The sequence below is a fragment of the Phallusia mammillata genome, chromosome 3 (genome assembly GCF_965637545.1).
Source record: "Phallusia mammillata chromosome 3, kaPhaMamm4.hap1.1, whole genome shotgun sequence".
Classification (NCBI taxonomy): Eukaryota; Metazoa; Chordata; class Ascidiacea; order Phlebobranchia; family Ascidiidae; genus Phallusia; species Phallusia mammillata.
In genome coordinates, this window is record NC_137254.1 from 24,111,020 (window position 1) to 24,252,413 (window position 141,394).

A 141,394-nucleotide genomic window follows, 5' to 3' on the forward strand; every position below is an offset into this window, starting at 1 on the left:
TTAGAGAGCAAAAACGGCCTGCACTTCCCTATGTGTCAGGGTTATGCTTCCGCGTTCATTGATATCGGGATTTCCGTCAATAGATTATCATAGAAAACTGGCAAGTGTATCAATAAACAAAAATATGCCCTTTTTACTTCCACCTGTTTGCAGTATTAATCGGTCCAAAAATTCAAATATAGCAAAATGTTGTATACTTTGGTGTTATTTGGTACTTTCCGTGTAAATGTGATTTTTGAAAAACAAAGTTAAACTGTTCTTTTAATTGGAACAGTAAAATGCCTCAAATTTCACATGTTAGTGAACGCGACAAATGTTTGCCTCTTAATATGGACATTGAAACCCAAAAGCAACACATCTGCTAAAGTGTAGATGATTTCGTAACAACTAGCAAGTTTTTTAAATTCTAGTTTTACCGACCTCACCCGAAAAACTTATATAGGACGAAAATAAACTTTTGTGCCGCACCTATTGGAGAATAACAGACCAACCCCACTTATTTTTCTTTACGAAACGAGCTTCAGGTGCTTAACAACGAGAAGCATCAAAAAGGACTAACATAGACCGTATTTGTCTTTGGCAATTGATATAGCCTAATACAGAAAAGTGACTATTAAAGTAGGTACTAAGCAACCAAGGACCTTTTACAGAGTTGCGCTATTGGTTGAGGTCATCGAAACGTCTAGACACTGAAGGTCGCGCATAACATCACGGCTAAGAATTGAAACGTGACGTCATGCGTTTTTAGTCCAATGCCCCGAAGTCAACCGGGTGATGACCCGTTACACGGAACCAAACTGAACATGCCCTCGCATTTTCTGTTTCGTTTTCAGGTCTGTGCTAGTAACGTTTAACGTAGTAAATTCGGTTTAAAAGTTATTTTTCCTATTAGAAGACAACAGAGCCCAAAAAATCCAGGCTTTACTGCCACAAAATCATCTCTAATCGCTAAAACGACGAAATCTTTCATTAACTTACATTTCAGGCTGTTTACATAGAAAATAACAGTAACGGTTTTCAAAGTAAGGTTTAACTCTGCATACAAAAACTCCATCTTATTGAAAATGTGCTAAAGACTTTTGCCCTCTGTTAGTGAAATACAATTGCAAAAATAATGTTCATTATGTATCACTGATAAACACGAAAGTTAAGAACAATGTACAATACGCGAAACAACACATCATAAAAAACGTGCCCTCCGCAAAAGAAAAACATGTAAGTTATAAAATAAACCATAGATATGGATTTTTGCATGTTCAAAACATCCTTTGTTTTCTTAACCATATAGCTAGCCAACTCTAAATTACAGCTAAAAAGGGGTGGTTTGTATGCCTTTTCAGTCGGTGCTACTTAGAAAGAGCCTATCTTTTTAGCTTTAACGTGCAGCTGGGTACTGATTGTGAAAATAAAACCTCAAGTGGGATTCGAACCAACCATTGCTGGCTGTTCTTGGCATATTTTAGTTAAAACCTTTAGTATTTCAAATAAACTTTTAACTTTCTTATTCCCAATTAATTTTTCTTTTCTTAGGACAAAATGAGTCAAAACGAAAAGGAAAAAACACACCGACATTTTTTTTATTGTGAAACCTACCAAAATATTTAGTTAAACAATACTCCTGAAAACAAGGTAATGTGTATTTGTATTTAGAAAGGATGTACTATTTGCATACAAAATTCTTTTGAAATTTCTTCTTGGACGGATTGCATCTGGTATTGGCGAATGCAATTCAAGAAGGAAAGCACGCATTGAATACAACGAATGATTGATTGGTAGGTGTAGAATCGAAACTTCTTGCAACATTTTCTGTTGGTAAGACTTGCTATTGCCATAATTGCGAAACTACGTATTGCTGAAATACTTAATAAGGCGGAAACAGCTGTGCCTAGCATAAACGTTGTGGAGCACAAAGTGGAGACTTAATTAAATCGCGGAAGTAGAAAAACAATAACGTAGATCAAATATCACTAAACGCGATACGTCCATAAACAGGCAGACATACTATTTAATCAGTATGCGAAACTTTAACAGAAACAAAAAACAAAAGGCGTCATTGTTTTAGCCAGTACTCCAGCGCGAGCAGCCATTCCTCGAAAATTAAGGCCGACGAATCGGATTGGGCGCTGGAAAACAGCAGCGTCACTGCTCAACAATGGCGGCGCAAACTTTACAAAATCACGTGCCCGCAGCGCCAGCCTCGTCGTTCCAGGCCCCAATCGATGCAATTCGTCGTTTCGCTGCGACACACTTCGCCGAGCACAGAATAAAGGATATCGCGTTTCCTCGACCAAACTGAACGCGCCAAAGCGAGCTGTTTTCATCCGGCGTTCGACGCCGCCTCTTCGCTTGTTTCTTTTATTCACACGCGCGCTTGCTCCCTCTCACTCCCTCACGGCTCGGGAGAAGTTATTTTAAAGGTGGGTGGGTGGCGCGGCATTTTCATGAACGTCGCGCCCTTTTGCTAGCCTACCGTTGCTGTTAAAACGCGGCAGTTACTTTTCGAAGGTCAAAATCTATCCTTTTCCTATACAGCGAATGTACGTTTTATTGCAGTCAAACGTACTTCTACATGTTGTAAAACATGTTGAGCATGGTTCGGAATGCGTTATGCATTGCTTCTAACCACACTTTGAGAATCGACTAGTCCGTTATGTTTGTTGGTGATCATTGTTTTGTATTATTGAATAAGTCATTTCTGAGTAAAAGTGAAAAACACGCGGTAATTTATGTGGAAAATTTCGCTCAATGGATTATTGAGGGTATTTCGATTCACGAAAAAGGAAATTTCCCAGCGGAAGTTTCACAAAGGCGTTCAGAAACCATATCTAATACCAATAATATTACACTGAAGTTTTGCTGAATTTAGCCCATGCGAACGTCACATGTGAGATCATGTTTTACACTGACACAAACAGAACAAGTGTTGCTTTGCGCGCAAAGAGGTAACAACTGAAAAGGATTACATTGAAACTGTCAACGGATATCCCTTGACTCAGTGTCAAACTGAAAATAAATCTGAAATAAATCATTAATTTCACATATTGTGTACACTGGATATATGGGTAAAAACTGCGCGCCGAAAAACACGATCAAAGCCGGCCCTGTGTTGTTTAGTTCTATTAGCTCTGGTTTCGTCGGGTAACTGCCAATAAATGTACCTGGTTTGAATACACAAGAAGTGAACGTATGTCTTTGTATGGAAGCATGGAAAGTGCACATCATTCTAATCACAGCAAATTTGCATGTTCAAAAACAATGTTGGATTTATTGTAAAGGCAACTATACGGGACTGTGATTTAACCCTGCACGGTATAAGGTTGACGAGTTTGTGGTTACATTTTGCCAACTGTGCATTTGTTTGGTTTTAAACCTAATTTTGTAGAAGTTGTTTCTCCGATTGAACTTCTACACTTGTTTCAAATAAGTAGTAATAAAATTATACTTTTTGTACGAGTACGTATTTGATTTTTTGTAGATCATAATTTAATAAGACACTTGTTCATTAAAAGCACAAGATTGTATAACTAGCTTATCCACAACCTATGCTTTGAAGAACACGTTAAGCAAGTTTGCATGCCCCCGCAAAAAAGACTTTTTATCTAAGCCCTCTTTTGGATTACTGTACAGCCCCAAGGACCAAAAGCAAATATTTACAAGCAACCGTTTTGTTTGTAGGGCAGGGCCAGACCGCTTTATGAATTTATTCAGAAATATTGAAGCTCACTATAAGTTTTTGGCAGAACTTTTTGGTTTATATCCCAGTCGGTCTTTATGCACACTTAATTATGGCACAATATATGTAGACTTTTTATTCGCACGTAGATAGGCCTAAGCAGTGTTTTTATAAGGTGTTTATTTCTCCAGCGGTTTCCCAAAATTTGGACTTGCAAATATATGGCTATTTTTTGGTATTTAAATGAAACACTTGCGGTCTCTTAAAACTACTTAGCGGTCACCCAAACCAAACCTTAAAAAAAAACCTGGGCCTAAGTATGATTATAAAAATACCACTGAGCATTTAGGAACAAAACAGTTTCATAATAAATACACACCTACAGATAAACTATTCAATTATTTTTACATTTTTATGAGTTTACGCTATGCAAATCTGAAATGAAAATGAACAATTTCTTTGTGTCATATACAAGTATCGTGCATTAACATGGCGAGACCTGCACCAGACCTATAACTTCATAACGGTAACTGGAAATAAAATCAAACACAGTGCAACATTGTGCACTCCGCGTAGCCTATGCACATCAAGTCAAAATAAATTTGAATAGTTTTTATAAATTGAGCAATATGATACAGTGCATTTTTTGGTAGTTCATCGTAAAATGTGCTGTACGACAACCACGGTATTGGCGAGGTTCAAAATTAGCGTTTTAGAGTTGTAGGCGGGCCCGAAATAAATAGACGCGAAAACCCATAAAACATTTACGAAACCTGTTTTTTTATTCAACCCGATCTTGGTGGAATGCCAACCCGAATCAAACCCATTTTAATTTAAGACCAATCCCAAACCAGGCCCGAAAAGCCCGTCCCACCTTAAAACTCTGGCCTCTTCTGTCCCACTTAATTGCATAACTCCTGAACAACAGCAAATGAAACTTATTTTAAAGTGTCACAAAGGTCTATATGGAATTGTAGCCTACATTTGCCGCTGCTATTTTGGCTAATTTTAAATTGATTTCTTCGGCTTTTGCTTGCAAGTAATTATTTGTAATTACGACCTTAAAATAAGGACCACACACAATGCAAAAATTTAAACACTTTTATTTCTAATGACGAAAGTGCCAGCAACGCGTTGCAGTTAAAAGCTAGCAACATTTTGCAACTATTATAGATTCGTTCTATCTGAATTTTCACGCTGGCAACTACCATTGGTATTTGCTCAAAGGGATTGAAGTATTGGTTAAGTGTTACGCAGTTACACAGTGTTTCAATTTGCTCCGGGCAAGTCAAGGGTCTTATTGCAGCAACGTTGTTTCAGGGATTTTTCAATGTTAGACAATCGATTTCTGTAGGTTACAGCCAGCTTAGTCTCTTTCAAGACACTTAGTCTCTTTTCAAGACGCCCCTTAACGCTAAAGAAAACATATTTATTTTAATTCAAAAACAACTAATATCACTAATGATGGCACAAGCATTTGCCGCAACGTCGAAATAAAAAGTATGTCGCGTTTTACGTCTATTTGGGCCGTTGTTTTCGCCGTTATAGCATAATGGACAGATCCGTATGTGGTGTTTTAAACTAACTAAAGTACTACAGATTCCAATGCCTAATTCACAAGCACCCTAACACATTTTGACAAGGACAATGAAAAAAAACACCTTAATTTTACAACCTATATTTTGAAGGACACGTTAAACAATTTTACATGCCTCTGCAAAAAAACACTTTTCACCTCAGCCTTCATTTGATCTATACAGTGTTGTACGTGTATACTTTTGCCAGGGTTTGCGGTGTCATGTGTACCTTGGTATGTTATCTGCTACAAGGTTGATCGAACGCAGGTCAGGCACACACACTGTACGCGCTGACTTGCTCTTTGTGACATGCTGTTATTTAGACAATGACGCAATAGCACCAATGCTCTTACGCACGTACACGTCATCAGATCTGATTACCGGAAGAACCTCACATGTTAAACCTAATACCATGCCCTGATGCTATTTGTTCATTGTATTATTTATTTTCCATAGATACCCTTTGGGCATTGAAAGATATACCTATGTAACAATAATAAAGATTGCTTCATCCTAAACTTTAGGACCTTTAGGACCTAAAGGTTTATTTCGGATGTTGTAAAAATAATAACGCGGGTTTTATAGCGGAAAGTATCGGTTTACGAGATCCAAATCACTCCCAATAAACAAATAGCTTTGTAACGGGGAATCTATATACTACTATAGCTCAGCAGTTTTCTGATATGAAAGGTCTAGCTTTACTTCTCAATCAATGGAATAAACGGAAATCTAAATAATTTTGTGTGAAAATCACAGAAAAATGGAAATAGATTAACTAATTTAAAATATTGAAAAGCATTCTAACGGCGAACTGTATATTTCAAACATTTTAATTGTAACTGGCTTGCATTAATTATAGTTAAAGCACAGTTAATCAACATTACAAAATTCAAGAACTATTTGTTCGCCAAAAATCTTGGGATCGCCTTTCACTATGTACTCACCCCCACATTTCTATCTACTTTTATTACCTTTTTTGTGTTTATAACGTTAACAAAAACATGGTAGTGTATTGTCACTATGTTCCCCTGCTGCAAAAAAATGTAACTTAACCGTTGTGAAAATAGATCAAGGTGCATTTAATTCCCGGCGCTGGCTTTCTTTAAAAACGTCCAATCATTAGTGAAAAAACGCGGAAGCTTTGGGGAGAACACGAAATCGACGTCGATCCGAGATTGAAACCTGTTTTGGTGAGTTGTTTGCTGTTTGTAGTTTATAGTCTTCCACCGAAGTAACTATGTACTGTTATCACACCATCAGTCTTGCTTTGCTTTATGCAATGTTGCTGCCGGACAAAAATATAAAAGGTCTTTTGGCTAATTGTTTTTTTACTACCGTCGTTTCGACATATTTAGGTGGCATTAAATACATGTCTAATTGATTACCCTATGACGTGATAGTAACATACACCCCTATATGCCTATTATGTCCCATGTATTGCATTACATTTACTGCGATGTTAGTTAAGTTGAACAATAGATTTAGTGCTCTCAGGTAAATTCTCTCTTTTTACTGTTGTATGGGCTTCTACGATTTTTAACCTAATGAAAACAATCCCATATCACTATTCTCTGCTATTGATTTGTAAAGAGAGTGTACACATTCAATAAATGCAGCGCATTCCTACGTACACGACTAATTTAATGCCATGCTGCTTTGCAGTCCTCCTTGCAAAAACAGGCATGTTTCCCTCAAATTGAATCGCTTGCACTTATTAATCTATCTGTGAACTCTTGTTATTGGCTATACTCTTGACCTGACGGTATGTGTTGTTCCGCAAGCACACAAACGTTAAAGCATCAGAAGGGATCACTTTATTTACAGACACACGTAAATAAAAAGAGTGTAGGAAGACGGCAGGTGGCGCAACAGGGTTCCAAAAACTAAAAATCGTCACGGCAGCGACGCTCCTCGTTTCGTGTTTTCAACTAGTGTTGTAACGAAATATTGAAAAACGGATCTTGTGTAGAAAAATTGTCAAAAAGTACAATCAATCAAATATGGCGGTAACATAAAAGAAAAGGCAAAAAAACTTAACATAGCTGAGTTACACATATGCTATTATTGTTGGGAGTAGACTGATGTTGGGTTTGTGGCTTTAACGACAGCAAATGAGTGTATTTCAACCAGCCTTTAAGATGTAAATATTCAGTTTTAGCACCTTTAAATTTTTAGATTTGAAACCTATTTAAATAGACGTGAGTATATATTGTTGTTGTGCACAAATTGGTTTATGAATTGTTGACGAAGTTCCCTACTCGATGAACCATTCCAGAGAATCGCAATAAGCGCTAAATAACTAGCCCAACAATCAACACTGGCAATAGCAAAGGTGCATTTGACATTAAATAGTCAAACATTTTTCTGGTAAAAACATTATAGGAACGGTGCAGGTGTCGTCTAAATCGGATGCAAAAATTTACAGTGCTGTAAAAAGTCATAAAACAATCTTTTAAAGGTTTACCGTAATTGGGGTGTTAATAGCGGCGGTTAACTGGAAGGTGCTAAAATGTGTTCGGGTTGAAAGGGCGGTCTCCAATCTAGAGGCATTATCAGTTTTTTATTTGCATGTTTGCCAAAGAGAAGCTATAAAAACACACAATGGGGAAATTCCTAGTTGCTTTTCAACTCAACAACAAAATCAACAAAAAAGACGTTCTGTGGTTTTTCTTTAGGCCGTTGTGTCGAAGTCCGTGTTAAGGGATTTCTAACTACTCCTTTATCAATTTTTTCCTTTATTAAATCATATTACAAACTAACGAAACTTTAAGGTTATAGAAATTAATTTTTGGTTCCAAGTTTATGCCCAACGAAAGGTTTGGATACTGGTTTAATTGCTAGCCGTTGAAACCAGCGGTAAGGTCACGTTTTTAGATCTACTTGGAGGCTGTTTTTCCCGTTAGCGTGGTTCGTAAATTTGTCACCGACAAACAAATAAATCGTTGTAGCACTTTGAAGAAGACAGAGTTCATAGCAGCACTGTTGGATTCGACCATTGCACCACTAAAGAAATTTCACACAGTATATTCCTTCCCGCGATGTAACCAATAATAACTTTACAACCTTCTTGATTACTTCAGTGGATCAAAAGAGTCCAGAGTAATTTCGGGTTGCAATATTTGCATTGTCTGTTTCATGCTGTCCTCCTGAAAAAAAAACTTTACGTTCAATTTTTTTCAGAGCTAAACTTTAGTATACGACTGTCGTTTTTTTGTCGTATTATGTGCTGGTTGTTTTTGATAGTGGGTAAATGGTTTTAATGGTTATCGTTGGTATGGTCGACTACAGTTGATCGTGTTTGACTGTTGTAGGTTTTTTTTTGTCCCAATGTTGTTTCTTACAACAACAAAAGTTATCAGTTATGTATAGTTTAAAAATGTATGCTATTGGCCTTCGTTTCACTAAGTAAAGTAGAAGAGAGTAAGAGCAGAAGTTTTAAAAGGAAAGAAAAATCGTAATAGTACTTTTGCTATTCTTTGTCTGGTCAGACGTTTTCGATCGTCTACTAGTTCTTTGGTAGTAGAATTGGAATCATATTGTCTTGGTTGCGAGACGGGTTTCATCTGAGATAGTTTGTTTTCTTCTTGCATTATCCATGCCAGCTTTGACGACCTCATTATCTTCCGAAGAATCTCACTTTGGTTCTCGTAGTTCTCTTCAGGCTGATGTGATGTTATAAGTATGGTGACAAGAAAAAAGAGAGATTGAGTTTAAAGTTTACTTTCCGAAGAAAAAAACATAGAGTATTAGATTAGGTCCATAAAATGTCTTAATAATCAGGAGGTATAAGAATTGGAAAAAGGGAAAGGAGACAAAGAAGAAAGTTGACATTGTGATAACGCTCAGATTAGTATTTTATGTTTTCACCTAATTTATCAAGCCTTTCGGTTTGGCCTTTCACGCATTTAGTTTTCCACTCCTTATTGTCTTTACCCGAATCTTTTGATTATTTTTACCTTTATTGTCACGTCAGGTTGAGAAAGTTGGATGTTTAAACGTGTAAGCTCACCGAGTGGATCGTCGAACAGCTGCTTTCCTAGATCTAAACACAAAAAAGTTTGTTGGAAAACAAGTAAAACAGCCAGTGCAAATTATGCTAATTGCTTCATGATTTGGGTGCCGAACCAACTTGTGTTATAATTTTTGAACACGAAAGGCTCGATGAAACAGAACACTTGTATGATATAATTCATAAACCTCTTTAGCTTCAAAGTCTAGTTTAAATGCTTGTAATGCTACTTGGCACTGACAAAGTTCACATGCACATAAAATGGTACCACGCGTTTCACATATACCGTTTTGCTGCTTGCTAGCCCTTCGCTTTGGTGTCCTGACAGGATGAACTTCGTCAGGGGACGGAAGGCGAATTATCGGGGATCCATTTTTGGTCGTTTTTGTTTCACCTCCGAACGGTTGCATATCGAAAGCATCACGTGACTGCTTTGTCTAAAAATTGGCCAAAAGTTTATTGGGTTTGTTCTATGGAATTGCTATGACACAAGGTCAGTCTTTTACATTTCTGCAGTACAATGCTAAATTACCTTTAAATGGTATTTTCAGTGTTATGTTAAGAAATGAGAACACAGAAGAAGTGTTAAAAGAGACCAGTTGTATAAAGTGCTTAAAAGAAAAAAAAACGTTGAAGTTTATGGACAGGTTAGGCAAGAAAGTACCGATTTTGAAGAACGTGCAAGTTTCTTATCGTGGTGAGGCTTAGAATAGGAAGAAGAAGCAGGCAAAGGTTTTTCTGATGTAGAAACAGAAGGTTGGCTTAACTTCTCTGCTTCTGTAAGTATATCAATCAAGTCTTGCCCATCCAAATCATCAGCAGTGACTTGATGTTTCGAAGCTTTCCACTTGCTTTCGTAACTCTTCAGCCAAGTATCCTGCTTTGCATCTTTACGTACGGACTTCATTAAACTATGTACAGTATCATAGGTTGAATCTACGTTTTCCGATTCGTCTTCAAATGATGTTTCAGCCACTTTTCTTGCTTCTTTTAACAAGAGATAGCCGTCTTCGCCTGAAAATCGGTCCAAAGTTGAATCCAGTACCGACACTGGAGCACCAGTTGGCCGCGAGTTTTTGCTTTGTACAGCATCAAGTGATTGTTGTCTAGGTAGATTCTTGCCAGGATCGGGATTCATATAAAGTGAACCTTCCGGTGATTCAAAACAGTACGAATGCACGCCTTGTCTATCCGTAGACGAACTAACGTCGCTACTCGTTGCCGAGTAGATTGACAACGAACCCATAGAAGAAGACTTTGCACCTAAAGAGTCGTGGAGAAATTGTGGAGGCTTCGGAGGAATTGCTGGGTGGTCACGTGGTGGAAGAGCAGGAGGAGAGTCCGATTTATTTTCATCTGGCATCATATGCTTGTATTTAGCCTGAATCTTTGCATATGATACATTCATGTAGCTTCGATCGGAGGCCGCATCATCAATCACAGTTTCATGCATGTCAGATAAGAACGTTTGGTCAGCGGTGGACGGTTGTTCAGGTTCTGCACAAACCCGGTTGTTTTCAACCCTACCACCTGATGAAGTCCCTGGTGTGTCACTGATCATCGATTGCAAAGTTCCAATCACTTCATTGAATCCTGTGTACAGGCTTGAAGCACTATTGCGTCGCCCAACAGGCTTCTCACTTGTTTGTGACTCACGTTTGATCATGGCTGGAGGCAATGAGTTATGCTGATTGGCTCTTAATTCCTGTTGTTGTTTTTCAGTTTCATCCTTATTTTGTCCTTTACTTTTCGGCTTAGGTTGGGAAAGATATTTTGCTGCGCACTCTTGAATTTCTGATATTTTAGCATAATTGTCATCATCTTCTTCATCATTGCCATTTAGAGTTGGGCCAGGCACCTGGTTTTCTGGCTTTTTAATTGATGGAGATCCTGCATCTGACTTATGCTTCTTACGCAACTTCCTCTGATTGACAAAATCTTTAAGATTTTTGAGAGAAGCTTTCGCTCTTTCAACGGAGGCAATTGTCTGGTCAATGTACGCTTGCTTTTGTATTCGTTTTGCTGGGGGCAAGTTTGGAGAGTTAAACCTCGATTCCAAATACTTCTTGCTGATTGGTGAGTTTGAGAGGGCGGGGTCGTTGAAGATGTTTAAAAGGTCATTCGAGGTTGCGTATTCGCTTTCACTGCTCGATTGCTCACTGAGTGAGACTTGGCGAACAGGATACTTAGATGCTGATTTTCCTGGGATGTTTGAAGTTGAGGTTGTGGCCTCTAATATATCTACGTCTTCCTGTTTTGGCGAAGGACCGTGGAAAAGAAACAAAACAGATTGTAAAAGAAGGTGTAGTTAAAAGAAAGAGGTATAGTTAAAGGGAAAGTTTGTGGTATTGACAAAAGTAATTAAAAAGAGAAAAAAAGCAAAGAAAAAGGGAAGTTTATGAACAAACTAAAAATGTATAAATGGCGATTGTTATTTTCATGTGTATTTAGATGGAAGAATTTTGGTGTCAACCTCTATTTAGGGTTATATTGAATGGAACTTTGTATACTGTGTTTCTAATTTCTTACACTTACGGTTTTGGTCGGAGTATAAACAGTTCTGGCAGGGGAAGTCCCGAGCGATGACGGTGGGGATTTCCCGGTTTCAAGTTGTGCAATTCTTCTCTTTAGTTTTGCATTTTCCGTCTCCAGTTCAACGATTCTTTTGTTCAGATCGACGACCTGACAAAAACAGAAATGTTTTAGATGTTTACACAATCTATGTATTACATACTGTACTACGTGAAACTATTGTGACGCGCGTTCTTGCACTGGTTATCGTACAAGATTATAGTTTTCTTCCTTTTATGTGCATCATATTGGGCCTAAATTAGAGATGTCTTACTGTTTGGAGTATCATATTGGAATATTAGATTATTGTTTTTTTTTCCTGTACGGAACATCGCATTGGTGTAGGCTTTTTTCCTATTTAGAGTTTAATATTCAAACTTTAAACGGATGTAACTACTTATTTTTCCCCATCTGCTTACCAGTAAAGTTGACTGTGCCTCTCAGGTGAATTTTATCGGGCTTGTTTTGTCAGTAAGTTCGTGTGTGTTGCCGTACTAGTTTGATTGTGTTTCTTCATACTGTTTTAAGTCATATATTTTCATAAACATTTCTATTCTTTTTATTTATGTGATTGGGAATGTTACGGTGGCCAAACGGCATGAGCAAAATTGCAAACTCCTCCCAACATTCGGAAATACCATTATCGGTGCGTCACATTCGCAGTGTTGTTTTGCGTATTTATTCGATTATAAGTCGCAGCTCATGAATTTTTTTAACCTACTGTTTGTGCGATCCAGCGCGGCTTCATATTTAAGTTATACCGATAATATTTCTACACCCATGCGATTTCGCATTTAATTAAATCCTTTTGCATGGCTTCACACGTCAACATATGCTCAGCTGGGTACAATTATTTGCGAAGCTAAGAATTTTTTTTTGCTGCCAGGCATAATATCAAGTATATAGAGCTCTTCTGGCACAGATAATTTTATTCCTTCATGTCAACGTACTTTCTGATGGTAGAAAGCACGTCGGGTCCATACAAACCTTTCAATGAATAAAATTACATTTGCCAGAAGTGCTCTATAAACTTAAGGCTAAGAATTTGTTGATAAAAGTATTATTAAACAAAAGTACCAGACATAAAAAATGCAACTTACAATCAAGTAAATACGGTAACAACAATGACGAAATAGTTGTTGGATACAGTCATTAACGATTCAAACTATTTGGGAAGTAAGCAAATCATAATAAAATGTGCAGCTTATGGCATTTTTGTCTGATAAAAAAATGATTCAGCCACAGGGAAATCCTTTGGCCAAACGACCACGACCTTCATAAGCAATTCAATACATTAATGGCAATTGGCGCAGCTGCAAGGCGACGCATTGAACAAAGTCAAAGTCGCTCAGTCACTCGCACAAGAACTAGGTGGTACGTCCTTTGGCCAATTGCAGCCTTTCTAGCTCCTATTGCCAGTTCCGTGTATTTTGCCTGGCTTTACCTAGAACCGGCTTGTATTGAAAAGGAGTGTGGGCGTTTGAATGGCAACGGATTTGTAGCTCTGACGTAACATGTCATCACGGTTGTTGTCTGCATTGAGGATGTTTTTATGTGTCACCTCCTGTTGGAATTTTTTTTCAAATTCTTTAATGTTTGCTGCGGTCAGAAAGGCACCGCTGTTACAGGCTTTTAATTGTCAAGTGATATATAGGTAAAAGTGAACATAAAACATTTAAAAAATATTTTATTGTCTGCCTTATTCCTTTTCTTCTAACAGTTGACTATGATAAGCAAAATACGTTTTAGTAACGTTATTTTCTCCTCTGCTACAAGCTTACATCTGTTTGAACCAGACACAAGGTCTTGCGTAATGAAATGTCCCTTAGGAAATGCGAGAGTCAAAATAATTTGCCATATGATGACGTCATGCAAGATCAATGCAACCACAGGGTTAATGTGTATGAAACCCTATTGACAATTGGCATTGCTGCACAATGTTATACGGTAGTGAAAACACATTACCTTAGCTAGCTGTTATAAAACAAAGAATATATGTAAACAGTGAACGTGTTATGCTGCGTACAGCTGCGTGTTTAATGCTGATCTTTTTCGCATTACGTAAGAATGCCGTAGCGAATTGTATAGCCTGATATATATGGCTGTAATGGCGATGAATGCATTTAGGAATATTTCACAGCTCATGATATATCATACAGAGACATGTTAAGATACGAAAATGTAAACGTCACCTCATACGAACAGTACAGTTGTGTTAGTGAGACCTTTCACGGTTTTGCACTTGATGTATTTTGTTGCTATGGTGACGAGGTCGGTTCATTTACTTGGTTACACCCAAAAACATGCGCTAAATGTCAACGCAGGAGCTATGGTGTTATAATATCGAATAAGCAAGCCAAGCATAGCAAATCTTTGTCATTTTTGTCTTTCAAACAGAATGATAAAACCAATGCGAAGTCTTAAAGCCAATTTAAACAAGCGTAAGAAATGGGTTGCAGAACTTGGTGGCAACTTAGATAAACCGACTATTTGAAGCACATTTGTTAACTAATAGCGTACTTTCCTTAGTCATTCTCGAAAGGCGCTCGAAAAAATTATGTGGTTTTTCGCGTGAACGATAGTAATTAGAGTCAACGATTCGAATACATTATGCTATGTCATAGCTTGAATTGCTATTTTTGTTACTGTTTTGTCAAGCAACACACCTTGTAAAATCTATAAATTAAAAAAAAACTTTTAGACTCACGGTATGTTTTTTTAAAATGTAGTTTCATAAACATATAAAATGTGGCTCAATAAAGCAAACGTATATTAGGAGCCAACCGATAAAAATGTCTACAACCAGTCTTTACAGAACAAGAAGCCAAATGCCTAGCAACCCAAGTATAGAAAACAACATTACTTTTATACATTGTTGAATCATCTCACCTGTTTTGATGTAGCCATGCCCTTGTCTGTCTTCAAATATCGATCGTAGGCAAGTTCAAACGCCTGTCCAATCGTTAACGTGATGTCGTTGGCCTACACAGTAAGCTATCATCAAAGTGTGATAATCCTCAAGGATCTAACGCTTCAATGCAAGACAAGGCGCTAAAGTGACCGATCAGCCCCTGTGAGAAGTCCTTTTGACTGAAGACCTAATTATAATGACGTTATGACTGATTGTAGGCAGACGCCTGGCACGCTATAGTCACGACTTTACTGGCATAATACCACCTACACTTGAAAACTACTAAAAGCCTGTTTTTGTACGTTCTAAATATGGTATCCTAACAAGGTCATAAAAGCTATTTTAAACAGAGCTGCATAGAAGTGCATGAGCAGCTGTAAAAAGGCAGCAAATTGAAAAGAATGCACTTTAACCTGCTTTTGACCTAACATTCAGTCTAGGTAGCACCATAAGACTGAAACTTTTGGACCCTTTTTCGCTCTTTCAGTTATGGAATGCGTCGACATAAAGCACTCGTGTTATTGTGTTGCCAAATATAATATCTAAACCTGCATATCGATACACTGCGTAGCGTAATTTGACACTTGCGGTTGTTTTCAGCTAAAAGTCTCCTTATCTTCTTGAGGTTTCAAACCACATAAGTCTACAACTGTCATCAAACATCGAACAGCTTACGTTTTATGGTCAATACACCTGTACACAAAATTTGAAAAACAGCGCTCATGGCTATACCGAAATTATTTCGCTTAATTTACATTCGATAACAACCAGCGACTCTTCTACTGCAGGCTATAAATGGCTCGCGTCTGACTAAAACAGAAACTGGGCATGAGATGCCAATGCAGTCACGAACTAGCCTCTTCATAACGTTTCACAACAATTAGCGATGTCCAGTTACATCATCTAGCTATTTGAAATAACACCGACCTTTTAGAAGCGCCGGTTTCAGGGTCTGATCGGTTTCTAAGGCCTGACAAGACTAGCGAAGCGTTGCTATACAGATTTACGTACCTCGTGAAGCGAATCGAGCCCGTAGCAAAGGTGTTTTCCGTCTTTCCCCTTGGCAATAAAGGAGAACATTCGCTTGTCTTCTTTATCGTCGGCGCAGAAAGACACGTGATGCAGCTTGATGTCATGCATCACCTCCTATGCAGCAAAGTGCATGAGAATTAACGTGATGGAAAATCTTGCTTCTCAAAATTGTAAAATAATAATATGCATGCGCCAATGGACATCTAAGACAGGTTTAAGAATGTTGATTTAAGATATCAAGGGGCCCATTGTGTAGGGCAGGGGTCACCAAACTTTTTTCACTGCGGGCCGGATAAGTTAAAAAATGATTCGCGCGGGCCGCATAGTTTACCTGCCCTAACGTCGCCTTTCCAAACTTAGCATGCGAGGCGATTTTTTAGGTGCGCCAAGAAATGGTCTTTCTACAACCCCTTTTAAAAGCTGGTGATGCGACTGTTGAATTGTATAGGTCGTCTCTTACGAGCAATGCTGGTATCTTACGTCACAAGTAACAAAAAAGGCATTTGTTTGGGCACAATTGACACTTGTAGTTTTGTCTGTGACGTAACAAACTGGCTTTGGATCAATCCTGGGTGTTGTAATCTTATAAAACTAGGTAATATTATTTTACATATCGCGACAGGAAAACTTTCGTGAGGAGAAGGGTTATTTTGAATGTTACAAAGTTATCAATACGATTTGGCAAACCAAAAAATGTGGTCGGGGGCCGGATGAAATGACCTCGCGGGCCGGATCCGGACCCGATATCGTGAAATATTAGTTGAAGAAAACACGTTTATAGAAATTAGTCACAATGTGTAATTGAAAAAGATTTTTACAAGAAACCGACGGGTTTAAGTTTTACACAGTGCAATCGTAAAACTGGATTTATTAAAGCTTGTTTAAATTCGGCGATGCTACATTTTCTTGGTGTACCTATATGGGAGATCTTGGTGCAGACTATTTTTCCGTATAGGGTTCGGGTTCAAGCTGTTTTCCAATTGTGTTTGTACAAATCACAATGTACGCAACCGTGTTATTTGGCAAACACGTATGGCACGTTTCGAATCGATCGTCTTTGTGAACACTTATACGCAAATCTATGTTAATCTACAAATTAAATGGTCTATATTAAGACGAGGTGTAAGCTCTTTAACACGTATGGTGAAAACTATTTTTTAAGTGCCCGCTTAGATTTCCTTGCGAAGGAAAAAAGCCCAATTAGCAGTAATTGTCTAAAAGCTGAACACGTCAAGACAAAACCCTTTGATTCAGTTCAAGCTGGCATTGCTTGTAAATCGTACCTAAAGTGGTTTCAGTACCCACAAAATTTGCATACTATAAAAGAAATGATTTTAGCACATGTTACCACAGTTTTGACGGTCACGTACAAATCAATTTGATCATAAGTTGTATCGTAAACACATGATGTAGTCAAATTACAACTACAACCGGGTGTAAACGTTTACATGCACAATTGGTTTCGTTGTGTTTATGGTAAACTTGAACACGATTTGGTGAATAGTGACATCTTGTCTGTTGTTACATTTATGTGTCGCCTTGAATCTAAAGCGCAGTATAAACGTCTACAGATGATACCCACGCACATTGGGTTGTTTGTAGTTTGCATGATGCTAATTGGTAATACACAAGCTGCTCACCGTCGGCATTTGTTTTATTGGTTAATTAAGTCACAAAGCAACGACATCAAATATAGTTTTAAATAGCCACTATTGCTAATGCAAACTGGCTTCAACAATCTTTGATTTGAATATGGTTGTCTTCATTTGAGTTTATCGGCCCGGTTTACTTGTGTTGGGAGAATTCTCAGGACATAAATTATGTTTTCCTTAGAATTCAAGCACACAATTTTGTGTTGGGCTCTTGTCGACCCTTAATCTAGCATTTCGAAATTTACAAGCATCTCTATGTTTGGACCGGGAGGCCATTATATAGCTCGCAAGCGGAAATTCAAGCACTAGTTTGTCTTTGCTCTGCTTTGCGCCAACGAGCTCAATTAAACAAGGCATTGCGACTGGAGAAAGCCTTCGCCCTGTACTAGTTCTAGAAACAACAGCGAAAAACAAAACACGTAACCCAAGAGAACTTTGGTTTCCTGCAGAACGACAGGGTTTTGGATGAAATTGCTTTGATTTGTCGTAATCTAGGGTATTCCGCAAGGCAAACAACTTGTGTCCAGGTAATTGTATTGCTCACTCGTAAATTCGGCGAATTAGGGAAGCTATTATGGCCACGTGACATACCAAAAACGTCACATATTTTGTATGTATCATTAACAAACGTTTAAGGATATAACAAACCTCACCAACACTGCATCAATGTACACAAATAACTAATGACTTAGCAACTATAGTTTACACCATGACTTCGCTTTTTCTTAAATGTCAAACGCACTTTTCGCGCTATACATAGAACAGCCACGCAAAGGGTTTGAATAGTAATTTTATGCGCACTGTTTCACTCGATCTATTTTTACGTGATTTTCCTATTACACGCTTGTTGGTAAATAAGCCATAGGTTGAAACGGGTTGACGGCTGTAACAGCATTGCAAACGAATCATCTAAATTTGGTTGAAATTGACAGTTTGACAGTAAGGTCCTCTACGCAATGTCAAATGTGTGACAGCTTTGGTTTGACGTTTTAGTTACACCATTTTTACTCAGATTTGAGCTATATCCACTGTAATTGCAAGTATTGTAGTATAGTAAGCCTTATGCATAGTCCGACTAAATTTACCAAAAACGTATCAATTTGACATACAACCAGTTTGTGACAAAAATGTTTAGGATATACCAATGAATGACGTTTTGTACACCTACATTCGAATTAAAATCCTGCAAACTACCCACATTAATACATATTTCCCGCATCATGCAAATGCATGTTACCCACGCTTTTATTCATGTGGTGATGCTGTTCTGTTATGTAACGGTAACACCCGCTTGACCTGCTGGTGTTGAATCAGACTGTATGCGAAGTTGACCTTACCAAACCAGTTGCTATTCACATTTCAATAGCATTTCTCTAGAGGCCTTTCCTATGCAAATTGACGAAGTCTTGCCGACACGCATACAATTAAACGTCGAATATACCAAAGGAGCGCGTCCATATATTCAACTAAGCATATTGTTAAATTGTTTCTTAACATAAGTTACATAAGTTCGTTGTTAATAGAAGAATGAACCAAAAGTCGTTTTTAAAGACAATAATTAAAGTGATTTATCACTGCGTATATGCCTAACAGCATGGTATTCTGCATGCAAAATAGTAATATTCCTATTGAGACTACACTACATGGGAAGTATGTAAAGGTTATGAATAAGCAACACTGCGTATTTATCTGATTATTTTGTTTCCTTCCTGGTTTGGCACGCTATGGAAAAGGTAGGCGCACAGCTCGCATAAACACGGGCAATTACCAGCACCCTCTATATGTCAGATTTAATGGTCCATTTTGGAGTCATTTGTTTATTTAAAGTATTTGCATTCACATTGTCACAAAAGATAAACATCTGTTTAACAGGCTAAAATCAAGGACCGTATTTTAAGTTTAGAATCTTCTCTGTTACACCTGGGTATGCTAGAGCGTGTGAAAGTTTGCTATAGCGTTTAGATGAGTCATTATACTGCATTTGGGACTAACATTGCATTAAATCACCGTTTTCAATTGCGTATGATTCAGCATTAAAAGCAAAATTATGATTTCTGAATGTGAGAAGCGATAAAACAGCGATTTGAAACACAATCTCATACCTGATGATAATATACAATGCTATCCGATATTTTCTCTATTCCATTGTTAATAAATGTTGTCTTTTTGCTATACACTGGTCATATCAAAAGGATTCATGTCAAATCCTAATGTGCGTTGCACCACTTGTTTTAAGCGATTGATTTTGGTTAATCTGACACATTGTTTTAATACTTTTAAAGTGAGACCATTTATGCCATGCAGCTAATTAATTTAACTTAAAAATAAAAGTAGTTTGATTTTTGTCTTGGAGTATTGCATTAATTATTCAGGCGATTGGCAAAACCGATAATTAGACAACACCTGCAAAAAATCGATACCTAGTTTGCCACAGGTCTCCGCAAGTTCGCTGCGAACCTTATTTCAAAAATACAATATGTAGAAAGGGCGTAGCAGGCTATTATTACATTGCAGCAAATGTATGTATATTGCGGTAGTACCGAGTTGCTTTTTGAAAGGTGAACTAAAACCGAAGCGTTTACTTAAAATAGACTGCTGCGAGTCATCATGATGAAACGATTTAATTCTCACCTTTGTTCGTATGTCGCTTAATTTTAGGCCATGAATATTGATGTGGAGTTCAACTTTCGGTGGCTTTGTTCCTTCTGACCTTTTAATATGCCGGGAAAACTTCAACTTCTGCAAGGCATCCTTTACAATTTCCATACCCCGGGCATCGCCAACTTCCACAACGCCGACCAACTGGAAATCACAACATATAGTTTTAGGTGTTGTATTAGACCTGTACGTCTTCACTCTATGTTGCTGTGGTTTACCTTCACAATGTATGTAGCTTTGGAGTTGATCAGAGTCTCGTGAGAGTGAAGCCATTTTCCTTTATTCCAACTCTGTAGGCAATATAATATGGTAGGGTTAATGTACCACAGTTACTTTCAAAACGATACACGGTTGTTGAATATAACTTTTGTCGGCCTAAATGGCGGATGTAGATCTTGAAGTTCAAGGTGAAAGCTTCAAAGCCGGGCTACTAAACCAAGCTGGTTCGTGTGATTTATTACCTCACTGCAAGAGTAAACCTGTCTACTTCAAACTTTCATGGCTGCCCACCAAGTATATGATTTTATTGTAGGTTTTTATGTATACCCGTGGTTTCCAACTCTTTTCACCTTATATCCGAACTATAAACATCCGAAACGTGTATGCTCTCCTTATGGTGGTATATACCTTTTATTATTCATAAGGTTAACATTTTACCGTTTTAAAAGTTTAAAACGGCAATGTCTGGGTTTAAACAAGGCCAAAGAACTTGGCGTTTATAAAAGTGAAATACACAAAGACAGTTGAAGCCCTGACCAAAACTCGCCGCCCACGCTCAATTCGACCCTATCAACCATTTAAGGCAGGGGTGGGGAACCTGCGGCCCGCGGGCCACATGTGGCCCGCTTGCTTTTTTAATGTGGCCCGCGTCACAATTTTGTTAGAGTAAAGCATAAAAAAAAAGTTGATGGACAAATATTTACTTGAAATGACTTCGAAATTTCTACATTTGACGCCAAACTTATAAAAATTACCACACATTCAACTACTTGCTGTATTTGTAACGTAACAGTCACTCGATTGCCTTGCAGTGACAAATTATTTGCCATGTGGTGTTAGTTTCAAATTGATTTTAAAGCTATCGCGTGGATCCTTATATTGTTACATAGAATATATTTAGTTTAATGGAGCTATAGGGTGTTCCAGAAAAAATGGACAAATTTTAGTCGAATTAAGTGATAAACCTGTATGCTTTGTTTATTGCAAACAAGTAACAGCAAAGAAAAAATCAAATCTGGACCGATGAAATATAAAATCACTTGTGTGCTTCGGGTATTTTTTACACGGAATTTGAAAATACAAAAATATTTGGCCCGCCCGAAAATGTTGTGCATTTCATGCGGCCCGCAGTACTAAGTGGGTTCCCCACCCCTGATTTAAGGAGTATAGCTCACGTTGGTAACCAGTACTGTGTTTGACTCAACTAAACTTTATCACAAATGTACTTACCAGAACCATGATCAAAAATTCTTGATATTTTCCACACAACAACCAAACCAACTTAGCACAACAGTAATTTGACAAAATCCACGAAGCAGCTGCTACTGAAACACTCAGCTATGATGCAATACAGTGCTGTCACCCTGCATTTAAATCACTAGCATTATCATATATTGCATATTAGAATGCGATTTTCTCACTGTTGCATGCAATCTCGGCATCCGCTGCGTCATCAACTCGTAGTGCTATTGACAGGACGCGTTTTACAATAGTGCACTGCTATGCAGCACGCAGGGCAATAAACGTCGATTTTGCTTGACTGGCGCTTGTTTTCCTCTGACGTCATTGAACAGCTGATCGCTGTGACGTGATAGATGCTTGGTACAGGCGCGTGGCTATAGGGTACTAGCTGTTTTTAACGCTAGACGACGCTGTAACTCTGCTTGTTGTGACTATTCCAGCCGATAAATTAGCCGAATGGCCTGGCGCGCCTGACCTTCGTCCCCGGGAATGTCTTGGGTTCAAACCCAGCGAAAAAAGATAAATTTGCATTAAGAAATGTTGAAGTTATTTAATATTGTAGTAGCATAGGGTTCAAATGGCATTTTATTAAGGTCGCAGGAACTAAAAATTCTTCGGAAAATTTTTAACGAATGAAATAGTGGCACATAGAAGACTTTTCCAATTGGCAGTATCCATGCTCTTTCAAACTAATTTATTGCAATGCATCAACACAAAGTATATAACCAAACCAACACAATGTTTATTCGCCAAAAATGATAGGAATTTCTGCGTTTCAAAGCGACAGCAAAACAACCCTAAATGACCGCATTTATCTTTTACAACCTTCTTTTACAAAGCGATACAGGCCGGTCTAATCTTTTGGGAGTTGGGAGACTTAAACGTTGGCGAAAACATATCAGTTTTCAACCCCCCTGGGAGAATAACGTTCCCACAAACAAGCGCTACCGATCTGTCCATCATTATCACTTTGTACCTCACGTAAAACTACAGGTGAAAAGTAGGCCACCAAAATTGCTCTCTGTTTTGCCACCAACCGCCAAGACCTGCCCGGGCACGCCAGGACGTATATGATCTGTTTCTGTGATAACAATTTAACGTTTGTTGTGGTTTCAAGGTCCAAATCCACCGTGATATGCTTATATGTAATGCTTAGATTCAAAGGGTGTTATATCGTATATTGTAGAGATGAGGTTCAGATGTACGGTGTTGATTACGAGATAATCGTTTATTTTTTATGAATCCATGAATTTGCCGCTGCGTTTCTAAATCTTCTGGAAACATTTTTAATAACTAGCAGTGAAACTGTGCCGCCCGTGTGCTGCGTTTGGTTTAGTGTATAGGTTGCAAAGATTCATTTTAAAGCGTTGGCATTTACGACACTAAAATGTCGCACACCTGCATATGATTCAATGTGACACTTCCAATTTTAAGCGATATTTAGTCACTGTTCGGTTACAATACCCAGTGTGCTATTTTATCCTCTGTTTAAATATATAGCAGTAATGTCTTAAGAAACAACTTTTTTGGTCACTAAAACGCCCGGAACGCCTTATTGCATATATCTTCGAATTTAACTTCGCCTTTGTATATACTTGCATTCCGGCCTAAATTTCACACAAAGCCGTTAAACCAACAAACTGTGAACTATTGTTCGTCTCCGTGGTTGTATGTCAATTGATCAATGCTCAACCACCTTCCTTGATATAAAAACGAGACAGGGGTCCAACGTTCAAGAGGCCGCAATTCTTGTGGAGGGCATTTAAACTATTGTTATCCAGCCGTGCGTTAAACGCAACCGACCGTGTTTCTGGATGTTTTTGTATTGTCAGCCTGTGGTGCAACTCACATACACATGGTTTAATCTTTTTTGTCACTTTTTCGAAGGTGGAACTAGGCTGTAGTCACACGACGTATAAATCAGGGGGAACCAGATTTTGGCTAAATCAGAACGTGGGAAATTTGTTGAAGTTTTAACGAAAGTGGATCAAATAACTTCTCCTGGCTTGGTAAGTGACGTGTCCTTCTGAACATTAAATTCCTACAGAAAAGAAAGTGAAACTATACATTAGCTTATGGCTTATATAATATTGGCAGTGAAGTGTAGAAAATACGTGGTGTAAATTGAAATAATTGAAATTATTTAATGGTCAAGTTAAGGGTAGATCTACCAGTTTTTGATAACAACTCTTTTTTATCTTTTAAACTTATTACATAATAAGTACTGTTTAAGGTTCATATATAGAATCACTAAAACCATTGAAAATTATTATTCAATTAAAAACATTTTTGGGTTACTATTTCAAAAATTTAAACTAAGAGGGTGCTAGCTGTTAATTTTTAGCAATCTTGCAATTTTCTGTTTGCGGTAATACAGTTTTGAACCTGACGAAATGAACCCAGCATTTTTAAACGTACCTTCAAACTTTCCAGCACTAACACGTGTTTCTGAGGCCAAGCGAGGTTAAACTTTCGCCGTAACGGAATGTCGAAGAGCGAAAGGGCTCGCTTGTTTGCATTTGTCAAGAATTCGACCTTAGTTCGCCCTACCAAGGCCGAGTGCAAAAGTAAAATGGCCCATTTTGCACCGGGCCCGGGTTCCCTAGCTTAGATTGCTACGTCAAACTACCACCAACCTTGAAAAGCAAAATAAACATTGATATAATCTTCATGCTTGATATTCAGCTTCGTTGCAAGTTTCTTGAATAAACTTTGGAAATACTCCCGCCGTTTATTATGACTTGTGACCACATAATTTGAATTTAATTTATGGCGAGTCGAACTTTGGGAAATATTTTGGTAACTTTTTTACACACGATTAATCTTGGCAAGTCCACTTTAACAGAAATAATTTAGGTACCGGGTGTTTTTGCTACAAATGTCTCGCGATGTTTAAAACGTTTGCCAAATCTGGGCACCCACAGAAAAGCCGTTTGTTCTGTTGGTTTAACATAAGCTATTGATTGTTGCTGGTGAACCGTGTAATACCCCATTGTACAGCAAAATTCAATATCAGTGTATTCCTTCTGCGCTATATAAATAATATCATACAAAGAATGCTGTCTTCGTGATTTACATGCTATGGACAAAAAAGTGAATTTGCACGATTTGACAAACGAGCAATATATACATGTCGGTTCACTTCGATGGAATTTTTTTTCTAAACAATTGGTCAAATTTGTGAAACAAAAGCGATTTATCTAAAGGAACTTAAACTGTATTGCTTTAAACCCGAATTGGGAGTGCGGGGCCAAAATTTTGACGTTTTAAAAATGTGCCCAAGTAGCAAATTAAACACTATCTCAAAATCTCAGACGTGTCTAAGGACCTGGGCCCGTTTTGCACTGGTGAACACCAATAGGTAGAGAATATTTAAGTGTTAGGTTTGTTGTCAAGTTACCTAGCAATAAATGTAAGATCGATTTTCAAATTTACCGCAGGTTTTGAGAGGTTCTCACAGTTCGAGTTTAGCCTTACTCTGCTCCGACTGGAATGTATTATTACGGTCAAAGTTAATGAAAGGTTTGGAAAGCTGTAGTCATAACGTAACGAATTTGCAAAACTTTCTCTTGCAAATCCGAAATGTCCATTGGCTCAAATAAACGCTGTTAACCATTGAATAAGATAAGCAATTTAAAATAATATAATTTTACTGTGTACTGGAAAGTTTAAGTACAGTCTACTTGTGGCCACGCCTCCAAAATTCTCATTGCCCAATCGCCTATTCACGCGAAACGACAGATGCCAAAATGTTACAACTGTTTATCCTTCAGCCTCCGGGCCTGAAGCCTTCCCACAATGACGTAATGCATTTTCGCGCATGCGCGTGTGTGCTGCGCATTGCGCAAGTCACGTGGCGCCCGCGTTCTTGAAGGGCACCGAGGCGTAACCGACGCGTTCAGTTTTCAGGCAATTTTTTTAGCGATTCGGAATTTCTCGCCTGGTCTTTTGACGTGTTACGGAAGAAAGGTCACACGGCGTGAAAAGCACAGGCCACGTGTCAATTGCACGCTTTTGATTGGCCGATTAGCTGACCTCGTGACATAGGGTGCTAAGAAGGTTGAGATTGTTTTGTTTATAATTCGATATGCGGTATAATTGGCCTAATTGCTAATAATGCTTACAGATGGTTCAAACTTGCTGCTGTAAAACAGCTTACTTTACTCGTGTTAAGTTTATTTTGTATGGTAAAATCGTTTTAATAACTGCATGCTGTGGGATTATAGCGAAATGTGAATGTTGAAAATAAGAACGTTTTTTTGTTACGAGCTTCTGCAAACAAACAATCAACTAAACGACGAAATACTTCCTATTTTAGTCGATGGGTAAATATTTGCGCCCTATACGAACACGTGATATTTGTGCAGGCAGCATCAGCTGCAAATCTGCAATGACCTGGTTGAACTGATAAACCCGCGAAAAATATCGAACTAAACCCAATTAACAATAATCTGAATGCGTTTGCATGTTTTAGTGTATTGGCGCCTTTTAGGTCCCAACAACGCCTCACTGTGTGGTGGTTGAACTGGTGGACTCTCAAGTAGCAGCCAATCAACTTGATATTGTACTTTATAATGTGATTTCATCGAATTCGACGTGGTTACAAGAGTAAAACATTTACCAATAATCCTACTACACTATGGCACCATAAATCTTGTAACTTGCCCTAATTCCCATAGTTTTTGATTAAAGTTGTCAAATTTTGCTAGTCAAAGAGCCCACCGCAGTGAAAAAGACTTTTCTTCGATTTAATAACAGTTTGCGTGTATTTTGAGGTTTTGACACTTTGGTCAAACGCAGAAATGCGAAATTAAAACACAAACAAGAGTCAAAACCTTTGCGTAACGGTTGAGGCCTGTGGGGAATTTTGTTACAGAGACCATGTAGAGGTCCCTGTCACGCACTATAACACCAAGAGGGGAAGCGTTTTCGGTTCTTCACCGACTGGGGTACAGTAAGGATGGCGCAACATGAACAGCAGATTCAGTGTTGCAATCGTAGCGTGTTTGAGATATTTGTGGTAAGGGAAACATGTTGATTCGCACCACTGCGAAGAAATGGTTCCTTTCAACTGCAAAAGACCAGCTTGCGTTTTAAGTCCGGTTCGCTACTTAATTCCTCGAGTGGGCTTTAGCAACGAGAAAATGTTAATTAAACGGTCGTGGCGATGCGCTTAAAAGGCAATGTGCGTCATTTGCGAGATTAAGCACACGCGTAAATTTCTACGTGTTTTTAGCTATGCTGATTTAAATGGCGAATTTAAATATTGTGTCAAATGCGAACAAATCTTGAATGCTGATTTACATTCATTTCATGGAAACAACAACAACTGAACATATTTTTATACTCGGTTAAACCACGTTCTGATCGTTGTTTTACAAAAATAATGGGATGTAACAAAAATAAGAGGGTGTTACAAATGCAAATTCGCTACAAAACGTTCTAATTTCAAATCGGTGTGTATTAACATCTCTGAAACAACTTAATCAAAATATGCATACAATGTTAAAATGTAGTTAAAGTATACCAAATCTAGTATGTTTATGAACCTAGTCTAGAACGTATGACATGAAATCTAGAAGTTTTTTAGAAAAAGGGGGAAATTACTAAACTTTTGTTTTTTTTAAAAAAGATGGCTGATTGCCTTTACATTCGAGCTTCGTGTTAAAAGTGCGTAACTTGTTTGTTTCCACTCGCAACGTGACTTGGTTTCAAAACAGTATCACTGGAGACAAAACACACCACAAAATACCGGTAACTTTTTCTACGCAGCGGCAAATGGTCGTTTCTCTTTTCATAAACCTCTTTGCACCGAATTGGACGTGTCGAAAGCCACAAACTTCGCAGAAATATTGACCGTTGGAAGTTTTGCGCTTCGTGTGTTACTGCAAGAGCCGCAATGTTTTGGTAACTTAATCCAGGAGTAACGACAAATTTACTGCGTAGAACTGTTGATGTTTATGTGTCCACTTTGTGAACCCACAAATCTCATTGAAATCGTGACCACTGTCACAATGCCACAGAAAACTTGTTGTTTTTCCTGCATAAGTATATTCTCAATAACGCATAGCACACTTATATGCGCATTTTAGGCTTTATTTTTGCATTTGCTTCTCGATTATCGCATTAAGAGGGCGTGCAAATGGGTTGAGCTTGTCTGTGGGTGATCACAATATGAATCGGGCAATTGGGCAAGTTCATAAATCCGATTATTCGATGTTTGGCATTTACAGTCTCGCCTTGTATACATTTGGTCGTGTGTGTTTACAATATACGTGAGCTTATTGCGCTGCTGTGGTGTTTTGCAATTAAGGCATAACTAAGGTTTTTGAGACCTTGCATATTTGAAACAGTGCTAAGTGTACTATAAATCGTACGACTGCAGTTCTGAAAAGCGAAACCTAACAAGAATGACAAAAATTTTATTACGCGAACTTTTTCACATCAAAAACCAACAATTATTTGCTGTTTGGAAGCTACGACTCATTCTGTATTTGGAGATATAAAAGTACACAACTCGTATTTGAAAATAAGTAAAATTGTTCACAGAATAAACGGGAGGCTTGTAATGACAAAATAAACCAGTAGTTTTAGAAAGAAAGTGTGTTTACTGTTTTTGAGTGTTCAAATTTGAACTATTTTTGCAAATGCAATGATTAATTGTAAAAACTGAACAAATATTCTTTAGGGCATTTTCAGCAAAATTCTCAAGTGATCAATAACTTATTTTGCCTTGAAGGTCTTCCCCGTGTTGTTTAACAACATCTCCGCATCTGACTTTGTGTTTACACACTCGGTAATCGGTATAATTAGAGTCCAGCGCACGTACGTTCACCAGCTCCTTGATCTTTTCATCCAATTTCCTCTCTCGTTGACCACCGGGGTTGATCTATTTGCTGCTTTGTCAACGCCCATAATAATGCCTGCGAAGCGTTAATACAGACGGTGAGAATTTTTTTTCGCATGGTCTTTAGAATTAATTCTCCAAGCTTCACCTCTGAGTTGGAGATAATTCTATTAATGTGAGTTGGTGCGTGAAATTAGGGGTTCGGCATTGTGGCTGAGTTTCCGACGATGATTCAGAAGTTCGGTTGGGTGTGTTGTTACAGGTCTTTGGTCTTTTGTGAACATTATTCTACTATTTAGGAAGGATTATAAATATTTAAATAATTTTTCTTTGTTATGTTGTGTTATTCAGCGTCAAATGTAGCTTGAGTTAGTTTTGTTTTTGTTTTATCAAGTAAAACGATTTTAGCACCAAATCGAGTACTGGGATTCAGCCGGTTCGCACCGGTTCTATAGAACCGTCTCACGAAATTTTATGAAATCAGTGAACCGGTTAGCATTACTAGTTGCTGTCAATGGATTATTTATAACAGAACCGGCTAAAAAATATGACTTTTGTGATAGTACCAGCTGAAAAAAAAAATTTGAATCCCACCACTGACCAAATCGTATGTATGTTGTAGAATGTTTTTGACATCAGCAATATTAGTAGAACTAAAACCATACAACTTAACACCTGTGTACTGAAACGATTTTACATAGCGCAGAGTAACTTCAATCCTTATTTGTAAAATTAAGACTTGGATAAGTTCACAAACGTCAGAAACTAGATTAAGGCATGCTTCAAGCCAACAAAAAATCAATAGGAATGAGGTTGATTGGGGATCTTTGGCTTCGTTGTTATCATTTTTCACATTAACAAAATTATCATATGGTCAACAATCTTGAGTAGGGTTCATTAAAATGTAATCGATAGTATTGATTTGCCTTCGGATTTGTGCTAGGTGATTAATATATGCATGTTGGTGGCGCGAACTTGTGCTGGATATAATGGCATGAATTTCGAATACGCAACGTTTAGCAAACTTTTACTTGGTAAACTTTAGTGAAAGCATTGGGTTAAGCCTATACTTCAAATTGCAAATTTGTTCAAAGTGATGTGAATGCCAAAATCTTTTGTATTCGACAAAGTATTTTGGTTTTGTGGTGTGATTATATTGTACCTGATGAAGCAAACATTTTTCGCCATTTTAGCTGACTTACCCGCAATTTGCAATTAATAAGTATATCGCTAACCAGGACGTTGGAACCAATGATCAAAGTAAAAAAGACAAACGTTGTTATTACGCTAAACGTTTTTTGGATTTTTCTGATTCCCTATTATACTGTGTGGCTAAAATAATACCCCGGCTGTACAAGTAGATTGTAATCTCTCAGCAATACTCAACTGTTATCCAAACATTTACGCGGTTTTACTGTTTGAAGCTTTGTCAGAGGAACTAAGTACTCAACTGCAATGCTTATAATATCACATTGAATATGATTCACATCGTTTCGCAGGTGCGAATATAATTCACCGGTGATCCTGCACCGCCCAGAGTTTGTTATTTTAGGGGCACAAGGGCGGAATAATTTCATAGCCCCATATTATGTTACCGTGTCCGGCAGTCGTATGGCATATCATAAGGAATACAACATAAACTAAGGATATACTTCAATACCTTTATTATAGACCGGACAATACAGCTCGCGATCATACGTCGCCCCTCGCTATTGTGTAGCTATTGAAGCTGACATTCCTCGAGCGTCGTGAGAAAAGATTGCGATCCCCTTTGGCTGCACTGTATGTGCCTGGGCATGGCTAGTTCCGTTGCGTATCAACCCCGAATTGTGAATGGGTTGTTGGCTTCGGCGAGTTCCTCGGCTGTGGGAACGGAATGTTCAGCTGATTTGGCTCGTTGTTTGCTTTCCGGATTTTGTGTTGTAAGTTTTATTCAAGTCACAAACGTGACAAGCTTTCTGCAACGCGAATTCCAGAAGTTCCGGATGTATCGAAGAATTTACTAAGCTTAAATTGAATGTAGAAATCGTTTACTTTAGGAACTTTACTGCATACTATTTAATTTGCAGATTTAGTCAGTTAGGAACACTATACACGGACTTGAAAATTAATTTAATCATAAACATTACTGCCAAAGTACTGGTGTATATAGAAGTTAGAATGTAGAACAAATTTGCAGACTTTTTAAGAAGGAAATGTGTTTTAAGTTTGTATTAGTATAGCATCTATCTATATGTAGGTATTGGGTGTTGTTTTGAGAAAACTCATTTGTCTTTGACTTATAAATTGATATCATTAGACAGGCATCATTAAATACTTTCGTTTGACGGTTTCATGTGATATATTTCATCACGCCATACATAGGGCACACCCCCTGTCATTGGCTTGTACATCAGACAGATGACATCCCATCAGGATTTAAAATGTTCCAAATAGTTTCCGCTGTTCACGGATGTGGTGGATATGCAAATTGCATGTGGTCAGGTCAAGGTCATGGCCAATTTGTGAATGTATATTGCCGGATCCGTTCATGATCGACCGCAAGTGCTCGGTGTGGGAAATGCAAATTGCGTGGCTTCTTAAATGGCATGGATCGGGCAACACGTCGAGCTATTTCAACTTTTTTAAATGATCGCTTAGTCTGTAATCATACTAAAATATTAATATAAATGGTGGTGAAAAAATCCTGATCAATTTGGCCTTACTTTTCATGAGTGTAAAGGTTTCCAATCACGCGTATAACAAACACACCGTCCCCGATTTAATGTGAAATATACTAATCAAACATTTGACTTTTACCACGGCGAGCTTGTATTTACAAAATTGTGTTTAGGGCTTTACAAACGTAAACGTTTACGCAAAACTGAGCTCTCTAAACGTTAAATACATGAAACTGGCGTTACAAAATGACAATAGAACACGGCGATAATGAAAAAGTGGTAACACAATCGTGATTGAACCCCCCCCCCTCCAAAGAAGCAATTCATTTCACTAAGTTAGGCACGTTGGAACTGTGACGTAACGTCGCATTTTACCGGCTCCTCTATAGGCTTTGTTGCGCAGTGAAACCGACTTGTTGTTAGTCAAAACTCGACTCATGTTACCAACCAACCAGTTGATAACACTGCTAACTCGGTGGGTTCCCATCAGGTCAGATAACGCTGCATTTTAGAACGCTTTGCCTCGGAGGACAATGCACCCGGCGCTGTACGGGCCTTTAACTCGAAATGAAAACACGCGAGTGCCTTTGTGGCACTTTTCAACAGCTGATGCCTTGAATGGAGTCGGGCTGTCCATTAAAAACTGACACACACTTGTTTGCCGTGAGAAAGGAGCTGGGCCGTGTTTTGTGGCTCGGTGCTTTTGTGTTAAGTCTGCTGGCTCTGTTTGCTGCTAAATTAGGGTTTTATTGTAATTGCAAGCTATTCGAGTTAATGCTATCCCGCCTCGAGAAGACTACCTGCCGCGATTGGAACTAGGGTCATTTGGAATAGTTATTGGGCACCTGCTAGGAGCTGTAAGTAGAAAAAAGTGTTTAATGAAGTGTTAAAATAAAATGCAACAACCAAATCAGTAGTCATAATTTTGTTTAAAGTTAGCAATAAGAAATGCGAAACTCAATAGTTCGACCGATTGCTCTAAATGTAGCTATGATTTATTATTCAAATTATTGTGCATTGCAAGGAGGGTGTGATTTAATGGAAAGTGTAGTTTGAAACAGTGACGATAATTTATTACGGGTAGTCGTAAACGTTAATTGCCAAACCCAAAGCAGTTTGCATTGTGACAAGGTAAAAATTGCGTTTTGTAAAGATTTACGAAGCGCAGTTTACACAGTAGAGATTTTTTTGGTCAAAAATAGATTAAGAAAAATTTAGATCGATTAAAACTGAAACAATTCTGTTTTTAAAACCATGTCCAACAATTGATGGCGTTACTTAAGATTTTTTTTAGCAGCATATGTTATTCACGCTCACCTATTTGCGGTTACCGCAGCAAAGTAGCACAGTGTGACTTCGTCGAAAGCATAGAAGTCTCCTCCTTCTTATCAATAATTTACGTTGAAGTATGAGATGATGTCCGGACGTTGTGGATTACAATGCGTTGGTTTCATGGGAGGTCGGTGTACGAAACCTGCGGTGAGATAAAGCGTGCAAATTAATTTTTTTCAGACATTTTTTCGGTGGTTGCAACATTAAAATTTGACGGGACTATATCGTTTTCTGCAGTAGTGTAAACAAACCATGGTATTTTGATACATAATGTAGATATTGATTGCAGTCTATAAACTACAAGCCATCAATCGCATTATAATGTGACGTGTTGTTACAAAGCACGTTGCACATAAAACCGAGCCATATGCGACTAAACTTAGTTTAAGACACATTTTCAACCATTGTTGCATTGATCGAAAACAGTTTTAACGGCCAACTTAATTTGGCGAAATTTTAAACAACCCAGGCTCAAATGTATTCAGGTTATTTCGTAAGGCATTGGCCGCTAAGCTGGTTGCTTTAAACTTCAACAAAGTTTATCGTTTCATCTTATTTACTGCGTCAGTTGGGCGGTCTATGCCGTCAGCAAGTCACAATGTTTTTCTCGGAAGCCTTACTACAGAGTTGATAGCCTGTTGACTTGACAAGTTTAAAAGTTAGCGAGTCGCCTCGGGGACCAAACCGCTTGTTGAGAAAAGCGCAGTTCGTTGGCAACAACTTCTCGCCTATTGGCTCAGTGCCAAACGTAGTGCAGCCATTGCACAGTCAGCAAGAGTAAGTTTTTGAATCAGGTTTTTGCTTGTCTTAAGAGAAATGTAAGAAAAGATAGAGAACTTGTTTCGTTTTGTGACCAAGTAAAAATTATGGCTACATTGCCGATATCGGTGATATGATAAAGTATAATTGCAGATTTGTATAGTTGATGTGTAGTTGCAGACTTGTGATGCTGAATGTACAATGTGTGCTAAAAATAGCAAATTGGTATTGCTGCCGCATATGGAAATGATACCGTATCGTACTGGTACGATATATTTTCATATCGCTCCCAGGTTATTATGCGATAACAGAAAGTTATTTGAAAGTAATTTCAGGCAATGTTTGACAGGCAATGCTTTCAGAGTTGACTTACACAAAAGCAATTGCTTTGAGTCTTTATGCCATTAACAATACGCAAGGTGTGCTGTGGTTAATAAACTACTCTTGGTGGGTAGAAATAATGGTAATTTACGTTCTGTTTAGCATTCAGTTAAAGCTAGTAAAGAATACCACAGGTGTGTAGCATAACTATATGGAAACAAAACGCAAATTTTGATCCTAATTTCGCTACTTTTAATGGCATCGTGCGAACAAAAGGTGTGTCAAAGAAAAGGTTGCAAACATTATGACAAGGGAAGGTCTCATTATGCCTGACCTAGAGCTAAATTAGTGGGGCGTATGTTCATTAGCTAGGTACAGGTGCTAATCAATCGAGGCGACAAATCCAGAATCGATTTTGAACTCAGTTTGAATCGGCGAGATTTTGAATTGATGGAATCGATATGGCATCGATTGACACATGTACAATTGCTTGCGGAAAGGTTTGGGCTAAGCTTTAGCTTTGCAATGGTACCTTGTGCAAATCCTACAGTGTTATAAGGCTTCACTGTAGCCTTTGAAGTGTGATGGTGTGGATTTACGAAATGGTTTCGGGACTGTGTTTTTCTGAGTTGAAATATAGGCCTGTTGATGTTGAAAGGGATTTTAGTAGCGTACATTTTAAACATATACAATGCTTGCAACGAGTTAACTTCTTGTTTTCCCAACAATAATGTAAATATAATGACAGGGCCATATAAATAAAGTACCCGTTGCCGCTTGAAAGCCTATGTGTTCATTGAATGCCGAGTTTGTTTTTGTTAGATTGTTTTTGTTTTATTTTTGCGTTTTATTTTTCATCAGTTAAATTTCAACAATTTGTTTTTATGTCCATGCTTTTCATTTTAGTGCAATGCAGCAACAACAGACTTGTGTTGCTTAAGTGCGAAGTTGTTTCTTACAACTCGTGTCAATTGTTGGCATATAGCGAAAAGGTGGCAACTAGCACTGGGCGTTGTAAACAACGATCCCGTGTCCACGTAGTGTTTTGCAAACGAGTGGAGAAGATTTATGACCGAACGATAACAAATGCAACTATCTATTGTTGGCGTAGAGTTGAGAAAAGGGGCGTCTTCCAATTTCGCAGAATCACTAAAAGATTTTCTCACATTATTTTTCAAATCATGTTTGCTTCAACGTGTGTGTGGTAAAAAATTGGACAGCGAACAATTAGGACCAGGCCTGTTGGCACCAGTAGGTCGGCTGCTGGCTTGGATTAATATGTTTAGCGTTGGACGTGTTTAGGCATTCCTTTGCGGCTTATATGAGATGATTTGGCCTTAGTAGTGTCGTCGTAAGGTGAAGACAATAACTCGGTCTGTGACATATCACGAAATTCGAATTTGCCTAATATCGTCGCTTTAACCTTAAACTTTGTCCAATTTATATTTGGGAGGTTGTTAATTTTGTTTTGTCGCGTGGAATGGTATTAATTTAGAGTGTAAACGTGCAATTAACTAGTTGTCTGGTCAATGTAGTCGATCGAAGCTATTTGTTTGGCAAATCAATTCAGAAGAGCAAATTAAACAAGTTTGGTACATAGAGATATGTCTTACTGTTAAAGAGATATATGTCATACCGCAAATGGATCGCATTTTATCTCGAATATTACCAAAACTGCCAGAGAGCTTATCTATTGTGAATATACCTCAGTACTCGTCGCAAGTTCCGTGGTCGTTTTGCTTTTCAACAAACTGCTTTGAAAACTTTGTAAATGCTCCAAATTTAAGTTTGTTTTAATAGCATTCTTAAGTGTTGAAAAGATAACCCATCTTCAAAACGCTGTAAAGCTTTGCGTTTTTTGCCTTTTTTTTGTAGTTGTATAAACTCTGTACCAAGCCAGATCTCATGTGGTTTTCACCTGCTGTCAAAACATGCCTACCGCACGCGTTTGGACTTGTCCGCTTCGTATTTAGCAAGCGCATTGTGCCACTTAATCCAATACAAAGCGCATAAACGTGACTCTGTGTGCACGTTGCAATGTATGCTAGTGCGATATTGGCCAAGTTTAATAGGATTCAGCTGCGTTTGGTTTTATTCTGGCTGCACCGGCCCTATTTTGAACTTACAAGGCCGATGTAAGACGATTTAAATCTAAGTTCCTGCCCGCTTTAACCCAGCACTCCCCAGGCTGTGGTTTCTTTTAACAGTTTGGGATTTTGGATTAAGGTTGGGTATGAGCGCACGTGACGTCACATGAGTATGGATTTACGTTTGTTGTTGTTTTTTTGGAGATGTGTTGTGGATTGAAGATGACTTGCAAAAAATAATTTCTGAAACCTATTTTTGTTGTCTTTTTTATTGGTGTTTTTTTTGCAATACCTAAAATACCAATTAAATTTGTTCTATATTTTCAGTAAGGCAGAGCTTTAATGTTTGTCTGAAACCACTCATTGTAATTTGTAAGAAAACCCATAGCGTTTTCCAAATAACTCTTTGTTATTGATCATGTATTTCAGTGTCCGGTGTTTTTGGTCACGTAGATATAACACATTCCAAAAAAGCTAGTCACATGAGCAACCAAGCACAAAAATCGCCTATCGAAAGATCAGGGCATTATCGGCGTCAATTGGTTATAAGTCAGATCCTATAAATTACCCCTAAAGTCTGGTGCGTGACTTTAGAAGTGCGGTGACGTTGATTCCGACGTTCTGTCTCCTCGTCACGCGCACAGGAATTGTAAAACTGCCGGAAAGATTTTTATCTCGATCGCGTTCACAACATTCCACAGCAAAATGAAAGTAGCGGATCGAGTGAAAAACGCCGCCGTTTGTTAATTATGCACAACAGACCGCTGCGGGGCGTCTTTCTCTCCCGGTCGAGCGGATCTCAGATTCGGGCCAGCGCAGTTAAAGTATGCGCGATTGTAAGTAAGAGCGAGCCATCAGCCAGCCACATGGTAACCGTATTCGGTCGTTGCTGCTCGGCGTTTTTTGGATTTATAAAAAGTGATTTGTAAGAGATGATTGATGAACTTGGATATACTCGAAAGTTGAACTGGAGGTAGATGGAAAAAAGATGTGTTTTGTTAGAGAAGCAGATGTTTTGTTTTATTAGAGTGCACAGTGCAGAGCTAAAACTACATAGGCATGCGAGATTGACCTTGTGGATGTGCTACATTTGTTGTAGGACAGAATTACATTTGTTGATGTTTTTTTGTCTGTTGTTCTTGTTTTGGTAACGGTTTCATAACGATGGAAAGTTAACTATATTAAAAACTCAGTGTGCGTTGAATACAAGTCGACCGCGTCTTGTTTTTGCTTTAAATCGAAATAAAGTACCAAATTTTTCTTTGCGGTTTGATAACAGCCTATTTTGGGGCATTCTATTATGAAATACTTGCTATCAGTAAAGCAGTGGAACCGGTTTTGATTCGCTTTTAGCACATGCGAAAATCACCCTCAACCAAAAGTATCGCGATAGTCATACTTTGAGTCAGTTTTCCAGATTAGCTAAAAATATTTCCCAGAGCCTCGTGGTCAGCCGACGGAACGCCCAGTCAGTATTTTCGGATCGCGATTGCGCAAGGCCGCCGACACATTTCGCTTGACTTCACTCGTTGGCGATACAAGCCACGACTTTGAAGTATCGATGGTTTACGCCGTAGCGGACTTATGAAAACACTCCGACTGGAGGCAGGCATTTTAATTGGCGGCTTGTGGGATCTCACTATGGCAAGTTGGCAACCCACATCCATGACGACAATGCTATAGCAGTTCATACACGGCAATGAGAACAGGCTTAATTAGCCGCAGCAATGTTGCGTTTTAGGAACATGGTATTACGCCAACGTGTAAAGATCGGAAACCCAGTTTTCACAAACTCGGCCGTCGAATATGTCAAGTGGTGCACGGAGCTTAATGACGGGTCATGTGGACTTCAAGAGGCTACGAGTCGAATCTACATGGCCTAGGTAGCATCCTATTGCGTGCAACCATTGTTGCTTTGCGAGGAAGTGTGTTGAGTGGCCGCGTGTCCGACTTTGTGTAGTCTTTTGTGTCTTCTTGTCATTCAACCTCTGTCACCTGTCGTGACCCGTGTGGTTTCGCCCGATAATGTCCACCCTTGGCCGGTTGTGTACGCCGAGACTGACTGACTTGCGGACAACGGTGCTTGAAATAAATAGCGGTATACGTGTGCGGATTGTGTGTTGTTAAATATGGATTAATTGTTACTGGGCGGTTTTCATGGGCCTTGCTTGCTTTCCAATATAAACCTCACGCAAAAAATGTTAGCAGTGCCCGTAAATAGACAGTGTCCGAACGCGTAATTGAGGACTGACCAAATGTGATTAAGACATGGAAAATTAGTCACATTAGCCAAACACATCTGATATTCCTGATATTGGTTATTGCCACAAAATATTACGTAACATAGGTTTCATTTAAATATCATAAGTTCCCCAGGCAATAGCGGCACCCGGTGCGCAAAATGCCTAAATTTAACCCCAAGGCAACCTGTCCCTGACGCACAAACTCCACGTAGACGCGTACCGTGCTTATGACGTCATAAATCTTTAGCAGGTGACCGTTAATGAAAAGCCCTTTGTATCGGATTGCAAATCCTGATGAGGGTGTATTATACCGGACGGGCAAGTAAACTAATGCGATTAATTTCGGGCTTGAACTATGTACATTTTGTGTTTTCCGCTTGTAAGGAAGGGCATGTGTAGTTTTGTAGACATACCAGTATATTCTGGGCGGTCTGCGTCGCGGAGATCCGGAGTTTATTTTTGATTACAAAAACTGTCGGATTATGGTTGATTGATCACTTAGCTGCTGGCCCGCGTATTGCCAGCAAAACAATGGATAAAAATGAAACGAATTTTGTCTGTGCATTATCTTGGCCCTGTCTGCTGTGTAAGCGAAGGAATGTATTAGAAGCTATGTTTAACAGTTGTGTAATGAAACGATACAAATCTTTCTCTACTTGATGTTGGCATTGTGTTATGTTGAAATTACTTGGAGTGTTGAACGACGAAGGAGTGTTTCTTCTGTCCAAAATCGTTGGACTTTTAGCAAGAGTGCAAAGATGTTTTTGTCTGTTTTATTTGCAAAATCATGTTTTAGTTTACCATGGAGATGTTTTGCTGCCTCTGTAAGAAAATATGTCAACGAAGGTTCATGTCCTTGACAATAATTGCTCATACCAAAGTTAACAACTTAATTTTGTGGCTTGTTTAAAAGTCGTTAAACTCGGTCTCTGTGTCCCAATCAGACGCATAAAACCACAACGTTGATTGCTGAAGTTTACGGGTTCGCGCTTCGTATTTTATCGCCCTTTTGGATTTACTCCCCGCGGCGATAGAAGCCGTCGCTTTTCGCGCTCCACTTCTCTGTGTCACGAAAGTGTACTCGACACCATTTCAAGTCGCACTAACTTTAAAACGCTTTTCTGCCAAATGTAAACCAAACTCTCCCCTTTTAACAAACACCGGTCGAATAAACAGGGAATTAGATTCTATTTGAATAAGAAAATACCCGAGTATGGGATTTGTTTTTGAAACAGGAACATACAAACAAATTGTTATGTATGGTTTTTCCTTTCGAATAAAACGTTGGCTATCTAAACTATAATAATCAAAACGGGAAGTTTACATTCTATTTGAATAAGGATCTAACGGTCCAGATGGCATTGGCTGTGGTGGTGTTGAAATACAAACAATATTGTCTTTTCAGTAAACAGCACACACAAGGCCGCTATCGATGTTTATGTGGGCGCAGCTGCGTTATATGTTAGTTGGACATTCCATTCGTGTCGAGATTGTAATCTTGGACGTCAAATAAATTCTTGCTTCGTTCCGCACTGTAGCAGTTGCACTAGCTTCCGCAAAGATAAGAAAGCGATATAAAGCCATTGCCTGGAATATTAATCACTTCAGATAATACCAAAAAATCCGCAGAGTTTTGACCTTATGTCAACATCTATTGGTAGCAGATAAAACGATTACATATATAGCCCGGGGTGGTATTGTTGTTTGCAAAACCGTATAAAGCGTTTCATGGAATAAGCTCCTTTGTGTGGACGGAGGTATTTCCTCTGTTAGCGCCGCGATTTTTGGCTTTTGAAACGCGCCTGACCGAACACTTCATGAAGATTAAGGAACTCTGCACAATGGGAAAAGGTGCTGGAGAGGGTGAATTGTTTGCCGGTGGAATTTGGAACGATTTCGGAATGTCAGCTGTTTAGTTGCTGGCATCTCGAATGTTCCTAAGCACCAAATTGAATTATGCTTCATACACAAGGCGAGAGAGACTTGTACGTGTTGTTACGTGAAATCCGTTAAAGTGAATTTTGGAATCTGAAAACAACACATGCATAGGTTCAGTAATCGTGGTTCATCAGTTCAATTTTGCTGTCTTTGTCCTTCTAAACCGCCCGATCACTTGTGTCTACCAGCAGGGGTTTGGTTTTATGACTACCGGGACAACCGGCGAACTACAGTAAAACCCGGTCGTGAAAAGCGAATTGCCTTTATTGAAAGTTTTGTTGCTTATCTGTTCATATGCCAGAAAGGTTTTTTATTTCACTCTTCACGACATAAACATACCAAGTCCCTAAAGTGCCAACTCGCCAGGGACTTTTATAATGTTATAGCAAAGCGCTCCATTGGTAGTTTTTTCACAAACTGACACCACCTGAATGAAAACAGTTCCCAATAGGGCCAACGCGTTAGCTACAAAGTATGCGGTCAGTCAACCTATAAGTTCTTTCATTCCAGTGGGATCACATGCCATTCAAGCAAAGTTTCACATCCCCAGGGGGTTTTACACCCTTTCGCGGTAGATCAGTGTAAACCACGGCAAAATTTAAAGTGACACATGTACTTTTAATAGTTTGGTTACGGCGATGTAATAGGACAGTGGTCGGCAACCGCCGGTCCGCGGTCCGGTACCGGTCCGCGAGGAGTTCGTTACCGGGCCGTACAAATTTTCAGGTTAAATGCTATAAAATATTTTGCCCGTATATCCCGGGATTGATAAACTAATTTATGCGTTTTTATTGCTGAATATTTGTAGTTTTTTGAAGTCCGGTCCGCGATAAAATTTTAGGTTCAAAAACGGTCCGCCGTGCAAAAAAGGTTGCCGACCCCTGTAATAGGAGATTAAAAACAGATATTTTCAGCTAGCTACAAAATATAACGATAATTGTGTGTTGCGCTAGGGTTAACTTGTGCTGTGGCATTGAAACGAATTATAAAATATGCTAATGTCGGCTTAAATATTTGTTTGCTCAAAAGGTTTTTTGTGTATCAAGCCATTTCAACCAGAAGTACTAATCAGATAATGGTAAATCGTTGTCGCTTCTCGCTACAAAAGTAAAATATCGATTGTGTCAAAAAATTATAAAAATATAGAGCTAAAATAAGTAAAATCAGACTTCTTATATGAGCATGCTCCTAAAGTAATACAAAGGCATAGGGAGTTGCGTTGTGTAAAATGACCTTTCATATGTTTGTGTGACCTTCCGGAAAGCAAACACACTTTGGGAGCATGTGAATGTTATCAAAATCGCCTAAAAGTCAATTCTCCGTCCTAGAACCCAAACCTACCCACAGAGCAGTGAATAGACTTCTTTGATCAGTAGATGAAGTTTTTAAACTTACGTCGCTTTTTTCCCCAATGTGTAGAACAAACATTACGTCAGTGAGCACGTTTTCTTTCTGTCGAGACCGTATTTTAATGGGTAAATGTTTAACTAGACGAATGGAGGTGTGCTGTTTGAATCAGTCTGACTTTAGGGCTTTAAGGCACGTTGCGCCTAGTTAGATTGAGAAACAGATGTTCCGTTTGACAGGTGAAAGATAAGTCGAAATCGGTTTATGCGTTCAGTTAAGTATTGAAGTTTTAGAAGTTAACATGGTTCAAAGTACCAAGCTTTATGTGCTTACAGCACCGTGTTATGTAGGTGTATTGGCTTTGGCTAGGTTTCATTTAGCATGTAGATTTATGAGTAATGATTGGCTTTTGCATTCAAATACACTTGGTGATTATTTGCTATATTAAAGCTCATGTTACTTACTAAATTTAGGAGTTAGGCCCCTGCACGTTTTGATACCGCACCTTGATTCTTTAAACCACATTTTTTAATTAAGTTCAGGTGTGTGGTAAATTTATTAAATATTCAGTAAATAGTAGGAAGGTAATTCCATTTTTTTAGGCGTTGATAAACCAACAACCCAACCAAGAACTATAGTGGTTAAGCATAAAATTTATACACTCACTGAAAGGTCAACCGCTTGACGTCAAGCAAATCAAAGAGTCCATTCATAAAGTCACTTCTGCCCTACGCCCACTACGTGTCATTAGCCTCAAACCGGCAACATACGACTAATATGTTTTCAGTATCATCCCTGTTCATGAGATACGGCTCTGCTACTCCGTATAGCACGGAAGCAAAGTGTGTCGAACTACTACGCCCAACAGGTTTGGAGAAACTGACATCGGGATATTAGCAGGTTCTATATCTAGGAATAACATTTGAGGTTACATCGTAGCCTTTTGTGTCACAAACCGTTGGGGATAGTTAGATAAAACACGTGTTCTCCGGTTTGGGTTAAGGCAAAAATGTTGACTTTATAGTTAGGGAACAGTAGGGGTTACATTTGAAATAGTAACGTTTGAAAAATCTACTCTGTTTGACGAAAAATGTATTTTGGAGAGATAGGCTTTCTGATTTTGAAAATATTGAACCAAATCAAAGGGGCAATTTCATTGTGATATGATTCATATTTAAATTTGCTGATCATCTGCATAAACACCTAAAAATCATACCTTGACAAAACAACGTTCGAATCCCACCCAATTACGTAATTACGGCAGACGCGGCAGTGACCTAACTGACAATAACGCCATGCACCCCTGCGTGTTGATAGTGATGATAATCTGACAGGACGAGAAAATCTCACTCGCCTCGCATTTAACAAGTCATCTACAAAGCTGCACTTGTTGTAAGCCACGCTTCAAGCCGACAATTATTGTAGCCAGGCAGACTGCAGAATTGACTGTGACCTGAGGCCTTTTTTAGAATGCAGTGATGTAATCGATGTTTTGTCGTGGCTCGGATGTGGCGAAATGTGGTTATTTGTGGCATTTTCTTTCTCCTTTATTTACTCGACGCCTTATTAGTTGTGACGAATTGGCGGTGTTGAAACGACAAATGAGTTAATTGTATTATCTTTGCATATAACTTACGGTCTTGGGTATAAAAATAACTTTCGTTCGCAAAGAAAAAAAACAACTTTGAAGGACTTTTCACAGTAAATTTGACCTAAGTCGGAGATAAATATAGGAAATCTATATTTTGCATGTAACAAAAGTTGTATATAGGTTTCGTTTCTGGTTTTGGATCATTTCGAAAGGATTTGAAAAAACGGATTAGATTTTAGGGAACTGTAGCTAAAGGCTTCATTATTTGCAGGTTGAATTATCATAGAGCTTTCGGTTCTTGGTAGTGCCATGAGCAATGTAATCTGAACTTTATGTGTTTTCCAATAAGAACCGATCGCGCTTTCGATGAAATACAACGAACCCTCATTAGTGGAAACGCGAAAGCTTAATCGCATTTGATCATGTTACGCTCTGGCGGTAAGCCCCAGTGAGTAGATGTCGTATCACCACAGGGCACGACGTAATCTGGATGGCGCAAGAAAACTGAACAACAAAAGAGTCGTCCGGGGTTAAGCTAGAGCCGAGCCTATTGTGTTCCCGGAGCCATACGTAATGAACTTAAAGCGTACTGCTGGAGCTCGGCTTAGCCCTGGTGCAATAAAAGATTGGATAGCGTTGCTCTGTTTTCAGCTGCTCTTTCGGTTCGTGTAAGCGGACTTAACGTGGTCGTGCCGTGTGCTCGAAAATGCTTGAGTGAGGGTTGATGAGCTCTTGCTTTTTTCGCTAAACGCAAATGACGATACTTGTGTATCTGCGATTTGTTTATCACGAACATAGGGTTTTCGCGCATTGTATGTAAACGTTGATGGCTGTTCTTTGTTGTGTTTCAATGCTAGTGTTTCAGTATTGATAGTATCTTGTATCCTGAGGTGTTTGTGGATTTTTAGCCATACTGCTACAAGCACAAACCATGGAATATATACAAAGGGCTAAAGAGGCACTTTGATATCAATTATCGCGTTATAGGCTTAATTTAGAAATCTACAACAACTTTCAAAACCATGAGTTGTCTCGCCACACCAATCAAGAAGGCAATTAGTGTTAACAAATTAGTAGCAAGCATTTTGTTAGCTCTGTTTGTCGCTAATAAGGGATGAAATGCGATTTAAAGGAAAGCATCTTACCCCGGGGCGTTTTGATATGCGTCACTCGAGGTATTGGTGGCAGGTGAACATTTTATCAGCACTCGATCTCAAGCCAGTTCAGTTGCAAACAAGTTGATTCAATAGTACCATACCTGCTGTGTGTGAAATACTTGTTCAAAATATGCGTGTGCTGAAGTTAATTGTTTGTTGGCATTTGTCGTGGCAGACACAGTGCAAAATATTTTTGTTATCAAAGACTATTAAAAAGTACAGTGCACATTGTTTCGATGTACAAGGTCTCACCAGTGCAGCTGGTGACGAGAGTTTGGCCGTATGAACTACTGTAGCCGCCTGTACCTTACGACACTTCAGCAGTTTGTTGGGAGTAACAGACTAAAAAGCCGTGCCTCACAAACCCTTTATGTATTGACTTGATACTTTTTAACCGTTTTGGAAAGCATATTAGCGTTCGCCTTAGTCATTTACCGTCAATAGTACCATAGAAACAGAGTCATTTTTTCGCCGACTCATGCATGAAGTCGTATCGCCCACGCCGGGTGTATGATTCACCGTGTCTATGTATTGACGTATTATCCCGTAAGCGTAACAATCCTTCATACAGAGTTACTTGATCGTCTCAGTCAGTGAATCAGAATTCGCGGGAATTTAGTTCACCATAAAACTCCGCATCATGTGGCCAGAAAAGACTTGATTTAGGAAAAATGCCTTTAAACCAGTAGCTATGACAGCTTGAGGTAGCTTTATGAAAGTTTGACATGTTATAGTGCAGTGGCTTACATTTTGTTTTACGTGTATTTGAATGTTAAGCGTAAAACCTGTTTATTGTGTGTGAAATGTGCTGTTAAGCTGAGATATGTGGTGTTGGTTAAGAGCAGCGATTTCATTGGATTTAACATATCAAATGTATGTTCGTTCTGTAGTTGAAAAATTGCCCTGCTATGCCACTTTGCTTGGAGAAGAAGGTACCTATTAACATACCTGAAGATCAGCGTTCAAATTTAATCTACATGCAAGTTGAGTTGTACAAGGATCATTTGTAATGAGTTTCAGCTTTGAAGTTAGGTTCGCAATATCCGAACAATTTGCAAAACATCGAGTATTTACATATTAACTCAAAAAAGGAACAGTGAGTAATGGCGAAAATTGCGCATACTTAGCAGATCTCCGCTTTTGGTGGCGTGAATCTCAGGTATTTTGTAAACATCCGAAAAACAGTGTAGCTTCAATTGTTATCGGGAAGAGGTTTAAACTCGACAATGTCGACATGTGTGGTCCCGTCGTGTGGCTGAACGGAATTTCGGTTTAAGTTTACGGTATCTCAATGTGGTTGAATAGTTCTACAAGCCAACCCTGACCTTCGCAGCTTTTCGACATAAAGTCAGGCCATTTCTCGCAGCTGGTTAACGAAGGTAGTCGGGTGGCTTTTTTGTCTCATGAAAATGCCATTGAGCGTCACTTTTTCGCGTAAGGAACTGTACGACACGCAAGGCTACTTCTGGAAAGTTCGAATAGAATTTATAGACAGGGGTTTCTTTTGCTTGCGCAAGACTGAAAAAGCACTGAGGTAGAAACATTTTTTCTGCTTAGGGAATGCAGGGGCATTTTTTACCAGACTTAATCCCAAATTTCCCAGTGAAAGGTTCTGTAAACTTTACGTTAGAGAAAATGGTGAAGTCAACTTATACACTATCATTCAGTTGTGGTTAGAGCCCGAACATCCTGGTTGACAAGCATAAGGACGTGTTCAACAGGTATTAAACCCTGTGATGTTTCCTTACAATACGAGACAGCCCCATATCAGTATTTACTCAGCAACTAATTATCATCATGTACAGGCCAAACTGACGGATACGAGCAGATAAAAAGTTCCGGCAGTTGTGGCCTCAGTGGTACTGCTCCTTCGTGGATGTTTGTTCGTTCTCCTCCTACGCTTAGGTTAATGTATTATCGGTTGTGCGTGACTTCGACAATAAAGGGTCGATTTTATGGCTTCGTTGCCCCCTTAGCCTAGTGTGTTAGCGTTTGCACTTGATATATGCAGAGATCATTGCTGTGCGCGAGGTTTACACAACGTGTTGACATTGGCTCGTGTGATTTATGATATACTTGTAGTGCTTGTACATGAAGCAATTGGGATGTAGACCAAAACCAGCCTCGATGATACATGATGGGCAAGAAAGGCTTTTTACTTTTCCAAAATTAGGTAGCAAAAGACAGAAAACTTCAGTAAGGCGAAAATCTGCAAACAAACATCAAACAGAACCGGGAGTGCGATGTTACTGTTAATGAACGCGACTTGTGGTTTGTTTGCCTTGTGCTTGCGACATCTGAGTCTTTTTGCGCCATTGGCACCAAACTTGTCACCTTGTGTAGATTAGAGTAGGACCAAAGTCAAACACTCGACTGCTGGAGCAGCTTCGTATCAGTTGACTGTGTTTGTGTTTGCCGATTGGGCTGTTTGCATTTACTAAAACAAGTGTTTTGCCGTCGCAGGGGAAAAAGTTTCTCAGGACGATAAGTAGAGTTTTATGTTAGTTGTGCATCACATTGCAAGTTAGATTAAAAGCAACATGCTGCAGTGCTTTATGCATATTGAAGAGTTTTCTGTTGTGGCGATTTTTTAGTCAAGGTCGGTCGATCTTGGAGGATTCATCTTTAACGATTGGATAGTACATTAAAAGCAGCAAAGTTACTTATGATTAATTGCACAAGGCTCATGCCCTGTACAAGCCTTGCCTTGTGACCGTGCGAATCACAGAGCAATATTGTGCGTCATATAGGAAATCGCAATTGAGAAATCAGGCCGCCTTTCTGCATTTAACGTCGTCAACGTAAAAACGCTTCCTATTTCGCCACAACACTCTCGGCTCGAGCCAAAGTAATTTATTCGATCATCCTGCTTGAATTTCGCAAATTCTGCGTCACTTTTGGAGGCTTCCTGGCCACAGTTGAATCATGAACCGCGTCGCAGTGACGTCATAGACACGTGTGCGCCAAGGACGTCCAAGGGCGCGGACCATCTCCAGAAAGGCTAATGGTTCAGTAATAACATGTAATCTGTGAGGTTAATGACAAATGTTTCGTCTGTCCGCAACGTTGATTGACATTGTTGAATTAGCTCAGGGCAAACATAAGTTCGGTTAAGGAAAATAATTTATACAGGTTAATATATTCTATTTCTAGCATGCGTTTTGTTTAAACTTGAAGCATGATTAAGATTTACTGGCCATGTATTTAGTTGCCAGAAAAGAATGTCATTTAACCAATATCTTTATTGATTACAGAGCACAATTAAGATCTGTATAATGCGTGTCGTAACTTATTTCTGACTGCACGAACGATTTATCTGAAGGAATACGGTTTACAAAAGTCGTGATGACTTCCACTTACGATACAAACTCAAGAGGTAAAATTGGTTTAAGAATTATAGTTTCTGTTATTTAAAATAATACAAATGTTTTTTTTGTATTTACAGCAGTACAAAATCGCAAACCTATTTACGTTCAAATTCCAACTGTACCCGGAGTTGACGAAGAAGGTAAGAGGATGTGATTTAGGCATCTGTGTAGGCTTTAGATTCTAGTAACACAAACTTGGCATAAAATAAGCAAAACTTTAACAGAAAAGGTGCTGTAAAATAACAAGTTGTATAATTTAACGCCTAGCAACGCCCAGGCATCATTTAAAAGGCCAAGTTTTTCGAAGCCTTATTTGCTTACGGTTTGCGTGTGGTCTAAGTCAATGATTAATGTGTGGAACCGAACCGGCAAAACTAACACAGACCACTTAGGCTTCTTCCTGGATTAACGTACATCAGTTGTGCGATTCGCCAATGTCAAAGTTTTTCGTTAGGCGCAATACAGAACCTGGCATTGTTCGCATGCCTGTTGTCTAAACAAGTGGGTGGGATAGCTCGGCGTTTTGCCCTTACGTCACCCTAGGGAGAATGATTTGTGGCTTTGGCGCTTGAGATTTTAACCAGTGTTTTGAAAGCTTGTCGAGGTTTGAAGATTTTGTGGTCAAGTTTATGATTTTGCTCAAATAAGACCTAGTGATTGAGATGATTTGGGTTATCACTCATATAATTAGTACAGCTCTTTAATTTCCAGTCTTTTAACCGAGTAGTTATTGAATAAACAGGATAAGTTCAAGACAGCAAATAAATAAACCAGCGAAATAGCAGACTATCGCTATATTATTGCAGATAGCATTTGACTTCAAATAGCAAAATAGTCTGCGGAGTTGCATAGAAAAGCAGTTGAACAGAACAGCAACAAAACCGAGTAACCTGGCTACTATTGTAGATAGCATTTTTCATTCAATAACAAGTCTGCGCAGTTATTCTCACATTTTTCACCCGGGCCACGTCCAGCCGGGCCTTATCGCGCCTTTTACCGCAAGTACAAGCTTTGCCGTGTTCACGTGGGAGTGTGTCAGACGCTCGAATCGCATTTTTCCCGAAAAGCCGCTCATATTATGCCGGCAGCCTGGAACTGTGGCTGTTTTCGGTTCAGCACATGGCAAGTGTTGTGTCACCCATGTCTGTCGCGGTCGCTGCTTATCGTCAGCCGCAAATTCCGCCCTTATCACTTCTTACGGAGTTAATTGTGGAAGTGGAACTTAGTGCAGAGTGCAACTTTGGCATTGTTTGATTTTTGCCTATTAGACTGGAAAGGCTTTTTCTTTGCAAGTTTATAACTGACGAGTTAAAGTGCATAAAGTGCATTAAGTATATTTTTTCGGTTCTATTCGAATAAGAATATTCCGTTTTTTACGGATTAGTTTGCCGTGGTTGTTACGTTTGATGTGAAATAACCTTCAACTATTCAATATCACCAAAACAATGATTTTTTTTCTAATTGAGACGGCGTTATTGGTGCGAAAATACCCACAACAGGCATGGCCGCTTTTGTAGCTTTGATTTGAACGTGGCTAACCATGTATATGCACGCAAGGAATGCCTTCTGTTCATTGGCGAAACTGCAAAACCACGAATCAGTGGCACTCTCGCTCTCCGAATCCGACACTGGCGTTTTGAAGTGGCAAGGGGCAGCATGCAGGAAATATCGCTTCAGTTCGCTTGGTTGCGTCTGCATAGCATCTGCGTTGCACTTCTTTGTATCTGTCAAGTTAGATATGTTGGTAAATGCGTTGTTTGTTGTTGGACATCCGCTCAGAGAACTGGCTCATGAATTTTTGAGGCGAATTGAATTAAAGCAAACGATTTTATGTGCCAAACGTGATCGAAAAAGCTTAAAATTTAGGCCTGCTTTATGTTATTAATGTCAGCCTCAGATAAAATAATATTTTGAAAGAAAAGCGCTACGGTTGTAAGTAACCTATTGCTTAAAATTTTCGAATATGGAAGCGCGTTTTTCTCTCAGAAAGACTCGTAATTTGAGATCGACCTCTATGTTTAGTTAGGGAACGTTTATGCCTTTTGGGGATTTACTTTTTTAGTGAAGATGGACAGGAATCTATGGTATCTCTAGCCGCTTAGATCAGTTCAACTTCGAGACTAAAAGGCGCCTTAGGCTGTGTTGCAACGCAGTTATGTACCATAAGCATCAGAGCGGCATAACAGTGGTGGGTTGGAAAGGAATTCGCCTGATAAGGTCTGAAATTGATTGGCAGGCTGACTTCAGAGCTCTAGGAAGTTGTACATGGGCGAGTGCGCCAAATTTAGGTGCCCTGTTCAAGCTTGAAATTCTTGTTGTTTGCTGGCCTGTTGTGCAAAACGCAATTGATTAGCACGTGATGTTCGCTATATAGCAGGTGTTGGAGGTAAGAGGTATAATAGCTGAACAGGTGCAGGAATTTGTATTTCAAATGGACCGAGACGAAAGTCAAGAGTTTGTATTTGGTCAATGAAGAGATTCCTGTCAATGGGATTGCATAGGAAAGAGTGGAAAGAACTTTGCCATTAAAATTATATATCACGAAAAACGTTAGATTATAACATTGGTGCACCATTATCGTAGCTGCTATAATTGCGTCAGGGTAGTAAGAGCCGAAGCAATCTGCAAAAGGCCAAGCTTTTAAGTCCTAAAGGATTCAAAGCGCAGGTCACCGTAATGGCGATGGCCTGTGTGCCGCTATTTGATCACCAATTGCTATTTCCTACCTTAGATTCATGCCTTGTTGCTTATTCCTCTGGGAAAACGCAAATGCTGTGTCGGTCGCGAATGAACAGGCCTCCCGGCGTATTTGGATGTAACTATCGATCGAGCCTTGTGCTTTGAGTTTCCCGAAAGCCACATGCAGTTTCAGTGATGTTTCATTTATCACCATACCGCTGGTAGAAGGCCGTGTAGGAATCAATAGTGATGTGTATAAGATTGACGATTAATAAAGAGCAAGTGCTTGCCGTCTTGAAGCAGCGACAGTCAATAAAAAGTCATTAACTGACATTTTTTTGAATTTTGACTGTCAAAGATTTAGTAACATTTGTTAATGCAGGCACGGACTAAAGAAGGTTTTTATGATTAGCTTGACCTGTCACAGATTTAAATTTTAACACACAGTATACAGTTAGGTATAAGATAGTTAAGTTAACACAGCAAACAAGCGTGGGAAAGTCGTACTAGCAGAGCCAGTATCAGCACTGGGAAATATTTTATGTGTACTCCAATTTACCTTAGTCCTCAAGGACCCATGTTATACCAATACATGGTGTTCCCACGATTACAAAACACAGTTATGTAGTGCACAGCTCCAACAAGGACATGAGCAGCTTTTCATACCTCGTTCATACATTCCATTTGAGCTCGCGCCCACGTTGAACATAACGACAAGGGTTAAATATAGACGGTCTGTTGTCGCAGTGTAATGTGTATTTGACTCGCAGTACTTGTGAACAGACATTCCTCAGTGACGCCGGGGCGTTTATTTTTGAACACTCAACAAGTGGCAGATATGTTGAAGCCCTGAGCAGTGCGGGTTCGGTTACAGCTTGTGGTATTTGCAGTCGCCTTTTTGGCTTATCGAACCGGCATGATCTGGCTGCCATTTCGGAAACTTGGTTACTGTGTCTTGCGCAAAACCTTTAGTGATAAATGCTTTACTTTGAGATTTCTGCTCAATTATGGTCAACGAGTGATGCTAAATATTTTCTCGTCAACCAACATAACATTTAAGTCAAATATAACAAATATGGTTTCCAAAAGCAAACATCGATGTTTGAGTCAAAATGCCTTCTTTCATATTGTTCAGTGCAATCTCTAGTCAATGTAGGCAAATTTGTTACGACTTGATTTTTCGTCTGCACAGACCCGGATTCTGTTGCCGTGGATGACGGCAGGGCTTCGGATTTAGATGAACCCGACCCTTCCCTGATGGCAAAGCTTGGCTTGCTTGTCGGAGATCAAAGGTACGCAAATTGCTAGTGGCATCTGCTTGACGATCAATACATTGCTGCAGTATTCAATAATTTTCTATTCACCGTTGCAGAGTCAGTCATGTAAAAACCACCAGCCACCCCCATCCAGTCCTGGATCACGCGAAAATCGGTGCTACCATACAAACTGCTGAGGGCAAGAAAGATAAGACTACAAGTCCTGCCTCTACTCTTTCCGATAAAGGCATAGGTAAAAACTAAAATTCTCCTACTAGACTTAACTCAAAATTTTCAAGGTTTCAATTGCATGAACTTGTAAATCGATTCTGTTTTTTGTTGTAAAGGTTTAAATTAAATCATCGTTGTTGCTATAATCAAGGGCATATTTAAATTATCATAGTCAATACCACGTACTCCATTTTCTGAATATGCTATCAGCTAAATTAAAGTATCTTTAGTTCAAACGTTAGGTTTCAATCCTTCCTGTTGCCTTAAACTTAATATCTTCTAACGTTTAGTATTTCTCGCAACAGGAAGCAGCGTTGGATCGTTCGACTCTGAACTTCGCAACTTCCCTTCAGCCTACCTTGTGTCACCATACGATGCAAGTCGATCAGGATCTCTAGACTCAAGAAAACAAGACATATTTGATCCTTCTATTGACGAGACGCCGATACCCAATCACTCCCGAAGCTCTTCGGATATCATTTGCCACTCTGGAGCTTAGTGAGTAATTGCAGTACTTTGTTTGGAGCAAAACGGGCGCCAGCTAAAGTGGCTCCGATGCTGCGGAAACTAATGAATGCCAACAGCGTAACGGTGGTAGCAGGGCTACTTTTGTAACGGTCACTGTAAAATTTCCTTTGTGGGGTTAAATTAAAGTATACGCAAACCCAAAGCCTGTATGCGCAAAATGTGTGAAGGCATATGGTGTGCACAATAATTGCATGTCTAAACGTTTTGGTTTTTGCCTTTTCAGTTCAGCCAACGTGATGCAAGCCAAGTTAGCCGAACAGTCAAGTGCAAGTTTGTGGAACTCTGATCCTCGACGCGGTAGCGCTTCCGGAGGAAGAACTTCTTCCGTGAGACCTCGCCGACCCTCCACAAGGAAGCAAAGAATACCAGATGATTCATCTATGGAAAGAGGTACAAAAAATATCTATCTTACTTGAAGGTATCTAACAAGGTTTTTAATACTATACATTGAAAAATACTACAAAGTCATGTAACTCCGAATATTAAGCTTGTACTTGAGAATAGTCGTTTATTCACAAAGATAGGGATGTGTGCAACATAAACCGAAATACGAGACATTATTGCCAGCAAAAAAGTCTGTTCTCCCGTTCAACCACGCCGGCTAGGCCTTTGTAACAGTAAGGGCGCGGCTATTCATCGTCATCGCAAATATCGAACAACAAAGTGATGTAAAGCGGTTTCCGCCCTTCCCGGCGGTCGCCAATGCTCAATCTATAACTGGACTCGACCGGGTGGTTCAGTTCCCTGATCCAGTAGCCTCGTTGTGAGTTTACTGAAAACATGGCGTTGTCTTTGTTTATACTGGAACGGATTGAATCGTAAAAATAACTGCTTTACGTGGAACCCGAGGAACTCGCCTCCGTGTTTTAAAGTTTACATTGGAATAGTTACAACTCATATACAACGAAAGTGGTCTATCCTGAAAGTTGCTCGCTGTTCATGACGTGGGCAATACCCTTAATTGGCGAATGTATAAGGCGTGACCGTACATCGCATAAACACAGGTGAAGATGTACTCGAAAGGGCAAAGTATAAACAGCAAAAAACGCCGTAATCTGCGGTTTAAGAGCAAAAGTTACATAACCGGCTTGCCTAGCATTCCAATTTATATAACGTGTTAATTATATAGGTAATAAAAGCAGTTGTTTCGTAAGATAAGCCTTAACGTGTAAATAGCAATCCTTATGTGCGATTGTATTGTTTTTACAGATGCCAGCTCAGAGGTGACAAAACTCCCACAACTTTGTCGCGACTCCCCAAGCCACTCTACCCGTTCAAGCGTGTCGTCATCACGGTCGATCACCCCGGCGGTATCTGTCTGTGAAGTTGGTTCCACCGGCCGCCAATCACTAAAACCTGTAAAGACAAATGTAAGTTGTCGAAACAAACTAAGATAAATACACTCATACTGGGATCTGCCTTGAAACGGCCGTGTAATTGTAGACCAGCGATCACAGCATACACATAAATCATAGTACGCCAGGCCCATTGAAGGCGTTAAACCGAATCAAACCGGTCTCCCAAGCATTGGTCGAAATTTGTAAACTACAACTCATGTGTTTTAATGAGAAAAGCAGATTATATTAGTCTCTTCCAATGAACGTTTATGAAGCTATGGAGCATTTAATTCAAACAGAACATATTTGTTAATACCAGCTCAGAATATTCCTTACATACCTTCTAATGTAAAACCTTAATAAATCGAGAAAGAATTCGCAAACTTATTGGCTGTATTGTATTGTAGGGATTCAGCAATGAGCCCCTTCCTCCCCCACCTCCGCCTCCTCCCGTGGAAGATGGAGATGAGGATCAATCGGTACAAGATCTCCCTCCTCCACCACCACCTCCTATTGATAATGAGGAGGATTTCGAGAAATCTCTCCCCCCTCCGCCTCTACCTCCAAAAGGTAACCACCATACTGACATTGTTTTCTCCCAATTCGCCATATGTTTTATCAATACATCTTTCTACATATAGAATCCTCACAGTTCCACGATCCACAAAACATGCACTCGCTCTCAATGCGTCTCCAGCAACATGTGGATTCCGAAATACAGTACAACGCCCCAACGAGGCCGCCGAAAACCGACTTAAGTCTTCGCTTGTCGGCGTCCAGGGCATATTCCAATCCACCTACACCCTGCGTTGAGCAAAGGCCTCAGTTTGACCGAATGGTTTCCAGCCAAAGTTATGTTGAGGATTCAGGCCGATCGGCAAATAACACTTTGACTGGAAGGCTTAGGTTATCATCGGACGGAAATGTTGGATCACATCATAATGAAGCGACTGAAGAAACAAGGGGTCGTTTGTGGTAAGTTGCAGCAACACAATGTATTTTCTCAATGCACCTAAACTTGGTCAACAATGTTTTCCCATCCAACGGTATAGAAGCGATTTCCACTGTACGTTTATAAAGAGTGTACAATAAATTAAAAAACTTTTTTGTTGTGACTCATATATATTACGGCCAGTTTTGCAGATTTTCTATGGCCAACTGACTCTAATATTTTAACTGTAACAGGGTCCAAGATCCTCGAAGAGAGAGCCCAGTTCAGCCAACACAAGGCCGTTATCCCGCGCTTACATCATCCATGTCGACAACGGCGTTGGGACGAGCCGAGTCCATGAGTAGAGTTCCCGAATCCCGCGGGAGATCAATGCACGGAAGTTCGGGCGCCATTTGGGAGAACTCCCGACCTCACGCCGCCTCCGCTCCACAACCTCCGCCTTTGATGGACACTGGTCACGACGATAGGTAGGTTTGACGTTTGCCTGTATTTGTTGTTACTGGTTATGGCTGCTTGTACTCTATGGTTTGGTATCACAGCATTGAACTTAACTGTATTAGTCTGTTATGACATTACACTTACGTATTACAGTGTAACGTCTTTTAGTGAAAAACAGCAAATGTCTGAGATTTAAATCCAATTAAAATTGTGAAACTTTTGCAGAAATTCATCTCCCACTGTAACCTACGACGAAGACACTTTCAGTCGTCATAGCAACAACAGATCCTCCACCCGTTCCAACCCTGGCGAAAGGAGGAAAATCAGCAACACCGAACAACCCAAAGGTAACTTATATTTAACATATTTACGTGCACCTTTGTTTGCGAATTAAGTTTCTGTAAACTATTGTTTGATTTTCAGCGGTTCGCTTTGCCCCTTACCGATCACCAGAGGTCAATCTGACACCTTTGAACTTTGAACTACCGCTTGCTGTCACCAGCGAGACAAAGTTTATTGGGCGGGAATGGGTGTACGGTGATATTCTCAGTTCATTGTCCTGCGGGGACTCGAAGATGAGCAAGGGTGTGGTACGTATTTATCAATAGAAAAGACCTAGCTTTTCAAAATATATAAGTTGTTTTGCATCGTTTAAATATCGCTTTTTTTAGGTTGTCATGGGAGGATCAGGTCAAGGCAAGACCACTTTGATCAATCATCTTGTTTCCTACAGTTATCACGGTTTAAGAAACAACAAACAAAACAACTCATTAAAGTTCGGAGAAGGTAAGTTTTGTAATACAAACTCCTTTCAACACAGTTGTTGGCAAAACAAAGTCTAACCATGCAATCTTTTAGACACAATACGGTCCCACCTGCATCGTTCATCGAGCCCTATGTCCAACGCACGCCAGCTCTATGTTCCTTCGACTGGAAGCCACCGTAGCTCGACCCATTCAAGTCGAACCAGCAGCCCAGCGTTCGGCAGTTCAGTCAATAGCAGGGCGGGATCACAAACTTCATTGACCGAGGACTCCTGCCGAAAAGTAGCGTCTCAGGTACGTTGTTTTTTACTATTCAATTAAGCCATTTCTTACACCGTTTTAACCTATATACAAGGCAGTGTAATGGAAACTTGTGTTTTTGACACTATATTTATTACTTGACTGCCAATATAATACATAGGTGGAGGATTATATCGTTTCGTGGTGCATAACCTCGATTCTTTTCTACATAGGTTGTGGCTTTCCATTTCTGCCAATCAGACAACAACACGACGTGTTACGTGCCAGAGTTCATCCACAGCATTGCAGCACAACTGACCCAAGCTCCACAGCTTACAGCATACAGAGAACTTCTCATCAGCGAACCTCACCTGCAGAATCTACTCAGCGTTCGAAGTTGCATTCAAAATCCCACCCAGGCTCTGATGAAAGCAATTATCGAGCCCCTGATCATGCTGAAAAGAAGTAAGTCAGTTCAACCCTAATACTGTGTATGTTAAATGGCTTCCCAAAAAGTATGAACTAGAGCTAACACAAGGCCAAGCATTTGCTATTACTTAACATACGTATCATATTTAAAGGTCAAAAGCTGCCAAGATCAAACCTGGTGATCTTGATTGACGCATTAAGCGACGCAGAGCAGTACCGACCTGACTATGGTTACTCAATCGTTGGCTTCTTGCAACGACACCTACCCGATTTTCCGGACTTCATCAAAATTGTGGCAACATGTCGCACTGATGACCAAGAGCTCATTTCAAGTTTTCCGGTTCATTTTATGAGCTTGGATGGTGGGGAGGAAAACCTAAACGTATCACGTGACGCACAGCTCTATATCAGTCACAGGGTGGCAGGAGCAAGCTGTCTGTCAAATCTCACATTATCAGGTTGGTCAACGAAGTAAAAACAGCATAGATCCAGATGAGCGATAACATATGTGAATGATGTACTTTAAGTATATTTGATTCTGAATGTAATTGTCATATTTTGTGTAATAGGAAAAACAGACCCAGCAGTAGTTCAAAAGCAACTGGCCCAGCATCTGATCAGAATGGCCAAGGGAAATTTCCTCTACCTTAGAATGACCCTAGATCTGATGGAGCAAGGTGACATCGTTCCAAAGAGTGCCGGATTTAAGACTGTGCCCCAAAGTCTTCATGAGGTTTGTGATATTTAATTTACAAGTGAACTTATTTTGTAAGTGATGAAAGTTAAACTTAAACTTATCTTTTGATATTTAGGTCTTCCTATTGAAATGCAATCTTCGCTTTATGAGCTACACCTCCTACGATGACGTCAGGAGCATAATTGCGGTAGCATTGGCATCTCTGTACCCACTAAAAGACGAACAACTGTACCAGGTAAAACAAGGCTCCCTTATGTAATGAACCACTGTTACAAGTGTATTTACCTTCCCTGTAGCACTAACTGTCATATATCATCAATTTTAACCGTTGTTTTAATCTTTTAGGCTGTGTGCTGTGGCTTACCCCCCAACGAAGAGTTATCTTGGCCGAAGTTCAAGCAAAGAATGGATTTGCTTACCGACTTCCTCGTCCAACTCTCTCCTACCTCGGGCAGGACTTTCTTTCACTCCTGTTTCCGGGAATGGCTTATCGGTCAATCCACACAAGTTCCCACTAACGGCACCCGTAAGTTCGCCCTGCAACAAATTCCAACTTTTTCTCGGCAACTCTATAACCTATTCGTCTGTTTGCAGTTCAATCATCAAGTCGATTCAAGGTTGACATCAAAGTCGGTTACTTCCTCCTGGCTAAAGTCCTGTCAAAGCAGCCCCCTGAGCGTCTGCACAAGCATGCTACACTTGAGTTAGCTCATCACGTACTCAAGGCGTCCATGTTTAAAAACACGTCGAAGCAAACAGGTTCGTAGTCTAACTTGATGTCTGGAATAATACCAAAAGTGTTGTTTATTTGACCCTGTGTGTTTTATAGGTGTAAGTGCAAGCGAAAGAAATGCTCATCTTATGGCAGAAAGCAGTCATCAGCTCACAGAAGCGTTGACATCAATTAGAAATCTGTTTTTCCCAAACATGAAGGTTTGTCATATCTCACATTTCCTCTCTGTGCTTATGAACCTATGTTAATATCAACTACTTTTGTAGGTGAGCAAACTGCTGTTGAGAGCCGGGGCAAACCCAAACGTTCCCACTCAGGTATTCTCCAATGCAACTCCATTGGCTGTCGTAGCACACACAGGTAAAGAACGTTGTACTTTGATCTGTTGAATCAAAGTTCGGTGAAATGCATTCAAATTATATTGATTGACAAGTATCCAAGTTCTAACTAAGGCTTTTTATTTTCAAGGTTGCCTCGAGCTTGCTGAACTGCTGTTGATGTTTGGAGCTGATGTCAATTTGCCAGCTTCCAACGGTATGTCAGCACTGACATTCGCTGCAGCCGCTGGTAGGCCTCATATGGTGGATCTTCTGCTCCGATATAGGCCAGCGGTAAGTAAACGGCATGACTGAGATATAACACTTGACCCAAATGTGTAAAAATCCTGAGACTGTAAAATGTTCACAAGTTCATCACTTAATGGAAATATTTTGCTTGCAGCTGAACCAGGAAGATCACAACGGTCACACTCCTCTCCTTCACGCTATATCACGTGGCCACGCGGATGCTGCCAAGTTGCTGTTAAACTGCGACCTATACAGAAATGAGCAGTATAGAACTTTCGCGGCACAACAAGCTCTGGTGGCTTCTGCAACCACCGGAGATATAAAGGTAGGATTTTGAACAGATAAAATGTATATACACATACAGGAAAAACATGCCAAAAATCTTAATGCATTTTATGGTGCGAATTGCTTGTTGTAGTAATTTAAACGCTAAAATATTATTATTTGATTCACAGCTCATGGAGTACCTTCTTGAAAACGATGCCTTCCAATGTGATGTCGACGGCCAGGAGCCATCAAACGGCGAGTCCCCTCTGACTTCAGCCGCCGCTCACGGAAAGTCAAGCGCCTGCGAGTTCCTGGTTCGCAAATACAAAGCCAAGATCGAACATCGAAACAAGATGGGCATGACTCCACTTCTGTGTGCAGTTAAGCACGTAAGTTGAAATGAACGTTTTTCCGTTAAGAAAATAGCATAAAAAACTTCATCTCTTAACGTTGTGCTTTATCACAGGGCGAATGGGATGCTGCTGATTTGCTGCTTAACTGCGGTGCCTCACTTGAGACACGTGACTTAGGCGGGAAGAGCCCCCTCATTATGGCTGCCTGTAGTGGACATCTCGGTGTTTTGGAATTGCTCCTTTCAAGGGGTGCAAATTTGAACGCCGCTGACAGAGAAGGCCTGACTGCATTGAGCTGGGCTGCCTTGCAAGGTAAATATAATAATATGTACATGTATGGTTGTGGGTCTATAAGTTATTTTTTTCAGGTACAAAGTGTTCAGTTCTATGCATTCTGCCCAGTAAATGTGTATCATTGTCGTAAGGTAGTAAGTTTTTAAACAATTGTATTGTTCATTGTACAGGCCAAGCACTTTGTGTGCGATCCTTGATCAGCAGAAACGCCAATATTGCTCATATTGATTCCAGTGGAAGAACTGCATTGGATCTAGCCGCATTTTTCGGTGATCCCCAGGTATGTCAAGCAAATGTCTATGGTTGTCACACTATACGAGTACCCAGAGAGAAATTTTAGTAATTGCCTAACAATATCCTAACTGTTTATAGTTCTCGGTCGTTTGGCTTAGAATTGTAGTAAACCGTTTTTGTTTGCAGATCGTGGATATTTTGTTAGAAGCTGGATCTGACATAACTCACGTTGATGCTACCGGTATGTGTGCACTAGATCGTGCAATCGGATGTCAAAACATCGCGGTGGTTGCCAAGCTGTTGCGCAGAGGTGCCCAAATTTTGCCAACGTCGTGGGCAATGGCAACCGGCAAAACTGACGTCACTCTAGCTCTCCTGAGTAAGTTTAATAGAATTGTTCAATTCAATAGACGGCTTGTATTACCGCAATTTAAAACGTTACCAACAATATGAGTTAACAAGATAACTTACAAAACAAGTATGTTTGTCCCAAATTAAAATAAGTGGAAAAATATCCAGTGATAACGTTTTTTGTTTTTTGTTCAGACAAATGCCTTGAAGACGGCAACAACATGTACAAGGCCTATGACTGGGACAGCGCCAACGACACGTATGCGCGCGCACTCAAGCATGTCGGTGAATTGAGTTCGTCACGTGCTGATCGCATGACTGCACAAAGCAAGCTTGCTGATCTCACTGCGCATCTCCTTCTTGGTTACTCGAGGTGTCTAAGGAAATTGGATGACTTAGAAGGAGGTAAGAATATTGCCCTTACTGATTTAAATTTTATAAGCCTTGTAAGTGGTTGAATATTTACTTGGTAATATCGGATAAGCGATACACTCAATGTATTGACTTGATTTTCACACCAATTTGTCTATAATTTCGTTTGTTGGAAGTTCGCGCAATTTGACACTAAACTTTACAACTTTTTGCAGCCGAAAAAACTGCTTCTCGAGCACTGGAGTTGAAACCCCATTGGTACGAAGCTTTGTACGCCCGCGCCCGCGTCCTTCGCGAGGAATCCAGGCTCCAGGCCGCACTATGTGATGTCATTGAGGCCGAGAAAACCGCTCCTCCCCATAACATGAAAGAAATCAAACGACTGATTGAAAGGATTAAGGATGAAATGCGAAAAGGAGGAACGAGGTGGGGATTGTTTTTTTTTATCAAAGAGAATCTTATGAACAAGAAACACACATTGCGCATACATTTGTGTTTTTAATATTGTAATGTGTATTTTCTTCTTCTGCAGACATTCACGTCCACCTTCCGCCTCATCCGAAATCATTCCCGTTCCTCAACCTCGCCAGCGCCTTAACTCAAACTCCAGCTACCACGGAAACCATGGCAACCACAGCCGCGGTAGTTCACCCTCACCGGCCGTCCCTGGCGCAGAGCTCTCACGCTCTTATCAACCTCGTTACCATGGATACTCGTCCTCCCAACACGACTCAAGTCACCAGTTGGCGCCCTTGTGTACTGGAGGACAAAACCGGATCGGTCGAGGAAACTCCCACGAGAGTTTGGCTGAATCAATGTTGAGTTTGGCTCCTTATCCTCCTGAACCGTCCCCTCATGTGTCGAGGCGCGGGCAGAACAACGCATCAGCTGGACACCGCGCCTTACCACGAACAAATCCTCACTGCCGCCCTCGTGCGGGTGATTTCAACCGCTCTATGTCGGAAGAAACGCGAGGTCAAGTAACAAATGGACGCTACCCTTATGAGGAAGATACGAGGTCACTTTGTGGCGATGTTCAACAAATGGCCGCAGACGCTGCCCGGTCGAACTATCGACGCGTGACGCAACATCACATGGATCCGTCACGTGGTTCATTTGTCACAGACTTGTGATTATTTTGTTTTAGCGACCAAAATTTAGGTCACTTGGGATCTTATGTCATCGCTGTGCATTTTCTTCAAGTGTTGTCTTTCACTCTTCTGTAAAGCGCATTTTTGATAAAACAAGGCAAAAAACATCTAAACAATACGTAAAAATAAATACTACGTAAAAAACACAGCAATTGGACAAAATAAAAAGCAGTGAATTTTGAAACACTAACAGGCCGATAAAGTTTCTGTTTAAAACAGCTTTATTTCTATGTCGTTCTCGAGCCAACAGTACTATTAGAAAACCAATGTTTTTCAAATGTTTTTTTAAGTTATTTGCTGCTTGTACAGGCTCGCTACGCGCTGTGGTGCTTTCCTAATTTAAGCCTAAATATGCTTCGTACGCTGTATTTTGTCCACTGCCCGATTACATACTATATGATGTGCTATATTTACGTTAAAAAGTCTCCCTGGTACAGGATCTTCTATATTGGATATGTTTTCATGAATCCCAAGTAGATCTACGACTGTAAGTTTCATCTGTTTTTACAATTGTGTAAAAAAGTGCACAAATTTGTTAATTGATTTTATTCAATGTATATGCTGTAGGACTGTCCCGAACAGCTGTGTAAATGCATTGGACTGATTTTCAATTATAAGAATTGCGCTTTTAGTGCTTTCTGAATTGACGCTGTGTTTGCAATCATTTGACGCTGTCGGTTTTTGACCATCATGCTTTTAAAGTATATTGTTCATTTGTGTTGCGCAATTTTCACATTATTAAAATCTTCACGAACCTAGCTCTTTGAATGTTTAAAAGTATTCAAATTAAGCAGAATTAAAACCTTTAGTCAGGAACCCTACGCTGACACTCATTGCGGCAACATAATCTTTAGGTCTGCGGGCTGATTTTTTTTCTTTGTTCTTAATGACTAATGATGCACAAGACCCGGATTCTAACAAGTTTTTGCAATTCCCCTTGCTCATCTTATATAAATTTGGGCGGGAAAAATGCTGAATGCGAAACCAGCCCAGTGGGAATGGAGATTCATTCAAAATTATGTAAGTTCCTAGGCGGTCACACTTTCAAGTAGCGGTATATTTTGGAAATTTACGGTTTAAATAGCCACAACATTGGAAATCAATCAATCAAGCACACGATCTACAGGAGAAAAAGGGTGAGTAAGGGACAAGCGTACATACTTTTTGCGGATAAATTTGAGGTTTAAAATTACATGTAAAAAATAATCAGAAATAGGTGAGGGAGACATTTGGCATACAAATCACAGTGGCAAAGTTACCTAGGTGAAAGCATTTTGCTACCCTGATGTATGAGACAAAGTTGAGGTTAGTGTTACAAATGTGCAACATACAAATACGGCACACATGTATTTGGACAGTTGAATCATTATTAACCAATTTTAATTGCATGTAAATTTGCACCACAAGCATTTCATTACCGCACAAGCATCCTAAAGTTTTTGGAACAAAACTTTGGCTTAAAATCTAGAGTTATTCCAAAATGCTCTTTAATTGCACTGTATATGTCTTGATCACTTCCATCTTCATGTACAAGAAGATCTGTGCACCTAATTTTCTCTGTAAGAGGGTCAGGAAATTCTTTTTCCATCAACTTTCCTCCCCATAGTATTTTGAGACCAGAATGGGTAAACAACTGCAAAGGTAGAAATATATCTGTACAGTATGATTTATTAGGTATGCTAACATTTGACAATTTATTTTTAATAGCATATGGATATGAAACTTAGACATTTGTTGCCCTAAACCAAGCATTTGTATTACAAAAATGGTGCAGCCATCTATACACTTATTTTTGCATCAGAAAATGAAGACATAAAATATCAAACAGAGCAACACTAGGTTGAAATGCTCAAACATTTTGCTTCTACAGTCATCAAAAAGAAAACTAAAACAATGTTTTTCTACCTCTAAAAATGAGTTGGTCATGAGAAATCCATTAGGGTTGCCCAAATGACTATTCCAGCCTACCCGGAACTCTTCCCATTCATGAGGAGTTGTACTGTTCGACAAATTTAAATTGATTGTTTAGGCACTAAACCACATTTTGTATTTAATATTCGATACCTAAATTTGAATATGATGTCCCAATCTTCACTGATGCTGTACTTGCTTATTTTCCTTTTGTTGGCAGTTATTTTCTCCCCAGCTAATAATGAACATAAATTTACATTTGCGATCTCGCTAAAAACACATTGTATGCTCAATAAAAACTAACTGTCCATGTGAAAGGATTGCTTGTGCCTTTTTTCAACAAAATATGAATCATGAGCATCTTCTTCCCTGCGCAAGCGGTATATTCCACTCATTTCTTTCTGTGATTCCATAGACACAAGTAACTTGGGCATGAAAAATGAGGGTGCACCATAGCCAACATCAACAATCCAAATTTCTTCATTAATGGTCACCTTGAAAGTATTGCAAATATGTAACTTTATAAGTATAGGGCAATTTCTAGAAGCTATGATAACTATACCTAAATATCTGTTGAAACTTTGAAGCAACTTTGGTCCGCTAAGAATCAATAAAATGTGTTTGGAGCAAAAATCCCACAGTAATGGATTGGTAGTATGGATTTCATAAGTTTGACAATTAGATCTCTGAAATACCTTTATTGTTTCTTCATAAAATGCTACAATATAACAGCATATTTTTCTTTGCTGTGTTTAGGGCCACTTGGTAAGTGTTTGGGTTTTCTAGTAATAAGTTAGATTTAATCACCTACAATATTGACATATTGTTACATTCATTTGCACATTTGGTAATAATATTGCTTGCATAATTCAAACACAATAAACTAAGGTACAAACCTTTAGCAAAAGGTGATCAAAAGGAAAATTAAATTCATCGGAACTCTGCATAAAACAGCTGCCTTGCAAAAGCTCGATTTTATACCCCAGCAACTTTAGAAGATTACCAAATAGTCCATTTAGTTCATAGCAAAACCCACCCAAACCCAATTGAACAATTTTGTGGTAAATATTTTCTAAGTCAAACTGTTTTCCTTCACCCCCGAACAGGTCCAATGTGTATTGAGGAACATGTGTAGCGTGACACCAACACAACTGGTTAAGGTTGTCCAAATTGGCCACTCTGCTGCCTGTGTATTCTATACGTTGCAAATATTTCTGCACGTCCATGGTAATTGGTAGTTCAAGACCAACGTTTTAAAAATATGCTGGGGTTTTGTGCTTTTGTCCTTTGGCAGCAGCACGCAGTCGTGACTCGCGATTACAAAAGGGTTCCAAAATAACCATTGTCATTCTGCCAGAATAAAAACGAAAAAAGGAATGCGAAACGAGAGAACGTCACAGATGGATGCGCAACGAACGTTTTGGCCAAATCGAAATATTGACAAAATACGCAAAATTTAATACAATTTTTGAAATCTTTTCGGGCCCATTATTTTTTTAAAATTCGTCACATTGCCTTATCTTTTAGTCTATTTTAATAATCCGTTTTCGAAAAACTGAACCCGACTCGATAATTAGAGCAAAACGCAATTAACTAACACCCACTTTGGGCCAAATGCCGAAAGTGACGAAATACGCTAACTTTATTACAATTTTTGAAATCTTTTCGGGCCCATCGTTTTCTTTAAATTCGCACCATTGCCTTATCTTTTAGTCTATTTTTACAATCCGTTTTCAAAAAAATGAACCCGACTCGATAATTAGAGCAAAACGCAATTAACTAACACCCACTTTGGGCCAAATGCCAATAGGGACGAAATACGCTAAGTTCGATACAATTTTTGAAATCTTTTCGGGCCCATTATTTTTTTAAATTCGCACCATTGCCTCATCTTTTAGTCTACTTTATTAATCCGTTTTCAAAAAAGTGAACCCGACTCGATAATTACAGCAAAATGCAATTAACTAACACCCTCTTTGGACCAAATGCCGAAACTGACGAAATATGCTAAGTTCAATACAATTTTTGAAATCTTTTCGGGCCCATTATTTTTTTTAAATTCGCAACATTGACTCATCTTTTAGTCTATTTTATTATTCCGGTTTCAAAAAAGTGAACCCGACTCGATAATTACAGCAAAACGCAATTAACTAACACCCTCTTTGGACCAAATGCCGAAAGTGACGAAATACGCTAAGTTCAATACAATTTTTGAAATCTTTTCGGGCCCATTATTTTTTTTAAATTCGCAGCTTTGCCTCATCTTTTAGTCTATTTTATTAATCCGTTTTCAAAAAAGTGAACCCGACTCGATGATTACAGCAAAATGCAATTAACTAACACCAACTTTGGGCCAAATGCCAATAGGGACGAAATACGCTAAGTTCGATACAATTTTTGAAATCTTTTCGGGCCCATTATTTTTTTAAATTCGCACCATTGCCTCATCTTTTAGTCTACTTTATTAATCCGTTTTCAAAAAAGTGAACCCGACTCGATAATTACAGCAAAATGCAATTAACTAACACCCTCTTTGGGCCAAATGCCGAAACTGACGAAATACGCTAAGTTCAATACAATTTTTGAAATCTTTTCGGGCCCATCGTTTTCTTTAAATTCGCACCATTGCCTTATCTTTTAGTCTATTTTTACAATCCGTTTTCAAAAAAGTGAACCCGACTCGATAATTACAGCAAAATGCAATTAACTAACACCCACTTTGGGCCAAATGCCAATAGGGACGAAATATGCTAAGTTCAATACAATTTTTGAAATCTTTTCGGGCCCATTATTTTTTTTAAATTCGCAGCTTTGCCTCATCTTTTAGTCTATTTTATTAATCCGGTTTCAAAAAAGTGAACCCGACTCGATAATTACAGCAAAATGCAATTAACTAACACCCTCTTTGGGCCAAATGCCGAAACTGACGAAATACGCCAAATTTATTAAAAATTTTGAAATCTTTTCGGGCCCATTATTTTCTTTAAATTCGCACCATTGCCTCATCTTTTAGTCTACTTTATTAATCCGTTTTCAAAAAAGTGAACCCGACTCGATAATTACAGCAAAATGCAATTAACTAACACCCTCTTTGGGCCAAATGCCGAAACTGACGAAATACGCCAACTTTATTAAAAATTTTGAAATCTTTTCGGGCCCATTATTTTCTTTAAACTCGCAACATTGACTCATCTTTTAGTCTATTTTATTAATCCGTTTTCAAAAAAGTGAACCCGACTCGATAATTACAGCAAAATGCAATTAACTAACACCAACTTTGGGCCAAATGCCAATAGGGACGAAATATGCTAAGTTCGATACAATTTTTGAAATCTTTTCGGGCCCATTATTTTTTTAAATTCGCACCATTGCCTCATCTTTTAGTCTACTTTATTAATCCGTTTTCAAAAAAGTGAACCCGACTCGATAATTACAGCAAAATGCAATTAACTAACACCCTCTTTGGGCCAAATGCCGAAACTGACGAAATACGCTAAGTTCAATACAATTTTTGAAATTTTTTCGGGCCCATTATTTTTTTTAAATTCGCAGCTTTGCCTCATCTTTTAGTCTATTTTAATAATCTGTTTTCAAAAAAGTGAACCCGACTCGATAATTACAGCAAAATGCAATTAACTAACACCCACTTTGGGCCAAATGCCAATAGGGACGAAATACGCTAACTTTATTACAATTTTTGAAATCTTTTCGGGCCCATTATTTTTTTAAATTCGCAGCTTTGCCTCATCTTTTAGTCTATTTTATTAATCCCAAAGCATGCAAACGAAGACCGCTGTTAAAGAGTACAGAGAACTTTACGACCAAATGGAACCGGAAGAACGTTGGTTAGGTGCGCACACATATCTGCCGTCCCAATCTGTATTGAATAATATTAAAAGTGAAGGAAGTCTAGGTCGCCGAATAAGCAAATTGTGGTACCTAAATACTTTACGCTTAGAAATGGAAAAGGAAAGCCAATACTTTATCAGACACATTTCTGTTCATCCGCCAATGGTCGTAATGTATTCCGATGCGCAGGTAAAAACTTTCAATCAAATTTGTGTTTTTGATATTGCGTACTACGATTCGACAGGAAGCATTTTGCGACGTTTTGAAAATTATTCCGACTTTCAGGTGTACACCTTATTAATTACAAACCCAACACAAGGTGGAACTCCCCTTCCCGTAACAACATGTGTCAGTTGTTTACATGATGCAAATACAATTAGTCATTTGCTGAAAAACTTTTTGTTCGACGTGGCTAAAATTTGTGGTCGTGCTAAAAAACCATCGCTAATTGTAGTTCATGGGTCAATGGCTATGTGGAACGCTGCATTGAAAGCGATATTGCATGAAACGCGATTAGACTTTTACAACCGCTGTTTCAAAATTGTGACCGGGAGATTTGACGAGGTTGACTTGACCAAAACTATCTTTCATAATTGCTACAGTCATGCCATGAAAGCTGCCAAGTGTTTATGCCATAAATACAGCAATAAGCGTAAAATCGTTACAACTTACTTGTTTTGTATTAACGTAATGTTTTCATGCACGACGCTACCTGAACTAGATGAGGTCGTAGAAAGTTTTTACATTTTGACAAACTGTAAAAAAACCTCTGCGTTGGTTGAAAAACATTTTAAACGCCTTCAATTATTTCGGCTACGGGACTACACCGACGATGGCAATGGTAAGAACGGCAGCGACGATAGCACTGATTATTTTTATGCTTGCAAGTCGTCCGACAGATTGCAGGAACGTCATTCACCGTTTTACGTTAGGTACAAAAATAACTTAGATAATTTTAATACTTCGCAGGTGTGCAAGGATCACATGTATACCAATTGCGACGAAAATGTTTATTGCAACCCTCAGTTGTGAGAGAAGGTACTGGAAATTATTTTAAGTAGAATTTGCGCAACCTCGCAGTTAATGCTTGGAGATTTAACTCGGCATGACACAAAAGGCAATCTTTCAAGCGAACAACTTGATGCGTACGAAGCATTTTTCAAAAAGTGTGAAATTTTGCAACAAGCTGGTCACCAAACTATTATGGTAAACAATCAAACTCAAGGTATAATTGAAGAACATTTCGGAGACATGAAAGTTAATTTTATTGATGGCAAGCGTGTAGGGCGAATTGACGACTTCGTGGTAAAATACTTCAACGCCATAAAGGTTTTACAAAAACAGTTCGCCGACTCTGTGCAACACCTTACAACAACTCCTAAAAAAGTCTCGAAAACACAATTGGTTCCGTTTACAACTTCGATGCCTATGGTTGTGTCTAGGTTTAAGAACAGAAAACGCAATGCGACCAGTTTTTACTCGTCACAAGGTTTCGTGAAACAGCTAAAATATCAAAATAAGGCAACTTCGTTACAGGACAGTACCGAAATGACAGACACCCCAGTTATTCCTGCTTTCATATTTTGTCCCAATAATGACGATGTTGTTGCAACGTGTAAACCCGTAGCAGGTCTCGTTTGGAATAAAGTTCCTTTAAACCCAGTAACAATTGCAAATTCGGCTCTTGTTATGCCATGTAATCAAACGTTATCATGGCTGGATTTGTGCTCTATTTGTCCTAAGCCAATTGGTTCTACGTACACAGCTTTGACGCAAAACGCATATAAGTCCCACTCCGATACAACGCTTGGTTGGTTAACAGACAAGGCTGTTGATCATTATATTGCACGAGTTGTTCGTCTTTGTAACTATTTTCGTGCTGATCAATATGGATACATCTCCACGTTATTGGCATCAGAAATTTTAAACGGCAAGAAATTTAAGAATATTCATAGGGCATTCAAAGAAATTGTTCGCAACGTTTTGACGTTTTTGCAAAAGAAGTGTTGTACTTCAGTAAACCCTGATAGAACTCTATCCTTACAATGTTTTTCGCAAACGTATCCTTACAAGTTAGTTTCTGTGGTAGTTCATATGGGATCTAACGTTGCATCTGGTCATTACGAGTGCTATAGATTTGATGAACCAGGATTAACCCTCTTCAATGATAAAATGGTAAAACGGACATTATTTGAATGCGAAAAAGAAAACATTCTGACTGGAAGTTGCCTGTTTTTTAAAAAACGAATCGGCGGAGATGTTGACGCAATTGCCAAAACTCTAACTCCAACGACGTCAGTTAAAGTAATAGTTAGACGGCGACGTCACTGCAACTTGTCATCTGTTACAACGAAAGACATTGTTGTCAGCAAAGACATAGATCTACAGCAATCAGTTGACGACAATTTAATTCTGATTTCGGACTTTGAAAACCTACACTCAGAAACAAAAGAAACGTACAAGTATATTGCTCACAGTCTGCATACAATTCTTTCCAAAACGTTTAATGAAGCCAAATGCTTACCCGAGTGTTATCGTATGTGTTTGTTTCATGAAAAGCGCAGAAGTGAACTGATTCGCATAAATCAAGAATTTAGGTTTTGTAAGGGTTTAAATAAAGAATGCCTTGAGAATGTTGTGCGCTTTGTTGATCACAAATTCTGTCGTTCTCGCGTGCGGCAGCGTATTATTGGACAACAAATATTTAGAGAATCTTATGTGGGAAAAGAACTGAAATCTGAATATTCGCCATCAGGAAGTTTGATTTCTTCCGCGCTTGAAAATACTCCTTCTGATGTCAACTTGTTTTTAACCCACGTACTAAATTTGGAAGCTTATATACATGAAGGTGAAGAATATGTCGTACGTAGAAATGGGTATGTCGACAAAAACTTTTCAATGATATTAAAAACGAATACAAATGTTGATCTTCGTATTAAATGATTCCATCAAAAAATTGCATGAAAAAAAATCGCATTGCATGAAAAAACTGCATTTCCATGTTACAATGTTGCGCTATGTGCATGCACTGCATGAAAGCTAGCAGTTTTATTTTCTTTGTTTGGACAAATAATTGGTCAGGAAATTGTAACCATAGCCCAAAAAACAACAGTACATTGTAATGGTTAAACTACTAAATTTGTCCAAACAAAGATTTTATCTGCAAAAAATCAAACCACTACTACTGTCGGAACCTTGACGTTGGTGTAATGGCTTTCAACCAATACCGGCAAAATAAAAATTGTAGGCGAACAGGGTTAAAATAATAGGCCCTAAAAGATTTCAAAAATTGTAATAAAGTTAGCGTATTTTGTCAGTTTCGGCATTTGGCCCAAAGTGGGTGTTAGTTAATTGCATTTTGCTGTAATCATCGAGTCGGGTTCACTTTTTTGAAAACGGATTAATAAAATAGACTAAAAGATGAGGCAAAGCTGCGAATTTAAAAAAAATAATGGGCCCGAAAAGATTTCAAAAATTGTATTGAACTTAGCGTATTTCGTCACTTTCGGCATTTGGTCCAAAGAGGGTGTTAGTTAATTGCGTTTTGCTGTAATTATCGAGTCGGGTTCACTTTTTTGAAACCGGAATAATAAAATAGACTAAAAGATGAGTCAATGTTGCGAATTTAAAAAAAATAATGGGCCCGAAAAGATTTCAAAAATTGTATTGAACTTAGCATATTTCGTCAGTTTCGGCATTTGGTCCAAAGAGGGTGTTAGTTAATTGCGTTTTGCTGTAATTATCGAGTCGGGTTCACTTTTTCGAAAACGGATTATTAAAATAGACTAAAAGATAAGGCAATGTTGCGATTTAAAAAAAAATAATGGGCCCGAAAAGGTTTCAAAAATCGTATTAAATTTAGCGTATTTTGTCAATATTTTGATTTGGCCAAAACGTTCGTTGCGCAACCATCCTTGACGTTCTCTCGTATCGCATTCCTTTTTTCGATTTTATTCTGGCAGAATGACAATGGTCCAAAATAATGTAATACGTTTGTTTACGAATACCATGACGTTTCAATTTCTATGCTTCGTCATCATTATTATGCAGTTTTTCAATGCAAGTGCGTTTTCAATGCATGCGAAGTATCTTAGCGCATTTCAAAAACTTTAAACGTTTTAAGGAATACCTTGGCCTCAGTAAAGAAGTATGCCCAAGTCTTATTTCTTCCGACCTAAAAGTGTTTTTGCAGAAGTTTCGGCTCATCTTAGATAACTTTAGGCGGGAATCTTAAAAATTTCACACTTCATTTCATTCGATTTCGAGCAACTAATCCAAAAACGCTGATGGCTTATGGCAGTAGTTCTCAAACTGTGCGTCGCGACGCCCTGGTGCGTCGTTTCAATTTTCCAAGGGCGTCGCAGAATATTTCCGTTTCGTAACTTTTTGTTGTTGTATCAATTAACACAACTTTAATAATAAGTTTCTTAATTGACTTTAATTTGCTCGTGCGTCGCAAGTCCAGAAAACTTTTCCAGAGGCGTCGCAACAAAAAAAAGTTTGAGAACCACTGGCTTATGGTAACGTTTGCAAGTGCGCGCGTTAGAAAAGTCATTTTGATTTGACTTGTTGATCATAAAATCGGGAATCATTTGTTTTGGTTTGTTGATGATTGAACCTGAAGTTTTTCCTTTGTGATACGAACTAAGCTGACATAGCAAAATATTGAAGAGATCCAAGGAAAGATACATCATTGGTTTTGAACTCTACAACAGATGATTGACGGAAAATTTTGAGGTTGGTGGTATAAATACACAAAATACATCTTTCATTATGCATCTATGTTCAAATAGATTTCAGTTAATGATTATTACAGTTTATACATACTATTGCTGGACCTGTATTTTTGTTTGTAATTGTTTGAAACAGAAATTAACACTAATTGCATATTGATGCATTTTTAAACTGCATATTCTATTTTTTGACACACTAATTGATTACTAATTACTATAGTAATGTCAATACAATTCTAATTTTATACATTTGTTTGGACAACAATCTTAAATTTAATATCCCAGTCTAACAAAATCCACCAGATTATCGCACTAGCATTTTGAAATTTTTGGAACAAAACTGTGGTTTGAAATCTAGTTGTATTCCAAAATGCTTTTGTAATGCATTGTTTATGTCCTCTTGACTTGCATCTTCACCTGGAAAAAGATCCCTGCACCTGATTTTTTCTGTAAGAGGATCTGGAAAAACTTTTTCTATTAACTTTGTTCCCCATAGTATTTTAATTCCAGTTTGGTTGAATAACTGCAAAAGATCAAAATGGGCTTGTTTAGCTGTGCCTTTGTAGATGCATGAAGTTTTGAAATTTGACCAGTTTAGGTGTTAAATTTGTATGGCAAGCATGTACAGTTAAGTTATACATTGTATGCCACAAACAAATTGTCTGACTTTGGTGCCCTTAAATGTTCAGGTATTTTCCATAAAATAACATTTGTTTTCATAATTGTGTTCCCGAATTTATGCACAAAGCTGTTATCGCTTTTAATATTTGATTTTGGACTCTCACTTTACATTGTACCACATAATCACTTGTATCCCCATCCCCAGTTGGTGAAGGAGATACAATTTTGGTTTCTGAAAATTCTGATTTCTTTTGTTACCTCCAAATGGGTAAATCATTTTTCATGCAGTCAAGCAACACACATGCAAAATTTTACCTCCAAAAGTGAGTTGGTCCTTAGAAATCCATTAGGGATTATATTGTTAGCAAAGCCATTTCGAAAGTTTTCCCATTTTTGTGGAGTTGTACTGCATAAAATGTCCATGGATAGTTTTGTTGACAAAACACACTAGCCATGTAAAAGTTACCTAAATCGGAATATCATATTCCAATCTTCACAAATGCTGTACCTGCTTGTTTTTCTTTTCTCTGAGATAATTCTTTCCCCTGCTAATTAATAAAATAAATTTTTGTTGCAATTAAGCTAAAATTGAATTTGCACACAAACATAAAAAACTAACTGTCCATGTGAAAGGATTGCTTGTGCCTCTTTTCAACATAATATGAATCACAATCATCTTCCACTTTGCGTAAGCGATAAGTACCGCTCATTTCCTCCTGTGGTTTCATTGATATGAGTAGCTTAGGCATGAAAAATGAGGGTGCACCATATCCAACATCAACAATCCAAATTTCTGCATTAATTTGCACCTTCAAAGCATTGCAAAAACACGTTTAGAAATAGAGCGGCAATTTTTGTTTCTTTTTTATTACATATTATGAAAAAGCATTTATTACAATACGTTTGGGTTCGTCTAAAACTCTAAATATCACGTTACCGTTACCAGTACATAACGGCATTTTCAAATCCTGAGATCGTTAAAAGATAGGATTGTATAGGTAGTTAGCGCATTTTAAGTGAAGCAACGGCGTGTCTGTCTCAAGCTGACGTAACGCGCTTTTGTTTTTACGCCTTTACGCTAGTTTATGCGGCTTGTATTTAACTATATTATTGACAATCATGACTGATAATTGAATTGTGTAGACCAGTGCTTTTCAACCGGCGTACACGGTGCTCCCTAGGGTGCACCAAAATATGCATAGGGTGCACCAGTACGAAAAAGTATACACAGGTGCATCACAAACTTTTATTGAACCATGAATATTTGACTTTCAGAATATTAGAAAAAAGATGTAGCTTTTAACTGAGGTATAAATGAACCTCTGTATTTTTTTTAAATGTTGATGTCTAACACTTTCAGTGTGGTTGACGTATATGTCTACGTCAAAAGACGTTTTGCGTATGGTGCGGATTGACGCTAATTGTTTTTGATCAAAAATGCGGCCTTTATGTATGATTTTTCATATCGTTTTTACCTCAGTTTGCCTTTTAAGTAAACAGGGTGCATGAGTTCGTCACAACAACTTTAAGCGTTCACCAAACCAAAAAAGGTTGAAGAGCACTGGTGTAGACAATAGTTGCTTGACGAAAAGTGTTTTAAACTTAAGCATTTATTCAGACACTGCAAAATTGTTTCGATTTCGGCTAAACAACACCAAAATGTTGCCAAACGGACAAGTTCTTTCAAAAGGTTCGGCGAAACGAAACTTTTTACCATCAGTACAAACCTTAAGCAAAAGGTGGTCATAGGGAGGTTTAAATTCATCCTGGCCCTGCAGAAAACAGCTGCCTTGTAACAGATCAACTTTATACCCAAGTAGCTTCAGGAGTTCGCCAAATATTCCATTTATTTCAAAACAAAACCCACCCCTGCCCACTTCAACTATTTTGTGGTAAATCTTTTCTAAGTCAAACTGTTTTCCTTCGCCCCCGTACAAGTCCAGTGTATATTGATGTACATGTGTAGCGTTACACCAACACAGCTTTTTAAGGTTGTCCAAATTTGCGACTCTGCTGCCTTTGTATTCTATACGTTGCAAATATTTCTCAACTTCCATGGTATAGTTCTGCTCAAAAGCAAGTTATGTTTGATTAGTAACGGTTAAGTTCATAAAGCACGTGGGAATGCTACATTTTCCTTTGGGCAAACTGCAATTTTCTCTTGTAATAACGCGTTTCATTAAGTTTCTTGCAATAACTACAGTTTTACGCTGCGATAACTTGCATGTAAACCTTTAGGGAATAAATTGTTTTAACAATTATACCGAACTGGAAGATACAAAACTAAAACACTTTGTTTGATGTGCACACTTCTTTGCTGCTCTGAAAGTCACTGTTGGCACTTTGCACATCCCATGAAGTATACGAACATTTAGGCGCAATTGTGCGGTTAGACGAAAATGTTTACTATTCAAACATTGCTTAGTCAGCCGATACATCAAGTAGTTTGAAGTTTAAACACCACTTCAGTGTATTGCGAATAGTACGGTACAACGACGGTTCAAAAGCGCATGTACCTAATATGTTCTATAATTAAGATGAACATTGAGCTGGATTAGCTTGCAATTGCAGCAGATATATATATATATATATGTATAAATATGAACCCGCTTCTGTCCAAATCTTAAATCCATTTTTTGCGGTAATATTTCGTTTTGCTTTTTCCAAATAAAATTTTAACACAGCGCACGTTTAAATCATAGTGCGCCATGGCCTATTAAAGCGTTGTACCGAATCAGCTGGTCTTCCAAGTATTCCCATATGGCAAGGCACATGCTAGAAACATCTAGCCTTCTGTGGGATTCGAACCCTCGACAGGCTCAAGCCTATGTAGCTCAGTTGGTAGAGCGCGAGTCCCGGAAAGACTCCTGTCGTGGGTTCGAATCCCACCGCAGGCTAGCTTTTCTAGCCCGTGCCTTGCCATATGGGAATGCTTGAAAGACCAGCTGATCCGATACACGCCTCTCCTAGGCCTGGCGTACTATGATGTATCGATATGTATGCCGTGATCGCTGGTCTACATCGACGCTCCAGGGCTGAACCCAGTATAAATATGTTGATCTTAGCGCACATTTAAAGTTTAACTATATTGTTAAGCTTTAGTTTTTAAATAGCAATAGCGCGACAGATTTTGACATTGTCTGGACGGTCCAACGTTTTAAATTTATCGTCATTATGTAGAAATGCTTAGGCACTCACGGCCTTGAAAAGTAGCTTTACAAAACAACGAAATTGCCAGGGATGTAGAATAAAACGGAACGTGATGATGACAATTGTTTTGTCGAAATAATTTGTCTTTGTTTTACTTTACATCGCTGGTAGTTTTGCTTTTAGTAAAGCTAGTGGTGCTGTTTTTCCTGTTACTGCTTGCAGTCATAAATTGGATTTTGATTACTTAATGAGAATTTACTGTAAATGTGGATCTGGGTCGTTATAATCTCGTTGTGCGAAAAAAGCCAGAGGCTGCAAATGATTTAAGCATTAAACCAATGTCAACAAACAACGACTAGCGAACAGGTCACTCTTCTCAATCGTACTTAAATTTGTTTCATAAGCGTTCGGAACACATTGCAATATACAGTAAATTCAAGTGTCATGTTTTCATGTAGACTGGCGTGGGTTGCCAAAAGGTGCAATTGCGTCTGCGTTTTTTTTTGCGTGCTTGCGTATGCAAGTTTGTTATTGGATTAAGGACAAATTAGTAGAAACCATTATGCCAAATTTAAACCTTCACTTTTTTCATATTATGTTATACAATATGTAATAAAAAACCTTGGTGTTCATCAATCATGTTTTGCCAGACTTGTTCATTAGTGAAACCGAAGGACCTCCCGCTATTCATTAAATCGCCACAATTGTTAACTATTGAATCACTTCCTTGTTCCTTGGGACTTCTATGTAGTGTCTGACAGTCTGGTACACATATTAAGGGATTTAAAGGTAACCACTGGGCCGATCGAGCCAAATTTTTACATTACAATCAAGGAAACCATTGACTACAATTTCAGCACACTAGGGCTGGCATTTCTGACTTAAAGAATAGGTAATCCTAAAAACAAATATTTCTGGGTGAATTCAACTAAAAGGTACCAAATCATTGAAAATACTCTACCAACCAACAAAGTATGGAACTCCTTTATCCTGTGCTTTAGTAGGTAATGAAATAGGATAAATATATGGACAAAAACAATAAGTTGCATAGATTTACAATTACTTGCAGGATTCTTCTGTTGTTTTAGCAAATAATCTCTTTGAAATTTTTGGATTGAAACTTTGGTTCGAAATCAAGAGTAATGCCGAAATATTTTTTCATAGCATTGTTTATTTCATCTCGACTTATGTTTGTAAGGAGAAAGATCTGTAAACCTAATCTTCTCTGTAAGTACATCTGGAAATACCTTCTCATACAGCTTAGTTCCCCATAATACTTTAAGACCAGTTTGAGTAAATATCTGAAAAGTGATGAACTTTTATTAGCCAGGGCACTTATATGGTTAAAATTATATTTTTTCTCTGGTACATAGTAACAACTGTAATGAATTCTAAAAAAATGAAAATTAATACCATAGACCCCAGTGAGTACATTGTGGTGGTACAACAAGCTCTATCACATGCATTGTCTAATATAATTCATTCAATAGGCTTGATTGTGCAAGTTGCAGCTAATGTCCTAGAAAAGTTACATACCACAAAATACTATTACAAACCTGTACAAAAGAGTTGACCATTAAAAACCCATCAGGTTGGTTTAAATGGCTATCCTAGCCTTCTTTAAATTCTGGCCACTTGTGTGGAGTTGTACTGAAAAAAAAAATTATGTCAAAATTTTGGTAATGCAGAAGTAGGCTATAATCCAGTTACCTAAACCGAAACAATATGTTCCAATCCTTTGAAATACTGTATTTGCTTATTTTTTCTTTCTTGTTTTCCATAATTCTTTCACCTGCTAAACAAATTATAAATCATGTTTATACAACTAAACTAAAAGTAGGTCATTAAGCAGAATTCAACCAACTATGCATGTGGAAAGTTTGCTTGTGTCTTTTTTCTACAATATATGAGTTTTCCCCATCACCATTCGCTTTGCGAAATCGATAAAGGCCAGACATCTCTTCTTGTGGCTTCATGGGCACCAGTTCCATGGGCATGATAAATGAAGGTGCACCATAACCAACATCAACAATCCAAATTTCTTGCTTGATTTCAACCTTCAAAACAATAACATTTCTTAACACCTCTTTTGTGTACCCATTATGCTAGCAATGTATTTGAAAGAGCTAAACTTAAAACAAAAATTTCTCCACAATAACATGATACATGCCAATAGATTTTAGTCCAAATAAGTTAACCACCTATTCTTTACTTGCCATTTAAATAACAATAAGTACAAATACAATAACATGTGCACACACCTTCAACAAGAGATGATCAAACGGAGGGTTAAACTTGTCTGGGCCTAACTGAAAACCACTGCCTTGAAGAATTTCAACATTAAAGCCCAACAAGTTTAGCAGTTCACCAAACAGCCCGTTAAGCTCAAAACAAAACCCGCCCCAACGCTTTTCAACAATTTTATGATAAATCTTCTTCATGTCAAACAGTTTTCCTTCGCCTCCAAATAAGTCAAGAGTGAAGTGGGGAACGTGGGATGCATGACACCAACACAATTTTCTTAGATTGTCCAAATTGATATCTCGGTCACCATCGTATTCTATACGTTTTAAATACCTTTCCACATCCATGGATTTTCCACATATTTGTCAAAATTTAGAGTTAAACGTCGAAAAGAGTAATAATCAGGGGCATATACATGTATTATTTATTCCGCTTAAGGAAATTTTCCTTGTATGTGCTATGCCGAGCGCGAATACTTAGTTTACACCCCCAACGACCAGTGGTTGTTTCGTTGCCTATTTCGTTTTCTAATTCAAAACGTAAGCGGCAAAGTACTTTGTCCAGAACTGTGTGCCGGCCCAAACTCGAAAGTGCAAGCCCCCAAAAAACGTTGGATATGCGACAGGGTGTAGCTAATTCAACCATACATGCCACCACATTCAAACGTATCTAAATCTAGGCGCATGACCAAAGTTTTGTTGCAAAGTTTCAATCTATTACCATGATGAGCCTTGTCATAATCTGCTGAAACGTACCAATACAATCGTTTGTACTACACGAAACAATTTATTTTCAACGTATCTGGCATTAAAACAGTAAATACACCATGAAGATTCTTTTAATAATGAAAAAATAATAATATCCGCACAGTCGTCCCAATGTGCAATAATTTCCGTTTTGTTTCCTGGTGCGGAAAAAAACATGAAAATTGAAATAACTAAATTACTGAGCTGTCGAAACCGTGCTTCTCCGAGCAAAATTCGGTTTGAAATCTAAAACAACTCCAAATATTTCACGAATCAAATCTTTCAACACTTTCCACTCTTTAGCTGCATCTTTTCCTGGAAGCATTTCAGTTCGTTTGACTTTCGCAAAGTGGCCCAAGAAACTGCGTCTCGATAAAGATACTTCCCCACAATAGCAATGACTCGGAGTCGGTAAATCTCTTTAAAAAGATACATTTGCAATTTAAAACCTTCGAAAATCACGCTGTATAAGCAAGATTTTCCGGTTACCTGAAGAAGCGTATTTGTTCGAAAAAACGACAGTTCGTCGTCGAAATGTTGATTCCATCCTGTCAAAAACTCTTCGAAACTATGTGGTATATCGCTAACCAAAACAAAAATGAGGGTTAAAAATGTCAAATGTTTGCGAAGTTTTACACAAATACGCCCATTTTCAACTTTTATTTCCCACTCTGAATCAACCTCGTATTTGCTTAAATGTTGCTTTCTTTGCGTTTCGTTGATTTCATCAGCTTAAGTTTATGTATGTTAAAGTTTGCAACGATGGATAGTTGAACAGTTTTGTTTTTTGGGCTTTCACAAATTGTGCTGCTTTACCATACAACCAAGGCCTACAAACTGACTGTGCATATTCACTCACACATCTAAAATACACAGGATCACTTGGGGCACTGTTACACCAAGTAATATTGAGTGCCACCAAGCGATTTAAAGGTCCAATAAGTGATGTTGAGGTTTACCAAGTATTGTTTCGGTGCAGAAAGCGATCCTGTATATTTTACATGAATCGTGGATCCAAAAACACTTTGTTTATCTTCTCTGATCTTTTTGCTTACTGTCAATGATTTCTTTTCGACGTTTCTCAATAAAGTATTCATGTTGATTTTCCTTTGTTTTCCTCAGGCGATACAACCCCATTGTTTGTTCTTGAGGAATCACAACTTCCATCTTAAGTGGAAGATAAAGCGAAGGATACCCGAAACCCACGTCTACTAAACCAGCTCTGGCCGTCGAGAATGACCTTGTGTAAAAAGAACATTTTTAAAAGAATTAAGGTCTCGAAATACAGGTTCGTTGAATGCTATAACCGGTAAAAACAGATTGGTGTAAAAATAGCTATACACACTAGTGCAGCGGTTCCCAACCTTTCTGGTGCCGTGACTCATTGGGAACGCTGCCAAGTCGCAGTGACTCCAGGGTAAAATTAGAAGGCTACATGATAAAATTGACTGTATTTTTTTCTCAACAATGAAGTGGTCCATGAGTTTATTTTATTGGGGCTAGTGGTTCATGGCCTGAAACATGTTTGGCAACACTGCCTTATGCGACCCCAGTTTGGGATGGCGACTCACGGGTTGAAAACCGCTGCACCAGTGGAACATCATACAAATATAACTAACATAAACGTTTTTTAACGCAGAAAGAAAACAAACTAACAAACCGCTGTTTTTGCTAAAATATGTTTACGTTTTTTATATTGTCAAATTGTTTGTACATCGCTTTTTGACCATATAGCTATATAATCTTGGAAGGTATTTCAAAAGTAAGTGATTACCATATTTTCTCCAGGTGGGATGAAATTTTAATGGAATGTTTTTACAGTTCCACTGTGAAACACCGATTGCCGTGTTTTGCCCATTAGCTTAGAACAGTCGATCTACTATAGTTGCAAAACTGTAAAACATGTTTTTATAGGTATACCATTGAATTTTTTTGGCGGTGGTTGGTATTTGGGGCTCTTGTGATATATATTATTTTCAGGCATACAAAGATACGACATACATCTACAATTTCATTTAATGCCTTACCTGCAGAAGCATATGGTTAAACGAAAAGCTGAATTCGTCTTTTTCCTTCATGTAATACCTGCCTTCTAGCAGAAGTACTTCATAGCCCAATTTTGACAGTAATTTACCGAATAGGCCGTTTTGCTCGAAACACACTCCACCCCTGCAATCCTCCACTATATTTTTATATATCCTGTCCAATTTAAAAACTCTTCTTGGACCTCCAAACCAATCTCAATTTTCCTGAGGTACGCTGGTTGCGTGACAGCGACATAAGTTTATCAAGTTTGAAAGATTTGGTTCTTTAGTCCCAAAGTAGTTAATACGTCTCAGGTATTTTTCAACATCAAACGTTGGTACTTCCTCCATTTTTGAGCTTGCTAATCAACCAATACTTATTTGCGCCACTACGTTACATGCACTTCTGCACCAAAAAATTGACTGTTCGTGCCGTGATGTAAAGTTTCAGTGGACCGAATCGTTGACCAATCAGTCAACCGAAAAGACAAATTGTGTTTTTTTTGTTTTATTCACAAGTGGCCCAAGGCTATCTACAGGTAAACTATACTATGTTTACATTTCACGCTTGGGCTGAGCGCAAAACTTTGTTTCCAGCATGTTTCGAATTTTGTGGCAAAAAAGTAGTCGTGTTTCCATGTAAGTAATATGAACTGACATAAAAACTGTTTGATGTCTTAACTTTTTTAAATGCATGACATTGCTGTTGCAAATTCAGACTCAGTTTGATCAATCAGACATCCTTTTTTCTTGAACTCTTGCATTGGATGTTAATTTAAATCAGATGGTTTCGAGCTAAATTTGGCTTGAAATCTAAAACAATTCTGAATTTTTCACGAATTAAATCTTTCAACACATTCCACTCTTTAGCTACATCTTTTCCTGGCAGCATTTCAGTTCGTTTGACTTTTTCGCAAAGTGGCCCAAGAAACTCCATCTCGATGAAGATACTTCCCCACAATAGCAATGACCCCGAGTCGGTAAATCTCTTCAAAAAGAAATATTTGTAATTTATAACCCTTTGACAACACAGTAAACAAACAAAGTTTTCTCTGAAGGCTAACCTGAACAAGCGTATTTGTTCGAAAGAACGACACTTTGTCTTCAAAATGTGTCTTCCATCCTGGCAAAAATTCTTCAAACGTGTGTGGTATATCGCTAATAAAAACAGGTAGATATAGCCCACGTTTGATTGGTCCATTAGTTGTTAAGTTTCGCACAAACATGGATGATTATTATTTTTAAAAGTTCACCTGTATATAAACTTTATTTCCCACTCTGGATCAATCTCGTATTTGCTTAGTTGTTGCTTGCTTTGCTTGCTCTTTATTTCACAAGCTATAGGTAGTGTATTAACATCTTTACCGGTTGATATTTTGACGAGAATTCAGACAATTGTTTACCATGTATTGTTTTATACATTCTCCAACAAAAGCACGTTAAATTAGCAGTTTTGATTGAAATTTAAATCATTACCTTTTTGCCTCATCTGTAAGGGCCACGCTAGTTTGCGAGATACGTTACAAAACTGAAATATTGAATTTAACTTACAGTCCATATCTCTGATTTCTTTGCGACGTTTCTCAAGGAAGTATTCATGTTCATTTCCCTTAACCTTTCTCATGCGATATATTCCCGTCGTTTGTTCCTGAGAAGTCATAACTTCCATCTTGAGTGGCAGATAAAAAGACGGAAATCCGAAACGCACGTCTACTAACCAGTCCTGACCTTCGAGGGTAACCTTATTTACAAAAAAACTTTGCTACATCAGACACCGTAAAGGCGCGACAGACATTGTCATATGGAGTTAAACAGTATTTTAACCATCTTTATGCTACACGGCATAGGTAAATCTAGCCTTAGATTTGAACACAAGATTACTAAAAATATAAAACTTTTGTACTACATGGTCAGTGGCGTAGCCAGGGAGGGGCCAAAGGGGCCATGGCCCCTCCCAAATTTTCAAAGTTGTACATTGATAAACTTTAATTTAGTGTAGTTTCGTCCCTCATCATTGTGGTTTCGTCTCTCAACTATCAAAGGAATATATAAATTACTAAAAATGGCTTTTGTCACCAAATTGTAAGCCGAAATTCATGCTTTTTATAGTTATGCAGACATGGAATTAATCAATAAAGCGTATGGCTATCGTTACGTGTTTGGTAAAAGCACGCCGAGCGTTAGCAAAAAGTTGTATAAGACAACAAATTATTTGGCCCCTCCCAAAAGTTTTGGCTGCCTACGCCACTGTACATGGTTAGCTGTTGTTGTATCCGTAACGACAGTAAAACGAAGTTTCGTTTACATAATCTAGTTGATTTCGTTGAAAATAGGCAAAATCAGATATAGCTTTGTTTAAATTGTTCCGATCTATGTGGTTGATCATACAACTTTGTTAAAGGGTAGAAGGTTTTTTGCAACTCAGTGAAAGAGAACAGTAAAATCGCCGAATCCTAATATCAAACAAAGCATAGCATAGCTGAAATAAATAAAAATCGGTTTATTACAATCCCTTACCTGCAGAAGCATATGGTTGAATGGAAAGCTGAATTCGTCTTTTTCCTGCATGTAATATCTGCCTTCTAGCAATACAACGTTATAGCCCAACTTTGATAGCAATTTACCGAAAAGTCCGTTCTGTTCATAACATACACCACCTCTGCCTTCTTCAACAGTATTTTTGTATATTCTGTCCAAGTCTGGAGCCCTTAGTTGGCCTCCAAACCAATCTAGATTTTCTTCTGGTACATTCGTTGCATGACAACGACACAAGCTTGTCAAGTTGGTAAAATTAGGTTCTTTTGTTCCAGAATAGTTTATACGTCTCAGATATTTGTCAACATTAAACACTGGTTCTTTCTCCATTACGAATTCGGTTGATAAACCGATTTCCTGTTGTGAAAAGTTGTTGATTCCCATATCCACTATTTGCTTGAGACTGTTAATCACGCCCTGCCTATGGTAGCTAAACTCCAAGTGCATTTTTTAAAACGACAGTGCATTTTTTTCAGGATATCAATATATGTGGCTCGAAACAGGAACTTTTGTTACCAACAGTGCAAGTGGATGATTGTAATAATGGTTATGTGATGCATTATTAAATGAAAAACTTTCAGTAAAGGTTTAAACACTTTAGAATTTCTAGAAACAGTAAATTACCTTTCAAAGAGCAATTCATTTAATCACTTGATTGCCTAAAAGCCACTCAACATAATTTTGCACATACTATATTTCAGCCTATTTTTCTACCACGTATCTGCAAAAGGAGAAGCTTTTGTACACAAAGTTTAATCAACTGGTCCTTTAGAATGCAGTTTCATTTTTGCAAAACATTTCATATTTGGTGATAATTTAAATCAGCGTGGTCCAACTGCAGGCCCACAATTTGGCCCACGAGATAATTTTATTGGCCCGCGAAAGTCCCAACATTTTAATGACAACTATAAGTTTTGTTTTCAATAATTCCATGTTTTTGAAATGTGAGGATTAACGCACACTAAATACTGCAAAATCTCCTATTGTGACGCATGGCAAGGCATTGTTATGTAATAAAGGGTTCTGCTTCTATAAACCGTTGGGGGCATTTTTGCACTAGAGTGGAAACTGAATGTTTTTGTCAGCTTCTACTTAGTAAATAACTATAAAATAAAAAAATAAACTTATCTATAGATAAAAAAGTTTTTCCTGCAAAAATTTAAACCTTGGCCCGTGTAGTAAGTTAACAATTTTGAATGGCCCGCAACAAAATAAAGTTGGACCACACTGATTTAAATCATCGTTTAGCCTCATTTTTATGATTCAAGAAATAAAAGAACATATTTTCAAAAAAAACAATCAGTGTAAATGACATAAAATAATGATTACCTTAATATACATGGCTGCATAGATTATCCATTATTTTAACTTGTAAATTTTCCCAAAAATTACCACACATTTCCTTGAACCATTTGTGGTAAAATGTAATTATGTTCTTAAAAACGTAATTATAGTACAAGTTAATTCCTAAAAACACTGCAAAGCTGCTGGTGTTTTTATAAAAACAATTTTCTGAATAAAGTTCTTAATTGGAAAGGTCAGTCAATTTTTGCTCGGCGCAAGTTCTTCAAGTTTTTGTCTCTTCTTGAAACTTTGCGCTTCTCTTTTTCTTTCGCTTCAATTTGTTTTGAAAGTTTGTATGCAAGCACTGCACTAATAAAGAAAAAAGGAGACAAAAAGAGGAACACTGTTGTGACAAATTCCCATGGATCTTTTGCAACCCAAGTCAAAAGACTGATGACCCAGTCGGGTGGCGCATTTTCGGTTCCAGTAGGTGGAGTAGGACTCGAATCACCTACAGCTTCATCCATTTTGTTATTAGATAAAAGTGTACAATGTGTTTTACTCTGCAGAAATAGTAAAACAATAACATTAGAATATGCCAACATGTTTGTTAGTTAAATGGCCTATTCCTATCTCAACTGCTTTGTATTATGTATGATGTTCAATTTAACTTCTATCTGTCCTTAATGAACAATCACATTCTCAATAATACAACAAATTCATGCTTCATGACACCATGTGCCTAAATAATAATAATAAAACACTACAGTGGTTTTAGGTTCTTGGGCATCACATTATTGCCTGATTAGCATAAATGTTTGATAAACTTCTACTCTCCATTGTGTTGCTCTACATTTACCGGAGATATGCAAATGCAAAAAGTAGTTGTCCTGTTCCTAGTTTGGCCTGAAAAGTGAAAACCCGGATATGAAAACAGAACTGTTTAAAAGCAAAGGCAATTAATAATAATAAACTTCTGAAACAAGTTTCTCGAGTCGATCCTCAACCCTCTGTGGCGCCATCTAATTTCCAATGAGAGAAAAGTCACATGAGAGTGACAAACTGGTAATCATATCATTGTAGTAATAAACAAGTTTATGTTTTCTCGGTTATCTATTTTAAAACTTAAATTTGTCTAAGAGGACATAACAAACTTGTTCTTTCAACAAAGCGATAACATTTGGAACGTACAACATTTGAAACTTTACCCGGCAATCGGTATTACTTTGCTTCGGAGAGATAAAATTTGATAATTTGATAATTTTCAAACATTGTAGCTTCGCGAAAATATGTCTTTGCTTGCAAAAGATGTTTTTTTAAATCAAACGAGAAAACATGATTCGCTCCATTGAACACAGCTGATCGGCACTGGAGTAAAAAGCCACGCGTCCCATAGCAAACGTCTTGTTGTTTGTTAACCTGAACGTAAATGTAGTAGTCAATAAAAAGGTGGCAAAGCGAAAGAGCAGGCAACAGTGTCGTTATAGCAAAAACGTGAGGCACACTTAAAAGTCTTAAGTAACAATAGTATGGTAAAAGTCGTTAGATACATTATAGCGCACCAAAAGCAAAATTTCGTGTTATCATGCAGAATAATGATGTCACCAGGTCAAACTAAAAATGTACCAAATTTTGTGGTTGTGTTAAAGGCTGTTTTTACATTGATATGTATGATTATTAGGATTTGTCTTTTTTAGGTGGATGTAACTGATATTTTTGTTTTTAATACAAGTTGTCAAAGGAAAAATGTGTCGAAATCTTCTTGTTCTTTTAAGCATTGCATTTGCATGTATTCAAGTTGCTATTAGTGCCAAAGACCTGGATCTATATTGTGGAAGTAAGTTCAATTTTTTGTACAAACCTTTCTTGCAACATTAAATTTATAAACAATCTAAACATTGGTATTGTAAATAGAAATTTTAATTGTGAGTTTACAACAATGCTAACCTGTTTAACAAATTCAATACTTTCCTTGGTAACATTAAAACTGCAATTTTAGCCTGTAAAGCAATTGTTAGCGAAATTGAACATGGTGTTGGACAAGTGGACCCTAAGAAAAAAATTGATGTAGGAAGTTTCAGAGTTGCACCTGATGGAAAAACCAGAACTGTTCAAGTAAGTTTTCATACAGATAAAATAATCTGGTAGCTATAACATTTTTTAGAAAAATATTGGCTATTTTTAGTGACAAACCTCACTATTGTGCGAGGAAACACTGTCACTTTGAAATGTTTGTATGTTTATTATTTGTTAAATCTCTCCCTAGTATTGAAAAATAGATTGTAGTAAATAACTTTCAAGTTATAACTTTTGAATTTTTTCATAGAAATCATATGCCAGATCTGAAACACATTTGACTGAGTTACTGGAAAATGTTTGCAATGAGGTTTCAGAAAACTATGTTGAGTCAAAAGACGCCAATACTGGAAAAATGCAGTAAGTCGACCATTTTTCAAATACAAATTTATACACGACAATCATATTTATCTTCAATCTCTCTACTACAGTGGTTCTCAAACTTATATGGATCACGTACCACCCGACAACTTTTTCTATCGTTGTGTACCACCTAAACCAGTGGTTCTCAACATTTTTGTAGTCCCGGACCCCTTTTATATAGATTTAAAGTCTGCGGACCCCCAACTTAATTTACCGCAGGTCTTTTTATGTTTCACATTTTTTTGCATTATACGTTATTACGCTTTAAAAGCATTTTTATTCACCTTCACAGTTCTTCAATTTCAATGAAGTTTCTGTATCGTAGCGGTCAACACAACAAATCGGTACATTTTCTGGCATATGTATGTACATTGACACAACGCTTGTCTTATAAAGTCTATTGTCTATGTGTGTTATGATGTCACAATAGGGAAAACACTGTCAAAAAGTAATTGTTCTTGGCCCAATTAAGGTGTGATGCACTTTTATGCAGGATTGTAAAAACGGTTGAGAAACTAAAAAATATTTTTCTGTTGAATAAGAATGTCCAAAACACGAATTTCGCCCAAACTGCGGGCTGATCACTTGGGTTAGTTGCGGTGCAATTTTAGATCGGACTTAAATTAGGTATTACAGAAAGCTACTCGCGTACCACTAGTGGTACACGTACCACAGTTTGAGAACCACTGCTCTACTAGCTCATAATTATATTACGATTAAATTTACATATTACAATAATTTGATGTAAATGAAGGAGGCTTAGTCTGGATAACAAATTTATGTATAGATTGTTTTTGTACATGTTTATCATAAAGGGTGTGTTTATATATCAACTAGTCCTGTAATCCTTTTTACCTAAGAAATTTACATATTTTAAAACTAAAATTATGATCATTAGTGCACTATTTTTGTATGTAAGTGTTTTCATTTTGATAGTAACACAACTTAATGAATACTTTTATTTTGCGACAGGTCACATAAGTGTTACAACAGTAGGCTAGAGAGCAATTTTTCAATGACTTTAACAAAAAATGTAGAATTCAATTTTCAATTAAAACGAATTATAAATCTGATTTGGTTTCGAAATTAGTAAACTGGTTGATTGTGTTCAATAGCAAGTTTTACACAGTAATGCTGCTGTTGTAAGCCTAATGTAAAGGATATTTGTTGTAAGTGATTTAGCAACTATTTTGTATCTTAGGCTGAAACGAATGGTCACACATGATGGAAAGATGTCTGGTGATGTAGACTTTCAACAATTGATGGAGGATAGCAAAAATCAAGATGCAAAAACTCCACCTGACACCAAAACCAAGAAAGTCAAATTCGCAGTAAGTCCAATCAGGTCTTGTAATATTTCCAAAACTTTGAAGTTGGTACGCTTTTCCAAGCAGTCAAAATCATGATGATTTGAAATCCCCACAAATTATTAACAGCAAAAAACTGCTACTATTTGTTTGTGGATAAAAGTATTCTGTATGAAGTAAATTGATTTACAAAATATCTTTCTTATTTTTAGTGTGAGTCCATTATTGAGGATTACGAAGATGACTTTTTGCACCACTTCAAGAAAGACAGTCCAGAGATTGCAATGAAAATTTGTGCAGATGCTGCAGGTAGGTCTAATGTTTTTCAACCAACAAACTTAACTCCAGCTATATATATATACTGACAGTAATAAATTTCTTGACTTCTTATTTTTAGAGCTTTGCAGCAGCACAGAAAAAGATGAGTTATAACCTCTGTCAGCTTTGATTCTCAACTGTTTCAAATAAGCTTTATTTAGGAAAGTTTGTTCAAAAATGCAGTTCTGCCTTGAAGTTCCAATCCATATTAAAACTATTCCTGCAGAAGCTTTAAAAATGTTTGCACTTACACTTTACTTGGAGCTAAAGATCTCGATTTTTTAAGTATACAGGGACATCATAATGCTAAGTGCTTTTTGGTATTTATTTTTGTGATTGCGAAGTTACATTTGATTACACTTTATTGAACAAAAACTGTGCCTTTTGTAAATCAAGCAGCAATGTTACAGCAAGGGCACAATATCAGTGCAATTTTGCAAAAAAGCTCTGCTTCGTACACATCAGAAAACACACTATTTTTGTAGGTAACATGTGTCAGTGCATATGCATCTCAACATCATCACACATTCATTGATTTAATTTGTTTAAAAATTGGCAATAAAACAACATAATATTATTTTGACGTACCTTTACATTCAAACAATAAAATCATCTTTGTGTAATATGGTGACTTAATTGGAAAGTACAACACAACTTTATGTGTTGAAAGTTTAAAATATTTATCCTATCTTACATGTTCTGTGCAAACAAGGAGGTATAGCAAAAGTATCAGTAAAAGCAGGACCAAAAGCAAACGGATTTAGGCTAATACAATGGTAGCTTAGGCTAGCTGAGAAAAACTAAATGGCCACTTAAACCAGTTGGTCCTGTATGGCACTTATTCAGACTCGCTTAGGTATTTGTAAATTGCGGAGAAATCTTTTGATCCATATCCTTTTTCACACAACATACGATAAATCTGATGAGCTGAAGCTCCAAGTGGTGTTTGCGCATTCATGTCACTTGCAGCAAGCTGTGCTAGTCCAAGATCCTGGTAGTAATATACAAAGGAAAGTTTATTCTAAGTCATGGTAACAGGTTCATAACAAAAAAGGCATTGTAAGATTGAATGTACTTTTAGCACAAAGACATGTTGGAGTAAAGAAAATGTACCATGCTGCTTCGACAAAAAAAAAACTTGGTCAAACAAATTCACAAACCTGCAACAAGTAGCTATACCTATATGTATTACATATAACAATATTCTGTGAATAGGCCCGCAATAATGTTTTCTACCAACTATAGGTCTTTTTTTTATTGTATTTTTCGACAATCAGGCGTCAGTCCGAGAACTGAAAATTGCCCTTTGTCGCTCACGGGGTTCGAACCCAGGATACTTCCGGGGACGAATCTCGATCAGGTGTATATGGGTCAGGCGCGCCTGGCCATTCGGCCAAGTTCCCGCCCGAATAGGTCAAACATATATATGTAACCAATTTGTTGTCACTTAAGCACATTAATATGTAATGTAGAAACTGTACCTTGTACATTAGTGCAGTTCCAAAACCTCCTTGGTAATTGTTGCTGCTTGGGACACCTTCCAAAACTCCAGGTACCGGGTTGTATGTGTCAGATGACCAACAACGGCCACTGGAAGTATTCACAATGCCAGCTAACACTTTGGAGTCCAGTCCCAATCTGAAACATACATTTTGCAAGTCTTGTTATGTGATTGATAGAAATTTGCATGCATGCAAATATATACATTAAAATTGATTTTCAAGCCCTTTGAGACATTTTACCTCATGCCTAGGTTCATAGCTTCCGAGACACCGATCATTGAAATGGCAAGAAGCATATTGTTGCATATCTTTGCAGCTTGTCCATTCCCAACAGCGCCACAATGTACCACATTCTGTAAAACATATCGCATAGGGATCACTAGACACACAAAGTAGCCGAATCCAACAAAATGTAACTATCAGAAAGCAGTACAGAATCAGTAAGGCATTTGACCACATCTTCTTTGCCTCCTTACCTTTCCAACATGAGCCAATAACTTTTCTGCTTTCTCGAAAGGCTCTTTTTCTCCTCCAACCATAAAAGTCAGTGTCGCTGCTTTAGCTGCACCTACCCCTGAAGTCAGTATGTCACAAAATCAGCTTTTGAATACATAACAGTTAAATGCATGTTCGTTATTCACATATTCTGCTTATACTGCAAACTGGATTCCGAATTTAACAACCAGAATTGTGTAACTTTAAAAATGCATAAACAAAGCATGTAAAAAATGGATGTCAAATGTAAAACATATGCTTATCAAGCCTTTTCTAATTTTGCAAATCAAACTTGCGTTATAAACCAGGTAATTGCAAACATAATGGTCAGACAAGATGAAAAAAACTGTGTATGATTTTGTGCACACCTCCAGAAACTGGTGCATCCATATAAAAAGCAGACTTTGCTGCAGCTGCTTCAGCAACTTTTTTAGATGAAGCTGGATGTATAGTTGAGCTGTCAATCAGAATGCTGCCATCCTGAACAGACCTATAATATAACATTAACAACACAAATAACTATCAGATGTGCAGCAGGTGAAATTCGTTCTTTCATACTCAAGAATTCCATTCTTCCCCATGTACACCTCCTCCACATGTGAACTGTTGGGTAACATTGTGATGATTTGTGAAGCTTTTTGTGCTACTGCAGATGGAGTTGAAGCAATCTGTCACAAATAAAAACAAGGCCTTATTCAGGGGATGATCATGGCATATAGTTACAAAACACAAAAAGTTTCCTTTGTTCATTTATCTTCTTTATACCTCAGCACCAGCATCTGCTATTGCCTTGGTAGCAGCATCCATAACATCATATGCTACCACTTTATGGTCACTCTTCAACAGATTTAAGGCCATTGGTCCTCCCATATTTCCCAGACCAATGAATCCAATAGTACCGGAGCACTAAAAAAATGATATTGTACCATAAAACTGTAGTTTTGCAGGAAAGATTTTTTTACCTTATTTCGCTGAACTTGATGAAAAAGTTGGGCTTGGGCAGTCAGATTGCGAAGAGACAAAGTCCTTAATACGCTGGCCATGTTGTTGTAGTAAAAAGAAAAAAGAAAAAAAGATGCTCAAGTCAAGTAAAACCTAAAAAAACACACACAAAGCAATCGAACAAAACAAAAACTCGTTTCCTAATTAAGCAACACTTCGCTTGTTTTGTACAGGCATTTAATACCGGCGCATCTTATTTGTTTTTAGGCTAGTAAATTGTGAACGAAGTTTTATGTTTACACTACAGTTTTAGTCACTTGAGCTAGAGGGCATTTCCCTTCGATGAAATGACCCTTGACCTGACTTTGCCGTTTCATAATGATACGCCCAACACGTTTATTTTGTCTTTCTGTTAAGTTTCGACAAGCTTTTAAATAATTTATGATTTTGTCACACAAGGTTTAAACAAAACTATGTCTGCTAATGAATGAAAAATTTGGGTGTTTAAAACAACAGATTTAGGTCACAAATGAAAAAATGGAATTTTTATATTTGTGGAAGTTACTCGCTTAAACAACCGTTTCGTTTGTGGTTTGTTTATGTTTGTTTCATGCTGCAATGAACATCTGTTTTCTGACGTTTTGTTGCTTGACAAATGTTTATTTTCACATCCTTTGGAGAAGCTGTGTAATACTGTGTTATTAACCGTGACGTGAACCGTTGTGGTCACAACTGGTCATGCGATGTCTTGTCATTCACTGCTGAGATGTAAAATTGTTTTTTGTTCATTTGTTTTGGACTTTTACTAACACCTCAAGATTTATTTTACAAATTGGTAGACTGACAGAGGTTTTGTTTGACGAAAAGTTGAAACTTACAGTTTTATGTCATTTTTAGATTACATAAATTAAACCCTGAAGTGATACAAGTTATTTCATAAAATCCTGAACAAATCTTCAAAATGGGGATCTTCAGCAACTCAACCCCATTTGATGAACCGTTAGGTAAGCATAAATGTTTTGTTCTATAAATTTAATCTCATGTTAACAATTTTATTAGTATCGGAACAAAATCAAAAAATCCAATAAACATTTTGTTCATTTCAATCATTGTATTTCAGAAAAAGCAACAAATGAAATGAACACTGAAACTGATTGGGGATTAATAGTTTCAATATGTGATAAAGTTAAAACGCTTCCGAAGGGGTAAGTTTTGTTTTGCCCTGATTAAGCTAAAACTGACGTGTAATATGTTGTTATTATTATGATTTATTTTATTTCAGGTCACATGAATTTGCTGGTGTTATTATTCAGAAAATAAATCACAGAGTTCCTCATGTTAGTATGCAAGCATTAACTGTTCTTGATTCCTGTGTTAACAATTGCGGAAAAGATTTCCGTAAAGAAGTCGCATCACAGGTACAAAGACCTAAAAATAAAACCGATCTGACTTAAATGTGCTGTGCTAAATATTCTTGTCATTTTTGTTACAGGGTTTTACTGACTGTTTACGTGATACATTGTTTCAATACAAGAACAAAACTGTGACAAGAAAACTTCGCTTTTTAATCCGAAAATGGGCTGAAGACTTTAAAGAGGACCCAGAATTGTCGTAAGTCAATTTTTAGTACTACATATGCTAAGCAGGCAAGTAGGGCTAATAGCATGTCACTAAACTGTGATTTATTTAACTTTCAGGCATTTTGTGTCATTTTATTATTCACTAAGAGGTGATGGAATGGAGTTTCCTGAAGATGATGACACTGATCCATCAAAGTCAAAAAGGAAAGAGCCAGTAAGCACCGATCCGAACTCTGTGTCTAGTCAACAAGAAGCGGATGACATTGCAAAAGGTAGCCATGTGTTGTGTTTTTCTTGCTATTGGCATGTGTTGTTATGTAAACCTTTTAAGGGTCCTAAACATGGCAAACAAAAATGTTTGTGATGTAATGCTTTGTCAATTGGCATACACTGTTATACATAAGTGATAAACTAGTACACACAACCCTAAGTTTTAGTTAAAATGCTTTATACAAACAATAGGCAAGCATAGTTTTGACAGATGTGGAATAAAATGTAATTTGGTAATATAAACAAAGGTGAAAGTCCACAAATAAGATTATTTCAACATTTAGAAGAGCTAAAAAAATCTGCTGATTCTAATACACTTTGGCAAGCATGAGAATGTGAATGTGTTGTACTTCCTTTTTTGCTTTTTTAACATATAAAGAAATATAATTTTAATTTGTAAATATTCAAGTACTGAACTGCTCCCTGATTTAGCTATCGAAGCCTCGCTGAAGGAAGAACAGCAGAAAAAAGGTTATTTATCAAACCAACCTCAAGCTACGTCAAGTTTGTATCCATCTGTTCTTGGAAATGCGTCTTCTACATCATTTTCAGGGACTGCATCATACACCTCTTCATGTAAGTGAGCCAAAATGTTCAAACAGAATAAAAAAATATGAATTAGTTTCTATTGTAAATGTATAATGCTGTTGCATTTGTTGTCATAGCAATGAACACACCCAAGAAAAGAGTAAAAGCCCTTTATGACTTTGAAGCAGCTGAGGACAATGAACTTACTTTCAAAGCTGGTGACTTTCTTTCAATACTAGATGATAGGTATGTTACGTAATGTATCTTGGTTTTGTATACTTCTTCCATGAAGTTGTGTAGTACTGTAGTTGCAAAAACAAAACATAAACTACATGTGTGTTCTTCAGTTTTTTTGTTTACCTGCAGGTCTGGCTTTAACTGTTTAAATCTTGGAAATTGTAAGTCATTGTCCTTCACTAAAAGTGCATGATAGGTAGTTTTTTGGAACACTATACACAGATCTGTTCATAAATTTAATGAGGAAAATAATGGTTCAGAAAAGCGTAACATGCTTTATTGTCCAAACGTTTCAGCAAATGCTAATGCCATCATTTGTGATATGAGGGGCCAAATCAGTTACAACCTTTTATAACCACTTGAGTCACACAAAAGATTCATAAAAAGGTGCGATACAAGCGGTAGTTTTTCATTCATAAAGATGTTTTACAGTGATCCTAATTGGTGGAAGGGAGAAGGTTCTAATGGTTCAGGTCTTTTTCCATCAAACTTCGTAACTGCTGATTTGTCAGCTGCTGTTGAAGATGAAGTTGTCACTTCGAATGGAGTCGCTGAAGATACTGAAGAAGAGGAAGAAGAAAAAGACACAGTTGTAAAATTTAATGATAATCCGGAAACCAAGGAGTTCGACAAAGATCAGCCAGTGTTGGAGGTTAATGAGGTTAGTTCACAATGTTGTTAGAGTTAAAAATCATACCGCCACAGCTTGTTAATTAGGAACTCTATACAAAAATGATGCGTTTCAATTCTTTCTACCAGCTACACTCACTCTGGCAATTATTATCATTTTCATGACAATTATGACTGTGAAAAGGTTTTGTACAATGGTTTGGAAATCTACTTCTGAAATCTTTTGACTCTGACAAAACTAGTTATTAGTCTATGAACAGTCAGAAAAATGCAAATGTACTCTTGTTGTATGCATATAGAATAAGACATGTAATCAAAATTGAAAGATATAGCTGGAAAAATCTAAATGGTTTTATACTCAGTTTGTAGAAAGGCCAATGTTAACATAGTTTTGACTTTTATTCTGAAATGAACCTGCTTGACGCATGAAGTAATATAAACAGGCAATAAGAGGATTGCACTTTGCTTTGACACAAATGACATTTGTAATGCTATTTGCTTGTTTCACATCAAGGATTTGATTGATGAGACATTAGCTGTTTTGCAAAGTACAGACCCTGAGACCACGACCACTGACTCACCCCAGTTGCTGCAAAATGAAGGTTTGGAAATGAAATTTGTGGCATACTGAAACTGTTTTATGCATTGCAAATATTGGTGAACAAATTCTCAAGGCTGTACTTTCTTGATGATGTTTACTGTGATTCTTAAACTGTGTGCCATACATAAGTGTGATTTACATCTTGTGAGCTACATAACCTTTCATGTTTTAGGGCTAGTTGGATGTACATGACAACACTAAAACTTGCTTTTGATTCTTAAAGCTGTTACAATAAAGTTACATTAATTTCTTTAAACAACAATTTAAGTTTACTTCTTACACTTTAATGTTTGTTGTAAGAGAAACTGTTCCTAGGGGGTGCGGGGATGCTGAATCATTAAGGTTGGTTAGGTCTATTCTTTACAGAAGGGGGAGCGAAAATTGGTTAGTGATTTGAAAGGGGGTGCGAAAATTGGTTAGTGATTTGAAAGGGGTGCAGCAAGGAAAAAAGGTTAAGAACCACTGCTTTAAAAGTTTAAAAATGATTTAGAGACTTATCATATCATTCAAACAACTCATACAGAAGTTTGCTTTAAATCACTTTTGACTTCAACTTAAAGCTTGTTGCAGTTGTGCTGTTTTTTGTTTGTCGCTTGTCTTGTATTCTGTTAACTTTTGTTTACTTAATCAATAAATATGAAAATTTATTTGTTGCAGATAGTTGTAACCAGATGGGCAAGTTAATCGACACCAAACTAGAAGCCATTGATCGAAAGCATTTGGAGCTCACACTACTCAATGAAAAAATTTTGGATTCTCTTAAACTTTATGATTCGTAAGTTTATTAATATTCATACTTTTACCACATATATTATATACATTTATATGTGCCTCTGTGATAGGTCAAAGTATATGTATTTTTTATTTTTTATTCAATACTTAATATGTCTTATCTGATTTCTTTGTGATGCATTTGAAAGTGAAAACACCTTTTCCATGTATGGTAAACAATGTTAAAAATAACCTTGATTTAGAAGCTTTTATAATTAAATGACAATTGAAACATAATCTCTAGGGATGGGCCAGGCTGAGCCAGAACCCGAGTACTCGGTACCGAGCATCGCTGTTTTTGATGCTAGGTGCTCGGCTGCGCAGTTGCACAAACTGATCTGAGCATTAAATTTGCATATTCATACCCTACTAACATACGAAACTAGCAGTGATGGGACGATACCAGGTTTTGAAGCGAGTACGGATACCGAGTATGAGTACCACTTGTATATACCTTCGATACCGAGTACGAGTATCGCTACCACTGAAATCGTCGATACCGGGTACCCGACCAATCAGTAGAAACTAGTGTTCGAAAGGGTATCCAAGAACCAAAAATGACTGTTTTATTTGTAATGCGTTAGATAGTGAAAACAAAACGCATACGAAACTAGTTCTGGGGGCTGTACAGCTTCACACACCGCTGGCGACGTAAGCGACCTTGTAATGCTAAAATTAGTGTGGAATAGGACCTGTTTGTGATGTCACAATGCACCCGAGCGTGCTCAGCCAAACACCGAGCATTAACATGAGATGCTCGGTGCTCGACCAAACAGAACATTTGCAGTTTCGGCCCATCCCTGATAATCTCCACTGTGCATTTTGGTTCTGTTGAGATTTGTTACTAAACCTTGCTTACTCACATATACAGGTTAATGAAACAGATGCCAGTATATCCAGCTGCGCAACAGTATATGCCAGGACAGATGCCTCCTGTTGCTGGTATGCATGGTCAGCCAGGACCAGCAATGATGGCAGGATACCAACCTGGTCCGTATCAAGTTGGTAATAATGCTTATATGCCACCTGGTACAGTACAGGTAATAATATTTTAATGAGTGTTAAGTTGTACATAAAACTTTGTAGATGTTCTATTTAGTTTTTACACTTGTTTGTAGACTGGGGGTAATTGTTTTAAGAAAGTAAAAAAGTAGTAATGAGTTTTACTCATAAAAATAGTAATGAGTTTTAAGTGAGCTAGTGTTAAGTCCTTTACTGCATTTTGTGGTAAAGGCCTTAAAGTCTGTTGTAATTAACTTAAGTTGTTGGTCATGCAATGGCAAGGAGATTAATAAGGAGAAAAGGTCATGGGCAATAGGTGTAATTTTATTTTAAAATTAAAAAAAACATCTTAGCCATTATATTTCCTAGCAGCACAAAAAACTTATTTAATGAAGTCAATTCTGTATTTTTTTCATTTTATGAACATTATTCAAAGGTCCCACCTGCAACTGCACCTGGCCCATCAGGGGCTCCACCCTCAGTTCCTCCAGCACAAACCGCATACAACCCAATGTATCAGGTAGAATTTGCAATGCAGTTCCTCAGTTTGTTACTATTTTCACTTTCTTCAATGCATTCTTTGTACTCTTGTAGCAAGCTGCATACCCAGTTACCAATGGCAACGTGACATCACTTGACCCACAGCAACAAGGAATGATGCAACAACCAAGTATGTTTGTTTTTTGCCCATAGTTTTATTGGACAGTTGCGATCATTTTTTTCAGATATCTTTTAATTTTCGTTTACCATCAAAATATATTGCATTAAAAAAATCATCTCAATTTTTGTTGCATGGTTTTTAATGTGTGATTTATTGAGCTGATTCATAAATATTTCACAATTTTTCTTTAAAAAAACAAACAAAATTTTCATGCAATTCCATTGATTTTTTTGCCCTACCAGGCTCATTCACTACAGCATATGCACCACAAAACTACGCCACAGTTCCAAGGTAGGCTCTGTCATTTGATTTTCCATTGCCTTAATCAAGGTTACAAAAATTCGGTGAATTCAGCCAGATTATCACCATTGCATGAATTGTTTTTACATGTGCCTATAAGTTACTAATTGAGTGTCTTTGTAGCTCTGGGCCAGTACCCTCAGGTGCAGCATATGGCTCCCCAATGATGTCCCAGTATGGAGAACAGGTGATTAAAATCCCTACAGCTTATGTACAGTTTTCATGCTTCTTCCTAATCAATTAGGGGAATTTTAAATTTTTGACGTATGTAGAATGTATATATGTAAAAGTTTTTTTTTAACTTTGGTGTTAGACTGAGTAAAGACTTTACACATACACTTAGTACTAAGCTTTGACATTTTTGTTACTCCATACTAAACTTTGCAAATTGATAAGTAAAATCAGTGACAGTATAAGTTCTGGCTGCGATTAACTGTATATGTTACATTGCACTCAAGAATAAAAATGTGCCAATGTAAAACCGACTGTGTTTAACCAAAACAACACTTTTAGTAATAGACCAAAACCATCAACTGTCAATCCCTGTTTGCTTTTTTTAACCATAGAAATTGCCAAGAAGATATATAGAGACTATGAGCATAAATCTGATTTGCGTTCAGTTATTGCCTGTTGACTGTTTTAAAGTGCATTTAACAGTATTACATTGAAACCGTGTGGGAGAAATGCACACCTGATACTTTACTTACTTTCTTTGTTTCATTCAGGCAAACCATGCCCCTGGGGGTTACCCACATGGTGGTTCCCCTAGCCACTATCCCACCAATCAGGCATCCAGTCAACCACTCATGTGATCCAAAGTGACCAATCAAAACCTGACCGGTGCAATTGCAGCCATGTTGTAGTAACCTAAACGCCAGTGTTCTCCTTACTATAACTGATATTCAAGTCATACCACTTAAGGACATAAACGGTTTTGCCTTAATGCTTAAGATAATGCATAATGTTGCGTAAACCTTGCTTATGAATGAGCATTTGCGTTGCTGATTGTTGAATGAATACCGGAATATGGCAATGACAATAGACTGGATACGCTATGGTTAAGCCTCAAGGCTTTTTTACGTACAAATTGTCCCATAATCATTTCAGACTGTTGCTTGAATTCTATGTCAGCATTTTAAAGGGAACACTGGCCCCATTATATTGTGTACAAACCACGGCGCACTTTACAGAAATGTTGCTATTCTATTTATTTGTCTACTGCGCCCCTTCTATTGTTTCAGTTTAATTTGTCTATGTGCGTGTTACCCTTTGTGTATAAACCACATGTATTGTTATGAATGTATATTGTTAGTCGGCAATTTCCTGTTCTTAAGGCCTCCTTATCTAAAGTTACTTGCGATTGACGTTTATCAAAATCAGTTTAAACACAATAATGGTTCGGTTTCTTTTCCTTGATTCAAAGCCGTTTTGTTATCAGTACAGTACACCTCGGTTAATCTGTACCAGTTTGAGCCGAAAAAAATCTTTCCGGATGACGCGAAGATCCGGATTAACCGATGTCGAATAGTTAAAGCCTTACCATATTACAAATAATTTGTACCTTAAGTTTTGCCTGAATTAGGCGAAGATCCGGTTTACCAAGGTTTACTGTATAAAGGTTTTACTATGTCCCGGTTTTAAATGAACTCCTGTCACACCCTAGCCTGGACTTTTGGCTTGTTTTTTTAAACATTATAAGGATCATTGAAACCACGCCAACATGGAACTGATTTTCATTTATTCGATGCCGTTTAATGTTACACTTGAGTCACTATATCAGCCAGCTAATTTTTTACCCCTACCGGAAATAAATGTTAAAATGCATTTGACCAAAAAGTGTCCAACCTGGTCAAAAAAGCAATAAATTACTGCACAGAAGTTGAAAGCCGTCGCTGCTTGCCGTATCCAACCACTTCCTTATGTTTTCAACAGTAATGCATTTGCAACTGATTGGCTTAAAGATAGTGTGAAGTGGCTAGGGTGGACATACTGTGCATAAATACTGCGCTATTGTTAACGACAACTGCTGGTGGTTTCCTGTTTTACTTGTTATCTGTTGCGCGTCACCACGCACGTAAGTGTTTCTTTTGCGACGTTTTGCAGACGAAATTGCCTATAATACAAGCAAACCCAATCGCTACCCTTTTCAGCCTGCTTTCAGGTGTACCATGAGCTCTTTGCTCTAATAGATATTCTCCATTTTGGTTCAAAGTGTTTTGGCGTTAGTTGGCTGCAATCTCATAGACTTCAACCTGATTTTGTATTAATGCATAGTTACGCCAACCGCCATTGCCATATTCTTTATTGGTTTGCTATGGGTCCCTTACCCAATGGGACACATTTAGATTTCACTTGTTTGGTTTATCGTTTACCCCTTTAACCTTCAACAATAGGTTAAACTTTAAATAATGTCTGAAGGCAATATGTTCGCCACCCTTTTTAGTTTATTGGTGGTTTTATTGCCAAAGTGAAATTTTGATCTACTGGAAGGATTGTACCAAAACGAACAGATAAAACATTGAATGCAGTGAGTTTATTAAAAGAATAGGTAAGGGCACGTTTGGTTGTTCATTTGAAATCAGCATTTTTGTTTTAATACTAAATTTTCTTCCACGGCAGGGCAAAGAATTCAGGCGACTTGCAGTTGATGTAGAAAGGTTTCCAAGGAGCGAAGTTGCTGATGTGAACTCTGGCTCGACATTCTCGATTGAACTGTAACATTCACAATTTTCTGAGTTAGTTAATTGTTTTCCCATCACTATACAAACAATTGCTAGCAGGCATAGTGTATAGATTTTTCATTTGTTTCAGCCTATTGGCGGTAGTAAAACGCAAACTTTAGCTTAATTAAACTTATACCGTTAAATTTAAATAAAAAACAGGTTGTTTGCCCGTTTTTAAAATCTTATGCTTGTTCGTCACAAGGCTACGTAGGCTATGTGATAATCACGTCGGGTTCGGACTTTAGTTTAATGGAACGGGTTTATTTTGGGCCTATAAAGCTTCACACTAGGTCTTATTTGCGTCGTAATCTAACTTTCGGGCTTTATTAAAGAATATACATTCGGGTTCGTGCCCATGCATTGACTTGTACTTCATGCAACATTTGTCAATTTACCGTTAATGTAGTTTCTGTGTCGGTGCAATTGAAAGTTTCCCTCCACAATCTTGTAACTCCGTCCACACAAGGCACAATTTCCTTGGCGTTGAATATCAGAAAAATCAGCTCTCCAGCAAGCGGCTGTGAAAGGTCAGATAAGGTCATAAAAGGTATAGTCTCAATTACTTTAAAAAGCTTACCATTCTACACCCTCCGAGAAATTGCACCAGTTCCAGTTTGGACTTAGTCTTGTTCATGTGCTCGCTCATTGCCAAGTAGCCAGCCACTTGTATCTGGAAATGCAACAAGAATTAGTTTTAAGTGCTATAGGTTTCAGTGTGTTATTTTTGGCAGATGTGATCTAACCTTTTCACTGAGAAGGTCGTACACTGAAAGCGCTCGTCGTTCATTTAGGTCGTAGTGTCTTTGGTCGCGATCATGGACTTGTAGATTTTGTTCGGGGAGTAGACACGGTGGATTGCTTAAAGGCTTAGGAGCCACATTCTTGAAAGAAATTCGTCCGTAAGTTATGCGTGTGTAAAACAGTACATCAAGTTAACACCATGGTGTGAAATCTAACCTTATAGGGATCCACATCGATAATAGAACTTCCACTGCCGTAATCTCCACCTAAATAAAGTAAAAAGCTTGATGCTAGGCTATGCTACAAAAATGTCTTTGGACCTTCGGACGAAATTTTGGAGTTTATTTTACCTGCTTCATATTCGTAATAATATGGAAAGACTGGTCGCCCCAGAGAGGGCGTGGATGTTACTGGTCCTGTAGATGGCACAGTTTTGTTGTTCAACGGTACGGGAATCAACCAGTCTGCGTCTCCAGATTGTGCCTCTGCAAGCGAAATGACGATCGCCCCCATGCAAAGTGTTTTAATCACAAAGCGAATCATGCTAAGGCATAAACGAATGATATGTCTTTAAGAAATAAAATATGTCTTTAAGAAATAAAAAAGCAATAAAGCAATTTTTTTCTAAAAAAAACTCCCCAGTTCTGAACAAAAAAAAAACAAATTTTGAGATCACATGTCAGTAAAACAATGGTTGATTATGACGTCTTCGGTGAATAAAGCGCCATTTTGCCCAGGTTTGAAACTTTGGTTTTATTTCAAGAGGCGTTGTTTGTTTGAAATGGATCCTGCCACAGTAAGTTCAACTTTTCAGCGAGAATTCTTTAAACTTGAAAAACTGAGAAAGAGGTCTAAAGCTTGCATCAGAGAAACGGAACAGTTATTACAAACTTGTAAAGAAACAAACAAAGAACTTGACCAACTCCGGCGGAGAGTTGATGCCCATATTGGCACTTTGCACGAAGCTAAAAGACAGGCTCAAGAAATTATTTGGCTAGAAAACAGACTCGCAATGCTTGTTACATCTACGCCTAATGTAAAATTTTGAGTGCACAAGACATGACTTTTTTGCAAGAACAAATTTACGCAGGTTCTGTAACCTCTAACAAATGACTGCCACGAGATATATAAAATCGCTTTATGTACCCATTTGGAAAGTAAAAAGGATTTGTTAATAATAAAGGGTGCAAGTCCAGAGCCTGGTGAAATTTGACAGACGCCTGTCACCAATGGATTATGTTTTATCGCTCTTTGGCCTTCGACAGATGACACATGATAATAATCAACCGATGATGGTGACCAGCTGAAAGCACAGAGTATGTTTTGTTACGTTTCTACACAACGCACTTTCTTTTGATCTGTTGGCGTTCAGAAGCCGAAACCCGGTTGTACACACTTATAAGTGTATGTGGATGTAAAGTAAAAAAATAAAATAGTTTGTTCCATCATACTGACCAATAGAAACTAAACCGTGTTTAATGTGATACACTTTAAGGGCAGACATGCTCCTTTGGAGTTTGATAGTATTTTGGGTTTTAAACAACTTGGACCACTAAGGTGTACGACAAAAATCGGTGCCGATTTTTCGTATTTGCCCAAGCATTTGCGTTGAGACAATAAATATGGGTAAGCCCCTGCGCGCATTTGATTTCTATTTGAGTAACACGTCGGCGGTCTATTTTACGCATGACTGCTGGGCAGACATGCCCTACGGTCTGGAAAATGCACGCGTTCAAATATGCGGCGTTAAGCGTATCCAGTAAGCAATAAAATGAACATAGGCTTTTGACAATGTTTTCTATAAGCTGTGTTAGTGTTGTTTCATGCTTAGAGTTACATATTTACGTGTATATTTGAGATTTATTTTATGTGTTTTTTTCTGCATTTGACGTCTTAAAACGTATTGTAGATTTTGCAGATGCATGTTATTGTTGCCTAAACAGCCAGTCAGGTTTAGGTTTTGATGTGATTTAATTTTGTGCTTATTATACTTATACTCACTTATTTAAATTGCAATTGTTCTTAATTGTTTGATAACCTATTATATATGTACTGTTGTATTTTATTGTTCTGTACCTCTTTCTAAGGGCAGTATAGATTCAAATAGATATGGCGACTGTGGGGTTGGAAGCCATTAAAAATCCAAATGCACTTACGTCTCTTATAACAGTTGTCGTTCTTGCACTGTGTTGCATTATTGGTTTCTCATCGAGACTGTTTGCAGTGATTCGATTTGAAAGCATTATTCATGAATTTGATCCATGGTAAGCATAGCTTTAACTTGTTGGTTGTTGCACAACATTCTTATTGAAAAATCCTGTTTGATATGCAATAAATGTCATCATAAACTGTCTATTTCTTGGCTGGCAATTGCAGTTTATGATTGTGTGACTTGGTTGTTAAAGCACAGGCCCAGTCTGCAGAACATGGCAGTTCCCGACGAGATCTCGTGCGTGCAGAACCTACATGTACGCGTGCCGTGTGCAAGACCAATTTCAGCTGACGCAAAGCTAGTAAAAGAGGTCTAGAAAGCCCAATTAAATGCCTTTGGTGCAAAATTTTCGCGTGCAAACCCCAAAACTTGGAGTGCACAAATTTTTTTCAAAAAAAATCGCACGTGCAGCTACCACACTCTTCAGACTGGGCACAGGCTACTAGGCACATTGTAACAATTATAGCACATATAATCTATATATATATATGATAACTTCATTATGCCTTGATATGTAGATTGTTGAATGGAGCTCGATTTTATAATTTCACATATTTTTTTCATATGCAGGTTTAACTACAGAGCAACACATCGTCTTTCAACATTTGGATTCTATGACTTTTTAAATTGGTTTGATGAAAGAGCATGGTATCCCCTGGGAAGGATAGTCGGGGGCACGGTATAATACAAACAATCTACTATATTCTGATTGGAAAAATGTCTTATTATCAAATATGTGTGGCAATTCATAACTTTCCTATTGCTCAATTGGCAATTAAAATAAATATCCAACATTTTTGCATCTTATTCTGTGTCTCTTCTTTAAGGCAAATATCATTGTTGTGAAAAAGAAAACATATTTTTGCTTTATTTGTTTGATTGCAGCTGCATCCTACTTCACAATCGCTTTATTTTATCTTTTAAAATACCAATAAACATTTGCCTACAGATTTATCCTGGATTGATGGTAACTGCTGGGTTAATGCATTGGATTCTCAACAGTCTACACATTACAGTGCACATTCGAGATGTTTGTGTGTTTCTTGCTCCAGTGTTTAGTGGCTTTACATCAATTGCCACATACTTTTTGACCAAGGAGCTTTGGGACACGGGTGCTGCTTTATTTGCGGCTTGCTTTATTGCAGTGGGTAAGTAAACTAAGTGTGGCTTTTCAGTTGGAATGAGTAAACAAGTGTATGTGATGGAAAGTCCTATGTAAGGATTTATGAGCTCTTATACAGCGTTTACCTAACGTCACTGTTAAAAATTACTGCAGCCTATTTGGTAGTTTTGTATCTGATTAACGATTTAAGTGCTTTTTTACTTTGAACAATTTTAAAAATGAATGGAGATATAAATACATTTACTAAAAATATAACATAGTTATCATGTATTTAACACATTGCAAAGTTGGAAAAGTGTGTTGAATATATTACTATGAAAAATTACTATGGCCTATTTAATAGTTTTGTATCCTGCACAATGATTTAAAAGTGTTTTTGTACCTAAAATGATAAATTTGATTGGAATGTTAAAATGTATTAAATATTTCATACAAAAACACATCAGGTATTAACTTTGTCATCCAACAGTTCCAGGGTATATTTCCCGCTCTGTTGCTGGGAGTTATGACAATGAAGGTGTTGCCATCTTTGCTCTACAGTTTACATACTTCCTGTGGATTAAAGCCTTAAAAACAGGATCTGTCTTTTGGGCTGCATGTACAGCATTGTCTTATTTCTACATGGTATGAATTTATTGTTTTTTTTACTACATGGCATATATACATAGCAATTTAATTACTGTCCTTATTGCTGCTCTATAGACGAAATTCATAAAAGCAATATTAAGCTTCCACAAGATAATGACCGCCAATCCGGCATACGCCCTTCTCGATATAAACAAACATGTTGCTATATAGTCATATCTTGGTTATCAGATTTTAAGGCGGTCTATCTTGATCTGGGTGATCTAATTTGAGGTCTGCGAAAGTGGATTTATATCATACAGATAATATGTGTGTGTGTACAATCTGGGTCCAAAGTTGAGTAACAATGTGATAATGAGAACCAAAGACTATGGTAAAAATCTACTATGATGATTGTCACATTTATATTATGTGTGTATATAAATAATTTTGAAAATTCCAATTACAAGACTTGATAAAATTTTGATGGTGTTTCAGGTGTCGGCTTGGGGTGGATATGTCTTTATTATAAATTTAATTCCACTGCATGTCTTTGTTCTTCTGCTAATGCAAAGATTTTCTCGACGAGTTTATGTTGGTGGGTGCCTGTTTTGAAATTGCTTTATGTAAAGTCAGCGTTTGCATTCACTATAAGTTTAAGAATAGCAAACTCTTTTACTACTATTACCTGTTAAAAATATATTTTTTAAAGTTTATTTATTTTTTGTAATGTACCACTAAATGTGTGTAAAGGTCATTTAGGTGAAACTTTGTCCAGTATTTAGGTCTTTGTATTCATGCTTTGATAATAAATTTCAACTGTATATGGTTTTAAATTTTAAAACTATTTCATATGTTACAGCATACACAACTTTTTTCATCCTTGGTTTACTTTGTTCAATGCAAATTCCATTCGTTGGTTTCCAGCCAATCAGAACCAGTGAACACATGGCATCTGCAGGTACTAAAAAATTTTAAAAAATGCAAATTTTATTTCAAACATTGCTTAATAAATAGTTTGTGTCATTACTGGTTTGACATAGAGAATAAAATACTAGGTGTTTTCGTAATATGCAAGCTCAAAATTTTTGTGATTATTACAGGGGTATTTCTTCTGCTTCAAGTATATTGTTTTCTCGACTACATTCGCTCAAAAACTTCAAAAGCCCAATTCAGATCACTTTTCTTCTTTACAATCCTTGTCATTTGTGGAGGATTATTCCTTGGCGTTGTTGTCTTGACATGGGCAGGTAATGTAATCTTGTTAGTCGTCTGGCGATTTTATCATATTCCAAGGATATAATCTTTGTAGATTGGTGTCTTTGGCACACATTGTCAAAGTGTTTACTTTTCTGTCAAAATGATATACCTTTTTGATTTTAATCATGAAGACAACATGATTTTGCATATACTGTAGTCTGTACGTTCAATTCAGATTCAACTAGACTATTACTTTTTTATAGCCCCTGGGCACATAGCTGCAGTTATGTTTGTCTGCGTGTTGTAAATTTTGGCAACAAATTTCTTGCTACAGTTGTTTTAATTAAAATAGATTAAGGTATGCAACAGACACATTTGTGTACCACCAGAGTCATTATACACCATTTTATGGCCTGCAGGCTTGCAGACTTTGTCACATGAAATAACACAAGAATTTTTTTTTGCACTGCCATAAATCATATTTGCCATAAATTACCGCCCTGAACAGAAGTTGGCTTATTCTTCCAAGCATATCAATTTTAAGCTACGGTTAAAATGTAAAATAACCATTAAAATCTTCCTTTATATCTTGAGCCGGTCAAAAAAAGATTTCATTGTGACTTAAAAATCACCTATGTTTGATTTCATGAAAGATGAACATAAATTCGTAACTGCTATCAGCCCTGAAGCGTTTGTGCAGACTCGAGACCACACCACTCACATATAAATCACAGTCCACCAGGTCCATCCAGAGCCTATGCCGTGCCGTAGGGGAATGCTTTTTGACTGGGTGATTCGGTATACCACCTTTAATGGGCCTGGCGTACTGTGATTTACTATCATGAAATGAATTTTTTTGTCTAACCTAGACTAATTTGTGTTTCCAGGTTACATTGCACCATGGAGTGGCAGATTCTACTCGTTGTGGGACACTGGTTATGCCAAGATCCATATTCCCATCATAGCAAGTGTGTCTGAGCATCAGCCTACCACATGGTCATCATTTTTCTTCGATCTTCACATTCTTTCCTGCACATTTCCTGCTGGTCTGTGGTTCTGTGTGCAGAAAATAAACGATGAAAGAGTGTTTGGTAGGTTCTGGTTTTACCCACACTTTATATCAATGTATCATGTCTTTCTTTTAGTGCACTGGGCATTCCACTAATTATGGGTCCCCTTCCTTGAAGGGGACACATCTTGATTTTACTCGATTTCTTTTTTTCTTTTTTCTTTTTTTTTCTTTTTTTTTTTTTTTCTTCCCTGAAGTTTGTCCACCCCTTTTTGCCCTGAAATGTTTGATGGATTTGGATGAAACTTTCACAGATGGTAGATATAGTTGTGTAGATGTGCCATCTGCTTCGTTTGTCATGATAACCCCAGTATTTACCCCGCTAGCCCCCAAAATGTAAAATGTGGTTTGTGCGCACCACAAACGTTAGTTTTGTGTGATGTTGTAAAGGCAACTACATATGGTACTGATGTTTAAGGATTGCTTGGTGAACGTGTTTGCGGATAGCAGTCAAGGGGGTTGTTCACAGCCTTGTGACGTCACAAGTCATTACGGTTGTTGGTTAAAACGCCCTCTAGTGGTCAAAATTGAAACATTGGCCGATTTGGACAAAATTTTACAGGATTGTTGTTTGGGTCATTGCAGATTCATATTTTCAACATTAGGGTGAAGAACCCCATCAGTTACCCCACTAGCCCCCTAAAATGGGTGAATTTTTAAACACTGTCGGAATTGGCTGAAATTTGGATAGCTTGTACAATTTGCCATTTACAAATGATGATTGTTGTGTTAAACCCTGTAGCCCCAGCATTTACCCCACTAGCCCCCTAAAATGGGTGAATTTTTAAACAGGGTTGGATTTGGCTGAAATTTGGATAGCTTGTAGAATTTGCCATTGACAAATGACGATTGTTGTGTTAAACCTTGTAGCCCCAGCATTTACCCCACTAGCCCCCTAAAAAGGGTAAATTTTTTAAACAGGGTTGGATTTGGCTGAAATTTGGATAGCTTGTACAATTTGCCATTTACAAATGACGATTGTTGTGTTAAACCCTGTAGCCCCAATAGTCACCCTACTAGCCCCCTAAAATGGGTGAGTTTTTAAACAGTGCACAATTGTTGGAAATGTTATGCCATTTATAGGTGTCGAATGTTGTATTTTACTTCTTTGTTTTAAACTAGACAAACTTTAAACAATGCTTGAATTGAGTCGATTTGTATAGTTTGAACTTTGCATAGCATGACTATTTAATCTTAGTACCAATCACAGTTTTACTTTACAACACCAATGTTTCTTGTGGTTATCTCTTGAAATGCAGTATTTACAACTTTGCATGTGTGGGGACCCATGAGTTTCTGCCTGCAGAAACAACTAACGTTGTAAAAGACGGTGACTAATATGGGACCCAATATAAAATAAGTGAAGGAATTATATTGCCGTTTTAGAATACGATTTAGTGTATGGACAATGGCAAAATGTGCTAAGCCACCCCTCTAGTTTTTGTGAATTGCTTTAGTCGTCTTTACAGAATTTCAGAACTCTACATAGAAACATTGTACTAATTTAAGTTCAGGAATCACATTAGGTCATTTGTCCTTAAGATTTAAAGAAATATATATATCTTCATTGAATCTCAATTTTTTAAGTATGAAAAGCTTAATGTTTATCATGAACAGTAATTAATAGAAATAAGGTTCAGTATAGTCTTCATCCACCAAGCAACAAGCTGGTGGATTCTAATTTAAGTACAAGTATAGAAACATTTACATGCTAAAATAATTTTTTTTGACATTTGTTAAGCAGTTTTGTTCATGCGATTTGCATTAAATATCTTAAAGCAGATGGCATTTATGTAGCTGCTAATCTCTTTTAAATCTAAGCTTTTTCAAAGCAGTAAAGAATGGCAACTCTCCAGGTGGTATCGAAATCAGAAGTACATTTTTGAGATCCAATAAGACTTATAGGATTTCCGATAAGGCCAACGAACCCTGTATCTAATCATTGACATCTTATCCACATCTCATCTCTTACTACTGTCTGAATCTGATATATTTTGTTAATGTTCAGCCCATTGTCAGTGTAGCTCTGTTTGAGAAAGTGTTAATGTGATGTTGGCACATCTTTGCGGAACTAATTTTGTATCTTGTCACTTTTTGTTGATCTCTTTAATGGCCATAGCGTACCTGACAGGTGTCTTTTCATAATCTGATTTTTTTACAAACCATAAAAGTGCATGTCTTTTAAATCTAAAACAATCATTTTTTCTATGAAACTGTTTTTTACAAAAATATTTACTGATATTTGACTTTGTCATTTGAATTATTTTTATTTTTTCATCTGCTAATTTCATAGTATGTGCATATTTTTACAAGGAGATTTTTACATTTTTTACATGAAAATGAGCTCATTAATGATCATTAATTGATTAGCAATTTTATCAATTTTGTTTTTCAACTTTACTTTGTTTTGCAGTTGTTCTGTATGCTGTTTTTGCTGCATACTTTGCTGGTGTAATGGTCCGTCTTATGCTCACCCTAACCCCTGTAGTGTGCATCCTTGCTGGAATCACATTCTCCAATACATTAAGCCACTTTATAAAGGTAACTACTTCAGACTGCACAGATTTGGTTTAACCATCTTTACCTCCTTTAACCAGCATTCAACCATCTGTTTGCTTTGTAAAAGGTTTTATGAGTTGACATTGTGGTAGAAAAACTGTAATGTTTTAATCTACAACTGATTGGCAAAACTGATCCTATATATATGTAAAGGGGTGGTTGATTGTATGCACAGAATTTAAGTATGTGGTTAGATTTTAAAAATTCAGTTTCTACTACACTGGATTCTCAAGGAAACACTGTATCGTAAAGTTTCACCAGGCCTGATAACCCATGTTTTTTTCGGTATCTTTGGTGTTTTGCAAGACCGGTCACTGATGACTTGACTTGATTAGCCTAAATTAATTCTGACTGTTGTATTTAAAGCCTTGTCTGTCTTTTTTGTTGGTTTACAAATAGTTTTGTAATTAAAAACATATCATATTTTTATTTAGGATGATGATACCCCTGTCAAGTCCAAAAAGGAGGGGTCAAAGAAGAAAGGAACAAAGGTAAATCAAAACTTATTTGATTTTTGGGACAAGTTATTTCATTCTTTTATCTTTAGGTGCAAAAAGGTACAAAAACACTGAACACCAATATTTTTGATCATAATTTAAATTCTAGATAATATCACTTTTTCTACAACCTTGTAATGTTACCCAGTGTACAGGGTTTAGACCAGTGGTTCCCAACCAGGTGGGGATTTGTGTCACAATAATGATCTATTGCTGGTTGTCTGTGCTATTGCTGCATTTGCCATATATGAACTGAAAAAAAAGTTCTCGTATAATCGAATGTTAGTGTAAATGATATTTTAGCAAACTAAATTTGTAGGGGGAAATTAGATTTGAATATCGACTAAAAGGGTGCACAGGACAAAAATGGTTGGAAACCACTGGATTAGACAGTAGACTTTGATTTATTGATTTTTGTTACACGGTTCGATATTGGCATTTTGCAGAGTAGTGATAATGGAGAATATGCTCCAATCCAGAATGAAGACAGTGACGGAGGTGAAGAAGATCACCACCAGGAAAATCAACATGGGAAAGCTCTTTATGACAAAGCTGGAAAAACTTCGCACAAAGGCATGAGACATTATTTTTTTTATTGACTTTCTGTGGCATTTTATTTGAGAACAAATTAAGTCTTTATTTTGCAATGCAGTTGATATTGGTTAATGGTAACACCAATTTTCCATACTTTTTCTTGGTGTTAACCAGAGTTTGCATTTAAACAGAATATTTGCCTAAAGGTCAGGGCTGGTGGTGAAAATTAGTTGACTCAATTTAATTCGACTATTGGAAAATAATAAAAAACAGCTTACATATAATTTTTTTGTTTGGTGTTAGAACCTACTTTTGTTTTTATACATTTATACCTATCAGTATACAAAAAAGTCATTTAAATCAAGTGTATATTGATCATCATTAGAGACAAAAATTTCTAGCAGATGGAGTCATAGGTTTAAACTATCGATGCCCCAGCCCACGCTACAAATCTGAAAATTCTGTGGTCACTTTAATTTTATTATTATTATGTGTGCTTTTTTTTCAATAGGTTCCAAGAAAGCATTGTCACCTGGCACTGGGACAGGCGCAGCTTACAAGAAGAATAAGCAAGAAAATATTGGGCTGGGGGCAAATCTGAAGGTACAAATACTTTTATACAATATCCTGTTGCTGAAATGCAAGTATGCGGCATGCAAACATTTTACAACAGCTTTTTAGTATTAGAATTAAAATACATTTAAAAAAAGTTAGTACAACAAAGACTGTGTGAATTAAACAGGGCACTATCAAACATTATCATTGATTTAACTTAGCAGTTATAATAACTTCTTATAATTTCAGGGTCTGGCTCTTATGTCAATGCTTCTTATTCTGATGCTTTTCGTGGTTCATTGTACTTGGGTAACGAGCAACGCTTACTCAAGTCCAAGTGTTGTTCTGGCTTCATACAACAATGATGGGTAAATGGATTTTGTTTTTTCCTACCAATAGAATAATGACAAAATACTTAATAATCTTGTTCATATAAAATAGCAAATGCATGGTTATTGTTAGTTTATTAGACTCAGAAGTCTAAATGACTCTAATTTTGTCACAATTTCGGATTTGTTTTGCCGCGAAAATCTTCTCCCGCCAAGTAGCCTGTTTCATTCATGGCGTTTTTTGTTACAAATTAAAAAAAAATGTTACCATGAGATGGCGCTATATATCCAAATTTATTTTGATTGACAGGTCGAGAGTGATACTTGACGATTTTCGTGAGGCTTACCACTGGCTACGTCAGAACACGCATGACCGAGCACGTGTGATGTCATGGTGGGACTATGGGTACCAGATAGCTGGGATGGCAAACCGGACAACTCTTGTAGATAACAACACGTGGAACAACAGTCACATTGCATTGGTACGACTTTGATTCTGTCAGTTAACGCCAAAATTAAACACCGTTTCTAGGGTCTTAGCTATATTTTTCTCTCTTTACACTTATGTGTCGTAAAATATATTTGCCTGTAAACTTTCATGCAGACAAGTTAAAAGGTGATCCAAGTTTGTTTTTTCTTGGATTTCGTACAACTTTGTGGATTTGCATGTTAAAATACCATTGTTTTAATACAGAAGGCTTTTGTCATCAACATGCTTAAATTTTAAATCCTTAATAAAAACTTATCTGTGTCATAGACAAAACATATAGTTTTTCCATTTGTAACCGAGACGTGTATACCGTTACGCACAATACCTTGCTGAGTCTAATTTTGTGGCTTATGAACAGTACAGTATTTTGTTCTGTATTTTAATAGATCTTACACCGTATCGTGTCTTTTGGGTGAAAACCTTTTATCTCCGAACTCAAGCCTCCACGTTACCTGTATTTTTTCTATTAGAAAGTAATGTGTTCCCCTTAACCTTGCGCTTTAAACCAGAACCAAATCAGCCAACCATAAATATTGTTAACATGCGGTTGGGTGTAATCATGTGAACGAAAGCATTGTATTTAGATTTTTGTGTGTGGTTGAGTAAAAACCACCTATTTTGTGATAGATAGGTTAAATTTTGGTGCTACGCCAACGCATTACACTGGTCTGGTTTATGTGGGTGGTAAATGATCGAGTAATAGTTTGGTAGTTCTCGTTTCGTTTCTTGCTTTAGAATAAAGTTGGTCTGCCTCCTAAATGTTGACTTAAACACACTGTGCCAAAACGTAATATTTCTTGCCCTTTAGAAAAAAATGGTCACAAATTGCAATGTAACACTATAGCAAATGAAAAACGTCGGATTATGTGTGAAGTAAACGGAATAAACCAATGAAAAGGGAAATTAGTTCGACTTTATGTTCATAACTTTTAACCTCAATTCGTCAATCGGTTGTACGATGATGTAAGTTCACTAAGTAAAGCCTTGATATTTTTTTAGGTTGGAAAGGCCATGGCATCGACAGAGGAAAAATCAATTGAAATTATGAGGATGTTGGATGTAGATTATGTTCTCATTATCTTTGGAGGAATGATCGGTTATTCTGGTGACGACATTAACAAGTTTCTTTGGATGGTACGTTACACGACTCCTGTTTTAATACAGTTTATTCAGACACACATGTGTAGAACGATCTCGAAGGCCCTTTTGAACTACTGAATTAACTTTGAAAACTACTGATTGATTTTATCGATGTATTTGGTTTTTGGCCTTATATTTTCTGTCCCTATTGAATTTAAAATGTTAATTTGAAGACCCTATTGGACATAAATAATCAATTTTTGCCGAACTCTGTCTGTAACAGTGTTTCGAATACAGTTTATGGCCAATATGTATCCGTGTAATGAAAAAAAAACGGCGTTGGGACCGGTTATAGTCGTATACACCTTGGCCCTGAGGGTTAAGTCGATTCGGCACACCCGCCGGCCTTACAGCTTTGATTGATCACCTTTCTAACTTAGGTGCGTATCGCGGAAGGAGAACACCCTCAAGACATCAAAGAAAGCAAATACTTTACACCGAATGGTGAATTCCGTGTAGATAGGGAAGGGTCACCCACATTGCTCAACTGTCTCATGTACAAAATGAGCTACTACAGGTTGGTTAATTCATGTAACTAAATATGACATAAAATCTCGACCATACGTGAAAAGGTTATGACCTAATGTTTCTACTTACCCAACGCATTTTTATTTGCCCGTTTGTTAACACCTTTTATGAAACAACTATATTTTGCTCTGTGTGGTTTGGATATTTTGGACCCGAAGTCTAGGTCATACTTACAAAGGTTTCAAAACGCTTATTCGATTTACCAATATATTTGTAAAAGGGATAGTTACATCTTGTTTCGTATAGTTAGCGTGTTTTGGGCCCGAAAAGAGCACTGCCTTTCTCACATCACAATGACTTTCCGTTTTGCTTCTTCATTAAAGTTCTGTCGGTCACCGCAAATTCTACAGCAATATTCACTACAGGGATCGCTGTTAAACTCATATCTAGGCAAAATAAATTTTAATGGGACTGCAGCAATTTGCAATTCTCTTTTCTGTAGTATTTTTGTCTTATGCATTGAACTTTCGAATGTAGCTATCAGCACGTTTTTGTCCGCTGTTTTCAATATTGAATATTGTTTTCAATAAGTTCACTGATGGCAAAATGTACTAGGAAGGGTCAGTTCTTAATGAATTTATTGGGTTATAGATATCTTTGTTTGTCAGCAATTCCTGTTCCTTGATAAAGTCCAATTATTTTTGTAGTAAATCTTGCTTTACGTTAGAAAAAGTGATTTACAAACGCTGAACCCTATAAGATAGCGAAAAGGTTAATGAAAAAAAAAGATAAAATTCGGCGTATATTTTTTTCATATTTGTATTAATGGTGCACCACATCGCGTTAAACTGTATAGTGCAGTATTCTACCAGAACCATCGGTTTTAACTTATCCTACAACACCGTTATCATGCAGGTTATGCTTCTTACCAAAACCACTTAAAACCAATCACCTAAAACAAACAGTCACCAAACTTCCCTCTAAATGCAGCTTGTGGTAAAATACGCGGAAATGTGGGCTCAGCGTTTATTCACTTGTGTTTCACCAACACTGATAGATAGTCGTTGTTTCGGTTGCCATCACGTGTTTGCTACGCCTGAATGACCATGCTTTCTACGTGCACAACGTCACATCATGTTGCCAGTTCGTTGAGTTTGCCAACCCTTGAGTTTTGTTCTTCAGGTTTCAAACCGCAGTCTTTTTAGTTTGTGTGTGATTCTACCGGTGGAAGCACTTGTGATTGTGTGCAAAACATTAGCAAAATTACAAGTTCTTGCAAAAATGAGTATTTGGTGTAGTGTCCACCCGTAGAACGACTTATTGCCTTAACGTTCGCTACATAGTAGTATCAGGGTTACTTACTAAAAACGAACATGCTGTTGAAGTACTATTTGCCTGAAAAATCTTGCTACTTCATAGCAATGTTGTTAGGTGCCAAAATGAACCAGCGTTGCTTTTAAAACACTAGGTGTAAATCTGCTGAAGTTTTTTTAGCATTCTGTTCCATTTCGACTTCCGAACTACAAAAAGCCCACAGGACACAAAGCACAGCGAAACTATTTTGGAGGCGAAACAAACTTACCTATGTCCGGTTAAAAAGCTCTATTTCAATCTTTAACTTTTATTAGGTTTGGAGAGCTTCAACTCGACTTCCGTTCCCCACCCGGATTTGACCGAACTCGAAACGCCGAAATCGGAAACAAAGACATTAGCTTTGAACATTTGGAGGAAGCATTCACTTCCGAACACTGGCTCGTCAGGATTTACAAGTACGTTGCAAAAAATGATACTACTACGCACATTTAAAGCTAAGCAAGTTAAGTCGACATATATTTGTGTTCAAATAATTCGGTTTCCAGACAACATCATATTTGTTTTGGACCTGTTTTGTAAAAAGCTATTTATGGTCAGTGCAAAGCTTCGTATCTGGTGTTTGATTTTAGCCGCTGCGTTGACATAGCCCTTCAAAATAAGGACAAATCTTAGAAATAAGGACGGTATGGCAACCCTGGTTATAGCTGTAAAAGCGTACAAAATAATCCGTTAGCTGAAGGCCTATAACGCAGCTGGTAATGTGGCTACATTAGCTCATACAGCGAATCTCTTGTCACACTGATAAGACATTTTAGGTGGAAGCTGTGTGCACTGTCTGCAGCTTATCATGCATGGACTTGATGTTTTTATTTAAAATGTTAGGATTCTTTGTATATGTGTCTTTCTTTATGTAAAGTGGGAATATTTAGTGCATTTATTCTGAGCTTTTATTTTAACATGTATTTTGCAGAGTATTGAAGCCTGCCAACAGAAAGCCTCTGGGTCATCCTCTCAAATCGAAGCGTTACAAGCAGAAATACATTTCGCGCAAGGTAGGATGAGTGCAGTGCTTTGCACAGTTTATTGGTTTTAAGTCACAAAATCGCACCAAATTAAACTCCGCGGTAAAACAAGGGTTTACATTTGTCGATTCTCAGTTAGGTTTTGGAAAATATCTAGTCAAAACCTTCTGATATGATACAAGGTTTTGTAGCATTTCATCGACAGTAATGACTGAAATATACATGTGGTTGACAACAAGGATTATTTCACCAAACACTAATCATTGGTTATTGAATCTTAACACACCCATATTTTCATCATTCATGTCAAATTTTAGAAAAATCTACGTTTTTTTTAATTCACCGCTAACGGCTGTTTTTACATGCAACCTGAACGCTCATAACTGTGGTCCTCTAAACGCCGCCCTAATTGCCACAATTTGCCTAAAATTGCGTTTTTATCGGATTGTCAAAGTATACAAATCAAATGCCTTTCTTTGTGTACAGACAAACAAAAAGAAGCGCGGCCACATCAAGAATAAATACTCGGTAAAGAAAGGTCTGCGTACCCGTCCACTTTCAGCCTCAAAATCCGCTGGGCGGCGCTCCAGAACCGGCACAAAGCGATCACTGTGAGGTCACACACGCACACACTCACTGACCGGAAGTAACCCCACGTCTGTTTTGACGTAGGCCCTCGTTATTATCCCAGGCTGTATACCGATTTTTTGTGGGCCAAAATTTGTGTGCAATGCAGGTATTTTAATTACAAAGATAAATAATGTTTCAAAGCATATACGCCATGCCATTTTTTGGTTTAAAAGCTGAGCCTCTAAGCGTTTAAAACAAAATTTCTGCTTTTCCATCCCCCCAAATCGATTTTTTTACTTATCGTGCATTTCAGACAAGGGCGCTGCCCATTGGCTAAAATTTGTCACGTGATTTTGGCGGTTTGCTGTTTTCACGTTAATGCTGCTATTAATAACGTTTTTGAGGGTTCCCCATTTAGGTCGGCTTCCTTTCGCTTCAAACATTGTGTTCGGTTTCCACGTGTGTTGTTGTCTGTCCGCGTGGCTGTTTTTTCTGTCTGTACTAGTGCGTGTGTAGCTGTCTTGCGAATCTGTGCAAAAACGGCGTAACACAGATTCCTAAAAAAAAATTGTGCCACCATAATTAGAATATCACCACTTTTAAATTCTTCAAAACACAAACTTGGTAATTTGTCATTAAAAGTTCCATCGTAATATTGGTTTAATACATTCCATTTAGCTGTGTCCAATAGTTACATGAAGTTCATTTGTCATTTGTTTGCTGGTACTTCAAAACTTATCAACATAAATTTGCGTTACTTTCTTGAAACATATTTGTTACGACTTTGTTCTGATTTTGGTTTCCTTGTAATGCTGCTCGGAAAATATAACTTGGTTTAAAAAATTAATTATTGTGTAATTGAAACTCCAGATAATACTGCAAAGTTTATTCCGTTCGTAATTTTCATCCCATGACCAAGAGAATGGTAAAAACAGTGGCTATAAAGTATTAATGGTTTACTCATGCGTTGCAATAATTCGTCGCCCGATAACAAAAAGTTTACACTCAACCATCCGCCGACTAAAAGTGCGAAACGCTTTCACGTTTGTATAGAAACAATTCCAATGCATATTTCACGTTTTTTCCATCGGCACGTAAGTTTAATGAAAAAGTTACGCTTGAAACCCAAGATACCTGTTCCGTTTAAATGTCAGTCAGTCACAAATACGGCCTCCAAACGTGCTTTATACGCATATAAACACGATTTGGGACAAGTTGCTTTTCACGACTTTACGTCACGTGACAATGTTTTGCCGACACTGCGTGCTTGGTGGACCGTAAAATATGACGTCAAACGTCGCGAATTGGTACAAACGGTAAAATTTAAGGCTAGAAATATCGCTTTTCGTCGCTTTTTTAAGGGTCCGTTGCCATGTTACATGCGTTTACATGACAATGGTTACTATATTCACCAATGGGTAAACCCTTAATAAAGCATGCATTCAAACAAACTTATTACCCTTTAGGCCTTGTCTGCCAATAATGCATTCCGTCAACAAGAATAGTTCATCATACTTTATGACTTCCAAAGCATTGCTTTATAACTAATACTGTGTTGAGATATAAGATATAACGTTCTGTACCTTGGATTGTAGGATTACTTTTTGCATAAAGTTTGAAGAACGAAAATTAAAAAATACGAATTGAACTTTTTGCGACCCTTGACCTCGCCTCGTTGCCAAGCAGCCACCGCCCTTGTCCGTTTACATGCGTTTTCAGTTTACTACGCAGAAACCAATTTGTGTGTGTGAGTGTCGTATGTTCCTTCGCAGCTGTACACGTCACAGTTAGTTGTTGTTACGCAATAATAAAAACTGTACGTGCCATTTGCAAGCCCTCTTATTTCCCAACCAAAATTCTTGTCGAGATTTTTGTCTGTCTGTGCGATAGAATTTTTTTCGTCGTTAATTTGACCGAAATACAAAACGAAAGTTGGGCAAATTTGACGTGTTTCGTTTCCGAAAAATGTCATAAAGTTAACAGGAGTAACATCTAGACTCTAGAGCCATTTTAGCAACTTGAAGCCGCGTTGCATTTTTTTCACTTGAGTAACGATAAAACAAACCGCGCGACGATAGAGGACTTATGAGGGAATTTCCTAACTGGTAACTACCATTTTAGCATACGTAAACTAAATACGCAAGTCCAATGAATTTTGGAGATTGTTTTGTCTATTTAAGTATCACTTTTTCAGTTTAGAAGCAAACGATTTTCTAGCATTTACCTCTGATGGTATTTTTACGTCCATTGCGGCCATTTTACAAATATCGTAAAAATAGGTTTTTGGTTTATTACATGTTATATACATAGTACTGCGGTCATACTCAATTATGTAAGCCGCTTTTATCATATAATGCAGTGGTTCTCAAACTTTTTTTTATTGCGACGCTTCTGGAAAAAATTTCCGGACTTGCGACGCACCAGCAAACAAAAGTTAATGAGGAAACTTATGATTAAAGTTGTGTTTATTGATACAACAACAGAAAGCCACGAAATGGAAATATTCTGCGACGCCCTTGGAAAATTGAAACGACGCACCAGGGCGTCGCGACGCACAGTTTGAGAACTACTGATATGATGGTATATACCGAGACTTGATCATGTAGTGTGTTGGTCCATACACTTAGTTTGGGAACTACAGGTCCAGTATTCAACTTTGGCCGATGATTAGCTATTCCGGTTGCGACTATCTTTTTCCAGCAGCAAAACTTGTAATTTGTATGTATATCATTAGCACTTTCGTTTTTTGGCTTATTTTTAGATTTTCTTGGCATAAAACATTCCAGAATAGACTTCGACTTACCAATTACCCAGGCTGAAGTTTAGTCCAGACATTGACAAATTAGTTCCTCTTTTCGCTAAAAAAATTCCCATTCTAACTTAGTTTCTTTTCGGTAATAGTTGTTCCCACACAATTTGTGCGGCCTTCTTCCTCTTAGGCGAAAAAAGCACATACCTCTTTCTATTGTAAAGTAATTTTTCACCATGGGAACCAAATTCACATTTCTAGTTTGTATTTCATGTTCCTGATTCGCAAGATGCCTGACATTTTAGTTGTAATATTTGGCAACACAGACTGAACCGAAAGTTTGAAAATCTATAGTTTGAGTAAGAACAGTAATTTCAAATCCTTGCCGACGCCATTTTCCGTATATAGCTTACAAAACTTTCAAAGGTTATAGGGAATCTCACAAGTATTGTGACAAGTGTTTGTAAAAATCGACTGACTGTTGGCCAGCTGTTGGTTTAATTTTGCATCCAGTACGGTTTGGTCTGCTTTTTTCCTCATACTTTCATACAACATTTCCCTTTTTAGAACTCTGTAAAGCTGTTTCCAACCCAATTTGACAAATTTCCACATTTAAAATTTTTAATATTTCCATTCATTTCCAATATATATCTCAATGCAGATAAAAAGCACTAAATTATACATGATTTCAGATATTTCCTTGTCTCAACTTTAATGGTCCATCTGCTTCTTTAATCGAGTATTTGTAACAAAACACGTAATAAATGAAAGCGGGACTAAGTTTCGGCAGTTAGGGAACCGCCGCTTTTCGTTGAAGTCTTGAAAGAAATGTAATAGTCCTATCAGTGACGTACAAAGCGACATCCTTTACTATATATCACTGTTGATAGGATGGGCATTTGTCCCGCCGTTTCCGAACTTGTCATTAAACATGCTTTAAGTAGGACACTTGCACAAGATTTGCAGCATAGTTACGGTAGGAAGTTGTCAAAGAATGCGTTATTTATATATGTCAATTACCAGTAGATCCTATTACACAATAGATGTTTGCATTAATTTCCAGTGGATGTTTGCATTAATTTGGTGGGTGTGTGGCCTTTTGCATATTTCTTCCATTCAGGACACTTAAATCCGTTTATTGCAGTTTATTTGGCTAAAACTGATCTTTGGTTCGAGTTTTTGCTTTGTCCTCGAGTTGGATAGATCCTGTTCAGTCGAAAAGGACTCGATTCTGAATCCCCAGAGCGTGTGAGCGTCAATCTAGGCACAAACCATATTCTCCAGTCGTCGAAAGTGCAGATAAGAGTCAGTAGAATAGCCACTAGTATTGTGCTGATCAGTGCATTGCGAAGGTATGTAAGGCGGTTGTGTTCAAATATTCCAACGAGTACTGCTGCCATATTTAGAGCAAGGCAAATACTTGTGGATGCAGTGGCCCTTCGAATTAACCTAAGATGAATTTCACATCTGATTCCGTGCTTATGCATTCTTCTACTGTGGACGTACATTGGGTAAATTAATAAGAAAAAGAGCCAGATTTGGTAGATGCCGTTTGTGATGCCGAATACCAACCATGGAAGTAGAGACGTTCGTTTGTTCATCATCTTAGCACACCCAAACTCTGTCGGGGCGTATGTAGGCGAAAACAAGAAATAGAATAAATTCACAACTGCGATAATAATGAAGTACACAATCGCTGCAATGCTGAAACCTTTCAACGGCGTTTTCACAATGTTTCTAGCCAGCTGATTTCCATAGAACAGGGTATAGGTCCGTAGCCATATAACAAAATACGTGAGTGTAATAACGAAGAAACCCATTGTGTATTCCATCTTGTTGTATGCGTCGCAGTAGTTAAGGAAACATCCGAAAATAACTGGAACTTGTATTGCGATGTAGCCCATTAGGAAGAATATTGCGATAACCTTGCAGGCATTGAAGACAAGTGACGATAGCTTGCCAGTTCGCGTATCTGAAACCAAAAGTTTGTTTAGTTTAGTGGTTTATGCCTAGTTGTGGTATCGAAATTGGTAAGGCATGGCTTTTTAGCCTGTTACTCGATCCCAACAAATTGGAGTGCCGTTGGATGGCCACAATAGTCAATACGGTCACTAGCTGCACTGTCAAGACCTTAAAGATCTAAACATTGTGAACTGTCTTTTGCTTTTTGTTTAGTTTTTTTGATAGGTGCTGGGACCTCGATGACGTTTAAGTTGTTCATGCTTAAAATGTAGTTTCCCAAATCTGCCTGAGATTATTGGCGCCCTTCATTAACAAAACTCCCCACTTTGATATTTTTACCAACGCTTTGATGCTTGCTTTGACGTAGCCAACAGAACCCAAAAGGTCAATGTCAATTTGTAAAGGGCACGTGCGGGTACCATGAAGGTGACAGAAATAATTTATTTTTCTGACATTGAACATATCCATTTAGCTCTGACAATTTCGTAATGGCTCCTCTATTTCGCATAAGAAGCATGTCAAGTGCTAAAGATTTTTTCGAATTTGACACGTTACATCATTCACAATTGATTTTTGCCATTTTGGAGTCCAGATTATTTATAGGCAACGAATATTATGAAGACATTGTATTAACAAAATAAACTGTTAATAAACTGTTGTTTAACTCCGGACCCCGTAACCCAGGGGTGGGCAAACTACGGCCCGCGGGCCGCATGCGGCCCGGCAAAGGAGTTCATGCGGCCCGCCAAATGTTGGGAAATTTTAAAGAGAAAGTTACCGAGCAACGTTGAATAGTATTATAACCACAGGCGTAGTTTTTAAAAACTACCGGGGATGTTTACGTGGTTTAACCTGTTGTTTCTGCCACGTTATCATGCACATATTCACTTAAAACAATTTCTTCGTTCGATAAAAGTAAAAGCTATTCACGTTTTCAAATACAGCCCACTTTGTACTGTTGACGGCAAAACTTTGGTCACTTTGGATCAAGTTTAAGTCGTTGCAGTACATTGTAAACGGACATTAAATGCGGCTTTAGAGTCGTTAACACAAACCACACCACACTTAAGATGGATACAAAAAGCGGCTTCCACATAGCTGAAAATATACTATGCTAACATTTTGGGCTAAATCAGGGGTGCACAACCTGCGGCCGTACGGCCACATGCGGCCGCGGAGACGAGTTTGTGCGGCCGTGACCATGTATGTTAAAATACATGTACAGGCTGCCATGACGTAACTAAAAATATTTTGCCAAATATATTGATTTTTAAACTGCCAAAAACAGATTTCGCGAGACAGAAAAAAATATTACCAGCCTAAGAACCACATACGCCAGGGTTTTTAACCGCTTATTGTGTGCAAACAATGCGAAAAAACGGGCACCGCAATCGTCACAATACCGATGATGACGTCATAAACTGCTAGCTCCGTCCAGCTAAATTTATGCACCAAGTTGGAAATTATTAATATGAGCATTTTAAACGGCTTTGAATCGTATATACATGATATAAACCTAATTTTTACACTAGTTATTTAAAAAAAAACAGGCAAGTAATCGGTGGCTGTTGGTGAAATACTATGCGGCCCGATAAGATTAGGAACTTCTGAATGCGGCCCTTGCACTGAAAAGTTTGCCCACCCCTGCCGTAACCCGTCCAGTCATACACGTTTTGTAAACTTATAGGCGATATATATATATATACACTTCAGTCATAAAATGCATTATATTACGTTTGTTGACAAAAAATCATTTCATCCTTTATGGCATTGAAAACGTCTACTAAAGGTCAAATGAAAGGCCGAAAAGGGATGGTACTAAATACCACATGTTACTACATGGTAAACTGTACGGTTTGCCGCATAGTATGGTTTGAGGTGCGAGAGAATACAAGCTCCAACAAATGCAAATTAGACCAGATTGTAGTGTCATTTCAATCAAAAACCATAACCCAACCCGAATAGTTCCAACCGTCAGCGCTTTCAACAATCATGCGGTTGTATGCAGTGGTGGGATTCATAGAACCGTCTCACGAAATTTTATGAGATCAGTGAACCGGTTAGCATGAAAAAAATTGAATCCCACCAATAGAAATTTGAATCCCACCACGGATTTTATGAGGACAGCGAATCGGCTGACAAACAAAATTGAATCCCATCACTGGTTATATGCGGTATTTATTGCCACCGGCCGAAAAGTCACGATTTAACTTATCTGCGTATACACAAGTTGGTTTTAGGACACTTACAATGATTGCCGTGATGCCCTCGCTTGACATACGTGTTACAGGAAATGACCAGCAAAATATAGAGCAAAATTGCGAGATCCAAAATCACCAATGCCAGATTAACTAGTCTTTGGTCTGTGACGTCATCCAAGTTGAGAACGAACGTGGTGTTGTCGTCAGTGTTTACAATCGTCACCAGAGAACCATTCGTTTTTAGTGTTTCAAGCATTGCTAAACTGTTTTAGAGATTGGTAACGGTTAAGGTATGATATCTAAAAAACTTAGTTGCATCTATGGAAACAAGATTTTTGTTATTGGGTTATATATCGCTTTGAAACATTTTTTTAAAACAAACAGCTTTGCCATTAGAGGAAAAGCATTTGTTATTTTAAAGGCTTGCACGATCTTCCCGTGTTTTTCCTTTTTTAAAAGCGCAATTAAACAAAAACTCAAAAAAGTACTAAAACAGCGACCCTTAAATGAATTTTGCGCTGGATTTCTTTTGTGCTAAAACTCATTTATGAATGGCAACTTTTATCTAATGGTTTAGGGCTCGGTGATGAAGTTCGGATGTGTATAACAACGGTGAAACCTTGTTTTGATCTCCACCATTTACTGAAGTTGCAAATTAATTTTCTTTCACAACTTATTGTGTTTTTAAGCCTCATTTCGCTTTTACCAGAAAAAAATGGTTCGTTATTTTGTCGCAAGCTTATGAAGTTTTAAAAACCCCAGTTTGAACGTGCCACACACAGGATTCCCGCGGGTATGGAAAACCTGGAAAGGTTATGGAATTTAAATTTGTATTTTTAAAGCCTGGAAAAGTTTTGAAAAAAGCCAAGTTTTGCAAAAGTCATTGAAAAAGTATGGAATTTGGTACCTGAAAATGCCAGTTAGAGTGAGGAATTTCATGTTACCTAACGTTTGTACATTCGTTGCAAGTATGGTAAATTGGCCACTTATACCAAAGTCTCTTTTCTGGTTTGCTATGGGAATTGCTCTATTCTTTTTTCGATTAAGGTTATGGAAATTCGGGTTTATTTCTTGAAAAGTTTTGGAAAAGTCATGAAATTTATAAACGAAAATTGCGCGGGAACCCTGCACACAAGACTGCTCGACTTTGGGAATGCTTTTAGTCTCAAATTAGAAACTGTACTCACTGTATGCGCTGCGCTTCTCATTTTGCTGCTCATGCTTTTTACTCTTGTATTTTAATCTTTAAATTATCAAAGTATTGTGGTAATAGATCAAAACCACATTAACAGTGTTAAGTGTGCAGGAAATTTCCATTGCACCTTTCTTCATTGTGATGAACTTATCAGCATATAAAACTCATGCACTTCTCTCTTTACCGCAGTTTTTAACAAAACATCGCTTAAGGCATTGCCATCGTCACGTTTACATGTAAATAAGTTTACCGTGAATATATTATTCAAAGTAGAGTTTACAAAAACCACACAACGCAGCATCAGCAAAGCAAAAGTCGCGTACGACATTTACAGATAAAACCTTTAGGACCTAAACGCTTTTTAAAGCAATGGTTACCTTGCCTAATCATTTAAAAATGAAAAATATATCTAACGTTGCTGGCCTTTGCTAAATAAACCAGAAAACATTTCGGTTTCAACTTTTTCCCCTGCAACTATAGTATAATTCTGCACACAGTTGCTAAGCCTTGGTCACCAGCTCAAAACAAAATCTTCCTGACATATTGCCCGCCATCGTAAACTCAAATACCTTTGATGGACAAAAAATAACGCTCGTACTGGACGTATTAATCCAATTTAGATATAGATTCCAAATTGACATGTCATTACTGTCATGTAAAAAGAATCAGGTAAAACGCCCTTTTGAATCGACCTGTCAAACTTGAGAAGGATGTAGTGGTGCAAATACCTAAATCCTTTCGCGGCTTTAATGGCACGTTTACTATGTCGAGGTATATATATATATGTGTGTGGCCTTTATTTATTGTCAATCAACTTCGAACTGTATAGCTTTGTTGCGAAACTGTGTTGTTCACAACATTATACCGTTTCTAAGAAATATGGCATGTAAATCAGTCAACGATGTTATGCAAGTATTGGTGTACATACGGGAAAAGAGCAAAAAACAACCTGCTTTACCAGAAAAATACCCAAATCTTTTGCGTTTTAATCAGTAGGCTGCTAGAAAAATTAAATATTACGGACCTAGCTGGCACTGTTGTTCGCTGATATACGTTGCGTGCAGTGGTGGGATTCAGCCGGTTCGCACCGGTTCTATATAGAACCGTCTCACGAAATTTTATGAGATCAGCGAACCGGTTAGCATTACTGGTTTCTGTCAATGGACTTTTTGTAACAGAACCGGCTGAAAAATATGACTTTTGTTATAGAACCGGCTGACAGAAAATTTGAATCCCACCACTGGTTGCATGTCATATTAATTATCCTTAAGCGTTGAACTGTCGATCACGAAATGGTTTCAAATACGACATCGACATACACTGCAAACTCCGATTATGCCCGTCAATACCTATTATACACAGCAATATCTACTTAATCACTGATGATGTGATATCTAAATATTTACCGAAATGTTTCAATAATAAAGTACGTCGCTTTTCAGCCTATTTTGGCCGTTTTATTCCTGATTAAACTTATGAACAGATCCTTGTAACATCTCATCTAGTCGGTGGTTACACTTATAAAACTCAAAACAACTGAACTGCGCGGGGGCATTATGGCCTCGAGAAAACGTGAAAATGATCACTTGCACCCTTGTTTGTTGGTTGCATTTTTTGTGTGCAAAATGCAAATGCATGAATGTCATTAGTTTGACAAAGCGTAGGGAAGTCATTAGTTTACCACGATTCTTTTGGTAAGTGCCGGAAGAGCCCTATAATGTTGTCTATATTGATGTAAATTAGTGGCCATAAACAGGGCTGGGTAAAGCTCTACAGAGCCCTTAAGTACTTTGGTGTCCTATACAGTGTAAGCTTATGACCAGAGAATGGATGGGTGTCAAGCGAAGCGACCCTTCAAGTCGAAGCGATCTTTGCTACATTTAAATTGTTGAAGGACGGCATAATATTGAATTATTAAATCCGACTACCTGACACATTTAAATTCTGATCGACCACTAATAACTCACTATGAAAAATTATATGTTGCCCTATTTTCCTTAAAGCCGTAAGCACGTGCTCGCTCTGTCAAATGGGTAACCAGTCATGGCCAGACCATTTTAGAAGCAATTGGCGCGTAACACTAACGAACACTTGTCCCCACTGTGATAAAACCGGCAAAGGTTTGCAACCGGGGTTTAATGGTTTTCTGAACACATCATGATTTAATTTGCTCTTTACAGTTGTTGCATTTGTATTCATCTCAAACGAACAAACTTTTAACCCCAAATATGGCTTTTCTGCGAAATACCCTATCGCTTTGTCAATGTCAATCCAAGGTTTCAGTTCCCTATTTGAACCTTATAAGGTATATAAGGGATATATATCACTTTGATGTTTTTACCCCAAAGAACAAAGGTTTCTGGGGGTTTCTGGCTACACGTAAACTTAGAATGTTGTTTAACGCCCACTCCTCGTTCGTGCTCTAGAACGTTAACAGATCCACCTACATTTTGTTGGTATGCAAATCTGACACTAAAATTACGTTAGTGGGAAACTCATTTTTTTAACATCATACGACACGTCTATAGACTTCGTACTTCGTATCCGCAAGGGAGGAATTGACTTTAATTAACGTGTGGTTTGTAAATAGATACTTTAACTCTAGTAATATAACCTGTAAAGTTGATAAAAGGCCCAACTTTAATTTTTTTTGATGGTTTAGCATCTACTATGTAGTGTATTCAGAGGAATGAACATGTTTTGAATTATTAAGTGAGGAATTCGCCGAAAAAGTTTGTAAACCACTGATTTAGAATCTAACATGTTTCCCAAGTGAAAAACGGTTTGGAGACTGTTTGGGCTCCAGGGTCCTGTATGTCGTTCAAAATGCAAGTGCGGTACATCGGCAATGATATCGCCTGGCTCCGTTGTATGATTAAACTAGGATGACTATCTTGACCTCATTTTACCATCATTGAATCAATGCCCAACGTAAGTCCATTGATTTGTCATCAGAGCTTATTTAGTTAGATTTTGGCATATTGCATTGTCACATTAAATTGGAAATTTAAAGCGATTACGTATTTCCATTAGCTGCATGAGATATAAAGAAAGGGTAATTTGTGCTTTCGTGCACCTCCTATCTTGAATTGTAGTTGCTCAAAAAGTTTGTTTTGTGGTAACACATTTTTTATTCTAATAAGCACAGTTTTGGTGAAGAAAAAAAGAATTTTTATGTAATGATACAATTATGATACGATAAACGACACGGGGGCCAAAATTCTTGCCATCGTTCTTGGTGAACATTGTACGTCCTTGCAAAATGTCCAGTGCAAACACGCTATTTTCCGCTGTGCATGATCCCTCTCCGTCAACCTTTATAGAGTTACGCACTGCACAGCAATCATTTCCTCCAATCACAAGCCGCTTTCCAATCACGAGGTTACACTGTACACGTGGCTGGACTTGGTACCATAGCGCGACAGGTTTTTGTTACTGAAGTAGCAAGGAAAGAGTCTCTTTCGCCAGTCGGCAAACGAGCAAATTAGCGCTACGAGATTGATGACCATATTAAGGCCGTACGCAGTATGTCGGATGTATCCCAGGCTCTGTGAGTTCGCTATAGCGTATACAGCTTGCGCAGAATCGGATACAATACAGATGGCAGCTGTGATGAAGGCCCGCTTTACAACTGGTATCACGGACTTTGAGTCGAACCCGTGATGGAGCATATGTTTCCTATGAAGGTACAAAGGATGGACAAATAGGAATAGCAGCGTCGCTTGGAAGAGAACTGTTGATGTGACTAGCATGCCCCACTTCAAAGCATTTCCATCACGACTTTGAACTTTTAAACACCCCAACTTGGAAGTTTCATACGGTGGAGCAGTAAGAAAAACTATTGAATTGCTGAGGATCATAAAGGTCAGGAAGAAGACACTGGCTTTGCTCATTAATCTAATCCATTTTTTGGTTTCTTTTTTGATTACAGGGTTGCTGTAGAAAAGCGAGTACACCCGGAACCAGAGAGCCAAATACACGCTGACGAATGTAATGATTCCACAGACAGTCGTGATCCTCTGTTGTATGGCGCAGTACGGCTCGTATTGACGAACGTACAGAGGAAGGTTAATGAGGAAATAGACCAGAATCGCCGAAGCACAAAGAAGGGTGAGCATGCTAAGTAGCGTGGCACCGTTCTTGTTGTTTGAAATTCGTACGTCGCCTGTAATCGACAAAGGATGGTTATTAAAATTATTGAACAACTGGTGTGTGCAGGTTTAAGTTATGTGACACAGTTTGTATAAATACTCCGTTAACGTTTTCACATTAGTCCTTTAAGAGTCGATCCTGGATTAAGACATATTTCGAATATTTTGTCTGTTGAAAACGTGGTTTTACGGTGTCATTAAACAAGAATGTCGTGAGGATTGACTCTAGATGGACTAATGTGCTTTTTACTACCGTATAATATGCCTATTTAATATAAGCCATGACATTGCACATTTTAGCGTTTGTCCAAAGCCCTCTTGTCCCCTTTTTGAAACTTGGTTTTAGGCTGCGATGCAAACAATAGTACGATGAGAGTTGGCATTTGCGCTGATATGCTTTTTAATACTAGCTTATATGTCTTTGGTATAAGCAATGAAACCGCACTTTCGTATAGCAATAATTTAAATAATAATAATGTATTTTTCGCAAATTAAATTCTCAATGTCGATTCATGTAACAACAAACTCAATTTTTGAATTTCAGTTAACTTACATCGGAAACGAAGTTGCTTTTTCCAAGTGAAGAAGGAAAGCGAAATGATGACATACATAATGAACGCAGACATCATAGTGGAGAAGATCATGGATACATACCACTGCCAGTTCATGCTCTCAGCATCGGGAAAAACGGTGCTGGTTGGCAAGCTACCATTTTGTAAGTCGTTTTGTTGTGTTTCAGCATCTTTTACAGAGTTGATTAGTGTCGGTTGCTTATCCATTTCGGTTTAAGCAGTTACAACTATACGGTTTTACCACATTTGGTTTAAGGCGGCCAGATCTGTAAAAACGAAATATTTGAGTACGAAAACAATTTATAACCGTAGAATAAGTTGTTTTTCTCATTTTTTAATGAAACAACAATCAAATGCGCATAAAATCTCGTTTTGGTTAAGTGTTAACTCTTTTCACACCATTTAACCTACATAGGCACTCTAATATTAAAAAATAACATTTTATTATTGTAAAACTAGCGCAATGAAACCTTGTTTTTCTCACACATGTGAACACAATATGCACACCGTGCACCTTGCGTATACACTTCCATATATGGTCAAATAGGACACGTCACATTGTTATGCGTCACTTGCACAGACCCGCTTGTCACAATGTCGTCACATATAGAGAATGAATTTCAATATTACTACAGCAACGACAATGATGTAAAATACCGTTGTACTTATTAAGTTTCATTAAACGTTACAAGGTCTATAATAGCGGTATAGAAATTAATTATTTATTGCTTGAAATCGACACCAATCGATATTTAGCTGTGTAATTTCAATTAGGTCACACTCCTTAATTCCCATACATTTCGGGTTTGAATTTCTTTCCGCAGTATATACTATACTACGCAATGTCAGTATTATAGTAAACGCAATGTGCTATGCTGACTGCCCTCTTAGGAGGCAAACGCGAGTTCTAAAACTGGACCTAAACTAAAATTAGGGTTTTGAATTACTTACCTTTTTACAAACGAAATAATGCTCTTCTGACAAATGTATTTCTTTAACTGACGTTTCACCGTTTTTTTCAGGTCTCCCCAATCATAGGTTTAAGCGTCGCTAAAAGAAATACATTTGCCTGAAGAGCATTATGCAGTTTGTAAATTATATCAGGCCTGGCAGCAACCGTTTATCTTTTATTTGTTTTTGCCATTTCGATAACCTAAAATCTTAGTGCAATTTCTACACTATGTTCCATCAACCACAGGACTTTAATGCTACTTTTCTACAATACCAGAATTAAACTGGTAACTGCTAATCCTTACATATGCATTGACCACCTGCCAATAATATACGTGCTATTTGTCACGCATTAACTCTTTACGCCTGTTTATTAGTGTAGGTGTGAATCAACATGTCCCAGTCCATACGTTTATTTCTCAAGTGATTAATCAACCCCAGTTAACCGATACATTATAGAAGCTTATTAGGTGTCGCGGGTTCGGAAGGCTTTAGGCTTGCGAGTTCATTTCAAGACCCTGTTGTGAAATTTCGAAGGAAGTATTTTAGATGTTTGGGGGATCGCCAAGGGCAAAGTTCACACATACGCGCAGCGAAAATGATTTGCAACGTAAGGTCATGCCTCTTCCAGTTTAAAGGGATTTGTCGAATTGGCACTTTGTTGATAAGTTTCTTCGAAAAACATTCGTTTAAAATTTGTTTTACCTGAAAACAAAAGCTGGACCGTTTACACATGCTCTTAAGAATATTCTAGAAGTTACATATGTTTTGTTTCAGGTAAACCTAAGGGCATTTTATAACTCCAAAAGAACTCAGTTCACTTAGTTTTCAATGAACATTAACCTACTACAATTCCCTGGAGTTTGTCTATCTCTTAGCGCCTTCTTTTAAGCTTGACATGCCCAGAAAAAAGCCACAATAATTTATGTGTGAGAATTTTCGCGTTAGACCATAATTGTCAAGTTGAAACCTTGATTCGTAACGTCTGTTCTTTGTCACACAAGGCGATAAAGCATAAAATGGATACTGCTTTAAAACAGGCAACAATGTGTTTTGTATACTTTTTGCCGTTACCTTAACAGTCGCCAAAATTAAATACGCAGATTTTTCAATTATGATGGACATTGAAATTAGAAGTTAAGCACGAAACAACAGGTTCTGATCCGAACAAATTGAATCAAAATTCGCTATGCGCGACTGTAGCTGTTGCTCAAAACTGCGAAGCATTGCGCCATCACGCTTCCATACTGACTTAACGGTAAACACGTAAACACGATAACTGGTTATTTTTTTCATTATAAAAGTCATTAAACTGTATGGAGTATAGTCACGTTTCGATTTCTCTCTCCTATCAAAACTTTTCCAAGACAATTTAATTTTCATTTCAACTTAAATAAACTCCCATCATTCACAATAACAGGTTGTCTGTGTCAATAAACAGTGACGTTTTGCGATTTACTTCACAATACAACGCTATTGTATTGAAACCCCATAACACCACAAAGCGGGATCCGATGTCAGTCAGTTGAAATGTGTTTAGCGCGTTTCAGTCCCCCGACGTCGTCAATATTTACCTCGGACCCGGGAATTTTATCACTTGTCACGCATAAATGAAAGTGTAAAAGAGCGTTTTAAAAAGCCAGCGATCCGTCTACACTTTTTTCGGGTATTGTTTTGCACAATATAGGGGCCAAGTAAGTTGTCCGAGGAAAATATGCGAAGAAACGCAGGTAAATGCATAAACCACGTGCGCCGTTCCGTAACAACGAAAATGTCAAAAGCTATTCCCAAGTCAGCCATGGCAATGTTTATTAAACTGTACGAAGATGTTTTTCAGGCCTGGTATTTCAGCGTTGGGTTCAGACCTTGTTTAAATTAAAACGGGGTTATTTCAAACTTTGAAATCTGTACACCTGGCTACATTTGTTTCGTGGTTTTCGGTCTTGCTGTTGAAAAAGTCGAAGTCGGGTTCGCTAAAAATTTTTGCATGGGTTCGGGTCCCATTTTTGGGCCATTTACAATTTTGAAACAAAAGTATTTTAACTTTTTTATTTAAAAACTTAGCCAATAATGTACGAATTATTGTGTTGCGCATTTCAAACTGTAGGAGGGGTAAACAGTTAGGTGTCGATTCCTTTAAAATTCATTATCATAAAACCATTTAAAGCAGCCTAATCCATAAAAAGCATTTCCTCATTCGATTTATTCAACATAATCTATAAGATTTGTTTGCATTTCATTATCCCTTCCAAATATTACTGATAAACAACGTTTCGTCATGTGGCTTAACCAAACAAAAAACCAAACATTCCTTAAACACATATTGATTACTGATAACCCGATCATGCGTAATAATCCTTATTCTCATAACTAGACTCTAAATAGTTTCAAAAAAATAAAACAATCAACATAATTTCATTTCCAATCATGCTAAACGTCTTCTAATCTGCGAAAATTTAATCAGATTTTAGTTTCCATGCCTGTTTCTCCCAATTCCTATTTAAAGATGGTTACTTGTAATTTGATCAGATCTGGTTAACACACTTCAGACCCTGGAAACAACCGTTTACGTAATTGCACGATCTTAACAAAACGAGGAAATGCGACTATTAAATTACACAGACGTCTCTATACTACTCTTGATTATACATATAATTCTACAACTTATTTTCTTCTTCTTTTAAGTCACAGATAATTTATCCGGTTTTAATGATTTGGGAATTTAGTACCTTTAGTTTGAATGCACGAAGCTCGTTAGGAAGTCCGGCCCTGCAACCTATAAAACCCAAATTGTAATAAATGCATTAGCCTACATATCTTTAATGCTATTGCAGAGAGTAAATGCATCTGCACACTAAAAATAATAAAACCACGTTGTAATTCAACATGGTGGCTCTGCGTCCTTTAAAGCTCTTAGAACAATGAGAATACCTTGGCCTAAGATCCTGCTTTAAACCTGGCATTTTTTTTCTACATACTGTGGACTTTTGTCTACACCTGATTTAGTTCCGCCTATCGCGGTAAAAAAGGGGCCAGAAAAAAACCCACTCGTCACGCATAACCTGCGCCAGCGGTAACATGGAAAGTACGTTAGCCGCCCCTCTCACACTCCAAGACAATTTTAAAGCTTGCATTGGATTATAGCGCGGCGAACCTTTGCCTTATCATGGCCTGCAGCTGCTACCTTTGAGGTGGTTTTCGACCTATGTTTATTTAGGGGGGAATGTTTTCACATATAGTTGTTTAAACTACCTGTAAGGCGTGTAAATGCATCACTATCTATTAGCTGTGCACTAGCGCAACTTAAAAAAATCCATATAAGGTACCACGCGTTAGCTTTCTTGCATTGGTTTCATGCCCTTGTTTTCATGGATTTTTTCACTGGTATTTCCATATCGTTAATAACACTGTACAAATCCATTCACCATGTAACGACGCTGATCTTTATTTTGTCCTGAATTAAAGTTAATTTACGACTATATACTCTAAAAAACAATTTTTTAACCGATCCGAGTTTTAAATCACTTTAAGCTGACAAATACACGACAAATTACTTTCAGGCAAAATTACTGCGCTTAACACAATTTCGCATTTATCGTTGAGCTTCTTATTCGGCCCCCTTAATTCAATCATTCGTAAATCGATACGTTGACAAAACTGAATCACCTGACAACCCATGACCCCACAAAAAACTATTCTATGCAAGCTGATTAAACACACACAAAAATTGGTTGTTGGTGAGAATAAAAACGAGGCCATCTAGCATTTATGTCAGCCTGTCCAAGTTCTAATTCAATTAATGTTAAATTGTAAACATATTTGTCAATTCAAGTTAACGTTATCAGCGTTGCATGCAGTTTTGTATAGATTTTATTGTCACTTTCTTGCAAAATTTGTAAGGAAAGCAATTTGTATAATAACCTCATTTAAAATAACAAAAACATGAATGATTACCATGCCAAATTGAACCAAAGTTTCATATTGACTTAAAAATCGCAGCGCTTCCAGGTATTTAGGCTTAAAAAAACTCTGATATTTTTACACCCTTTTCACAATTTACCACGTATCGAAAACAGCTAAAAACGGTTCTGAGGTCACCATAGGTCCCAGTAAACTAAAGATGCCTTAAAAAGCGGGGTGGTCGCACGGTTTGGAAAACAAACCACCAGAAACGTGTTGGCAACGCCTAGTAGCAAGCGCGTGCTAATTTTGCGAGGTTCCGCTCAAAGTCCTAGGGATTCTACAGTGCATAGAAAAACGTGCTTGTTGTCACTATCAGAAGACCAATGCACCCCGTTAGTTTTTAATTTCGCGAATCCAGAGTTGTTTGTCTCTCGGGAAATACGAAGATAGGGACAGAAGCGCTTTGTTCCGAGGAAATGTTCGTGCTTCTAGGAACGTTACCTTGCAAGTAAGGGTCATAATTTGGGAAAGTTTTTACTTGGAATGCTTTCACTTGCGCATATAAGGCTCTAACCAACAAGTTTTATTTTCGCTAATCGGTGACGTGGGATGAAATGGCAAAGTAAACGATGCAAATGTTAAAAACCAGCAAGTCGGTTTGCATCTAATGTTAGAAAATTTTAAGGTTACTTTAACAAATATTCAGTAAAATTCAACTGGATTTTGCAACTCAATGGTTTCCTACATATAAAGGAATGGTTTCCTACATTACTGGCTGGGAACCGCTTTTATAGTGTTATGTTCATTAAGAAAAAATACCTGAAATTTTGGTGACAACTTTTTTGCTTTCACGAACCCCCTGTAATCATTTAACGGAAAGGGGTGAGCCATGAACCCTGGGTTTAAAATCACTGTCCCACTACATTAACAACCTGCATAATGAATTACTATCCAACTGCAAAAGACTAACTAAATTTTAATTAAATGCAAAAAAACTTTGAAACCAAACCAAATGTAATTACTTATGTGTACCCGGAAATTGGAATTGAAATGTGATCAAACTTTTCTGTAATTGTTGGCAGTTGAAAACTAATTTTAATTTAACGATTTGAAATGTAGCTCTATAAATTATTAATTAAATTAAACCAAATCATTTTTTGTGGTTCAACCTTGCGTGTTTTTTACACAGTCAGGTTAAACCCCAATCACATTTTAACCACAAGGCAAACATGTGACTCTTTTGCATCGTCTAGCGGACAAAAATCGCTACCTTTGAAATAGAGGTGTTATTAATATCAATATATTGTTTTCGCTTTCATATTTTGTTCATAACTAAAAAAGTTTATTTAACAATTTTATTTACAAATCTAAATTACCCACTCAAAACATGTCTAAATAACACCCTGTTAGAACGTCTCAAATCAAATTCCTCTCGGTATGAGGAATGCAAGGAAATATATTTTTTTGATCAGGCTACGAAATACAAGCGATAAAATAATAGATGTCTAACTGGATGAATAGAGATACTGACGTTTCAAACAAAAAAAGTCGCAACAACAACCCTAATCAAAGAGATATTCGGCACCAAAGATATGTAGCACGAATTAAATCAAGTTTTATGCCATATTTTTTATGAGTTTTGTCGAAAAATAGAAATACGTCCATATAACTTATATCCCATACCAGTGCTTCTATATCGGAATTAGGCAACACAGCATATGCCTTTAAAACGAAATAAATGTACATTTATCCCTTGTTCAGTTGTGTTGACTGATTCTAATACAGAAGGGCTATACTGCTTCGGCATTAATATTACAGGAAACCACAGTTAATCATCAGTGATCTCCAACATAGGATGTCCACTATTGAAGGAAGAGATCCTGTAAAAAATGCTACATGTCTTATATCCCCCAAATGTAATTATTGTCTGGCGCCCTTACAAATGAGCATTACTCAAGGCAAAGCACTTTAACGGGACTTAGCGTCACTGCGGTTTTGAGAGGGCGGAAAATTCAAACCGCATGATACAAGCAGTAGTTAATAGGAAATAATTGCCTGATAAAATCGTCTATCATTTGTAAAGAACAAGGTTTTAGAAAGCACATACACTTACTCAAAAAGGTTTCAGTTTTAATTGATGTGTCCAGTTATAGATCAAAACGCAAAAATAATAAAAGATAGACTTCAACGCGTGAAAAATTATAACAAAAATATGTGATGGCAAAAATCTGTAAACAATATCACGTTTGTATACGTATGCGTGACATGAGTTTCATTGATGAAAAGTTTTGCAAACCACAGTGTTTAAACCATGGGGAAAACCCTAACTAACGCTCGTATATTAACAAAAAGCTACATACTTTTGACAAACCATTTCGTGTTTCGTTTCATGATTTTGGGATTTAAAGTATTCTTAATTTTTTTGCCCATTTGTTTGAGTGACATAGATTTAAATGTTTGCAAAGTTGTCAGTATTTTCTGTGCAATATTTCATCATGTGTCCCGTGCCATGCATCCTGGCATTGTTTACCACTCTCTTGCTAAATTAAATGTAATCCATGCATCGCATCTGTCCACAATGAGTGGAGTCTGCACTAAACCTATAGTCTATAGTTGCCATACCGTCCTTATTTCTAAGATTTGTCCTTATTTTGAAGGGCTATGTCTTAGAAAAGTTCATTGTCCTTATTTCTAAGAAATGTCCTTATTTTTGACTTGAGTCCTTGTTTTGTCTTATTTTCAACAATTGCTGGTCAAATCCCTGCTACAAGTAAAAGTAAATCTAGACCTGAGTTGTTGTGAGATGCATAAAGTATTTTCTACGAACAAGAAGTGACTGAAACAGATTGTTTCTGGCCAAAATATTGCATGTGATATGTCACGGCTCGTATAAATGCAAAGATTTGTTCAAAAACGTTTGTTTTGTTGCATATGAAAATTTAATTTTTCGGTTGTCCTTATTTTTGGTTTTAAGTCGCTGGCAACCCTGCCTATAGACCTGTACGAAACTGGCTTAATCAATAACCCTCGTCTATACAATCAGTCTTGTCGCGCGGCGCAACTATATGAGCGCTTTCCGAACAGAAGAATTCCCCCAGATATCAGAGTGGCAATTAATTTTCCTTGCAAGCTGAGCGGAGCTTTGCCATAACATCCCGTTCGTAGAAAAAATATGGAAGCACTTTTGCTTCCAGCGCTGGGGTTATGGTGTACAAACCATGCAGATATTTAATTAGTGCTGACATTTTTGAAGTAACAGCAATATTTTGGTTCAAACGCAGAAGCAATTTAAACTTATGTCCAAAAATTACAACAATTTTAAGTCTATGTTTAAACTTCAAGTACTAATCTTGTTTTTGACAAAACTTATTGTACAAAACTTCCATATTAACAGAACTAATTAACGAAACAACTTCTTACTAATCCAAAAGTAAGTTTCTAAGACAGTGATAGCAATGCAACAAAACATGCAAGAAAATACTACCATTTTACCGATTATACAACAATTTAAGCCAGTGCTAGGCTTTGTTTATATGTTTGGCCCTTTTAACTTTGACCAAGATGCTAACATAACAACTGTTGTTTCAGGATCAAATCAAACCTTTAGAACGAAAGTAAAGTCAATACGACCTGAACCTAGAAACGCCATATGATACTGAAAGCGACTGCCAAGATAACAGAGTTCATCCAAGCAATTCGCCTGAAGGTAAGTACAATTTTTCATAGCGGCAGCGGAATAACCTTATTACCTAGTTTTGCAAAACTGTGTCGGAAATAACCTGACTTCTAAGTTTTGCATATGCGAATGGTTTCTGCGCTACCCACCCTGGTTTGTATACGTAACTTTTCTGATACAAATCCATTCATATGCTTAAATCCTTAAATCAAGGGTTAAGGCCATGCTACAGATAAGCCGCTACCTAACACGCTATTCTATGCAGCTTTGCAACAGCGATACACGTTTGCCGTTGCAGTACTCGACATGCAATTAATAATAAGGCGAGAAATGAACATAGCAACAAGCACGTGAAGCCATACAACCCGGTATCATGTTACAAAACTGACGCGAACGCCGTTGCCACATGATCAATCTGTTTCTGCAGACGCCGAGTCGTTTGTTTTGTCGACCCTTGATCACGCTTGGATTACCTGCATTTGGACATTAAAAACAGCTATAAATTACAACTATAAATTACTGAATGTGTTTTTAAATACGCAAGCTTCTATTAAAGCAATCCACATCGCATGTGCTGCATACGATGGTAAAAAAATATGCTCTGGACAAAGGTCTGGACATCGATCCTGCAAGTTCTCAACATTCAAATTGCTGCGTATTGATTAGCGGCAGCCAAAACCCAAAAAGTTGAGAAACTTAGTATTATAATTAAGTCACAATTTAAATGACATTTAGTGTTTGTTACAGGATCTTTCCTGCAAGTAGCAGGTTTTTTTGTCGACGATCACTGATTATATATAAAATTATCTGCAAGAATAATTGACGAAGCAACAGTGCTTCTTGGTTTGTTTTACTTTTAAACCCGTTGTTTCGCAGAACGACTGAAGATGCCCTTTCGGGTGAAATATATATCGTTAAACAATTTTGTTGACTGATTTTGATTAGGAAGCACTGTCGCTTCGTCAATTATTGTCACAATTTAAATGGATTAAAAAAATCGACTGATTACGCTAAAAGCGGATAGCACAGCCATATGGCCTTAAATTGCAAAAAGGAGTCATATCTAGCCTTCACAGTGGTCCAAACCACCAAATGTGGCACATTCCGAAACACCACAAACTAATGTTCGTTGGAAGTATTGATAAGGGGCAATTTTTCGTTTTCTGAAAGCTTTGGCAGAGGAAATCATACTGCTTCGGGCTCGACGTGTCACTGCTTAGCGGTGACGTAGAAGGCTTGTGCTGCGCAAGTACCATTGCCTCCTGAAAAGCTACGGACCAGCTCCGCTTCTCTTGGACGAGGGAGGGCGCAATGCTGGGGCTTTAGCGCCAGTGTTGCTCCCCTCTCTTGCTCAAGAAGCCACCCGGTGGGATGCTTTCGCTCCCGCATTGGCTGCCTTTTTGAACGCGCTCGGTTCCGAAATTATATCTTTTAATTATCACCATTGCTGCTGGCTACGAAAAAAATCTTTCAATTATTTTTCAGAACGTCGCGGTCGATGCAGAAGCACAGCAACAGCATGTGGACAAAAAAGTAGCGATGTTTTCACGCTCACGTGGGCACCGGCAACCTGCGGTGACGAAGAGCTTTCGATGCGCAAGTACCATCACCTCCTGATAAGCAAAGGACCATCTCCGCTCCTCTTGGACGAGCGTGGTCGCAATGGGCCGCTCCTCTTGGACAAGCGTGGGCTAGTTGCTCCAGCGTTGATCCCCTCTCTTGTACAAGAAACCGCCGCCTTTCGGGATGCTTTTGCTCTCGCATTGGCTGACCTTTCAAATATTTGTTTTACAGAAATCGTCGTCGATGAAGCGCAGCAGCAGCAGCCGCAAGTGGGCAAAAAAGCGCTCGAATATGGTGTAATCCTTCTTCTCTCCACGCCCACAACTGGGCACGGGCAACGCCAACACCTCGACTTGATGCTGCAAGGGAGGGGCGGTGCCGAGCATAAGGCCCAGCACCGATCCTCTCGAGCAAGCCGAGAGGCCGGCGCTGCAAACAGAAGCCAACTCGACTCGTTCCCTTTGCTGCCGAAACAGAATGCCGTCGTTGCTCGGGAAACCGACTGTAAAGCCGATGCCCGAGCTCTGACGTCATCTGTGACGGAGCTGGGGACGAGCCGACGTCCGAGTTGCCGAAACAACCAGAACGAGCTTCACTCTAGCCCTACAACTTGGCCTATTTCAATATGTTCAAATTTTTCTGTTTGTGGTTTTCTTCTCGGTGTACCCATTTTCATGCAAATACGTCATCGCAACGGAGACACGGTTGAATAGTTCTTAGTCACGTGAGCAACAACAAGTTGTGGCACGGGAAGAAGCGAGTGGTTGCTTGGGCGCGGGAATCCGCCTAGCCAAAGCGCGCACTCTGTCAGCAGGTCGCTCGTCGCAAGACTGCTGGACGGAACTTAGTCGCACGATTCGACCCGCTCCGTCGCTCGTCCCGCTTGCCCCAACGCGTTTCTGGAGCAGGCGGCGTGACAGGTACCAGGGAAACGATATCTTTGCCACGCCAGACTCCATTTTTCAGTGTTTGTGGTGACCCACAAACACAAAATGTCGTGCAAGCAGGCGGTCGCCGACGTTTGACCGACGTTTCCACCGGTGTTCTCACGCTCAACCCGAGCCTAGACACCGAGGAGTGCGCCTGTTCGTTGGGCTAGGCTGGTGGCGACTTGTGCTCTTGTGCCAAGTCGTCTTAACCGATGATGCCGGAACACGAACAGACCACGTACAGCTAGACGGTCGTGTGGGGACGATGTCTAGTTGTGGTGCGGGAGCGGGAGCGCTCGCCAGCGCAATTGCGACATGCTGTTGCTATGTTACCACCTAATGCCACGACGCTGGAAGTATTGTTTCCATGGATTTGCTCACGTGAGAAAACGTTTTCTGTACGACCAATTGCAGCACATTCCCACGAACCACAAACAGAAGATGTTTTGGAGAATTAAAAAAGGGGCAACCGTACCTTGTCAGTAAGCTTTGGGAGGTGAAGTCTTGCTGCAACGAGCTAGACGCGGCCACTGCCTAGCGGGTGCTTTGCACTTTGCTTTGCTGTGTCGTGGAAGCTTTCGTTGCGCAAGTACCATCGCCTCCTGTAAAGCTACGGACCAGCTCCGCTCCTCTTGGACGAGGGAGGGTGCAGTGCTGGGGCTTCGTGCTCCAGTATTGCTCCCCTC

General features: G+C 38.0%; 11 protein-coding genes, 1 long non-coding RNA gene and 1 other non-coding gene across 18 annotated transcripts; 5 read left to right on the forward strand and 8 right to left on the reverse strand.

Annotated features, from left to right (window-relative positions):
• Nucleotides 1–6,360: 6,360 nt before the first annotated feature.
• On the forward strand, nt 6,361–61,824 carry LOC145217816 (protein TANC1-like). 2 transcript variants are annotated; one of them, XM_080085152.1, is made up of 33 exons: nt 6,361–6,440; nt 23,432–23,553; nt 47,081–47,202; nt 47,272–47,334; nt 51,066–51,165; nt 51,246–51,382; nt 51,666–51,858; nt 52,112–52,278; nt 53,098–53,258; nt 53,633–53,795; nt 53,867–54,200; nt 54,411–54,644; nt 54,841–54,962; nt 55,039–55,205; nt 55,287–55,401; nt 55,474–55,673; nt 55,853–56,084; nt 56,201–56,506; nt 56,618–56,781; nt 56,861–56,980; nt 57,091–57,271; nt 57,340–57,504; nt 57,575–57,678; nt 57,745–57,838; nt 57,947–58,089; nt 58,199–58,369; nt 58,500–58,700; nt 58,778–58,976; nt 59,129–59,238; nt 59,379–59,571; nt 59,739–59,948; nt 60,131–60,341; nt 60,448–61,824. In XM_080085152.1, the coding sequence occupies exons 3-33, from the start codon at nt 47,172–47,174 to the stop codon at nt 61,046–61,048; spliced, it is 5,592 nt and encodes a 1,863-aa protein (XP_079941278.1). In that variant the 5' UTR covers nt 6,361–6,440; nt 23,432–23,553; nt 47,081–47,171; the 3' UTR covers nt 61,049–61,824. The 2 variants fall into 2 exon arrangements, with proteins under 2 accessions (XP_079941278.1, XP_079941279.1); XM_080085153.1 differs by lacking the exon at nt 6,361–6,440 and adding an exon at nt 20,189–20,253.
• Nucleotides 7,042–21,788, reverse strand: LOC145217817 (uncharacterized). Of its 3 annotated transcripts, XM_080085154.1 has the most exons (11): nt 21,533–21,788; nt 20,302–20,373; nt 20,057–20,227; nt 15,753–15,887; nt 14,720–14,812; nt 11,795–11,941; nt 9,924–11,510; nt 9,546–9,696; nt 9,207–9,292; nt 8,715–8,912; nt 7,042–8,396 (listed from the first exon to the last, which is right to left on the reverse strand). In XM_080085154.1, exons 1-11 carry the CDS (start codon nt 21,539–21,541, stop codon nt 8,322–8,324), a joined length of 2,724 nt encoding a protein of 907 aa, XP_079941280.1. In that variant the 5' UTR covers nt 21,542–21,788; the 3' UTR covers nt 7,042–8,321. The 3 variants fall into 3 exon arrangements, with proteins under 3 accessions (XP_079941280.1, XP_079941281.1, XP_079941282.1); XM_080085155.1 differs by lacking the exon at nt 8,715–8,912; XM_080085156.1 differs by lacking the exons at nt 20,057–20,227; nt 20,302–20,373; nt 21,533–21,788 and adding an exon at nt 16,105–16,226.
• LOC145217826 (uncharacterized) lies at nt 23,431–24,149 on the reverse strand. Its single transcript, XR_013857505.1, has 2 exons — nt 23,963–24,149; nt 23,431–23,585 (listed from the first exon to the last, which is right to left on the reverse strand). It is a non-coding gene; the product is annotated as an uncharacterized LOC145217826 (long non-coding RNA).
• A 281-nt stretch (nt 61,825–62,105) lies between the features above and the next one.
• On the reverse strand, nt 62,106–64,318 carry LOC145217821 (arylamine N-acetyltransferase, pineal gland isozyme NAT-3-like). The gene is made up of 5 exons (XM_080085163.1): nt 63,874–64,318; nt 63,282–63,471; nt 63,131–63,212; nt 62,972–63,065; nt 62,106–62,699 (listed from the first exon to the last, which is right to left on the reverse strand). Exons 1-5 carry the CDS (start codon nt 64,201–64,203, stop codon nt 62,481–62,483), a joined length of 915 nt encoding a protein of 304 aa, XP_079941289.1. The 5' UTR covers nt 64,204–64,318; the 3' UTR covers nt 62,106–62,480.
• A 7,243-nt stretch (nt 64,319–71,561) lies between these two features.
• On the reverse strand, nt 71,562–73,064 carry LOC145217825 (uncharacterized). The gene is made up of 4 exons (XM_080085166.1): nt 72,800–73,064; nt 72,647–72,728; nt 72,496–72,586; nt 71,562–72,082 (listed from the first exon to the last, which is right to left on the reverse strand). The coding sequence occupies exons 1-4, from the start codon at nt 72,927–72,929 to the stop codon at nt 71,864–71,866; spliced, it is 522 nt and encodes a 173-aa protein (XP_079941292.1). The 5' UTR covers nt 72,930–73,064; the 3' UTR covers nt 71,562–71,863.
• Nucleotides 73,065–75,003: 1,939 nt separating this feature from the next.
• Nucleotides 75,004–75,077, forward strand: Trnas-gga (transfer RNA serine (anticodon GGA)). Its single transcript has one exon. It is a non-coding gene; the product is annotated as a tRNA-Ser (tRNA).
• Nucleotides 75,078–76,311: 1,234 nt separating this feature from the next.
• LOC145217819 (arylamine N-acetyltransferase, liver isozyme-like) lies at nt 76,312–84,418 on the reverse strand. 3 transcript variants are annotated; one of them, XM_080085159.1, is made up of 9 exons: nt 82,862–84,418; nt 81,896–82,085; nt 81,598–81,682; nt 81,409–81,502; nt 80,348–81,332; nt 80,095–80,213; nt 79,376–79,560; nt 78,810–78,903; nt 78,341–78,739 (listed from the first exon to the last, which is right to left on the reverse strand). In XM_080085159.1, the coding sequence occupies exons 1-5, from the start codon at nt 83,324–83,326 to the stop codon at nt 81,120–81,122; spliced, it is 1,047 nt and encodes a 348-aa protein (XP_079941285.1). In that variant the 5' UTR covers nt 83,327–84,418; the 3' UTR covers nt 78,341–78,739; nt 78,810–78,903; nt 79,376–79,560; nt 80,095–80,213; nt 80,348–81,119. The 3 variants fall into 3 exon arrangements, with proteins under 3 accessions (XP_079941287.1, XP_079941285.1, XP_079941286.1); XM_080085161.1 differs by lacking the exons at nt 80,095–80,213; nt 80,348–81,332; nt 81,409–81,502; ... (1 more) ...; nt 81,896–82,085; nt 82,862–84,418 and adding exons at nt 76,312–76,631; nt 76,887–76,980; nt 77,041–77,125; nt 77,195–77,387 and having other exon boundaries at nt 77,592–78,739; nt 79,376–79,449; XM_080085160.1 differs by lacking the exons at nt 78,341–78,739; nt 78,810–78,903; nt 79,376–79,560; nt 80,095–80,213; nt 81,598–81,682 and having other exon boundaries at nt 81,140–81,332.
• On the forward strand, nt 79,545–88,571 carry LOC145217823 (protein canopy homolog 2-like). The gene is made up of 7 exons (XM_080085165.1): nt 79,545–79,608; nt 85,861–86,000; nt 86,163–86,278; nt 86,490–86,599; nt 87,804–87,933; nt 88,122–88,218; nt 88,307–88,571. The coding sequence occupies exons 2-7, from the start codon at nt 85,910–85,912 to the stop codon at nt 88,339–88,341; spliced, it is 579 nt and encodes a 192-aa protein (XP_079941291.1). The 5' UTR covers nt 79,545–79,608; nt 85,861–85,909; the 3' UTR covers nt 88,342–88,571.
• LOC145217820 (3-hydroxyisobutyrate dehydrogenase, mitochondrial-like) lies at nt 88,534–91,488 on the reverse strand. Its single transcript, XM_080085162.1, has 8 exons — nt 91,187–91,488; nt 90,990–91,130; nt 90,783–90,892; nt 90,593–90,714; nt 90,206–90,303; nt 89,970–90,082; nt 89,709–89,865; nt 88,534–89,218 (listed from the first exon to the last, which is right to left on the reverse strand). Exons 1-8 carry the CDS (start codon nt 91,265–91,267, stop codon nt 89,066–89,068), a joined length of 975 nt encoding a protein of 324 aa, XP_079941288.1. The 5' UTR covers nt 91,268–91,488; the 3' UTR covers nt 88,534–89,065.
• A 422-nt stretch (nt 91,489–91,910) lies between these two features.
• On the forward strand, nt 91,911–99,886 carry LOC145217818 (signal transducing adapter molecule 2-like). Its single transcript, XM_080085157.1, has 17 exons — nt 91,911–92,001; nt 92,064–92,170; nt 92,287–92,371; nt 92,449–92,584; nt 92,659–92,777; nt 92,864–93,018; nt 93,449–93,592; nt 93,682–93,790; nt 94,214–94,442; nt 94,926–95,013; nt 95,670–95,787; nt 96,655–96,823; nt 97,222–97,305; nt 97,380–97,455; nt 97,689–97,737; nt 97,870–97,933; nt 98,472–99,886. Exons 2-17 carry the CDS (start codon nt 92,128–92,130, stop codon nt 98,556–98,558), a joined length of 1,755 nt encoding a protein of 584 aa, XP_079941283.1. The 5' UTR covers nt 91,911–92,001; nt 92,064–92,127; the 3' UTR covers nt 98,559–99,886.
• Nucleotides 99,887–100,206: 320 nt separating this feature from the next.
• LOC145217822 (uncharacterized) lies at nt 100,207–101,769 on the reverse strand. Its single transcript, XM_080085164.1, has 6 exons — nt 101,561–101,769; nt 101,427–101,476; nt 101,213–101,350; nt 101,047–101,139; nt 100,865–100,987; nt 100,207–100,458 (listed from the first exon to the last, which is right to left on the reverse strand). The coding sequence occupies exons 1-6, from the start codon at nt 101,751–101,753 to the stop codon at nt 100,345–100,347; spliced, it is 711 nt and encodes a 236-aa protein (XP_079941290.1). The 5' UTR covers nt 101,754–101,769; the 3' UTR covers nt 100,207–100,344.
• Nucleotides 101,770–102,901: 1,132 nt separating this feature from the next.
• LOC145218256 (dolichyl-diphosphooligosaccharide--protein glycosyltransferase subunit STT3B-like) lies at nt 102,902–118,797 on the forward strand. The gene is made up of 19 exons (XM_080085663.1): nt 102,902–103,474; nt 103,993–104,101; nt 104,372–104,570; nt 105,015–105,169; nt 105,608–105,707; nt 105,972–106,070; nt 106,213–106,359; nt 107,197–107,400; nt 109,792–109,919; nt 110,372–110,428; nt 110,881–111,007; nt 111,480–111,571; nt 111,773–111,891; nt 112,163–112,334; nt 113,342–113,476; nt 113,863–113,999; nt 115,579–115,719; nt 116,235–116,316; nt 116,773–118,797. Exons 1-19 carry the CDS (start codon nt 103,320–103,322, stop codon nt 116,899–116,901), a joined length of 2,487 nt encoding a protein of 828 aa, XP_079941789.1. The 5' UTR covers nt 102,902–103,319; the 3' UTR covers nt 116,902–118,797.
• A 9,292-nt stretch (nt 118,798–128,089) lies between these two features.
• On the reverse strand, nt 128,090–129,942 carry LOC145218727 (uncharacterized). The gene is made up of 2 exons (XM_080086134.1): nt 129,668–129,942; nt 128,090–129,128 (listed from the first exon to the last, which is right to left on the reverse strand). Exons 1-2 carry the CDS (start codon nt 129,891–129,893, stop codon nt 128,338–128,340), a joined length of 1,017 nt encoding a protein of 338 aa, XP_079942260.1. The 5' UTR covers nt 129,894–129,942; the 3' UTR covers nt 128,090–128,337.
• Between the last annotated feature and the right edge of the window lie 11,452 nt (nt 129,943–141,394).

Excerpts from the sequence above, each read along its gene's own strand:
- LOC145218256 (XM_080085663.1), top strand. The coding sequence starts at position 103,320 with ATGGCGACTGTGGGGTTGGAAGCCATTAAAAATCCAAATGCACTTACG. Across the intron at positions 106,360-107,196 it reads TGTTGTCTTGACATGGGCAG|GTTACATTGCACCATGGAGT; the intron begins GTAATGTAATCT and ends TTGTGTTTCCAG. Across the intron at positions 113,477-113,862 it reads TTAACAAGTTTCTTTGGATG|GTGCGTATCGCGGAAGGAGA; the intron begins GTACGTTACACG and ends TTTCTAACTTAG.
- LOC145218727 (XM_080086134.1), bottom strand. The coding sequence starts at position 129,893 with ATGGATAAGCAACCGACACTAATCAACTCTGTAAAAGATGCTGAAACA. Across the intron at positions 129,129-129,667 it reads AAAGCAACTTCGTTTCCGAT|GCGACGTACGAATTTCAAAC; the intron begins GTAAGTTAACTG and ends TGTCGATTACAG.
- LOC145217816 (XM_080085152.1), top strand. The coding sequence starts at position 47,172 with ATGACTTCCACTTACGATACAAACTCAAGAG. Across the intron at positions 55,206-55,286 it reads CGAAGATGAGCAAGGGTGTG|GTTGTCATGGGAGGATCAGG; the intron begins GTACGTATTTAT and ends CGCTTTTTTTAG. Across the intron at positions 59,239-59,378 it reads CATTTTTCGGTGATCCCCAG|ATCGTGGATATTTTGTTAGA; the intron begins GTATGTCAAGCA and ends TTTTGTTTGCAG.
- LOC145217820 (XM_080085162.1), bottom strand. The coding sequence starts at position 91,267 with ATGGCCAGCGTATTAAGGACTTTGTCTCTTCGCAATCTGACTGCCCAA. Across the intron at positions 90,893-90,989 it reads TAGCAGATGCTGGTGCTGAG|ATTGCTTCAACTCCATCTGC; the intron begins GTATAAAGAAGA and ends TATTTGTGACAG. Across the intron at positions 89,219-89,708 it reads GAACTGCACTAATGTACAAG|GATCTTGGACTAGCACAGCT; the intron begins GTACAGTTTCTA and ends TATTACTACCAG.
- LOC145217823 (XM_080085165.1), top strand. The coding sequence starts at position 85,910 with ATGTGTCGAAATCTTCTTGTTCTTTTAAGCATTGCATTTGCATGTATT. Across the intron at positions 86,001-86,162 it reads CCTGGATCTATATTGTGGAA|CCTGTAAAGCAATTGTTAGC; the intron begins GTAAGTTCAATT and ends CTGCAATTTTAG. Across the intron at positions 88,219-88,306 it reads AATTTGTGCAGATGCTGCAG|AGCTTTGCAGCAGCACAGAA; the intron begins GTAGGTCTAATG and ends TCTTATTTTTAG.
- LOC145217818 (XM_080085157.1), top strand. The coding sequence starts at position 92,128 with ATGGGGATCTTCAGCAACTCAACCCCATTTGATGAACCGTTAG. Across the intron at positions 95,788-96,654 it reads TCTCTTAAACTTTATGATTC|GTTAATGAAACAGATGCCAG; the intron begins GTAAGTTTATTA and ends TCACATATACAG. Across the intron at positions 97,456-97,688 it reads AGGAATGATGCAACAACCAA|GCTCATTCACTACAGCATAT; the intron begins GTATGTTTGTTT and ends TTGCCCTACCAG.
- LOC145217819 (XM_080085159.1), bottom strand. The coding sequence starts at position 83,326 with ATGCACTTGGAGTTTAGCTACCATAGGCAGGGCGTGATTAACAGTCTC. Across the intron at positions 82,086-82,861 it reads TCAACCATATGCTTCTGCAG|GTTACCCTCGAAGGTCAGGA; the intron begins GTAAGGGATTGT and ends TTTGTAAATAAG. Across the intron at positions 81,333-81,408 it reads GAACAAATACGCTTGTTCAG|AGATTTACCGACTCGGGGTC; the intron begins GTTAGCCTTCAG and ends TTCTTTTTGAAG.
- LOC145217825 (XM_080085166.1), bottom strand. The coding sequence starts at position 72,929 with ATGCCTAAGCTACTCATATCAATGAAACCACAGGAGGAAATGAGCGGT. Across the intron at positions 72,729-72,799 it reads GCAATCCTTTCACATGGACA|CAGGGGAAAGAATTATCTCA; the intron begins GTTAGTTTTTTA and ends TTTATTAATTAG. Across the intron at positions 72,587-72,646 it reads AATATGATATTCCGATTTAG|TACAACTCCACAAAAATGGG; the intron begins GTAACTTTTACA and ends CATTTTATGCAG.
- LOC145217821 (XM_080085163.1), bottom strand. The coding sequence starts at position 64,203 with ATGGACGTGCAGAAATATTTGCAACGTATAGAATACACAGGCAGCAGA. Across the intron at positions 63,472-63,873 it reads TTGATCACCTTTTGCTAAAG|GTGACCATTAATGAAGAAAT; the intron begins GTTTGTACCTTA and ends AATACTTTCAAG. Across the intron at positions 63,213-63,281 it reads GCAATCCTTTCACATGGACA|CTGGGGAGAAAATAACTGCC; the intron begins GTTAGTTTTTAT and ends GTTCATTATTAG.
- LOC145217817 (XM_080085154.1), bottom strand. Across the intron at positions 20,228-20,301 it reads AAGCTACATACATTGTGAAG|TTGGTCGGCGTTGTGGAAGT; the intron begins GTAAACCACAGC and ends TGTGATTTCCAG. Across the intron at positions 11,511-11,794 it reads TTTATACTCCGACCAAAACC|GAAGACGTAGATATATTAGA; the intron begins GTAAGTGTAAGA and ends TCGCCAAAACAG.
- LOC145217822 (XM_080085164.1), bottom strand. The coding sequence starts at position 101,753 with ATGATTCGCTTTGTGATTAAAACACTTTGCATGGGGGCGATCGTCATT. Across the intron at positions 100,988-101,046 it reads TTCTCGGAGGGTGTAGAATG|CCGCTTGCTGGAGAGCTGAT; the intron begins GTAAGCTTTTTA and ends GACCTTTCACAG. Across the intron at positions 100,459-100,864 it reads ACACAGAAACTACATTAACG|TTCAATCGAGAATGTCGAGC; the intron begins GTAAATTGACAA and ends TGAATGTTACAG.